The sequence below is a fragment of the Peromyscus eremicus genome, chromosome 19 (genome assembly GCF_949786415.1).
Source record: "Peromyscus eremicus chromosome 19, PerEre_H2_v1, whole genome shotgun sequence".
NCBI lineage: Eukaryota > Metazoa > Chordata > Mammalia > Rodentia > Cricetidae > Peromyscus > Peromyscus eremicus.
In genome coordinates this window covers 37,988,608-38,129,305 of record NC_081435.1, presented here as the reverse complement: position 1 = coordinate 38,129,305, position 140,698 = coordinate 37,988,608, and the positions used below count along the sequence as shown (strand labels likewise).

The following is a 140,698-nucleotide window of genomic DNA, read 5'->3' as shown; positions in this document are numbered from 1 at the left end:
TACTTCCTTCAGGGGGGCGAAGACCACCCTACTTTCAAGTCATCCAAGGCAGGCATCTCCTGAAATCAGCAGCTGGACACTGCATGTGCTCGGAGCTCCGCAGGACACCATCTTAACAAATATTGCACAACACCATAACTCACTCCTCTCCCATACTTCTCATTGGATGCTTTAAAGGGATTTATTATCCATGTGATTTAAGCATTTTAATTTTATTGTGAGCTTTGTTATTTTATGATCTCTAAGTTAGTGAATATTCAACTGCTGAAAAAGCAAATAGATTTATTGGTATGTTTTGCTTTTTTTTTTGTGTGTGTGTGTGGTGCCAATAATCAAATGTGGGGCCTTAAGCATGTTATATAAGTATTTCTACCATCAAATTATACCCCTTCCTAAATTTACTTTCATTATTATTGCAGTACTGGGGAATAAATTAAGTGCCTTCCACATGTAAGTTAAATTCTCTACTACTGATCTATATCCCTAGATCCAATCCAATGTTATTTTCATCAGACCTTCAATTTAGTATTTTCGTATAATTGATAAGTTAACTCATGTGTGTGTGTATAATCTCCCCCTGCCCCTTTATGTCGGGCATTGAACTCAGGCCTTGTGCATGTCAGGCAAGCACTTTCCTTTGAGCAATATTCTTGACCCTTGCAAATTAATTCTTCTAACATGCTACTATGGATTGAATTGTGTCCACCTAGAACATTCTAATATCTACTACCTGAATATGACTTTTATCTGGAAATAAGGCATTTTCAGATACTCAAGTTTGATGAGGCATTTTGTATTAGCCCTTACTCAATATGAGTATTTATTTATTTATTTTAGGTACATGAAATACATTTTTTAATTTTTGGTTGTGATCCTAGCCTTTAATGGCTGAGCCATCTCTCCAGCCCTGAAATACATTTTTAATAGTGCTTCCAACAAATACCAGGGATATGTGAACTATTGTTAACTTTCCCCTCTGTTTCCTCTTCCCCAGTCCAGATGTTTACAGTGATCATAAAGATGTTTGCAATAATCATGTGAGGGGGAATTTTTGATTATTAAAAACAATTTTAAAATTACAATACAATTTCATGATTTCCCCCTTCCTTTTCCTTCATTTAACCCCTCCCATATACTCCTTTGTCTATCAATTCATACATCTTTTTCTTTGTTATTATTGCTACACACACACACACACACACACACACACACACACACACACAACTACTTATTCAGGTCATTTAGTGTTACTTGTACATACATGATTTCAGGGCTGACCAATTGGTATTGGATAATTAATTAGGGCTGTCATCTCTAGGAATGACTATTTCTCCCACTCTCAGCCTTCCTGAGTTGCCTAGAGTTCTTTGTTTAGGGGCCCAGTGAGATTCTGAGAGGGGATATTTTGAAAACCCACCAACAATGAACAGAAAGTAAAATTCACTCCTTCTACTGTTGCTTCAAAATTGGAGCACTAGATTTTTTTTTTTTATTCCCTCTTCCACCCTACTCTTCTGATAAAGAACTACAGTGTCTCATCTGATGATCAGGAAGGATTTCACTATACCTCACATGCCTAACAGCTATGAAACAGAGGAATGGTGAATTTTATCTCATTTTAAAAAGATTATATTTGTGTGTGTGAGAGAGAGGGGGAGGGATGAGAGGGAGGAGACAGAGAGAGACATAGACACAGAGAGAGACAGAGAGACTCACAAATATATGCATAGTGTGTATGTGGAGGTCAGAGGACAGCTTGTGGAAGTTGCTTCTCTCCTACAGTGTGAGCCCTGGGATCCAATTGAGGGCATTGGATTCAGCAGCAGGCAACTTTACCTGCTAAGCCATCTTGCTGGCCCAAATGTTGGTTTTTTAAACAGTAAGAGGGGCAGGGGAGGCAGGACTCCTTCAGGGTTCTGCTAGCCTTAGAGAAACCATTTAGAATATAGATTCACACTGACACACACTATGTGTTCTGTTTTCTATATCTGGCCCTAGTCCTATATTTCTGTATTGGTAATGATCCCAACTTTGGCTCTCCCTACACAATCATTGATTTTGATGGGATCTCCCAACTCAAGATGAATTTGTTAAATTTGATAACAAGTATTCTTGCCAGTAATTAATCACATTTTCATCAAGATCATCAAGTAAACCATACTTTTCTACATAAGAATAATCACAACTGAAGCCATGTGTGGTCCATAAAACACCCTCCATGCTCATGGCCTCCATGTGTCTATTGCAGTTTCAGGCCAATTAACCATGGACACCAACTATGTCAACATGATGACCTCAATGTCTTCCTCTTCAGCCATCATTTCCTCATGGGTAGTGTGGAGGTCTACCCCAATCCTGACCACCTTGACCAGGAGGAGGTGTTGGTCTTTGATGTGGGCTCAGTCTCTGCTAGAGGGAAGCATGGGATGCCTACTTCAACCAGAAGGCCTCCTGTCAAAGACATCTCTTCCCCACATGGAAAACTCCATGGAACACCCATGACAGTCATCAAGCATCATTGCAAAAACCACGCCATTATAGTTTTATCCTAAAATCTGGGTTTACAGGGCTATGATTGCTTTCTGGAATGACTCAGTTAGAAGATAAGGATGATTATTGTACATTATCCAGCCCTATCAGATGTTCCCCTGATCCAAACAACTCTGTCAGTAGAATGTGGCCAGTATTCCCAGAAAAGCTGGATTGCCGTTTGAGTCTTCTCTTGAAATTCTTTGGTTGTTAGGTGCTTTGGCCCCAATAATTCCTCCTCTCAGGTTGAGCAAGTCACAGTTCCCAGTCAGAACCACTTTGTTTGCAGTGTTGCTGGTCTAGGTATTCCACAGCATCAGGTGAGAGCTGGCTGTTGCAATGGGTGATGGTGGCTTCAGTCCCTGTTCTAATCAGGATTTTCTTCAGTATCCACACTTATCCTTGATATGTACTTGAGGTCACTGATGTCTGGAATGGAAATGCTGACATTATAGTCCACATGGACAGCCCCCATAATTGTGACTCATTTCACAATCACTACCCCAGCACTGTTGTTCTGAGCTAGAACGTGTAACTCGAAGTTCTCACTGGTGTTCCTAGGTCATTTAAATGCATGGTCCTCTTCTAAACCTGTGATGCTTCACCGCAATCACCGTTGGTTTCACTGTTGGGGGAAGGTTTCCTGCACCTGCTCAGCTTCCACTTTCTTGTGTTAAATGGACTCAGCAGTTAGTTATTATACATTATTGCAGAAATACAGTACTCTCAGCGGACTCAAGAACTGACACCCTAGTATTTCAGTGACCATACAAGTGGCCACACATTTCTTCACTGCCTGCGGCAAGACCCAAGGTGGTGCAGATCTGTGCTTGTATTCATCCTCATTCTTGTGACATATCCCTAGAGAGTCGGTAGGAGGTTGTGTGTCATATGCATCCTGTAAGACCCATGGTGGTGCAGATCTGCCATCTTTTATCTGCATTATCTAGAAGAGGCCTCCATGAAAGCAAAGGTGGAGATGATGGGTGAAGCATAGTATTCTTTAAATTGAAAACATGGTTTACTGTTTTACTCTACACCTCTAAACAAGAAAACAGAACAACTTTTACCTTTAAAGAACTGAGTGAAAAGTAGGGAGATCATTATAAAACTTACACATCAAAATTGAGCAAAGGGCATCACTGGTGCCTTTTTAAAAAATAGCAAGCAGAGTAGTAGTATGAAATTATAGTACTTATAATTACCCACCTGCACCCCTCATCTCCATCATCTTGCTGGCCCCATATCCCCTAAGCCCTCAATAATCTCTCATTTTCAAATCACGTGTTCTCTTTCTCTTCCTGCTTCTCTCAAAGTTTTTCCCTGGCCCAGGTGGAGCCCTTTCTAATTTCCTGGGCTCTACCCAAACTCACTGTCCTAGATATGTGCACATAAAAAAATAGATGCAAAGATCCACAAAAGAGAGAGGACATGTGATGTTTGTCTGAGTCTGGCTTATTTCACTTAATATAGTATTTTCCAGTTCCATCAATTTTTCTGAAAATTGCCTAATTTCATTCTCTCTGCTAAATGTAATTTCATTGTGGATTTGTACATTTTCATTATCCATTCCCCTGTTGATGGGCATCTAGGCTGATTCCATTTCCTTTATATTGTGAACAGAGCCACAGTGAACATGGATGTGCAGGTATTTCTATAGTACAGTACAGAATCCTTTATTTTACCCAGGAGCGGTAGAGCTGGATCGTGTGGTAGTCCTATTTCACACTGATTTCCACAGTGGCTGCACCAACTTAGATTCTCAGCAACAGTGGATAAGGGTTTCTCTTTCCCCATACCCTCTCCAGTGTTGTTATATGTTTTCTCTTTTTTTTTAATTTATTTACTTTTATTTTATGCACATGGGTGTTTTGCCTGCAGGTAAGTCTGTGTGAGGGTGTCAGATCTTGGAGTTACAGACAGTTGTGAGCTGCCATGTGGATGCTGGGATTTGAACTTGGGTCCTTTGGGAAAGTAGTCCATGCCCTTGACTGCTAAGCCATCTTTCCAGCCCCTGTCATTTGTTCTCTTGATGATAGCTACTTTGGTAGGAGTAAAATAGGATATCATAGAATTGAATTTCCTGATTGCTAAGGATGTTAAACACTTAGAAATATCTATTGTTCACTTATAGTTTCCATTTTGCTGTGGGATAATGTCCTTGTACACTGATTTAATAAAACGCTGATTAGCCAGTAGCCAGGCAGCAAGTATAGGCTGGGCCAGCGAAAGAGAATGCTGGGAAGAGAAAGAGCAGTCAAGAGTTGCCAGCCACACACAGCGGAAGCAAGATGACAAGGCAGAACTGAGAAAAAGTACCAAGCTACATGGCTAAACATAGATAAGAATTATGGGTTAATTTAAGTGTAAAAGCTAGTCAGTAATAAGCCTGAGCTAATGGCCAAGCAGTTATAATTAATATAATCCTCTGTGTGTTTATTTGGGACCAAGCAGCTGTGGGACACAGGTGGGAGAGATTCACCCCAACTGCTGGCCTGCTGGGACACAGAAAAACTTCCTGCTACACCATTTGGAAACTCTACTCAGCCCTTAATCCATTTTTGATGGATTGTTTTCTTATAGTCTTTGGAGTTCTTTGAATATTCTGGCTATTAATCCTGTCAGATGTGAAACTGGCAAAGGTTTTCCTCCATTTGGTAGGCTGCCTTCTCACTTGGTTAAATTTTTTTCTCATAAGAAGTCTTTTAATTTCACAAAGTACCATTTTTGGGGTAATTACCTTATTTCCTGAATTACTGGAGTCCTCTATAGAAAACCCTTTCCTCTGCCTATATCTTGAGAGGTTTTTCTTACTTTTCCTTCAGCAGTTTCTCAGCTTCCAGTCTTAGATTATGGTTTTTGATCCACTTGGAGTTGACTTTCTTTCTTTCTTTTTTTTTTGAACATAAAAACAGGTTATAATTCAAAAGTCCACGGTTATTTAAAACTGGAAAATATTTTCTCTGTAGAAAATAGTAAAAATGATAACATTTCCCAATAAACCCTTTTAGGCCAAATAATAGCTGAATTATACATATAAATATTGATTTGACTCTGGGATACAGAAGATAGAGTTGACTTTCATGCAAGAGGTATGGATCTAATTTCACTCTTTTCCATGTGAACATTGTGTTTCTCCAGCACCATTTGTTAAAGAAGCTGTCTTTTCTACAGTGAACACACTTAGCATCTTAGTCAAAAATCGTGTGGTTGTAGCTGTATGGATTGATGACTAGGTTTTCATTTTATCCCATTGATCTACGTGTCTGTTTTTGGGCCAGTGTCAGGCTGTATTGATTTCTATGGCTCTATAATGAAGAAACTTGAAACCAGGTGCGCCCTTTATGTTATATATTATATAATGTTACACAATAGCTCTTTATACTTATCCTATACAACTGCAACTTCATGCTCTTTGACCCATCCATGGTAGTCTGAATGAAAATGTTCTCCATAGGCTCATAGGAGTGGCACTTTTTAAAAGGATAGGCCATGTGGCCTAGTTGGAGTAGGTGTGGCCTTGTTGGAAGAAGTGTGTTACTTGGGGGTGGGCTTTGATGTTTCAAATGTTCAAGGCAGGCCCAGTGTCTCTCTCTTTGCTGCCTGAAAATCCAGATGTAGAACTCTCGCCTCCTTCTCCAGCACCATGTCTGCCTGGATGCTCCCATGCTTCCCACCATGACGATAATGGACTAGACCTCTGAAGCTGTAAGCCAGTCCCAAGTAAATGTTTTCCTTTGTAAGAGCTGACATCTTCACAGCAATAGAAACCCTAACTACAACACCATCTCTTCCCTTTCCTCTGCACTATGTCCCTGGTAAACAACATTCATTTGTTGCTATGTATTTTAAGTTTTTTAGATCCTACATATAGGTGTGATTGTGTGTTTTTCTTTTTCTGTCTGGTTTATTTCACTTGGTGTAGTGTCCGCCTTGTTCATTCATGTGGTTACAAACAGCAGGACTTCTTTCTATTTTCAGGAGAATTATTTCTTCTTATTATTATTATGAATTATATATTTCATATTTTATACAGTTTATATCACTCTTTGTATTAGTTAAGAAAAGGATACTATACATATACTATACTGTTCTTTAGAACTGTATATCACAAAAAAAACCCAAAACCCTCAATCTTCCATTAAGTATATTCCCACTAGATAGAGCTGACGATTGGTGTGAATATTTCACTATATATAAATGTTTAAAAAACTACAAGTTCATTTGAATACTAATAATTCCAATCAAGTCAGGCGGTGTTGGTACATACCTTTAATCCCAGCACTAGGAAGGTAGAGGCAGGCAGATCTCTGAGTTTGAGGCCAGCCTAATCTACAAAGTGAGTTCCAAGACAGCCAGGAAAGTTCCAAGACACAGAGAAACCCTGTCTCAAAAACAAAACAAAACAAAACAAAACAAACAAAACAAAAGAACAACAGCAACAATAATAATAACAATAATAATAATTTCAATCAAAAGCAAAGGGTCTTGTTTTATCCTCCTTCATGACATATTTGTCTCTTCTCCCTCAAGGACATCTCTATCTCTGATGAGAATTATTTAGTAACAAATTCTAGTCACCTTCCAGAGTTATATAACAGGATGGAGTCTGAACCGCACATAACTTCTTAGAGCCTGTACTTTAGATACTTGTCACATGATACGTTTCTGGGGAAACCCAGGGTAAGTTACACGGCTACTCACCTCCCTACAGATCCCAATGCTGTAAATGCTCTTGGAACAGCCACTGATATGAAAGTGTCTGAGTTAGGGTTTCTATTGCTGCAACCAAACACCATGACCAAAAAGCAAGTTGGGGAAAAAAGGGTTTACTCATCTTACACTTCCATATTGCTATTCATATTGAAGGAAGTCAGGACAGGAACTCAAACCGGCAGCATCCTGTAGGAGCTGATGCAGAGGCCATGGAGGGGTGCTGCTTACTGGCTTGCTCTTCATGGCTTGCTCAGCCTGCTTTGTTATAGAACCCAGGACCGCCAGCCCAGGGATGGCACCACCCACAATGGACTGGGCCCTCCCCCATGGATCACTGACTGAAAAAATGCCTTACAGCTGGATCTGATGGAGGCATTTCCTCAACTGAGGCTCCTTCCTCTCTGATGACTCCAGTTTGTGTCAAGTTGACATGAAATCAGCCAGTACAGCAAGTTAAAAGCATAATGTTACAATAACAGAATCATAAGCTATATATGGAAAGTGAAACACGGTACATATTCAGAAAGAAAAATTTACTTCCTCATACTTCTATTTTAACAGTCAGTGTCTCTGTTCTTTTATAAAAATAGAGCTATATTATTGACAATAGTTTTATTTGTGAGTTAATTGTAGGTGTTCAGTTAAATGAAGAAAGAAAAAAAGGGAAGGAAGCAAGGAAGGGAGAAGGAAGGGAGTGAGGGAAAGACAACCGTATTTTCAGGGTGACTGCTTTGTCACTAAGTGGCTTTTATGAATCATGCACATTAGCAATGTGTCACTTGATCCACATCTTCCCCACAGGATCAAGTGTAGGAACAAATGAACATGAAACCTTGATTTTCTGACCTCAGGCAAACAGGAGGAATGGTTCTTTTCATTTAGCTACACAGGTTAAAAATAAAAATAAAGAATAGTAGTATTCTCAGATCGGTGAATTTAATATGAACTTAAAGTATAACCAAAACATCTCTTAGCAGTTTTAAAGACTGAGGGAAAATGTTAGTCTTTGTCCTAAACCTACTCTGAAAGGCAAATACAACAGTGGAAAAGTCTCTTTATTGGACATAAGAAGTCTTATAAAAACATGAACTACATTCAAGAGGCAGAGAGAGTGGGATCACTTGAGCCCATGAATTTGAGACGAGTGTGGACAACATAATGAGATCATCATTTCAACAAGACAAACTAAAACAAAAATAAATATGAATTATATTTCAAAAGTTAATTGGAAAGTTTAAAATGTATGGTGCAGTTATTCCCAAGGCATTAACAGTGTGCTTCTGACATACAACTTTATTTTACGAATAAAAACCTCATAAATTGTGAAAAGATGTAATTCTTAGAATGGAAATATTCTTTAATCTCTTGTATATGTCTATATAGAAATCTTCATAAAGTGCCCTTTGGGTGAAGAATAGCAAGCACTATTATTGTATAGAGTTGATTATGGAGTTGTTCTTTAATTCACACAATGAATTTAATCAAATACATTTGGGGTGGTTCCTTTGCTGGTCTCTGAGGTACTCTTCCCCCACCAGCTGGAGACATCCAGCCCCTACCTGTGTCTGGAGTGTTGTGTAAAGCTCCTGCACTTGGAAGAATTTTCCCTGTTGACTTCAGCGTTGGAACAGCTAAACTTCCAGATAAGTCACAGGAAACAACCCTGCCTCTCTGCTGGCATACGCTGCTTCACTCAAGGGCTAGCTCTCTAATTGCTACCTAGGTTGTTAGATTTAGTAAGACATGATTAAAGTTCAGGCTTTGCCACTTGCTTTAGTGAATGATTAAAGACAAGATGTTATTGACAGTGGATAGTTGCTGAGGGAGGGAGAATTATTCTTTATTGGTGATATGGCAACAGCTAGGATTCTCATGCTCTGGTGGATGGCCACACACCCATGCACATAAGGGCAGCATTAACTGAACTTAGTGGGTTATGTTAAAAAAATGCATAATGTTGGGAGGGACACATGATGGTGGTATATGGGAGGATTTGGATGGGGAAAGAGGGTGCATATGATCATATTTTATTGTGTTACAATAAAATTATATGAAATTCTCAGAATGAGGAAAACTAAAAAAGAAACAGTGAGTTAAAACAAAACAAACAAACAAACAAAAAACAAGCTACATTGTTCAATAAATGACCCTAGTTCTCTCTGGGTTCAGTGAACGAACTAAATGGGATCGGGAACTCTGTTTTCTCATCTGTGGAGGTCAGTCTCTGAAACAACTGCCATCACTAGGGCACCCATGGCTGCATTTCCTCCAGTGGGAAGGACTAAACCATAAACTAACTTCACACAGGCACCAACAATATGTGATTGGCATCGAACTCCAACCATTTACCCTTCCAGTTCAGATTCTGCTTCTGCTTCTTAAGTCCATCCTCACTTGATGTGAAGATCAGGGAGTGGAACCCACTTAAATCATAGCTGTGTGATCTGGTCGCACCCTCAGAGGACTTGAGCAGGATGGGGACTACAAATAGCCAGTGTTCACAAGTTATTTACACTGGGATATTAGACTATTGATATCTTAATTTTTAGTTGGAAATATAGTTGGGAACCAAAATACAGAACCTAGATTTTTTTGCCTAGTTAGATTTTAGTGTTCCTAATAGACCTTAATCTTATTCTTTGATGTTATGGACTTTAACAAGTCAAAAAGCACATCTAACTAAAATTGGTATTCTAATTTGGGAGGAGAACTATGGATTATTTTGGATTATATATACTAATAATCTTCTGTGTCATGTACTATATTGTCTTATGATATTTTTACTATGGCTAATTACATGTGTAGAAGAGTTTGGATCTTTTTAGTCATTAACCATTGGCCTGTTTTGTGTATTAGCTATTGGCCACTGTATGTGTTTTGAGAAGAGAATGATTTTTCAAAAGATAGGGATACACTTCAGTGGTATGGATCTTGCCTAGTATGCAAAGAACCTAGTTTGGTTCTTAGAGCCACATTGCAGAACACACACACACACACACACACACACACACACACACACACAATATATCAAGCATGAAACAATAAACATGCAATCTGGGTAGACATGGTAGCTGTAATTACATGGCTTAAGGAGTAAGAGAAGGAGCATTGCTTCAAAGCCAATCTGAACTACACAGTGTGTTTGAGGCTATACTGGTCTACATAGAGAGACTACATATTAAAACATCAAGAAAAAAAAACCTAAAAAGAAAAGTATTGGACTGATTTCAAAGGGTAAGTAACTTATCAGTTGAGACCAGACTTGCATACGTAAGACAGAATTAATGCTGTCTGTTGATCTATTGCTATATTTAAATCCAATTCTGGAACTTTCACCCAAAAGTTACTTAAGAACAAATACTTTTTAAGCTAAGGTATTTTAGACAAGTGGAGAAACATTTCAGCTTCCTATTTGCCGGCTGGCCTTTCCTTAAGTGGCATTCGTACCTCCTCTAAAATAAATAAAGCATCCAACATATGCCCATGGAATGACATTTTCAGTGAATGGGGGCTTTGTGCCTAATGAAAAATGCTAAGCTCCCCCATGTGTGACGGCCACAATGAGTGCACTCACACGTCCCAACACCTGACATTCTAATGTGCTTTGAATGCTTCGCTTTCCCTCACACTTCCTCTTTCTGTCATAGCCACATCTGCTTTTGCAATTTTGTGATTTTTAAACTTCCTCTGCAAAGGAGCTTTCAAAACATTTTTGTTGCCTGTACAGTATTACCATTATCTTTTTGGAAACTTGAAAACTATAGTAAAAGTGATAATAAATTGAATTATAAGCAATTGTGAGAGAATATTTTCCTTGTTACTTTTTGGAGACAGGGTCTCAAGTATCCCAGTCTGCCATTGAACTTTCTGTGTTGTGGAGGATAACTTTGAACTTTTGGTCCTACAGCATTCATGTCCCAAGCACTAGGAAGTATATAAGTACCACCAAACTCAGTTTATGTGGTATTGGGGTGTCTTGGTTATTATTATTGTTGGTCAAGTTATTTGGAATGAGGAAACCTCAATTTAGAAAATGCCTCCATCAGATTGTCTACAGGTCATTTTCTCTTTCTTTCTTTCTTTCTTTCTTTCTTTCTTTCTTTCTTTCTTTCTCTTTCTTTCCTTCCTTCCTTCCTTTCTTTCTTTCTTTCTTTCTCTTTTTAATTTTTTCAAGACAAGGTTTTTCTGTGTAGCTTTGGCTGTCCTTGAACTCACTCTGTAGACCAGGCTGGCCTTGAAATCACAGAGATCCACCTGCTTTTGCCTCCTGAGTGCTGAGATTAAAGACGTCAGCCACCACCACCCGGCTCTTTTTGTTGATTAATGGGTGATATAGTCAAGCCCAGCACACTGTAAGCAGTACTACTCCTGGGCAGGCGGTCCTGGGTTGTATCAGAAAGCAGGCTGAGCAAGCCAGGGGGAGCAAGGCAGTTAGCAGCACTCCAAGCAGCACTATGGTTCTGCTTCAGTTCTTGCCTCCAGCATCATGTTCCTGCCTTGGCTTCCCTAAATGATGGACTTGACTGGAGATCTGTAAGCCAAATAAACCCTTTCTTCCCCAAGTTGCTTTTGATCATGGTGTTTTTATCATAGTGATAGAAGCTAACTAGGTAGGACATGGGCTTTGTGCATGATTGGCAAGCATTTTACCAACTGAGCCATATCCCAGCCCCTCTTTCAGAGATTTTATACCAAGCATATTTTCTTTACGAATTTCAGTTCAAAGTATTTATGTAGTTACTACTAGAAGAAATAGTGGCCACAACATCTCTCGCTGAATCATCAGTGAATGTTTAATGGATTAGTGAAGAAATAGCAACTCAGGAAACAGTAATTCTAATCTTGGCTCCTTCTGACATAATTTGATGATGTCAAACCTTTCATTTTACTCCAAGATATTTTTATCTTAGACCTTACAAATATGGGAAAACTATTAATAAATGAGCCCTCCCCAGTGGTGGGGGGAAGAATGAAAGAGGCTTCGCAGCAGAGGAAGAAAAAAACAGGCCAGGAGATAGGCTTTCTAAGGACAGTCTTGTCGGTAAAGTAGCCATGTTAATTTAGGCAAGCAACTTTGTTTTGCAGAAACTGTCACTCCGCCTCCTCTGTCATACACAGATGAAGAAATGGCTCTTCTTTAGCTTGTAGGGCTGCAGGGAAGGACACAATGCAAAGGTGCTTGGAACGGACTTTATAAACCACAACGTGCCCTCTGGATGTGTTATAATTCCAGCAAGAACAGCAGGGCTCTGAGGCAGCACCATCTGCTGCAGCACGAAACGCACTGTGACGCTGTCCTGTGTCAGACTGCTCAAAAGCCGTGTGAGTGGCAAGGCGACATCGTGTTCAGCTTTGTGGGAATTTCTGGGCTAGCACTGTCATGAAATTCAAAGCATGTTTATTTGAGAAGTCGGATTCTATTTCCGTCAAACCACACGGACACGACTTCACCGGTTTGCATTTGTCTTGAGACATAATCAGACCTTTCCATTACTCACTTGTCCCTTGCTCCATTTACTATGGGGGCCCTTCCTCTTGAAAAGCATCTTTATAGAGGAACCAGAGGTCATGTCTGTGTTCCAGATTCCTTGGAACTCTGAAGTAAGGTCAAAGGGATCTGAGACTCTCTCAGGCGCTGTTCTACCTATCATCAGTGCTACCCAGAAAGCAGCAGTGACTCTGCTCCCCCTCCCCCACTCCTTCTGACACCATGCAAACACCAGGTACTTGGGGGAGGGGGGTATCGTTAAACTGTTTTTAGTCCTTTTTATTTTCCCACAGTTTCTCTCTCTCTCTCTCTCTCTCTCTCTCTCTCTCTCTCTCTCTCTCTCTCTCTCTCTTTCTCTCTCTCTCTCACACACACACACACACACACACATATGTTTGTATATATAGACACAGTGTATTGTGATTATATTCATCTCTATTACCCTGTTATCCCTGTTCCTTTCCCTCTGAACCCCCTCTTCTTCCCAATGAGCCCCTCAGTGGCTATACCACTAAAGAAAACTACAACTCCTTCTCCAGGACACCACTAACAGTCAATGGTTCCTCAGAAAGGCATGGGGTCTTGTATATACCTCCTATATCTGTGATAGACAGTTGAAAAGCCCAATTGTGTGCAGGTATCCATAGCTGGCATGTTCATGACTGCAGTGACTGGGTCATGTCTGGATAGCAGTGTTTCATAGCACTCCATGTTTTAAGCACTTTCCACCTCTCTTCTGTGATGCTCCCTAGGTGTATTAGTTTTCTGTGGCTGTGATAAACTACGCTGACCAGAAGCAGCTTATAGGAGAAAGAGTTTACTAGGACTTTCAGATCCAGTGGAAAAGGGGTCATCACGTCTGAAAGGCATGGCAGCAGGCAGGCAGGGGGGCTGGGGCAGCAAGCTGAGAACTCAGATCTTTGATGGAAAACACGAAACAGAGAAAACTAGAAATGCTTTGAGTCTTTAACCATTCAGAGCCCACCTCCCGTGACTACTCCCTCCAGCCAGGCCATGTAGGAGAAAATGCAGGCAGGACCTGGAGGCCAGCCGACCGGGCACACTGTGCTTCTCAATAAGAAGCCTGACTCACCATGCTCCTGAAGTCAGAACACTGAATTCTGAAGCAGCACTGAGTAGCCGGTAGCTGGCTTGCACTCTCCATGTCTCCTTTAACGTGCTTCTTTCACACAGAGACCCTGGTTGTACGAGCGCTCACTATCCAATCTGAGGTGATGTGCTAACCAATCACAGTCTATAGGCTTCCACTATACCAGTAGTCACTCGTGTTTAATAACGTGGATGATGTTCGCTGGAACCATCTCTGGAATGGTTTATCTCTGCTCTGCACCCTTTACTGACCCATGAGAATTGTGGTCTTGCAGGAATTGTGGTCACACAACACAGACACAAACACATACACACAGACACAGACACACACGCACACATATAAACACAAACTCACACGCACATATGCATACACACAGACACACAGACAGACACCTTCACATAGACAGAGAGACAGAGAGACAGACAGACACACAAACACACACACACATACACACACACACACACACACACACACACACACACACACACACACACATGATATGCCCAGGTAATGACAGGCCACACCTCCTACACCTCCCCCCAAGTATCACCAACCCGAGGGCATTTTCATTCAAACCACACTGACTCTTGGAGCGGTAGTGGCGACATAAATATCCTACTTAGGAGAACTTATATTTTTATTTTTAGATTTTGTTTTACTTTATGTATATGAGTTTTTTTCTTGCATATATGTCTGTGCACTGCACACAAATTTTTAAACAGTCTTATTAAATAAGAAACACAGAGCCAAATATAGGGGTGAAAGCCACAGAGATCAGAGAATAGTGATAGCCACCAGCTAACCTTACTCACCACACAGCCATAGCTTCCCAAGAGAGAACCAGCTTCTTCCTGTCTAACCTGTGCCTTTATCGCCTTGCTGTTCTGCCTTCTCATTGGCTCTTAGCCCAGCCACCTCACTTCCCCATCACTGCCTGTCTATACAGACCTCCAGGTCGCTATGGTTGGTACTGGGATTAAAGGCATGGGTCACCATGCTAGGCTGTGTCCTTGAACACACAGAGACTCTGCCTGCCACGTGATCACATAAAGGGTGTGTGCTACCACCGCCTGACTTCTGTTTATGGCTGGCTATGACCTCTGATCTCCAGGCAAACTTTATTGACATATAAATAAATATCACCACATTTCAGCACAAATAAAATATCACCACAGTGTACCACAGAGTTTAGAAGATGATGTCAGATTCCCTGGAACCAGAGTTAATGGTGGTTATATACCATTATAATGGTGCTAGGAATCAAACTCGAGTCTTCTGCAAGAAGGACAAGTGCTCTTAAGCATTGAGCTGTCTCTCCAAATCTGAACTCACATTTTTAAAAATCAAAAGTATGTTTAATAATATAAGCATCAATTTCAAACATGGCCTTTTTCTAATATTCCAGGCTTTTATTAAATTGATATTTTATTAGATATCAATGGGTTATTTAATATTTTCTCTAATTTTTTTTAAGACAGTTTCTCCATGTAGTTTTGGTGCCTGTCCTGGAACTCACTCTGTAGATCAGGTTGGTCTTGAACTCACAGAGATCCATCTGGCTCTGCCTCCTGAGTGCTAGGATTAAAGGCATGTACTACCGCAGCCTAGCATATTTTCTCTATTTTAAGATTTTCCCTCCCTTCTATATTTCTTCCTGTAGCCAGAAGTTTTCTTAGGTCCCTCCCTGGCCCCGAGGTCCCACAGTCATTTATAAAATAATCACTCAGAGGCTTAATATTATTTATAGCTGCTTGGCCATTAACTCAGGCTTATTACTGACTAACTCTTACACTTAAATTATTTCCTTTCTCTGTTTTTCCTTTCTTCTTTCAGAATCTTTCTATGAGCTGAAGTTGATTACTAGATCTTCTCTTCCTCAACTAATTATCATGTCTCTATATCAATAGAGGACACCATCACTCAGTTATTCCAAGAACAAAAAAAAGATTATTTTTCTTCTTTAGTCTGTATACTTAACCCTAAGTCCATCTTTTGACTTCACTTGTAAATCTCATCTTGAATCGGTGACCTTTTTTTTAAATGTCACTTTATCATATGTCACATTCTGACATCACTTTCTTTTATCCTTCCTTCCTTCCTTCCTTTTCTCCCTTCCTTCCACGCATGCATAGATATATAATCATACCCCACCCCACATGTTTAAAAAATCATTTAACAGTAAGTTGCAGATACAATGTTTTATTACTTCAGCATTTAGTCTCCAAATTCTCTAACAATCACAATTCCAAGAATAGGAACGTTAACACTGATGTAATAATATTACCTAATCTACAGACTTTATTCAGGTCTCATCAGTTTTCTCAATAAATGATGTTCACTTTTAATTCCCCCAAACTTAAAACAAAAATGTTAAGTACAATTGTCCCTCAGAGAGCACCACCACAAACTCACATTTATTTATTCATTTATTTATTTTTAATTTAATTTTTCTTTTATGGTAGCCCAGTTTGGCCTTGAACTTGTGGCACTTTCCTGCCTTTAGCAGGGATCTGGGAGCTATCTCTTTATTATTTACATGGTACCTTTGTGTAGATACAGGAAAAGAAGAGGGGACTTGGCTCCCACTGCCTGCTGTCAGACATTTCATTGGTAACCTCAAATGTCTAGACCTCAGTTTCCTTAGCTATTTGGCAGTAGACGATTATCTTAGAGATGCCCTGAGGTTTTAGTACTCCCTGAGGATAGTTTATAGTCTCATATTTAAGTCTCAGGCTCAATTACAGCACCGTTCTGTGGCTCCTTGCTAACCGTTGGGCTAACCATGGGAAGCATAGGATGATGATGGTTCTTGACCTAACAATGCTTCTTACTTTGGAGGAAGCATATGAGAAGAGTTGGGCTTCTCTCTACTCTAGGGTACAGATCCCAACCTCCTGGCTCCTCCCAGCCATGTACCAAGCTCTCTGCCCAGCCAGACACTGCACACTTTTTACCAGGGTTGAGCCCTGTAAATTCACCTGACCTTTCCTGAAATATGCCTTCCTTAACCCTGCAGGTGTAGCCTAAGGCCCACATCTAGCACCCCAGCCTAGCCTGGCCACCCCTGTTTTTGCAGGCTCAACCTTCATACTCCAGCCAGGATATGCCTTGTCTGCCCCTCTACAGGCCCCTCTTATACCATACTCAATTTCTCTGCCCAGCCAGATCCTGCACATCAGGTGAGCCTGACTCACCATCTCCTTCATTCATATCCCCTCACACCCAGCCCCACTGCTAACCTCCAGGATTGGACCAGGATATACATCTTTCACCTTAGCCCAGCCTCCTGTGACCATCTGATTTCATCCTATCTAAGCTATATCCAACCTTTAGGCCCAACTCAGCAAATACATCCTGTGTTCTTCCCCAACCTTCTCTGTCCATATCGACACAGAACTATTAGATGAATTGCTAAACGGTCTTATTAATAAAAAACCTGGAGCCAGATATTGGGGTGAAAACTGAGAGATCAGAGGAATAGGACAAGCCACAGCCAACATCACCCTGCAAACTCCTCAGCCTCCAGAGAGACCTATTTCCTGTATACCCATGCCTATATGCCTTTATTACCCGTCATGGAGATGCCTGCCCAGGCCACACAGGAGCTCTGTCTTAGGATGGTGAGCGCCCCCCAGGAATTACCCGTCTCTGAATACTCATTATCACATAGGCTCAATTGTGTGTGAGTTGCAGAGTTAACTGCTGCCAAAGATCTCAAAGTGGCACTGGGCTTGCAATCTGTGTGTTTGACACGGAAAAGACCAACAGAGGTCCTATCCCATCCATAGCCAGTGGGTTAAAGGCAACTGAGCCATTCCCTTCCTTAACGAGCCTTACTGCAAATTGGAGTCCTTGTAAGATGATATTGTGGGTTAACTTTTTATCCCGTTGCTTTGCTAAATGAGTTCATCAAATGTAGGAGCTCTCTGGTGGACTCTTCTAGGTAAAGAATCATATCATCTGAAAATCAAACAGGACTATTTTCCCCCTCCTTTTTTTTCTTCAGACAGTGTCTCACTATGGAACCCTGGATGATCTGGGACTCACTATACAGTTGAAATACAGTTGAGGATGACCTTGTAGATCTCTGAGATGCAGGGACTGCCCAAATGCTGTGATTGAAGGTATCAGTCACTATGTCCAGGTCCTTCCTTCCTTCCTTCCTCCCTTTCTCTCTCTCTCTCTCTCTCTCTCTCTCTCTCTCTCTCTCTCTCTCTCTCTTTTTCTTTCTTTCTTTCTTCCTTTGTATCCTCTTTATCTTTTTCTCGTCTCATTGTTTAAGGTGGGACTTCAAGGACTATACTGAACAGGAGTGGAGAGAATGGACAACCTCTTCTTGCTTCGAGGTTTAATGGAAATGCTTTGTGTTTTTCTCTACTTAGCAAGATGTTGGCTGTGGGCTTGTTGTATATTGCCTTTATTATGTTCAGATCACTCCCATGTATCCCTTGATTCTTTAGGACTTTTAACATGAAGGGACAATGGACTTTGTCAAAGACCTTTTCTGTATCTAATGAAATATTCATGCAGTTTCTGTTCTAAAATAGCCGTAAGATATGGAATTTCCCCTGTGCTCATAGGCCTAAACCAGGGCCAAATTTGGCCCCACTTGGAGTCTGCTGCTTCCTCTGAAGCTGCTGGGGGCTGTGGGGCTCTTCAAGCACCAGTAATTCTTACCCTGCTTCAGGACTGTCCATCATCTCCAGTTTCAGTCAAAAGCACTGGGAGACAGGAACTTCCCAAGAGTTTGCGGAACTAACTTGGAGTGAAATCCTGTCTCCATGCTGGGTCTGCAGCTTTTTTGAAGTTGCTGCAAGGATCGCTTGTGGGTTTTACATTCTTTATCATGTTTTAGTTCCATGTACTGCAATAAATCATCTGCCAGAGCCATCTATTCTGTTTGATTGATTGATCTTAATTATAATAGGGCCACGTTCATTCCTATCTAGGAAGAGATAAAATGCCCTCTGGAATTGTTCAACAGGTAGTATTATCTAGAAGGGATCTATGATTTTGAACTTTATCTAAGCCCTGATGTGGGGAGCCTGTCCCCCCATGGTACTCTTGAGCAGGGAGATTCGAAAAAAAAAATACATAGGTAGAATTATAGAGAGAGACAGTTAGAAATATAGGATAGCATTGGGAGTGCCTGGTCAAAACCCACCAGCCCCTTATGTCTCTACTAAAGGGCTTTTAAAGGAATGGCACAGAGTGGAGCAAAAGACCTCCCCCCATCCCAGCATAGCCAAGTGCAGACCATCCTAAACACCTGGCAAACATGCACATGGTCAAGCCATCCCCTAATGCAGTCCTGCTGTGTAAAGCAAGCTCAGATCTCACTAAGAAGCTTTTGTGGGCTCCCACACCCTGAATTTCTGGAAAAGAAACAAAATGAAATCCTCCATTATTCTGTGTTTTACAAAAGGCTTTCTGAAAAGAGGCATTCTTTCCCATATAATTTAGATAAGCCTCATGAAAGCATCTCTTGTTTCTTTATAAGGCCAGCACAATGCTCAAACCAGAGAATCCCTGATCTTCTTTTTCCCTTCCACTTGGTCAACACTATTGGTAAGGTTATTTTCTGTGTTTGTGTGTACTCACTGAGTCAAAGCATGTGCATCGCTTGTATGCAGGTTCCCACAGAAGCCAGAAGAGGGCATTAGATCTCCTGGAATGGGAGTTAAGGTAGAACCTGGCTCCTGAGCAGGAGGAGCAAGTGCTTTTAATTGAAAAGTCATACAATATTTTCTGGTCATGTTTTCCCTTCCTCCATCTCCTCCCAGGTCCACCCCACTTCCCCATCCACTCAGCTCCACATCTTCTCTTTCTTTTAGAAAACAAAGAGGCAAATAAAAAATGAACCCAAACAAACAAGAATAATAAATAAATAAGACAGGAGAAAAAGCACAACACACACACACACACACACACACACACACACACACACACCATAAAAACACAAAACCAGAAATCATAATACACAAGCAAAAGACCAATGAGATAGAAAAAAAGCCCGAACAAAGCGATATGAGACAAACAAAACAACAAACAAAAACATTACAGAGTTCGCTTTATGTTGGCCATCTACTACAGTCAGGCACGAGACCTGCCCTAAGGGTGGTTTATATAGCCAGTGAGAATTTCAGTGAGTTTATTTCAGAGAAGTAAACGATTTCTGTCTATTGGAGATAGCTTCTTAGACAGATCCTATCCACTTCCCCCTCTCAGCACTAGGACCCAAACTGGCTTGAACGTGCGCAAGTCTTGTGCATGTGGCCGCAGTCTCTGAGTTCCGATGTGTGTTAGGCCTGTTGTGTCTGGAAGAAGCTGTTTCTTTGGAGTCCTCCATCCCCTCTGGCTCTTACAATCTTTCTGCCTCCTTTGCACAGCTCCCTGTACCCTGAGGGGTGGGGTTTGGTGAAGACATCCAATTTAGGACTGAGTGTTCCAAAGTCTCTCACTCTCTGAACATTGTCGTGTTGTGGGCTCCTGTATTAGTCCCCGTCTGTATTAGTCCCCGTCTACTGCATGAGGAATTTCTCTGATGATGGTTGAGACGATCTGGGTGCAGGTCCAGTGTGGCCTGTGCTCTTGGCTAATGAGCCACTCTCTAAGCCCTCAACTACGTTTTTTTTTCCTTTGATGTCCTGAACTTTCATTTCCAGCATTTGTTTGTTCCTTGTCACCGACCTCTGTCTTGCTTGAATAACTGTTTCATAGTAATTCATCTGGCTATTTGTATTCTCTTTGAAGTTGCTGATCATTAAAATAATTCCTCAATTCTTGATCTGGCCTTTGATCTACTTTGATAGCTTTTGATCGGTTACAGGAAAGTTAAGAACTTTTGGAGGGGTCATGTTACTTCGTTATTTTTCATATTTCTTGTGTTTCCATGGTGATATTCACGGATTTATTGGATGTGATGGATCTCTCCCACTTGCCAGTTTATATAATATTTTGAAGTTTAGGAAATGTCTTAGTTCGGTTTCTATTACTGTGATAAAACACCCTTACCAAAAGCAGCTTGGGGAGGAGAGGGTTTATTTCATCATACTCTTCATTGAAGGAAGTCAGGGCAGGAACGAAAGCAGAGATCATGGACTCACATTGCTTACCTGGTTATTACCCCTGGCTTGCTCAGCTTCTTTTCTTATACATCCCAGGACCGACTCCCCAAGGATGGCACTACACACAGAGGGCTGGGTAGGCCCTCCCACATCAATCATCAATCATCAATCAAGAGAATGCTCTACAAACTTGCCTATAGGCCCACCTTACGGAGGCATTTTTTCAACTGAGGCTCCCTTTTCCCAAATGACACTAGGTTGTGTCATAAAAGTAGGCAACACAGTAGACATAGACTCTATATGCTGGCGAGAGCCGACCCACTTTCTTTCTAGAGTCAAGTAGTGATGAACAACTCGGTTTGAGGAGAATGATCTGGTAGGGAAAACTGGTGCTTTAGGGAAGAGGAGAATCATTTACCAGCTAGCTTCACTGAAGCTGGCTGCATACTGGGCTGCAGTTTTCCTACGCCCACTCAGCGGCGGCCCTTTGTCCCCTCCCTCTTTCACAGTACTGGACCATATTCTTCTTGCTCCTCATTGTGGATGCTCCTAGACCAGGAATTTCACAAGTTTTTGCTCTCAGAACCCCACAATGCTCTTAAAAACTTACTCAGAACCAAAAAGAACCTTTGCGTGGGGTGTTATCTACCAATATTTACGGTATCAGAAATTAAAATGGAAATTTCTTTTTTTCATTTTTTTTCAAGACAGGGTTTCTCTGTGTAGCCCTGGCTTTCCTGGAACTCACTCTGTAGACCAGGGTGGCCTCGAACTCACAGAGATCCGTCTGCCTCTGCCTCCAGAGTGCTGGAATTAAAGGCCTGCGCCACCACCACCTGGCAAGATGGAAATTTCTATACTCAATAATTTTTAGATAACAGTATGAAATCACATTATATGATAACAATATATTTTCAATGAAAAGTCTGTGAGAAGAGTTGTATTGATTTAATTTACATATCTCTGTAATGTCTTTTTGCATTCTGGTATCTATTTCCCCATTCAATCTTTTGTGCTATTTCCACTCATGTATGTATGTATGTATATATATATATATATATATATATATATATATATATATATAAACTTTATATATATATAAACAGTTTGTCATGAAACAGATATATTAAAGAAAAAGTATCTCTTTTTATAAGCCTTTTCAGATAATTATATTCCTCTTGGATCTTGTATCAAAATTTTAACATCATATCAGTGAACTTGCTCTATTAAGTTAAACTAGAACACACTACTCTTTCTGTGCTTTGAAAATGAGAAAAAGAAGCGATTTGGGTAATTGATTTCTACTGTGGTAAAATTTCGTACAATTGGAGAGTGGTGTTTCAAAACAAAAACAAAAAGCAACATAGAATCTAGGAATGGAGGCAAAAACTAGGACATCAGCCCCTGGGCAGCCTGGGCTACATTGTGTCTCAGAAAACAAGCAAGCAAGATAGCAAGGAAACCGACATTCATTCACTAGCCCCCAAGCAACAACTATTGCCTTCATAATCAGACATCCAAGACTAATAAACTTGGTTTTTTAAAAAAATGGAACAAAATCTCAGTTCTACTTTTCTGGTAAGAAAAGCCTGGCTACTTTAAGTAAATTCCAACAGTTCACAGCCTTCTGTGCTCACCTGGATCACATAAGGAGCAACAGATTCTGTTTAATCAGGTTAGGACTTAGGACATATACTGAATAACTAGGAATGCCTTGCAGAGGATCAGAATCACCCGAGACAGAGGCTGGTATGATGAAAACCTTGCAGGTTTGAAGCTGGGCAGTGCAAACATTCTGTAAATTTGTGCCCACCTTTCCAAAAATGCCGGATCAGCTCAGATCAATGGTTCTTACTTTGAGCTGGAGGGCAGAATTCCTGTGAGTGCTGATGTCTACAGGCTCTGGTTTCTTAGGTGACCCCAAGGGAAACTAGACTGGAAAAGTCCTGTGTTAGGCTGTATTTCATTTCCCACCATGGTCTCGGAACAGCTATTTGCAGTAACACAATCAACTTTTATTTCATGTAAACAGCTATTTACTTAACTATTAAGTTATTCACTCAGGGATATTTACTTTAAGATACAAAGACATGCTTCTGTTGTTATAAGGCTGATTAAACAATTAAACAAACAAAACAAAAACTCTTCAAGCAAATAAACACCCTCCCCCATAAATCCAAGCATGTAAGATACACAAAATCCTGCAGGCAAATGTTGAAAACCACATCTGTGAGTACAAGACAATAGATTTCCAAGTGAAGGCAAGACAGAATTTCAAGCAAGCTTTAAAGCAAAATCACACAGGCAGGAAACTGGAGCAGACCCACCAGCAAAATCAAGCAGAGAAGTGGAGCTTTCCGTGTAGAGCTTGTTTGGTGACCTTCCTCATCGCTGTGACAAAATAGCTAACAGAAGCGACCTAATGAAGAGTTTACTGTGGCTCAGAGTGTGAAGGTACAGCTCAGCATGGGGAAGACAGGGTGGCGACTGGACACATTTCGGACACAAGACATAGAGAGATGAATGGTTGTTCTCAGCTTGCTTTCTCCTTTTTCTTTCAGATCAGGATCAAGAAATGGTGTCATCCATATCTCAGGTAGGTGTTTCCACCTCAGTTAAGCCAATCTATAATATCGAGACACAGGTGCCCACACAGTTGTCTCCCAGGTGACTGATTTTAGATCTGTTGACAATATCTACCACAATAGTAGTATCAGAAACTTAGGGAAAAGAGAATCTTGATAGCAATAGTCTAACTCAGGAGGAAATGGACTATTAGATCTTGGTGACAAGTTGGGTAAAAGGCATGAAGCTGTGAAGGAAGGCCTAACTCTGAGAAAACAAGAATAATCACGGACTACAGGAAACAGCAGTGTCCAGGAACTTGGGGTTTAAGAAAGAGAGGACCATCTTTCTATCATTTCCAAGGTTACTTAAGAACAATTTGTCAACATAGTCATGACAGATGGACTTAAGGAAGTTGCATTAAATGTAAGCATCACTGTACTCATTACTAACTCACATAGAAAAAAATCAGAACTATTTCTTATGGAAAGAGCATCAGGGTCCCCAGGAATGTGGAGTCAACAGGAAAGGCATTAGGGTATCAGGAAGGAATAGACAGGAACTGTCTTCCTGGTATAATACTGGTACTGCTAAGAGGATTAATAAATCTAGTACCTTTATTCATGTTCCATGTTCTTCTCAAAATACTGTTTACATAGTTCTTGTGTACAGTGCTTATAAGCTATAGTAAAAGCATGATATCTTGACATTAGGTGACTATATTTCATTTCAAATTTTTTAAAAAAAATAATGATTTGTTTATTTTTCTTTTATGTGCATTGGTGTTTAGCCTGCATATAAGTCCATATGAAGGTGCTGGATCCCTGGAACTGGAGTTCCAGACAGTTGTGAGCTATCTTGTGGGTGCTTGAAATTGAACCTGGGTCATCTGGAAGAGCAGCCAGTGCTCTCAACCATGAGCCATCTCTTCAGCCCCTATATTTCACTTTTTACATGCAGGTTGTGTGACTATGAAACCACTAAATTTGGTGAGCATCTATAAAGTGAACAGAATTTTGGCTCCCATGGCATTTACCCTCAGTCATAATGTCTATGTGTATAACACTATATAGCTGAATGGAATCAAAGTTGCTAATTGACTTCAATACAGCCAAATTTTCCTGGGTTATCTGAGCGGAAGGAGAAGTGTCGAAGAAAGACCGAGGGTTGTTCAGAAAGGGAAGTTCCTGAAAAGGCAGGAAAAGTTAGAATGATGAGCAAGAATCAACCCACAATTATTGGCTTTGAAGATGGAGGAAGGGGAGCCAAAGCATATGAGTAACTTCTAGAAGCTGGGCACAGCTGATAACCCTGCAAGAAAATAACCACAAGGACCCGAATTCTACCAACAACCCACAGCAAGAAACACATTCTGTCATGGATCCTTCAAAGGAATGCAGCCTGACATGAAAGTCATGTCAAAGCTCTGACAGAGACGTTTAAGAGAATACACGTGTGTTTTATTAAACCACTACATTTGTGACAATATGTTGCAGTAGCAATGGAAAACAAAATGTCAAAAATGTCCCATCTTTCTTTTTGTTCCAATCAAAGCTTATCTACTGTTGGCAGTTCCTTCTCTTGGATCGGCAGGGTATCTAATTTTTGGCATTACTGAGGCCCATGCTTGACATGGTCCCTTCTTCCTCTCACATCAGTGGTATGATATTAAGGCTCCTTCAACAACCCCTATCAGAGAAACTCTGTAAGGGAAGAAATATAAAATTCTGGTTACCTGCATAAAGGAACACCTAACTGCATTATCCTCTTGCTAGTAAGTTGTTTCTCTTTAAAGGACATTTTACTCCCTGTCTTGGTTAATGTCCTATTGCTGTGAAGAGACTCCATGACTAAGACAACTCTTAAGGAGGAAAGCTTGCTTACAGTTTCAGAGGTTTAGTCCATTATCATCACGGCAGGAAGCATGGCTGGGCATCCACGGCACTGGAGCAGTAGCTGAGAGTGCTGATCTGATCCATGGGCCTCAGGAAGAGAGAGAACCGAGCCTGGCCTGGGCTTTCAAACCTCAAAGCCCACCTGCAGAGATACACTTCCTCCAGCAAGGCCACACCTACTCCAACAAGGCCATAAATCCTAATCCTTCTCAAATAGTGCCACTCTCTGATGACTAAGCATTCAAATATATGAGCCTCTGGGGTTATTATTCAAATGACCAGTTCCTTTCTTTCGGTCCTAGCCTTTTCCAGGCAGGTTACTGCTAGTCTTGTGTTACCTTTGTGTGCTCCAAGATGGTAACTGCACACATGGGTTTCCTCAGACTGCTCCAGGTCAGAGTTTGAAAACATGGACAGAAGGGTGTATATCCCACTTCCCTGAGGGCAACAGACACTTGTTTTTGATTCTGTCCTGTCCCTCCTCCCTTCCCCCCAAAGAAAGATTTGCTAATTAGTCTGTTTTGTCAGCCCCTGGGAGGTTTATGTATTTATTAACTGTTTTTCATTCTAGTCAACCTCTGGGAAAAATGGACTTGTGGAAATGTTTCTTTCAAAATAGAGATGAAGCAGGACTTGTTTGTGGCAATGGAAATAATCTACACAAGAAACATGGAAACCTGAATCGGACAGAGGTAGAGGAACAGATGAATGGCTGGATTCTGCATCCTTTGAAGGTCAGAGCCAGAGATCTGGTGTGGGTTTACTGAGAAAGCCAAGGGTTGTTAGCACTCATCTGTTCTCTCAGCAGATTTGACAGTGCAGAAAAATCTTACCCCACCAACTAGTGCTTTCCCTGTCTTGAAATGAAAGAGGAGGGCTGTCCTTTCATTTAAACATAGTCAACAGAGAATTGGATTTGGCCATTAAAAATAGCTCGTCCTCCAATCTATACCTGTAGCCAGGATTTCGTTATTTTCAGATTCATCCTCTTTTCTACAGTTTCTGGGTTTTATTCATTTCCCAATTTTTATACACATACGTGCCAGTTGGTTTCTTATCTTACAAATACAGTTCACCAAGTGGACTGTCCCACCCTTTCCCCTTCTTTTAAAGCTATCCCCAAATAAAAGAAGGATACTGTTTTCAGGGGGAAAAGAATTAAGAGTACTTTAAAATATAGCCCTGTATACCACTCCATTTTGTTTTTAGGTGATTGGAAATGGAAAATCGAATGCTAAAATAAATGATAAGAGCTGCAAAATTTATTTATTAGTTTTTACTGTTCCTGGTTATGTCCTGTCTATTTAGAGCATCAAGGCAGTTGTTATTGCAAAACAACTCGGAGGACTGATGAAAACCTAGTTTTTTTTGTTTAAATGTATATTGTCATAATTAACATTAGTAAGAATTAACAAATACAATCACTCATTCTCTGCAAGCAACGTTTCTACCTCCGTTTAGGGCTTTTAAAAGCAGAGCTGCCAGGCTTGTTTCTGCTAACTAGATGTTGTGAGAACTTCGTTAAGGTAGTGCCGTGTTTGTAGTGTCAACCACACAGTGTGTACCGTAGCCATTGTTTGGCCTGGGGAGTTAAACACATCACTTAAGAATCATTTGGCGTCGAATGTGAAATGGTATGCCCGACCGCCAGAAGAAACATTTAGGAAGAAGGTAAGGCACGAGATACAGGAGTTCACACTGTCCCTGGAGAAAGTCCTGGGACCAGTTTTCAGTGGTTGCAACCGCTCCTTTGCAGCTTTTAGCCATCAAGGGCGCGAGGTGCTGCAGGGCTGAGCGCGCACTCGTCCTAGAATCCGGCCCTGCTGCATAGAACCTCACGTTATCTTTTAGATACACAGAAATGCACGAGAAGATTCGGTGTCCGGGTGGCTTCTGGAGGTGACTCCTTTCCCCGTCCCAGGAAACCTATTCTTACCAGCCTAGCCACATAGCTCAAGCCTTCCTTCCTACTGATAGGTGAAGAACTCCCGCCCTGACCAATGGGCTCCTTTCATTCTGCAACGGGGCGGGACCTCACGTCGCCTCTGAGGCCCGCCCCTCACGTGACGTGCGTGCGTGCGTGCGTGGCGCAGACCGCTTTCTCCAGCGCGTGGCGCCCCCCGGCGGCGGCGCTCCCTCAACGCGACGGCCTGACTCTTGACATCCAACATGGAGCCGCAGGAGGAGGCGCCAACGCTCGGGGAGTCCGTGCCTCGGCCTCCTGGGGCCTCGGGGTCGCCGACGCCGGACGGGGAGGAGGAGCGGCCGGAGGGCAGCGCCCCGCTGGCGGCGGCTCCCGCGGAAGCCGAGGGGGACAGCGCGGGCGCCGACGGGCTGTGGGGGCTGCCGGTGGAGCACGCCGAGCGCAGGCCCGAGTGCAGCCGCTGCCGGTGAGCGCGGGGCCGGGGGCGGGGCTGGCGCCAGGGCGGCCCGGGAGCGGCGGCGCCCTCTGCCGGCCAGGCGGACTCGGACGTGCCTGCCGCAGCGCGAAGCCTTTCATCCAGGGCCGTGCTTATTTAACCTGACTTCCTGCAAGGCTTAGTGCTTTTTTTGTTGTTTTTGGTTTGTTTTTGTTTTTGTTTTTTCAGACACGGTTTCTCTGTGTAACATAGCCCCGGCTGTCCTGAATCTCGCTCTGTAGACCAGGCTGGCCTCGAACGCACAGAGATCCCGCCTGCCTCTGCCTCCCGAGTGCTGGGATTTAAGACGTGTGCCACCACTGCCTAGCTTTTTATTGTTTAGGGTAAAAATTTAGGTATTCTGCAAATTTAACTTTTTGTACACGTAAAAAGCATATTTCTAAGGAAAATCGTTAATTTGTTTTTTTTCTGTTTGCACAGAAAATGTGTTTATTCTTGAAAATGGTTTGTTCATGGTGAATGAGCAAAGCTGATTTGTAAATTGTTACGTAAGCTAATCATATGTTCAAAGTTGAGCAATAATACATGCCAAGAGGCATTTTCCCCCTTGATCTTAATTAAATCTTTAAAGAGTGACCAGTTAAAAATAAGACACACCGGGCGGTGGTGGCGCACGCCTTTAATCCCAGCACTCGGGAGGCAGAGCCAGGCGGATCTCTGTGAGTTCGAGGCCAGCCTTGGCTACCAAGTGAGTTCCAGGAAAGGCGCAAAGCTACACAGAGAAACCCTGTCTGGAAAAACCAAAAAAAAAAAAAAAAAAAAAAAAAAAGACACCTTAGAGCTAACTAAACGTTTGATTTACTTTCCCCTCCCAAATAAGAATTATAGTATTATACTCAGACATTTTCTTCAAATATCAAACCACATTAATTCCTTAAGTTAATTTGCCCCAAATTAATAATTTATAGTATTAGTATAAGTTAGTATACTATTAGTATAGTATTAGTGCCTATGGAATTAAAAACTATGCAATCAAGTAATATTCTAGTTTAAAATCTGGTATTATTTAAAAGGAGTTCTTAAATTACAAAGTAATTGAGAAAAAAGTGTGTATGCGTGTGTACATATGCACACCTGTCAGGTATGACTATGGCAGAGAGAGGACAGCAGCTTTGTTTCTCTCTTTCCATCTAAGTGTGTTCCTGGGATCAAACTCAGGTCTGTGGGCTTTTGCGGGAAGAGTGTTTAGCTGCTGACCGCTCACTGGCCCCAAATTTCTTTTTGTATATTTTTATTTAATGAGATAGCTTTGTGATTTTAATAGTGTTTTTCCTCTGTTTTAAACCCCTCCTCTCTCTCTGTATGTGTGTATGTGTGTGTGTGTGTGTGTGTGTGTGTGTATGTGTGTATGCATACACGTTTGTGGAGAATAGAGGAAAACCTTGATGTTGGTCCTCACTGTAGTTCTCTTTGAGGCAGGTCTCTTGCTTTGCTACTGCATATGCCAGGCTAAGGACTGTAAATGGATGTTTCCTGTCCTGACTGCCCGGTCCCAAATAACTACTCAGAGGCTTAATCTTACTTATAAATGCTCAGTCAATAGCTCAGGCTTGTTACGAACTGACTCTTACACTTGACCCATATTTCTGTCTATGCTTTGCCATGTGGCTCATGGTTTGTTACCTCATTTTTAAAATAATTTATTTATTTTTATTTTATGTACATTGGTGTTTTGCCTGCACGTACGTCTGTAGGAGGGTATTGGATTCCCTGGAACAGGAGCTACAGGCCGTGGTGAGCTGCCATGTGGGCGTTGGGAATTGAACCTGGGTCCTCTGGAAGAGCAGAAGTACTCTTAACCACTGAGCCATCTCTCCAGCTTTGTTACCTCATTTTTTATACGTCCTGCTTTTTTGGTGGCTGGCTGGTCGTCTCCTCTGACTCTGTTGCCCTTCTCCTTCCCATCATCCTTAGTTTGGTTACCCCGCCTATACTTCCTGACTGGTTACTGGCCAATCATTGTTTTATTAAACCTGTTCATGTGACAAATCTTTACAGTGTACAGAAGGATTATTCCACAGCAAGGGGCCCCTGAGCTGAGATTATAGTCTCAGCTACAGTGCTTGACTTTTTGTAGCTCGGGGGATTTGAACTCAGGTCTTCCTCCTGAGTGGCAAGTGCTTTACCCATTGACCCGTGTCTTCTGCCTCTGTGCTTTTGTTTTTTAGATACTGTCATTGTCAGATGCTTAGTGACAGGGATATCTGCTCTGGCTTTAATGTTTCTGTTGCTGCTGCACATAGTAACAAACTGCACAAATAAGTATATGGGCCCTTAGCTTTCTAGTACATGTGGCACATATTTGTAACAAGGTGTTTCTTTGCCGTTTCTAATGCATAGATTGTTTTCCATGCCTTTGGCTATGGCCATTTGTAATTATTTTTAGGTGAACCATTTTTACTTATTGTTTTTTCAGTTCTCTTGCCAAGTGCTGGGATGACAGTTGTGTCCTACCATGCCCATCTCGTTATTGTCCACGTTAAGGTTAAGCTCATATCTGCTGAATCCTTTTCCTTCCTGTGACCAGATTCTCGTTTCTCTTGGTGGCTCTTTCCTTTTCAGTTAGGAATGCAGATTAATAATACTTGGAAGTATTTCCTCTGCTGAGGGTTTTTTTCTTTTCTTTAATTTAAAAAAAAATTCTATTTGAAGCCTAATGAAAAGATGGAGAAAGAGAGGACATTGAAATTGAGTCAGTAGAAGTTTCAGGACCATTGAAGGAAAAAAATATATCAGTACAGCAATAAAGGATGGAAAAGGATTCTTCCTCTTGGAGTATACCAAGAGCGAGCCCAAATTTGAAATCTCCCCTCTCTCCTTGTGTCTTCCATCTGCCCTGTTTTTGATCCATTTGCCCATCTGTCTTCTGTCTGTTGTCTGTGTCTGAAGTCTGTCCCTAACAAAGAGCTTTGTTCAATATTTATTGAATAGCACAGAAAACATGGAATGGGAAAGAAATGAGGAATGCTTTTTTACAGAAAATTTTAGCAGAATTTTACAAGGAAGGGATTATTTTCCTGACCTCAAATGACCCAGAGTAATACTTAAAACCACTGAGAGATGCTATTAAACTATAGCTACATGTTGCTTCCATATGGTAGATATTTTAACCTATTGGCTGATTTCAATAAATGATTCCTTCTCCTCCCCCATCTCTGTCTGCCTCTGTCTCTGTCTCTGTCTCTGTCTCTGTCTCTCTCTCTCTCTCTCTCTCTCTCTCTCACACACACACACACACACACACACACACACACACAAGCAACTATTCTGAGTTTGAGGCATGAAAGAATTCATAGTTTAAGATTAAAGATCAGAGTTTAGCTTTTGTTGTGAAAACTGATTGCTTGTGAAGTCCAAGGCAGAGTTAGGTTCTAAGGGTTATATTGTTTGCTGAAAGGCAAGTTAAACAGAGTTAATATATAGTAGGGAAACAGATTAAGTATATAGTTTTAAATGGTCTCAGGGCATATTATTAACTTGGTTGCAAGGTCTGGCAAAATTTTAGTTCTGAAAGCGAGATATTTTCAGAAAAAGCTATTCCCACAAAAAAAATAAAAAGAATAGGTATGTAATAAGCCCACTGGCCTTGCAAAAAGGATTAGAAAAATCAGCTCAATAGAAATATTTCTGGTTGGTTTGTTTATATGGGTAAGTTTCTTGGCAGACTTACCTTAGTTTTTGAGTTGGGGTAACATATTTGAGAATATATTCATCATTTTAACTGTGTTATAAGTTTGCATCCTGTGGTGGTTTGAATGAGAATGGTCCCCATAGTCTCATATATTAATGTGTGGTTCCCAGTTGGTGGATGTTGTAGGAGGTGTATCATGGGGTGGGCTTTGAGGTTTCAAAAGCTCACACAGGCCCAGTCTCTTTCTTTCTCTGCCTGCTGCTTGTGGATTAGCTGTAAGCCCTCAGCCACTGCCCCATTGCTGTGCCTGCCTGCCCGCTGCCTTTCTCTGTTGTGTGATGGCCATGGACTTTAACCCTCAGGAACAGTAAGCACACCTCCAGTTGAATATTTTCTTTGTAAACTACCTTGTTCATGGTGTCTCTTCACAGCAACAGAACAGTAACTAAGACACATTTTGTGGCATTTAGATTTGTAGTGTTATAATAGTCATCAGAACCATATGAACCCAAAGCCTTTCATCATCTTAGTATAGATGCCGTGTCTCAGGTTTCTTTTTGCTGTAATGAAACTCCATGACCAAAAGCAGCTGGCAGGACAGAGCATGGGCTTATTTCAGCGTACACTTCCAGGTAATGTCTGTCACTGTGGTAAATTAGGGCAGGACTCAAGCAGGTCAGGAACTTGGAGGCAGTAGCTGATGCAGAGTCCATGGAGGAGTGCAGCTTACTGGCTTGCTCCTCACAGCTTGCTCAGTCTGCTTTCTTATACATCCCAGGGCCCACTCCCCAGCTGTAGCACCACATCAACCTTGAATCTAGAAAATTCCACATAGACTTGCCTACAGGCCAATCTAATGGAGGCATTTTCTTTTGTGTTTTTTTTCCAAGACTGAGTTTCTCTGTGTGTAGCCCTGATGTCCTGGAACTCACTCGGTAGACCAGGCTGGCCAATCACTCTATAGACCATGCTGGCCTTTAACTTACAGAGATCTGCTTGCCTCTGCCTCCTGAGTGCTGGGATTAAAGGTGTGGGTCACCATTACTGGCTTAATGGAGGCATTTTCTTTCTTTTCTTTTCTTTTTCTTTTTTTTTTTTTTTTTCCCTTTGGTTTTTTTGAGATAGGGTTTCTCTGTGTAGTTTTGGTGCCTGTCCTGAATCTCGCTCTGTAGAGCAGGCTGACCTCAAACTCACAGAGATCCGCCTGCCTCTGCCTCCTGAGTGCTGGGATTAAAGGTGTGCACCACTGCTGCCTGGCCAATGGAGGCATTTTCTAATGGAGGCTTTTTCCCAATTGAAATTCCTTTTCCCAAATGACCGAGGCTTGTGTCAAGTTAACAAAACACTAACCAGCATACTGTCTCTAGTAATTTTCTATTTACCCCTCTCAAGGACTCTAGTAATTTTACCTTTTTCTTTTTGACTCTGACAAAAAAACAAAAATTCGATATATATATATATTATATAATACCATATATATGGTATTATATAATGCTTTAATGCATGTAAACATTCTAAAATGTTTGAATCAGCATATTTCCACAAACACTTCTTTATGACTGAAACTTTTAAACTCCTTTCTTCTCGTATTTTGAAGTGCACAATACATTATCATTATTATCTTCTCTAGATTGTGATGGTTCTTAGGGCTTTCTTTGTTTTTCATGATTTTGATGCTTTTGAAGGACACTGGTCAGTTACTTTGTAGAATATTGTTTAATTTGGGTTTGGCTCATGCTTTCTCATGACTAGTATAAGGTTATACATTTTTCGAAAGGATAATAACTGCAGAACAGTGTGTCCTTGGCACACCACATTAGAATTTCATAATAGGGATGCTTATTTAAAAAGAACTGTGTGTGCAGGTGCAGGTACATGCTGAGTGTTAGTGGAGGTCAGAGGACTAGACAGTTGTCTTCTTCTACCTCATGGGTTCTGGGGACCAAACTCAGAGTAGCAGGCTTGGAGGAAAGTGCCTTTACCTGCTGAGCCATCTCACTGGCCCAAGGGTTACTTGAAAATAATTAAATGCATAGGGATGTTCTGCTTGACTGTATTTCTGAGCACCAATGTGACTGTCTGTGCCTGTCTGCCTGGTTCCTGAGGGGGCCAGAAGAGGGCATCAGGTGATATCTGGAACTGGAGTTACAGTTGTGAGCTGCCATGTGGGTGCTGGGAATTGAACCCAGGTCTTCTGGAAGAGCATCAGGTTCCCCTACCTGATGAGCCATCTTTCCAGCCCCATTGTTACCTTTATTTATAAATTTTAGTTTACATTTTTCACATTTAATTTATATGTATCTGTTAAAACACTGAAAAGATTATTAGAATTGATGATTTAACTTGAAAATTAAACTTATTCATAAAAATTTTTACTCTTTTGAAGTAGCAGCTTAAAATAACACTGTATAGTAAACAAAAATATTTTCTTTCTTCCTATTCCTATTTTAGCTATTTTTTTTTTCCTATTTTGAAAAATTTTAGTTACTTTTTAAAAAAATCCTTTAGGTCTAGCCAGGATCAGGGTCACCACCATTCCTGTCCCACCAGGTGTCTTCCTGGGCAGTACCACCCCAGGACCCTTCATCTACTGTGTGAACAGAGCCTCTGGAACCCTTCCCCAGGACTTGTCCCTGGCTTTCTCAGAGGGTGTTACTCTTTTCAGAAATGTCCACGTGTTGATTGGGCTCTTCTTCCTTCTCCTCGTCGGTCTGTCCTTTTCTGCTTCTTTTTTCCCCTTCAATCATGGATTTCCTTAACAGCAGTTCTCTTAGTGGAAACCTTTGTTAGGTCTTTTCTTGGGGCTTTTAAAGAAGTGTTTTTAGTTATTTTGCAACAGAATGACCAACACAGAAGTTGGTCTCAGCTCTTTGGCCACACAGTCTGGAATCCAGTAAGTAAGTATAAACTGAAGACTTGATACTTGGGTTTGAAATCAACAGGCATCAGATAGCAAAGTTGCCTCCCAGTGGGCCAGCAGTGGTGATAATTCCTGATTCTCTGTATGCTACTTTTTTTGTCACACTGATAGGGTAGCTGAGAAAACCAACTTAAGAGGGGGAGGCTGATTTGGTTTACTGTTTCAGAACTTTCATGGTCACTTTGTTCTTTTGCTTCTGGGCTTGTAAGTGGTGAGAGACATAACTTAATGGCTAAGAGGGCAAAGTGGTTCATGGTGGGTGGGAGGCAGAGAGAGAGGCCAAGAGAAATGGGCTGGAGACTAGAAAAGTCTTTCAGAGTCATTACCACTCCCCATCCCTGTAGCCGGAATTTCTCCAGTCCACTCGGCCCCGAGGTCCCGCAGCCATTTATAAAATAATCACTCAGAGGTTTATATCAATTACCAACTGTATGGCTTATGGCAGGCTTCTTGCTAACTAGGTCTTTCATCTTAAATTAACCCATTTCTATTTATATATTGTCACGTACGTGTTACTCCTTGGATGGCAGTTTGGTCCCTCCTCCCACTCTCCTTTCTTCTCTCACTATCTCTCTTGGATTTTTCCACCTGGCTCCATCCTGCCTTGCCATAGGTCAATGCAGCTTTATTTATCAACCAATCAGAGCAACACATATTCACAGCATACAGAAAGATATCCCACAGCACATTCCCCCAGCCTCCTTTGTCCATCTGGGCCACTCAGGATACAGTGATCTCTCTAAAGCCCATCAGCTGGCAACTAAACCTTTATACATTCACCCTCAAACCATAACACTTTTCTCCCTAGTGATTAGTACATGGGATATAAGTGACACTAGTTGAACATGATCATAATGGGACCCATCTTCTTTTTCGTCTTAGTTTTCACTTTTTATTTATTATACTTCTATTTTTGAGATAGACTTTCTCTGAGTAGCCCCAGATATCCTGAAGGCCTCTCTGTAGCCCAGGCTGGCCTCGAATTCATAGAGACCCATCTGCCTCTGCCTCCCAAGTGCTAAGATTAAAGGCGTACATCACCACTGCCATGCTGTGGGCCCATCTTCTAGTGCCTCTGTAGCCCTTGACAAATGTGACCTGTCCGAAACAGAGACTATTGGAATTTCTGTAAGGACAGTCAGTGGTCTGTTATAGTTATGAATGAATTCTGCATGATTCTCTTTGTTTCCATACTTAGTGTTTCTTAATTATGTCCCCCTCCCAATACAGAGGAGGTATATGCGTAATGGAAAAAGCTACACATTACTGGATCTTATAGTGGGACATATGGGAACACCTCATAATGTCTCATGACAGCCATTACCTACTCACATATGCCAAATGACTATCCACTGACTTAAAAACAATAACAAAAAGACATTATTTTATATGTATAGCTGTTTTGCCTGCATGTATATCTGTACATCATGTCTGTGCCTGGTGCCTTTGGAAGCCAGAAGGGTGCATCAGGCCCCCTGGAACTGGAGGATATACATTGTGAGCTTACTAGGTGAGATCTGGGAATTGAATCTAGTCCTTTGGAAGAACAACCAGTGCTCTTCAATATTGAGCCATTTGTCCAGCCCATCTTCTTGGCTTCCCTACCAAGTAGACTTTAAATCTAAAGCTTGAACCCAGGACCTAATGCATGCTAGGCAAGTACCTTCTACTTGCTACACCTACAGCTTTTTTCTTAAACTTGTAGCTTTTGTAAATTTGCCAGAGTGTTAAAGACACAGCCAAATCCTGCTGTATATCTAGGAATTTAGGTGGCATCATGGAATTTTGATACTCTTAAATTAGTTTTCTTGGCAGGAATCCTAGTGACTTCTTTAATCTCTGGTTGGCATCATTGTGAGTTTTGGCAGAGGAAATGCCAATCTGTGTATAAAGCACAATACAAGTGGAGGATGAAGTATTAGGAGACACCTGTCCCAGGAATCATGGCTTCCTGGGCTGCCATTGCAAACCACCACAACTTGGAAACTGAAAACAACAGAAATTTCTTCTCATATTTTGGGGGTCAAGAGTGGGAGCTTAAGTTGTCACTGGTGCTGGGTCTGTCTGAGATCTCGCCGGAAAGCTGCTTGCTGTTTTTGTCTTCTGGCTGTAGGCAGTTCTTAATGCTGTTAGATAGTGGCCCTCCCCTCTTTGAGCAGATCTGCCCTTTCCTTATGGCAGCCATTCTAAGCCATCCTAGACTGATCTCATCTAAGATTCGTAATTACATTTGCAAAGGTCTGATACTCAAATACCACCACATTCACAGCTATCAGGGGTTTAGGACTGTTACATGTCTTTTTAAGGGACATTGTTCAACCCACACAGTCTACTATTTATATCTCTCAGGATATTCTGGTAAGATTTTAAGAACATCAATATTTTTACCTTTTTTTAAGGGTAATATTTTGTCTTAGTTCAGATTTTTATTGCTGTGAAGAGACATCATGACCACGACAACTCACATAAAGAAAACATTTAATTGGGGTGGCTCACTTGCAGTTTCAGAGGTTCAGTCCATTATCATCATGACGGGGAGCATGGCAGCATGCAGGCAGATGTGGTGCTGGACCTGAGAGTGCTACATCTTGCAGGCAACAGGAAGTCGACTGATAGTCACACTGAGGGAAACATGAGTAAAAGAGGCCTCAAAGCCCACCCCTACAGTGACACACTTCCTCCAGCAAGGCCACACCTTCTAACAGTGCCACTCCCTTTGAGGGCCACCACATATTTATACTAAGCAACCATGAGAGATGAGATCTTTGTTCCAACAAAGAGGAGGTTTGTATACCATTTAAAATCAGTGATTCCGCAAGCTCTTTGTTTCTCCTCTGTAACACAACCCACTGATCACCCACTTTATTCTTGTAAGACTTAGGAAAAGGGGGGACTGCTGTGAGTATTTGGGATGCTCACAGCTCCACAAATAATAACACTTTGCCTCTAACTTAGAACCCTCACCTTTTCTGTTAGACTTATTGGCCTCCAATGGAGTAAAATACTCTCAAACTTGACCAGGAGGCTTTTGTGTTGTCAGGTTCTTAGGTGCTGTAATTCCTTGGGCAGAACATTCTTGGAATTTGGTCCAGAGCATGTGACTTAGACTGAGAAAGGACTTTACCCCTTGTCTAACTCAACTGTTACCATCGGAGGATCAAAAGGATAGCACCAAGCCCAGAGTAAAAGAGGGTGAGAATGGCAAGTTTGTCTTGAGGAACAGCTGCCCAGCTGGGGAATAAACAGAAGGCAGAGAAGGCCTCTGAGTAGTGGACCCAGTGCCACTTAGTGACTCAGGTTCCAAGAAGTGTAGCTTAGTCCATGTCTTAGAATCTAGGTAGATGTGAATCAGTAGTTTCTTCTCTTGAGAGTTCAACAGTCCACTTACTTCATCGCTCTAGCCTTCTGGAAAGCAGGGTTTATACTTAATCCAGCTTGTTCTTCAGTCATATCTCTAACACAGCTCAGATGTTGTGTTCTGCACATGTTTGTCATATGGCATCTTTCACTAAGCCAGACACTGGCAGAACGAAGATGAATGGAACTTGGCTGTTACCGTAGGAGCCTCCAGAGGAGAAGCACATAAGGCAGTGATTGTGTGCAGCACGAAGGATGAGATTGAGGAGCACAAAGCAGGCTGGAGGGACTTACTACCTCCAGCTTCACAAGAGCTGAGCTGCTTAAGCTACTCTTTGTTACCTGGTTTTTGCTCACTGACATTACTGTGGTGATTTTCACAGTTATGTACTAGTGGTTCCCAGCTTGCATTTCACTAGCAGTCCAACTCCCTTTTGTTCTTTTCCTGGAGATCTGGCCTTGTCTTTTAGGTAAAGGCAGGGGTTCAACCTCCTGAGTCTACTGCCCAAAGGCCTGCAGCTTAATGCGCTGCCTGCTGGTTTGTGTCTTTCTCCACCACTCCGTACATATCCCCACCTTGTTATCCAGAACTGTTCCTCCTAAACAGTTGTTTATGTTTGACTCTTTTCCTTTGTTCTGTTATTTTTTCCCTTTGAGAATCTCTTCCCTTCTCTCTACTATATGAAATCCTGCTCTATCTCAGGGTCCAACTTAATTGCGATGAAAGCTGTTTCTATCCTTTCTGTTTCTTTTCCAATTTGAACTAACTTGCCCCTCCCCCTCCCTCTGTATTCCTTCTTTCTTTGCATATATGTGAATAATGTGTGTGTGTGATATGTATATGTGTGTTCATGTCTGTGAGTGTGGGTCTGTATGAGCTACAGTGCATGTGTCAGAGGTCAGAGGACAACCTTGGGTGCGGGTCCTCACCTGCTGTTCTGAGACAGGAGCTCGTTTGCTGCTGTGTAGTCAAGGCTAGCTGACTGCACATTTCCAAGGATTCTCCTGTCTTTCCTCCCCTCTCCCCTTAGGAGCACTGGGATTATAGATGTGTGGTACTGTGCCAGGCTTTGTGTGGGTTCTGTGATTCCAAACTCAAGTCTTATTTTTTCATAGCAAGTGCTTCTACACACTGAGCCATCTCAGCCCTTGAATGGTTTCTGTAACTCCGGTTCTGGCTACTGTACTGTTTACTTCCTTCTATCTACTCTGATATCCAACCTCATATCCTCAGTTACTCTTGGCCATTTTATACCTGTTTTATGGATGCTTGGGCACCTTTTTCTTCTGGCTCTCTTGCAGTGTCTAGGGTTTATTTCCAGCTGTTTTGGTGCTAGTGGTATCCACGGTAGGACCTAAAACAGTTCACATAAAGTTGTACCTTAAAGCTTGATGAGCATTCGACCTATGGACTTCATACAGTGTACTGATTAAAGGCATCTGTTCTGGAGTGAGAGCTCTTGTGGCCCCTGCTGTATTCTTGAGGAAGTTATTAACCTGTGTGGGGCTCCAGTTTCTACCTGGAAACTCGGACAGTGACCCCACCTCCTCTGACAGGTAGAACATTTGCATTGCACCTCTAACATAAAGTGTGTGGCAGATGTTAAGTTCTCCTTGTACTGCCCCTTCCCTCTCTTCTTTTACTCCCTACCCCCTTCCCTTTTCCTTTGCGAAATATCTCTTATTATCATTGATAAATTAGTGCTTTTGCTGGTATCCAACCTCTTAATTGCCAGGGTATTCTCCCCCATCCCCACCCCCCAAAATCCAGAGGCTAAGGGACATTAAGAATTTGGGGTAATCTGCAGATCATCGTAGGTCAGTTACCCCTTCTCGGAGGCGCCACCCAGGGGCTCAGTGGGTCTTCATTAACGCAAATGTTGAGTTGGTCAAAACTACTTAAACAAACAAACAAACAAAAGCACTTTTGGGTGAGATGACTTCAAATCTGTGGGTTAATTATTACATTAAGTTCTCATGCAATAAACTAACACTAAACTAAGCCTTAAGATAGTCTCTTTATTTAAAAAAAATCAATTCCCTTTATATTTTTTTGAGGAAATAAAATTAGGAAAATAAAAAAACTTCATATTTAAAAATATAGGCCACTTTTAGAAAAGAGAAGATGAAAGAATAAACATAGAAAATGAAAATATTTTCTAGTAACACGATCCTCTCAATCTATGCTAGTCTTTGGAAAATAGCTTTTCTTTTAACCTTTGACTCCTTGCTGGTGAGGATGGATGTTTCTCCCTTTAATTAGCCCAAGGGAGGGAACCTGGGCTGCTGCTGTACGTGTACACAGAGGGAGGCTTGCTTTGTGTCATGTATGGGCTGGAGATGTGGCTCAGGGTCACCACTTTAGCATGCACACACAGAGCCTAGCTTTGATCCTCAGTACTAGAAGAAAATAAAGAACAGTTTTTTGGGGGGTGGGAGGAGGCATGTAGATTTAAAAAAAATTATTCCATCATTATTTATTCAGTATTTGATAAGTAAAGAACACTTGATGGCATATAAAGTGATTAAAATCTCTTCCTTTAGAAAATTAAATGTGGAAGAAAACATGTATAAGTAATATTAAAAATTATGGAAGTAGAGAAGAAGCATTTGTGGAGGGGACACTGATTAATTTGCTACTAGGACAGCTACTTGCCATCTTCTTTGCTTTTCCTGTCTTAGGCATCAAAACCCGGGTATTGTGGATGCTTACTAGGTGAAAGCTCTCTCTTACTCACATCCGTCCTCCAGACTGTTCCATCCCCACCTACTGTCCGTATATCATCTATCTATCTATTTCTCTTAAAAGAGCAGAAAGTAAAGCATAGCTAACTGACTAGAATAACTGATAATAAAGTTCTCAGCCCTTTTTTGGTTTCTTTTTTTGTCACTTTAGTGTGGTAGGGGCTCTGTATAGTCGTTGTGGTAGTTTGAATGAAAATGGCGCCCATTGGCTCATATGTTTAAATAACTGGTCCCCAATTGACTGAACAGTTTGGAAGGATTAGGAGGTGTGGCCTTGTTAGAGGAGCTGTATTACTGGGGGCAGACTCTACCATTCCCATTGTCTCTTTGCCTCATGGTTTCATTTCAACACGTGAGCTCTCAGCTACTGTTCCAGTGTCTGCCTGCTGCCGTGCTCCCTGCTATGAAGGTCATGGACTCTAAGCCTCTGTGACCACAAGCTCAAATGAAATGTTTTCTTCTATGACTTGGATCTGACAGTAAGAACAAACTGATCTCCAGGGCTCTAATGGAAGTTTCTTGGATCACATTCCATAGATGATTAAAAAATTAGTATGTATTTCTAATACATATAATTTATTTATATTATATACATTTTATTTACTAATACTACATGTGTCTCATAAACATACATAACATTGATATTTAAAAGGAAGAAATAATGAGTAAATAATCTGTTGAAAATATATTTCCCAGTAATGATAGTAAAATGTTATCATTTATCATTTTATAGTTAGGTGAGGCCTACTGTAACCAAGAGTAAGATGTGCATCCACAGTACATACACTTACTTACTTCTCTACTGCTGTAGGCATGCCTTCTAGGCAGGTGTTGGAAAATCTCAAGATACTTTACTCTCTTTGTGGAGTTTCTACCTGTCTTACAACAGTAATTTTTTTGTCTTAAAATATGTTTTTAATTGACAGAGTAATTTTACATCACCCCCCACCCCCTGTTTCCTCCCTCTAGCCCCTCTCAGGTACCTTCCCTCCAACCCTTCCCACTGCCCTCCCACTCCCAGGTTTGTAGCCTCTTTTCCTTTGATTATTATTGTTATGTGTGTATGTATGTATGTATGTATGTATGTATGTATGCATGCAAGTATATAAGTGCAACTTGATGAGTTCATTTTGTTGTTTGTGTGTATATGGTTTCAGAGCTGAACACTGCATTGGACAACCGATAAGGGGGCTCCTTCCTGGGAAAGGCTAATTCTCCTCCCAGAACTCATTGTCTGTGGTTCTTTGTCTATGGATGGGGCCCTATGAAAAATCCCCCCTTCCACATTAACGTGTCCATTGATGCAGCCATTGTTCCAGTCCTGTTTATGCAGCCATTTCTAGTAGAGGCTGCTTCACAGCTGACTTCTTGGTGTTCTGGCTCTTACAGTCCTCCTGCACATTCTTCTTCAATGTTTTCTAAGCCACGATATAGGAGCTATGATAGAGATGCATCTGTTGGGGCTGGGCTCCCATGATCTATTCTCTCCATGTTCTGTCCATTTCTGGCTTTCAGTAACGATTTCCATTTGGTGTAAAGAGAGTCTTCTGTGATGAGGAGTATGCACTGTGAGTATATCTGTGGCTATAAGAGTAAGATTTAGAATATAGTAAGGAATTATGCTTTTCTGGCAAATGGAGGTAGTAGATTCTTTTCTCATGTCCATGACCTCACTAGCCCCAGTACGCTGACTCGGTTTCCAGTACTAGGCTTGGTTTCTCCCCTGTAGAGTGGACCTTAAGTCTAATTAGACAGCTTACAATAGTAATTTGTCTCTTTTCTGTTTTTCCTCAACTCCTAAAGTCAGTTATAAAAGAATCCAGTAAGAAAAACAGCTGGGGGGGGGGAGTATAATAGAATGTTATAGTTACTTAAATATGAACTAGTCATACATGGAAGAGGTTACCTATCTATTGGGTGAAAATTTTAATATGTTAAACATTTATACAGGTGTATTCTTTTCTTTGGTCAAGCTGAGTATATAGTTTAAAAAGAATTCTAATAACTAGCATTCATCTTCCAGATCGTTCTAATTTCTTTAAAAGACAGCAAGAATAGTGGGGGGCTGGAGAGATGGCTCAGTGATTAATTGTGCATGTTGCTCTTCCAGGGGAACTGGATTTGGTTCCAGTACCCACAGTACCCACCACAGTGCTCACAACTGCCTATAACTCCAGTTCCAAGAGATCTGATGCCCTGTCTGGCCTCTTTGGCACCTGCATGCAGATCACATGCGGGTATGCAAGCATGTGCACACAGTGGATAAAGTGAATAAATCTAAAAAAAACAAAAACAAAAACAAAAACAAAAACAGCAGAGGGCACTGTGGGATTTAGTTTTCTAAAGCCTGTTTTAAAATGAGAACATTGTTGCCATTCTGGTGAGGACTCAGAAGCTTTCAGTCTGAAGTTTTGTGTGTGCTGTGTTATAGACTTCAGTTAATGTGGAGTTCTTAACTTTCTCCCACTTTGAGAGCATTAAAAAAACACTGTTGTGTTTTGGAAAATTAGAGTTAAACTATTTTTTTTTTTTTTTTGTGGTTTGATATATTGTATATCCTAATAAACTTACCTGGGGTCAGAAGACAGAACTGCCACTAAATAGACATAGAGGCCAGAAAATGGTGGCACACACACCTTTAATCCTATCACTCAGGAGGCAGCGATCCATTTGAATCTCTGTGAGTTCAAGGCCACACTGGAAACAGAACCAGGCATGGTGGCACATGCCTTTAATCCTAGAACTTGAGATCTCTTGTCTTGCTTGGCAAAGACACACACCTTTAATCCCAGGAAGTGATGACAGGAAGCAGAAAGGTATACAAAGCGTGAGGACCAGGAACTAGAGGCTTTTAAACTTTTAGGCTTTCAGCAGCAGTTGAGCTGAAATCCATTCTGGTGAGGACTCAGAAGCTTTCAGTCTGAAGTTTTGTGGAAACAGGATCCGATGAGGAGTTGTCGAGGTGAGGTTGGCTGTGACTTGTTCTGATCTTTCAGAATTCACCCCAATAGCTGGCACTATCTATAAGACCATTTAAGATTCATGTTATAGGTTTGCATTTGTGTTTCTTTAGTGAGTAAAAATCCTTCAAAATAGTAATGATTCTAACTGTATTCGTATATCTTTAAAGTTTACTTTTACTTATGAGAGATGATCTTGATTAAAATCAGTACTGTAATAGGAAAAAGCTTTCAGTGACTATTATACAAGGGACTTAATTAGGTTTTGAAAGATATTTTTGTAGGTCCTAGCATCTCAGATCTATGTCAAACATAACTGCATTAGCCCACAGGCTGTAGGAGTGTGTGTGCTTGGAGTGATGGGTTACCCTGCTGCTGCCTCACTCACTAAGGAAGTCTGACAGGTGGCCTACATAATCATTCTTACGTCTCTAGTGAGAAACAAAGAAAAAGCTTATTTCATTCAGTTCCCTTAGGGAAATTCCTTGTAGTTTCCATTCATATTTTAGGAACATAATTACAATTTATTGGGTTATATAGATTTTTAAAGAAGATAAAGCACAATGAATGGAAAAACAATAATGTGTTTACAATGCATTAGAAAAGTAGTGAATGGAAAAATTCAGCTCTTTGGTCATTCTGTTATAGTTAGTTAGATGTGTAGTGCATATTAAAATAAGAATTGATTGAATTTATTAATATATTTATGCGGCTGTGGATTTTTGTTTAATGTATTATCCATCCAAAATACAATATAAAATAACCTTCAGGTTTAAGTTTAGCTATATAGAGTTTTTATTCTTTCTTTTTCAAATATTTAGAGTGAAGATGATTACTCTTCACTTACTATTTTATTAAGAGATAGTTTTATGGCTGAACAATTAGTCATCATTACAGCATGTACAGCAGAGAGGAGAGTATTTAAGATAACAGACACAAATTCTCGTTATAAAGTAACTCACTAAAGCGAAAGGAGAAGATGTTGTAAAGAGCTGTAGATTGGGGCTGGAGAGAGGCTCAGTTATTGAAGTGCTGGTCATGCAAGCATGAGAACAGCACTAGAACCCGAGTTTGGTCTGCAGAGCCCCTGTGAAAAGCTGCTTGTAGCTTGGAGGGGTGGTGCACAGCTTTTATCCTAGCACTGTTTTTGCAGATGCAGGTGGATCTCTGTGAGCTGGAGGCCAGCTTGGTCTACACAGAGTTCTGGGATAGCTAGGACTGCATAGAGACACCCTGTGTCAAAAACAAAACCGCAACCAAACAAGCAAGCAAAACAAACAAACAAACAAACACCAAAGCTGGGTGTGTTGGCACATGCTACTTTCAAGCTCTGGGGAAATGGAGATAGGAGGACCCTGAGGCTTTCTGGCCAACCAACCTTTCTTGGCAAGGTCCAAGCTGATGGAGACCATGTCTCAAAAACCAGTGTGGATAACTCCTGAGGAATGATGCCTTAAGTTGTCAACTTGCCTCCATGTGCACATATGTACTCTTGCATGTGCACCTGCACACATACGTGCTCACACACACATTCATACAAAACAACTAAATAGTTAGAAATTGTAATCAGAATTAGGTTATTAGAGACTAAGGTTAAATACATAAGTAATGATGTTTTATGAGGTTATCAAAGCATGAGGCGAAGCAATTAATTTTAGCCTACATCATGCTTACAGTGTTTACTCAAAATACTTAGCTGTTTTCTTCAGTAACAGTTTTGCCTCTTACATCCTACCACTTATTAAGTTGGTCATAGACTGTTCAAATGGAGACCAGAGATACAAGGTTTCATTTATAAGAGAAATGTTTATGAGACACATGTAGTATTAGTAAATAAAATGTATATAATTATAAATAAATATATGTATTAGAAATACATACTAATTTTTTAATCATCTATGGAATGTGATCCAAGAAACTTCCATTAGAGCCCTGGAGATCAGTTTGTTCTTACTGTCAGATCCAAGTCATAGAAGAAAACATTTCATTTGAGCTTGTGGTCACAGAGGCTTAGAGTCCATGACCTTCATAGCAGGGAGCACGGCAGCAGGCAGACACTGGAACAGTAGCTGAGAGCTCACGTGTTGAAATGAAACCATGAGGCAAAGAGACAATGGGAATGGTAGAGTCTGCCCCCAGTAATACAGCTCCTCTAACAAGGCCACACCTCCTAATCCTTCCAAACTGTTCAGTCAATTGGGGACCAGTTATTTAAACATATGAGCCAATGGGCGCCATTTTCATTCAAACTACCACAACGACTATACAGAGCCCCTACCACACTGAAGTGACAAAAAAAGAAACCAGTCTAACATAGCAGTTGGGCTCAGGAACAAATTGACTTGCACACAGCACAGCTATAGATGACAACTTCATACCCACAGGAACTAATAGCTCATAACTAGCAAGTTTCTAGGCTCCATTTTAGGGAAGCGCAAAGTACAATGTCTTGATCAGGTCTTTAGAGTTTTCCAGGCAATATGCATTCTATCAGTTGTGGGTTGTTTTAATCATATGCAGGGTTGCCTAGTGATAGAGTTGTCAGGGCAACTGAACTGGTTGGCTAGGAAAGGTCATATTTTCATGAAGAGAAAATGGTTTCACTGGCTTGTTCGTTCACTGTTCTGTTGTTTGTTCTTTGGTAACTGCTTCTTTAAAAATTCAAAAGGCTTTGACAGTCAGATGCAGGGATGGATAAGTAGGCAGCATTTAGATAGGGATGAATTCAAGTCATTCAGTGGGAAAGAAAATCCTGCAGAGGTGCATACTTATAGGGAAATGCATCTGAGACTGTCCTCTGTTATCCATCCCCATCTGCAGCATCAGTATCACCCACCAACCACCAACTTGTCAGAAATACAAATTCACAGGGCTACTCTGTTAGAAGCTTGGTGAGGTGATGGTTAGGCTCAGCAATCTAGCTTAATGAGCCTCTTAGGTGATGGTGATACAAGCTAATATTTGTGACATCTCAAATACCAAATAGGAAGTAGAGAGCATACTCAAAGTCCACCCCAAATGACGTACTTCCTCTAAACAGCCGTCAGCTAGGGACCAAATATTCAGAAGTCCAAGACTTACTAGGGGGACATTTCATTCAAATCACCATATTTCACTTCCTGGTCCCCATAGTATTGTAGCAAAATGAAGAAAGAGTTGCAAACAAGGAGTGTTCTAGAGCATATATGTAGTTCTGGTTAGACACCATCTTTAAAGTAATGTACTAAGTAGTGTACGGATTGATGGCTTAAATTGACCAGGGATCTAACCAGTTCCAGAGAACTAATTTTATTAATAGACTTTTAGAGCATACTTGGTAAATGTTCTTAATGGTTCCTCATAGGAAGATAACTTGATTTTTGTACTTAGTTGTATTTAATATTCAGTTTTTCAAAGCTAAATTTTAAAAAGCCTACAATATATTGGTTCAACTTATTTTTTATAAAATTAGTCTCATGTAACATTTTCACTGAGTTCTTTGAGGGAGTTTTTATAAAGGGCGGTTTGAGTAAGTTGATTTCACAATGCCACTAAGGAAGTTTAGTGATGCCAAGGTTTTTAAAGATCTAAAAATGTCCATAAGAATTGAAATAAAACCTAATAATAAATGCTGCACAACACAGCTGATGAATGATAGTTATAAAAATGTAGTGTAATTGGTGATTCATCTACTAAGTATTTGAAATGAATATTCACTACTATGGCAGCACAGGGTGCTATAATATTAGGATTTTATCTATAAAATATTAAAGTTAATGTTTGTAAAACCATAACTGTTCTTTAGCCAAAACTTGTATATGTTTATTAAAAGTTTCCAAATTGAATTCTGCCTTACCTATTGGAATATGGTTAGGGTCTAACTTTAAATTGCCTGATGTTATGCTAGAGAAACAAATTTTTATTTTTTTCTTTGATCATCTTAATTTATATTTTTGATAAATTTCATGTGAAGAATTAGAATCTTAAGCTTTTTAGAATTTGAATGTTACCCTAGTTCTCCTTTTACAGAAAGAGTTCTTTCTTATAGCAGACCTTGATCTACATTTGTTGGTATGTTCAGATTCATTAATGCCTGTTTGCCCCTTCCTGTGCTTTACTCTAGCATGAAAGGATTTGTCACCCCGTAAATCTGTTTATAGTGATGACAGGACATTCAGCATGAGATAAGACAGTCATACCAGATCATCTCAAAGGGAGCTAGAAAGTGGGTGCATTGGTTTTTCCTTAAGTCTACTTAAGGTTCATTGAGGGAAAGAGGCCGGGATCATGTGTGTTTGTGTGTGTGTGTGTGTGTGTGTGTGTGTGTGTGTGTGTGTGTGTGTGTTTTAAGATTTATGTATTTTGCCAGGCTGTGGTGGCACACGCTTTTAATCATAGGACTCGGGTGGCAGAGGCAGGCGAATCGCTGTGAGTTAGAGTCCAGCCTGGTCTATAAAAATTAATTATAGGACAGCGAGAGCTGTTATACAGAGAAACCCTGTCTTGAAAAATAAAACAAAAACAAGAAAAACAAAACAGAACAAAACAAAAAACTAAAACAAACAAACAAACAAAAAGCAAAAAATTATGTATTTTATGTATTATGTTTTGCCTTCATGTATGTCTGTGTCCCACTTGCATGCCCGGAATAGGGCATCAGATCCCTTGGTACTCTAGTTATGGATGGTTGTGAGTTGCCATGTGGGTGCTGGGAATTGAACTTGATTCCTCTGCAAGAGCAACAAGTGCTCTTAATTGCTGAGCTAGTTCTTCAGCCCAAGATGGTGTATTTTTATCCCTGACCAGGTACCATCTAGACCAGAGCTTCTTAAACCCTTTCCCATTATTGGGGTTGGAGAGAGAGGTTGGTGGTTAAGAACACCTGCTATCTCTCCAGGTTTAGTTCCCAGGACCCACATGATAGATTGCAACCTTTGTAATTCTAGCTCCAGGGAATCCAATGGCCCCTTTCGATTTCCAGGGGCACCGCATGCATACACACAATGTACATACATACATATAGTCAGAAATACATAAAATAAAAATAAATCGTTAAAAACCCTCCCCTTGTTACTCCTCTTTTTTACTTAAAGAAAATTTTATGCACCTTGAACAAATAATATAACTATACAAATCAAACATTTACTGATAATATATCATCAAGAACTTTATTTTAAAACAATTCTTTGGAATATATCCGAAATTACTATTTCTTAAAATGAAAGCAAATTTATATACTAATGAGATAGAAGTGTTTGCTTTTACATAAAGAATTAAATCTTAGCTGAATATTTGATACTGTAGAACATGCAGCATTTTTAGTAATTTTCAGAGTGGATAAATATTTTTAATTTTATAATTATCATGTGAAATATGCATGAATAATACATAGTATAAAATGGCAAAAGTATGTTTTGAAATGGTTGGAAATTCTGTTCTAGTCTCCTGACAAAATTATTATATTTTTAAATTTGAGACAGGTTCTCTTGTGTCTCAGGCTAGTCTTAAACTTTAACTTTCTGTGTAGCTGAGGTTGACCTTGAACTCCTGATTTTCCTGTTTTCATTCTCCCAGTGCTAGAATTAAAGGCACGTGCCACCATGTTGCATGTTGAAATTCGTTTAGTGATCTTTATATAAGACACAAGCCAGCAGCTCAGACAGCACTTTTTACCAAAATCAAGTGTAGCTGAAGTTTTCTCTGGTCTTGTCCAGCCCCACAGACCCCACAGCTGCTTATGAAATAATTACTCAGTAGCTTATATTAATTAAAACTGCTTGGCCATTAGCTCAGGCTTACTACTCTCTAGCTCTTACACTTAAACTCAGCCCATTTCTGTTAATCTATATGTTGCCACGTGTTCCCTGGCAATACCTGTGTGCGGTTACATGCTGCTCCCCTCCTCCTGACTCAGCCTTCCACTTCCCAGAATTCTCCTTGTCTGTTTATCCCACCTATACCTCCTGCCTGGCTACTGGCCACTCAGCATTTTATTTATCAACCAATCAGAGCAACACATTCACAGCATACCGAAAATCCCACAGCAATCAAGCATTATAATACAATATTAATTTAATACTTTAAGTGCTGAGGGATGATGATAAAGTATTGTCTGTTTTCAGTAATTAAATCATTAGGTTTCTATAAAAACAACAAACTTCATATGTACAGTAAAAGCACTGCATTTCCTAACATATGGTAGTCTGAAATTGAGCCAGGATGTTTTAAAGAGCAAAGGTTTGTTGGTGTTGCATGGTTTAATGCATGTGCATGCAAAGTATGCATATTATATGTTCAGAACCAAGGCTGCAGGGAAAACACATGCAATGATATTCAAGCAGGTGCTGCCAGACACACCTCAGAGTTGTTACATGTTTGATTTTGTTGCTTTTTGGTCATCGTACCATCAGAACCCTTTGCTGTTGTCAGATTTTTTGTGACTCACTCATTGAGATACTTGACCTCACATTGGTTTGTGACCCGTAGCTTGAGAAGCTGGGATCTAGATAATGTCTTTAGCAGGAGTAGAAAGAGTTGGTTGCTATAATAGCTATTTCAACCCATTTGCCCACACTCTGTAGTTTAGCATAAGCATTTCTTCCCTTGTGTTACATTACATGAGTAGAGGTAAGATCTGACAGTGATCAGTCCTGTATGTGTACTGAGGGGTTTTCCCTTGTTTACTGCAGGGACACATGGCTGTGTCAGTATAGCCATAAACACGCCTCAAATGATTATTGGTTTTTGTATTTCTTCTTTGAAATTGTTTATTCACCTCATCTTGACCTTTTGCTTATTGGATGATTTGGTTTTCTATTTTTGCAGTTCTTTATAGATTGTAGATATTAATTCCCAGGCACATGTTTAGTTCTCGAAGATTTGTTCTGTAGTCTCAGTCTTTACTCTGCTCATCATTTCCTTTGCTGTTTGTTGAGAAGCTTTTTAATTTCATGTAATCCCAGTTGTCAGCTGTCAGCTCTTGGGTCCTTTCCTGTGCTATTTGAGTCCTTTTCAGAGGCCCTTACATATGCTTCTGTTTTCCTCTAGCACTTTCATTCTCAGGTTTAATGAGGGTCTTTGATGTGTTTTGAATTGTTTTGTATGGGAACAAAGAAACAGATTTGCTTTCATTCTTAAAATGTCAGTGTCCTGTTTTAGTAGCCCTATTTGTTGAAGAGTGCTGTCTTTTTTTCCAATGTATATTTCTGACTCCTTTGTCAAAGATTGGGTGGCTGTTGATATGTGAGTTTATTTATGGGTTCTGTATTCTGTTCTTTTGGTCAGTGTATTTGTTTTAAATGTGCCACGACAATGCTGATTGTGTTACTGTGCCTTTGTAATATAGTTGGAGATCCAGAATTGTGATATCTTTGATATTGCCTTTTCTGTTTAAGATTGCTGTGGTTGGGACTGGAGAGATGGTTCAGCAGTTAATAGCATTTGTTCTTTTTGTTTGTTTGTTTGTTTTTTGTTGTTGTTTTTGGTCTTTGTTTTTTCTTGCTGTCTTGAACTGCTCTGTAGACAAAACTGAGATCCACCCGCCTCTGCCTTCATAGTGCTGGGATTAAAGGTGTGCACCACTACCACCACCACCATCACCACCACCACCCAGCTAAGAGTAGCTGTTCTTGTGGAGGACCCAGGTTCAATTCCCAGAACCCACATGACCACTGAAAACTGTAACTCCAGTTCCAGAGGATCTAACACTCTTCTGGACTCTGCAGGCACCATGTGGGACACATACATACATTGCAAGCAAAACACTCATACACATTAAATGTGTAAATTTAAAAAACTGTTGTGGTTATTTGAGGTGTTCTGTGAATTTTAGGATTTTTTTTGTTCTAGTTCTGTGAAGAGTGAAATTATGACTCACAATGATTAGTATGTATATAATTACAATTGCTGTATCTTCTTTTTTTGTTTTTTCTTTGAGACAGGGTTTCTCTGTGTAGTTTTGGTGCCTGTCCTGGATCTCACTCTGTAGACCAGGCTGGCCTGGAACTCACAGAGATCCACCTGGCTCTGCCTCCCGAGTGCTGGGATTAAAGACGTGCGCTACCACTGCCCAGCTGCTGGATCTTCTTAATTAATTACTTCTTTTACTGATATGTGGTGGCCTAAACTCTACTGGCTAATTTTCGTTTGGGTTCTCTTTTACCAGATATCAGCCATGTTTTTGGTTTCTGTTCTTTGACACATTGTTTTTAATCTTTGCCTCTCGGTCTGTGGGTGTCTTTCCAGTGGGGTATGTGTTTTGGAGATGAGATGGTTAGATCTGGTTTTTATCCAGCCATCCAGTCCACATCTCTTTACCTGTGATTTGAACCCATTTACATGTAAGGTTGTTAGTGAGAGGTATTTATTTACTGAGTCCTGCCGTTTCTTGTCTCTGCTTGGCTGGGTTATTGTTTTTTATTTTCTCACCTGCTAAGATTAGCGGTTTCCTGGTTTATTGTTGTAGACAAGTTGTTTGCCTTCCTAGCTTTCCTTTGTTTATTTTTCCTCTCCTGAAATTTATTTCCTGTGCTTTTAGGATCTGAGACTGTATTTTTTGATGCCTCTGGGTCCATTTTTTTTTGTCATAACTTCTGTTCTTGATGTTAAATGAAAGAAGTATTGCACCATGAATGAAAGGCCCTAGTGACCCAGTAACTATTTTTCCATTAAAGACAACTAATATTTATTGAAATTCTTTAATATTAGCCAGTTTGTCCTGGAGTGGATTAAACCTGTGGCTTTGTAAGCGTTCAGCACTGAACCATAGTGTACTGCCAAGCCCAGAATTTCTGTGGATGGGGAAAATGTACTTAAATCTCTTTCATAATTTCCATGTCTAAAATGTCTCATTAGCTCCATTAATGGGTTTCATTTTGAAAGTATGTAGTTTTTCCAAACCTCTTTAGATATAAAAATGTTATGATGTTGATGTATTTGGATGTTGTTATATCACATTTTAAAAATTCATTGCTTCTTTTTTGCTTTTCTTACTCTTTAGCCGGCCCCAGAAAGTGTGCTTGTGTCCATATCTACCAGTGCACCCGCTCCAAATCTCCACCCATTTGTACATAATTCAGCATCCAGCAGAGGTGAGTTAATGTTTGTAAGTGATATGCCTTCAGGTGGAGTCGAGTGCAGCAGAGAAAACACCCATGTAAACATGCTCATTCCTCATAGCTGCATAGTGTTTCAGAAAAACCATTATTGATAAGTATTTACTTTTTAAGGAAGAAAGCGTTATCTATTAGATGATAGTGGAGAGTCACATGCTTGAGACAATGTTTCATACCATTCTATTGTAAGGTAGAGATTTAGAACTCCAGCAGATTTGTATGATGAAAAGATGCAATTCTGTGAATAAAGAGCTGAGAAAAATGACTGCTTTTAAAGCGCTGGTCATACTCTTGGCTTCCTGATAGCTTTTCTTGCTAGAGTATATACTGACTTTGGCATTTTACTTTTACAAGTTGGATATGCAAGTAAAATTTTCTTTCTGTTAGGTGGCTAGAACAAACACTTTTACTTGTACTGTGCCGTCTGTAAGACTTTTTAGCTAATGCTCTTCTATTCTGTTTAGGATTAGACATGTGCCAGTTTGTATGTGTGTCTGTGAGTTTTGATTTGTGATGAGGGGATGTAAGGAAACCATAGGATATTATAATTAGTTAATACAAAACTAGTCAGTGCACGATGTAAATGGAATCAATGGTAACCCAAGTGAGAAATCTTTGACCTCTTTTTAAAAACTTTGTATAGTCTATTCAAAGATACAACAAAGATGTAAAATAAATTAGTCCTTACTGTTTTCTGAATGATGAATACTATTTCTTTGCAAGTTGTTTGTTGACAGGTCTTTTTCCAGACTTGACAGCAGGCTCTTACAGTTCTGGCAATTTTGTCACTGGATTATTTTACTGCAGTTAAAATTGTAATACTGTACAACTTACATTTACAGAAAATAGTAGTGCTGTGGTCATAGAGAATTAAAACCTGAATTTTGGTGAATATAGTTTCCATGTTATAGTGCAGATATGGTACTTTTCCATTGTTATGTTGTTCTAGCGTATTAGACGGCCTTCAAAATGTAGTTTTAAAAATTGATTTGTGGTGATTTTTATATTGTGAAATCTGCAGTTTTTTTTTTAAAAAAAAAAAAAACCACAGTTAATCCTCAATTTAGATGACCAATTTAAAATTATATCCACTATGGATGTATTTTATGAATAGACAAGTACATCCAAATTGATTTTCCCTGTCAGTAAAGGAACTTTCTGGTCTTTACCTAGTTCACTAATACTAGGCTGCTTGTGTGTGTGTAACTTTAGCACGCTACTTTGCATAAATGGATTTGACAATTTCATGGTTCTCCCATAAAAATGAGGTTGAAAACTATTTGGATAGGTTCCAGGAGGGAGATGTGGAAAAAGAGATGTGGTAGAGAGGATTGCATGGAAGTGATGTGATGGACATTTCAAAGAGTAAGTTCATGAATGGAGACAGTTGTTTAAAAACAAGAAGTTATCTCAAAAATAAGAAAAAAAGAAGCTTTAAAGGGAAGAAGTGTTATACTAAATTGCATGGCCTTGTGAACAGTGTATATTTAGCCATACTGATATATACACTGTTTATTGGTTTTCTATAACCATTATCAGATATGAGAGTTAGCTGCAAGGTAAGAGTTCAGAATGTTAACTTGTTATGAGATGCTGTACTTGTAAAGTTAAGGATCAGGGTTCTAGAGCCAGGTTGTCCGAGTTTCAGATACTTACTGGCTATGTACAGTCTGTGACCCTGTGCAAGTAAATACGTCTCTCTGGGCTTCAGTCTCCTCATTGGTATTATTGACATAATAAAAGTTTCATTTCTTTACTGATTTGTTGTGAAAAATAAACGGGTATTTATATCATTATATCTATATGTCACACTTGGAATTGTCTATGTTACTGTTAGGTATGATGGTGATCATTTGTAGTTTGTAAGTAATATATAAAATTAAAAAATCAAAATTGTAACACACATTATAGGAAATATGGAAATAATTCTTAGAAAAGGCTAAGAGTTAAAGTGATTGCTTCTTGGAAGTGGTACTGGGGAGTATACCTGACAAAGTTATGGCATTTTAAATCTTGGTGACTATTTAATTTGACATATATAAATGTATTACTTAACAAAAGTTTGGAAAGCAGAGGTCTCCATAGTGATAAGGAGGGAGGAATACTGGAAACGCTAATCTATGAAACACTGGAAAATTTCCCTAGCCCCACCTAAGGCACAGTGGCTAACTGCTTGTTTCCATAGGACTAACAATAGAGCTGTGGTAACAAGAAAACTTGTTCTTAGCAGTGGAAGCTAGGATGCTGAAGAAATCCACGGATGGTGGTCAACTTTGTGCAGCCCACTTCCATGGGAGGGGAGAGTAAACTTTCTGGAGTGGGCAGTTCCACTGGCCATTAGAGTTGTGTAAGAAAGCTACTTCCATTTCTCTCGTTAGTTATTTGACAATCTGCAGGTAACAACACTGTGGAGACTTGTGTATTTTGGAGTAGAGTCTAGTATTTGTTTTGTTGTTTAAATTGTTCCACTTGGCCGTTAGTAAGTCTGTAAACTTGTGGCTCTGTCGTTTGGACTGCCTTTGTTTTCTTTTTGGTGCATGTTGCTGCTTGTTTGGTATTGAGATATAGGCTATCATCTGCAAGCTGATGTGTTCAAAATGTAATTACTTTGAAATAAAAAGCTTATCAGAATAAATTATTCAGTTTAACACAAATTTACGTGCATTTATAATTTATAATTCATTTAGTTTATTACTGATATTTATTAATTATACATAGCAGTAGATTTCATTGTGGGATTACATACATATGTATAAAGTATTTTCCCCCTATAATTTATAATTGTAACCATTAGCCTGTAAGTATATCTAAATAAGTTTAAAAAATATGCTTGTGTTATGCTTAATACTGATAAATTAGAAAACTGTTACTGCTTCTTAGAGTCTGGTCTTGAGTAAAAAATTTGTAAAATGTATACAGTTATAAAGCCAATGTTTCTCAGAGGGGTTTTTCTTTCTGGAGTGCTGATGCTGACACTCAGTTCCCTGTATCTGATGAGCGAGCATTTATCACTCAGTTCCCTGTATCTGATGAGCGAGCATTTATCACTCAGTTCCAGAACAGTTTTAAAAGTGTTCATCTGGGTAGTAACTCCCTGTTTTACTTTTTCGTTAAAGGAAAGCAAAGTGTTGCGCACAGTCCCTCTGCTAGCGGCATGCCTCCCCCCTGACAAGTGCACGGTAAAGATTGGCCGCCGCTTCAGTGAAGAGCGGTGAGTGAGCTGACCGACTGGCAGTTGGGAGTAGTTCTTTCCTGCATAGAGGTTTCTTTGGGAGGGTAAAAATGATGCCACTGGCCATTGGCTAGGAAAGCCTTGGCAGGAAATAATGAAGAGGAAAGTGGAAGAACTGTGGCTGAGGAGACAGCATGCCAGTCGCCAGAGTCAGAGGCTTCTGATTGACCTTTGAACTGGTGCTTCCATTTGATTAGACAGATTCGTTGAGAGGGCAGCTTTGCTTAGGCATTCACTAAGTGTAGTAAAACTTTTGTTTTCCCCATACCTAATAAAGATATCTTAAAAATTATTGTTTTAGAGATTTTGAACTTTCAACTGTTTGCCGGGACTCTGGTACATTAATATTATATCCAGGGGCTGAAGCTACTAATTTGGAAGAATTTATATTAGATTCTCCTGTCTATCCTTCCACAATCATCCTCATTGATGGTACATGGAGCCAGGCTAAGGACATTTTCTATAAGAATTCCTTGTTCCGACTTCCCAAACAGGTAAACTAATACTTTAACAAAGAATAACTACAATTGTATAATTACTTGCTATATACACATATATAGATATTTACCATATACTCTAGTAATATGAATTAAGTGGTATTTATGTGTATGTTGTAAGTACATATACTTACATTTGTATATAGAGCAAATTTCACGTGTCATCTCTTTTCATATGTATAAATGATTTTGTTAAGAAATGTTATATTTAAACACTTAGTTACTTATTAGTAATGACTAAACTTTTTGCAAGGCACTTTATTTATTAATATCATGGTTCATCCTTCATTTTTCATGTTAAAAGCTTTTTTTGACTGTGTGTGTGTGTGTGTGTGTGTGTGTGTGTATGTACATACAGCTTGTGGGTTCTGGGAATCGAACTCAGGTTGTCAGTCTTGGTGGGAAGTGCTGTTACCTTCTGAGCCATCTCCCTAGTTCTTCAGATTTGATATAATTTGTTGTAATCAAAGGTTTTGAAGTATTGAACCATGTTTGTGTTTTTTTGGTGAACTTTCCTGACTGTTCACGTTTTGTATTCATCTGGAACTTGGATTTTGTGTAATATATTGAACTGTAATACACATGGTTTCCATATTTTTTCCCTGGAAAGTTTGGGTACTAAAGTTATTCCGACTTCACAGGAATAACTGAAGAAATATTTCTCTGTGGCCTAAATTAGTTACCTATAGAATTAGATCCTCCATAAAAATTAGATGGAATGAATTGGTAAAGCCATCTGCTCTAGCCTGCTCTGGTCCCTTCAAACTCTTCTGTGGAGACTTCAGACTTTCTGTTTACATTTGGCCTTCCTTTCTCTATTTCTCTAGGGGATTCTCTCCTCCAAGTGAGTAGTATAAATTGTTAAACAGTTAACTGGTCCTGAATGTGTTCTTTCTTGTTTCTAATAATACTTACTCAGATCCACACACAGATACACACCTACATATACACACATACAGACATACACAGATGAAGGCATACTTTTTCTCTCAAGGTTTCTCTACTTTATGAGCTTTCAAAAGCTTTTATATTGTTTATAATTGCTGTTATATTTTGTTTTCACTTCAGTAATTTTATCTTGATCAATTTTTTAGTTGTATTTTTAATTGACATAATACTTGCACATGTTCATGGAGTACCTATGATTCTCTGGGGCATGTATACACTGGCTTAATGATGAAATTAGTGTCATTATCTCAGGTGCTCATTATCTCTTTGTACTGAGAACATTTCCTCAAGCTATTGTTTCTTCATGGTGAGAACATTCAGATTTGATTTCCAGCTATTGGAAGATTGGCTGTTGTTGACTGGAGCCACTGTGCTGTGTGACAAAGCCTGAGAACTCACTCCTTCCTTCTCACTCTTTATTCATTGGTCTCTTTCCTTTCCTTTCTTTGCTATCCCCTTCCAGTGTTTGCCCATTATTATTTTACCTCGAATTCTGTGATAAACTTTTTTAGGCTTCACAGGAATTAATCATATGGTATGACGCATGACTGGTGGTTTTACCCAGTATGGTGTTGTCAAGGTTCACCCATGTTCCCACAGATGACAGGGCTTCATTCTTCTTTGTGACTGACTCATATTTCACCATATATATATATACATACATACACACACACACACACACACACACACACACACATATATATATATATATATATGAAACTGTTTTCTTCCCTGTATAGTAGTCTTTGGAGAAATTTCTCTGTTGTGGCTTGGTTGCCACAAAGTCCATTAATTTGTGTGTATCTTGCTCAATTTTTAAAGCTAACATTATTGGCTATAGTGCTTTTGGTTCATAGTTATTTGCTTTCTGAGGTTGTAATATTTCACTCCATATTTTCTGGCTTTTTAGAGGTGCTGATATAAGGTCTAGTTGTTGTTCCTGCTGTTGTATGTGACTTGACAGTTTTTCTCATACTACTTTTTGCATTGTTTCTTTGTGTTTTTGACATCTTGACTATGATATATCATGAAAAGTTCTTTTCTGACCCTGTCTGTCTGTAGTTCTTCTGTGTTTTGATGTGTACTTTTTTCTCTCGCTTTGGGAATTTTTCTTTATAATTTCGTTATAACTTCTGCTTTATCTCTGTTCCTTCTTTTATCCCATGAATTCTTAGGTCTGGACTCTTGAATATATCCCAGACTTCTTAGAAATATTGGCTGTCTTAAGTAATTTTGCTCATGTATGTATGATGTGTATGGCTTCCAGTTGGAGGGAGTAGGGAGGTTGGGGATAGGCCGAGGTGGGTAGTTGTGCCACATTCTTTTTGTGGTGTTTTGCACCTAGGTGGAATGAATTTATGTTACATTTTTTAACTTCCTCTTCTTTCATCTCTCTTTGGTTGTTTTGTTTTCTGAAAGTCCTTCTAAAGGGTTATATTCACTTAGATTTTGTTTCCTGCTGCTATTTATGTGGAGTTGCAGTGGTTGCACTTTTTATTGGCAGACCTTGGTTTGTGTAGCTATAGGAGATCCTTTTACATTATACTTGCTGTATTCAGAGACATCAGCTTGGGGTACTAGTTAGAGAGGTGTGATTTGGTTTTTTTGTTTTTGTTTGTTTGTGTTTTTTTTTGGCTTTTTTCAAGACAGGGTTTCTCTGTGTAGCTTTGCGCCTTTTCCTGGAACTCACTTGGTAGCCCAGGCTGGCCTCGAACTCACAGAGATCCGCCTGGCTCTGCCTCCTGAGTGCTGGGATTAAAGGTGTGCGCCACTACCGCCCGGCCTGTTTTTTTTTTTTTTTTTAGAGCTGGATGTATTAGTATTTGGGTAGCAAAGTGCAGAATCAATGGGGAAAGGAAGAGAGGGCATCCAGTGTGTTTGAGAAGCTGTGTGTGGGTGAAGGTATGAGAGGCAGTAAGGGAGGACAATTACAGATGTGAAAAGATTTGGGGGGGTGTAGAAAAATGTAAATTGCTTGATTAAGGACAATTCTGGTGAGATAGAGATTAAAACTTGCTGTGTTAATAACTAACATACAAATTTACAATAATTACATAAAAAGTATCAACTGGAGAAATAAAACTACTAAAATGTTAGAGAAAAAGACAAAAGCAAAAACAAAGGTACAACCAACCAAAATCAAAAAAGACAAAGAAGCCGGGCGGTGGTGGCGGCGCACGCCTTTAATCCCTGCACTCGGAAGGCAGAGCCAGGTGGATCTCTATGAGTTTGAGACCAGCCTGGGCTACAGAGCGAGCTCCAGGACAGGCACCAAAACTACACAGAGAAACCCTGCCTTCAAAAACCAAAAACTAAAAAAAAAAACAAAAACAAAAACAAAAAACCAGACAAAGAATGAAAACATACAAATAAACCAGCCACTCAACTTGCTGACAAACCACAAAAGCAAACTGAAGAAGCAGCTAGGCATGGTGACATACATCTTTCATCCCAGCACTCAAGAGACAGAGTAGGTGAACCTCTGGCATTCAAGTCCATCCTCATCTACATAGCGAGTCCATGGCCAGCCAAGTGAGCCTTGTCCTGAAAAACCAAAACCAACTATGCTAGCTAGTTTTATGTCAACTCCACATAACCAGTAGTCATCTTGAGAGGATGGAACTTTGAGAAAATACCTCCAGACAATCAGGGTGTAAGCAGACAAACCTGTAGGACATTTTCTTAATTAGTGATTGATAGGGGGAAGGTCCAGTCTGTTGTGCGTCATGCCACTCTTGGGATGGTGGTCCTGGGTTCTATAAGAACGCAGGCTGATGACTTGAGCTTGTGGGAGCTAACAGACTCTGGAGGGACAGCTAGGGAGCCGGCATGGGACCGACCTAGGCCCTCTGCATGTGGGTGACAGTTATGTAGCTTGGTCTTTTATGGGGCTCCTAGCAGTGGCACCAGGACCTGTCCCTGGTCTTTGGAACCTATTTTATATAGTGGGATGCCTTGTTCAGTCTTGATATAGAGGGGAGGAGCTTGGTCCTGCCTCAACTTGATATGCCATGCTTTGTTGATTCCCAAGAGAGACCTTACCCCATTTGATGGAAAGGGAGGAGTGGATTGGGGGGGCAGGGAGGTAAAAGGGAAGTGGGGGGAGGGAATTGGAGGAAGAGGAGGGAGGAGAAACTATGGTTTGTAAATAAAATAAAGGGGAAAAAAAACAACAACCAGAAAGCCACGATGAACAAGCCGTAAGCAACACTGCTCCATGGCCTCTGCATCAGCTCCTGCCTCCAGATTTCTGTCCTGCTTGTCCTTACTTCTTTCAATGATGAACTGTGATGTGGAAATATAAACCAAGTAAGTCCCTTCCTTCCCAAGTTGCTTTTGGTTATGGTGTTTCATCACAGGGACAGTATACCCTAACTAGAATAGAAATTGGTACCGAGATAGTGGGTTGTTGCTGTGACAGACCTGGCCATGTTTTGGGAGGATTATGGACGGACTTTGGAACTTTGGGATAGAAGTCATTGAGTGTTGAGACACTGGGCTCTTCTGTTGGAGCTTGGAAGATTAAGAGGGCTGAGAGCAGTGCAGACAGTGGAGGCCTGGCTTCAGAAGTTTCAGAGCAAAGCAAAGACTGCCAGGGCATTTGTGTGAAGAATTTGTGGTGTTTGGTTAGTTGGAGCTGAAGAGTTGGCTGTGATTAACAAAATGGGGATTGCATTGAATCTGTAGATTGCTTGTGGTAGGATGGCCATTTTTAATATATTAATCCAGCTGATCCTTGAGTATGGCAGATCTTTCCATATTCTGATATCTTCAATTTCTTCAGTGTCTTAAAGTTTTTTTTTTTTTTATTATACAAGCCTTTATTTGCTTGGTTAGAGCTACACCAAGATATTTTATATTTTTAGAGGTTATTGTGAGAAGTGTTGTTTCACTGGTTTCTTTCTCAGTTATTGTGAGAAGTGTTGTTTCACTGGTTTCTTTCTCAGTCCGTTTGCCCTTTGTATGTAGGAGGGCAACTGATTTTTTTGAGTTAACTTTGTATCCATACTTTGCTGAAAGTGTTTATCAGCTGTAGGAGTCTCCCCATGGAATTTTTAGGGACACACACACACACACACACACACACACACACACACACACACAATCATATCATCTACAAATAAAGATACTTCGATCTTTTCTTTTTCAGTTTGTATCCCCTTGATCTCCTGTTGTCTTATTGCTCTATGACTTCAAGCACTAAAATGAATAGTTATGAAGAGAGTAGACAACCTTGTCTTGTTCCTGATATTAGTGGAATTGCTTTGAGTTTCTCTTCATTTAAGTTGGTGTTGGCTATTGGCTTGCTATAAACTGCCATTATTATGTGGAGGAATGTCTATTGTATCCATAATCTCTCCAGGACATTTATCATTAAGGGGGTGTTAAATTTTGTCAAAGGCTTTTTCTGCATCCAATGAGATGATCATGTGGTTTTTCTACCAGTTTGTTTATATAGTATATTATAGTTACTGATTTTTATGTACTGAATCATCCCTGCATCTCTGAGATGAAGCCTACTTGATTATGGTGGATAATCTTTTTGATATGTTCTTGGATTATTTGTGTTTTATTGAGAATCTTTGCATCTTTGTTCATATGGGAAAATGGTCTGTAATTCTCTTTCTTTGTTGAGTCTTCATGTGGTTTAGGTATCAGGGTACCTGTAGCCTCATTAAACAAATTTTCTTTCTGTTTCTGTTTTATGGAAAAATATGAGGAATATTGGCATTAACTCTTCATTGAAGGTCTGTCATAATTCTGTGCTAAAACCATCTGGACCTGGACTTTTTTTGGTTTTGGAGACTTAATTACTGCTTATATTTCAGTAGGGGCTATAGGTCTGTTTAATTACTTATCTGATCTTGATTTAGCTCTGGTAAATGGTATGTATCGAGAAAATTATCCATTTCTTTTAGAAAATTATCATTTTCTTTTAGATTTTCCAATTCAGTGGAGTATATAGGTTTTTAAAATATGTCCTTATGGTTCTCTGGATTTCCTTGGTATCTGTTGTTACGACTCCCTTTTCATCTCTAATTTTGTTAATTTGGACATTCTCACTCTGTCCTGTAGTTAATTTGAATAAGAGTTTGTCAATCTTATTGATTTTCTCAAAGAATCAACTCTTTGTTTCATTGATTCATTGTATTGTTTGTTTCTATTTTATTGATTTCAGCCCTGAGTTTGATTATTTCTTGCAACCTACTCCTTTTGAGTGTGATTTCTTCTTTTTGTTCTAGAGCTTTCAGGTGTGCTATTAAGTTACTAGTATGAGATTTCTCCAAATTTTTTTAGGTAGACACTTAGTGCTGTGAACTTACCTCTTAGAACTGCTTTCATTATGTCCCATTAGTTTGGGTATGTTGTGTATTTATTTCCATTAAATTCTAGAAAGTCTTTAATTTCTTTCTTAATTTATATCTTGGCTCATTTCTTTTTCCATTTAGTAGTGAGTTGTTCAGTTTCCATGAGTTTGCAAGCTTTCTGATGTTTCTGTTGCTGTTGTTATCCAGCTTTAATCCATGGTAGTCAAGTATCTGTTGAGACTTGTTTTGTGTCAGAGTATGTGGTCAATTTTGTAGAAAGTTCCATGAGGTGCAGAGTAGAAGGTATATTCTTTTGTGTTGGGTAAAACCTTCTGTAAATATGTTAGGTCCATTTGGTTTATAACATCTGTTAGCTCCAGTATTTCTCTGTTTAGTTTTTGGATGACCTGTGTCCATGGGTGAGAGTGGGGTACTGAAGTCTCCCACTATTAATGTGTAAGAGTCAATATGTGATTTAAGCTGTAGTAGTGTTTCTTTTATGAACTTGGGTTTACTTGTGTTTGGTGCATAGAAGTTAAGAACTGCAATGTCCTTTTGGTGGATTTTTCCTTTGATGAGTATGCAGTGTCCTTCCCTATCTTTTTGGATTAGTTTTGGTTTGAAATCTATTTTATCAGATTTTAAAATGGCTATACCAGCTTGCTTCTTATGTCAGTTTACTTGCAATATCTTTTTCCCCTGAGGTGATGTCTATTCTTGATGTTAAGGTATGTTTCTTGGATGCAGCAGAAGGATGGATCCTGTTTCATATCCATTCTGTTATTCTGCGTCTTTTTTGGGGGAATTGAGACCAGTGATATTGAGAGATATCAGTATCAATGGGCAGTGTTTGTTGATTCCTGTTATTTTGTTGTTTGCTCTCTATCTCTATCTCTGTCTCTGTCTCTTGTCTCTCTCTCTGTCTCTGTCTCTCTCTCTCTCTCTCTCTCTGTGTGTGTGTGTGTGTGTGTGTGTGTGTGTGTGTGTGTGTGTGTGTGTGATCTCCTTTAATTACTGGTCTGGGATTATTTCCTGTGTTCTCTTGGATGTGGTTATCATCTCTAGGTTAGAGTTTTCCTTCTCCTGCCTTCTAGGGGGCTGGGTTAGTAGATATTACTTTAATTTTTTTCATGGAATGTCTTATTTTCTCCGTGTGTTGTGATTGAAAGTTTTCAGGGTATAGTAGTCTGGGCTGGCATCTGTGGTCTCTTAGTGTATATAGAATATCTGTCCAGGACTTTCTGGCTTTTAGAGTCTCCATTGAAAAGTCAAATGTTATTCTAATAGGTCTGCCTTTATATGTTATGTAGTATTTTTCCTTACAGCTTTTAATATTCTTTTTTTGTTCTTTATGTTTAATGTTTTGATTACTATGTGCTGAGAGAACTTTGTTTTATGGTCCAGTCTATTTGGTGTTCTTGTACCTTAATAGGAATCTCCTCCTTCAGGTTGGGGAAAGTTGCTTCAATGATTTTGTTGAAAATATTTTCTGTGCTTTTTACCTGGGTTTCCTCTCCTTTCTCTATTCTTATTATTCTTGTATTTCGGTCTTTTCATAGTGTCCCGGATTTCCTGAATGTTTTTTGCCAGGGTTTTCTAGATTTAATATTATTTTGACCAAAGTATCCATTTCTTCTATTGAGTCTTTAATGCCTAAGACTCTCTTTTCCTTCTCTCATATTCTGTTGGTGAGGCTTCCCTCTGAGGTTCTGTTTGAGTTCCCAAATTTTTTATGTCCAGATTTCCTTCAGTTTGGATTTTATTGATCCTGTTTCCATTTTCAGGTCTTGAAGTGTTTTCCATTTCCTTCCACTATTTCTTTAAGTGATTTATTAATTTCCTCTTTATGGAGTACTACTATATTCATAGAGGCTGTTTTAAGGTGTTTTTCATATGCTTCAGCTGTGTTGCAATACTCAGGGCCTGCTGTGGTAGGATTGCTGGGCTCTAGTGGTGACATACTGTCCTGGCTGTTACTATAGTCACTTCTACATACTACCTTTTGATCATTTATATTATGAGTCTGAATGCTGTTTGAGGGTACTAATTACATGAATATTTACTAATATGGAGCTATGGCTGGATTCCTGGGAGGAACCTTCTTCAGTTACCCTATGACATCTTTTTATCACTTTTCTGGATTCTTTTTTTTTTTTTTTTCCCAGTACAAGGTTTCTTTGTGTAGCCTTGGCTGTCCTAGAACTAGCTCTGTACTGTAGATCAGGCTGGCCTCAAACTCATAAAGATCAGCCTGCCTTTATCTTCCAGAATGCTGGGATGCTACCACTGCCCAGCTTGAATTCTTTTTCTTTTTTTAATTTGTGTATTTACTTTTTTGTTTTTACATCCTGACTACAGTTCCCCTTCCTCCTCTCCTCCTATCCCCACCCCATTCACTCCTCTGTTTCTCTTCAGATAAGGGCAGGCCTCCCATGGATATCAACCAGCCATGGCATATCAGATTGTAGTGAGACTAGGCACCTCCTCTTCCATTAATGTTGGACGAGGCAACTGGGTAGGAGGAAAGGGTCCTAGAAGTAGGTAACAGAGTCAGAGACACCGGCTTGTATGATTTTGTCTTTTTTTACTTTTATTCATTCTTTGTGTATCCTGCTCCCACTCATCCCCCTTATCCTCTTTACCCTCCCTCTACCCTTACACCCTCCCCTCCTAAACAAAACCAAATTTAAAAGAAAAAAAAAAAACAAAAACCAAGTCAAACAAAGAAACAAAACAAACGAAAAAGAAGAATCTTATCATAGAACTGTAGTGTGGCCTGTTGAGACACACAGTTAACCCTTTAGTCCATTCATCTTTACTTGCAAGTGTTCATTGCTCTGGCTCGAGGCCTCTGGCTTCCTCGACACCCCTGATAATGGGCTCTCATTGGGGTTCCTCTTGGATAGCCTGTTGTCCTGTATCATGGAGACCCTGCTGTTTTGAATCTGTAGGTCTGTCCTTTTCATATGCTCCTACAGTTCATAGAGAGGTGCATGTTGGGGTGAGCTAACTCCTAGCCCTGGTTCTGGGCCTGGCTGGTAGCTGGGTTGGTCAGCTGGCTAGCTTTCCCTCATCATCACTATCTGGGTGAGCTCTCCAGCACTGCATCAGCAAGCTCACCCAGTGCAGCCTACAGCAAGGAGCTGGGCCAGTGCTCCTGTTCTCGAGCCCTCTCTCCTGATTGCTTTAGGGGGTATACGAAGAGGGTCGGAGTCAGCTCTCCTGCTTTCATACAGGACTGGCTCACCTGTGACCCTGACAACCGGGTCAGTTCTAGTGTGCTGCCCAGGCAGGAATCAGGACCTGATGTCCTGTGTGCTATAGTTGGTGTGAGGCAGGGCTGGTTCTCACTGTCTTGTGACCCCGAGGTCAGCTCTTTTTCCTGCCACAGGTAGCAAAAGGTAGAGGGAGGGAGGACATCTTTCTCTCACCCATGCCACCGCATGGCAGTTGAGGTGTAGGGGTGGAAGGGTTAGCCCTGTTGCTCTCACGCCTTCAGGGCTGGCTCACCTGCATTCCTGACCACAGGGTCAGCTCTAGTGTGCTGCCCAGATGGGACCCAGAGGATGCTTTCTTGTGTGCTGCAGCTGGTGAGGGTCGGGGCTAGCTCTCTCACCTGCCACAGGAGTTAATGGGTGAGGTGGGAGGACATCTTTCCTTCACCCATGCCACCACATGGGAGACGAGGGGATGGGGAGGGCCAGCTCTCCTGCTTTCATTCCCTCAGGGTCAGCTCACCTGCATCTCTAATCACAGGGTCAGCTCACCTGCATCTCCAACCACAGGGTCAGCTCACCTGCATCTCCAACCACAGGGTCAGCTCACCTGCATCTCCAACCACAGGGTCAGCTCACCTGCATCTCCAACCACAGGGTCAGTTCACCTGCATCTCCAACCACAGGGTCAGCTCACCTGCATCTCCAACCACAGGGTCAGCTCACCTGCATCTCCAACCACAGGGTCAGCTCACCTGCATCTCCAACCACAGGGTCAGCTCACCTGCATCTCCAACCACAGGGTCAGCTCACCTGCATCTCTAACCACAGGCCAGCTTGCCTGTTGTAATATCCAACGAGGGGTTAGGACCAGCCATTCCAAGGCCAGTGAAGGGTGAGGCTGGCTACTGAGCCCTTCACTGGCTACAGCATTGTTTCAATGATCCCTGTGCTAGCACAGGCCATGGACATCACCACAGACCCCCACTGCAGCAGGACCATGGACCCAGACATGACTCTCGGCAGCAGCATGGTCCCCAGGCATCAACGTGATCCCAGGTGGCTGGGCAGACCCTGGGTACTTGCAGAGCCCTTGGTGGCAACTGGAGTCATGGACACCACCCGAGACTCCAGCTTCCGCAGGGCTGCAGACCCAGACATGGCCCTAGGCAACAGCTTGTGCCTAGAGGTCTCCATGGTTCCAGGTGGTAGCACTAGCCACCCAGATCAGCATGGCCCAGGGTATGGCAGTCTTCAGACACTGACATGGTCTGAGGTGGCCGACCAGACCGTGGTCATCCACATGGCCCTCAGTGACAACAGGAGCCCTGGACATCAACTCAAATCCTGGCTGCTATAGGGCCACAGACCCAGACATGGCCCTCTGCAGCAGCCCTGGCCTGGATGACACCAAGGCCCCTGGTGACAGCACAGACCACTGAGATCAGGATGTCTCTGGTGGCAGCATGGCCCTTGGACACCTTCATGGCCATAGGTTGTGGCCCAGAACTTGGTCATCTATGTGGCCTTTGGTGGCAACATGAGCTATAGACATCAATACAAACCCTGGCTGTGGTAGGACCACGAACTTAGACATGGTCCTAGGCAGTAGCCTGGGCCTGGATGTCACCATGGTCCCAGGTAGCAGCACAGGCCATCCAGGCTGGCATGGCCCCCACAGCAGTATGGCCCTCGGACACCAACATGGCCTCAGATGGCAGCCTAGACCCCTGGCATCGGCATGGTCTTCGATCGTCTCAGGAGCCACAGACATCAACACAGACCCTGGATGTGGCAGGGCCATAGACCCAGACCTAGCCCTTAGCTGCGGCCCTAGTTTGGTCAATACCATGACTCCAGTTGACAACCTTGGCAACACAAATTGGCCTGGTACCAGCAGCTCAGCCCTCAGATGCCAACATGGTCATAGGTCGTGGCCCAGACCACTGACCTCCACATGGGCTCTGGTGGCAACATGGGCCAGGGACATCAACAGAGACCCCAACTGTGGCAGGACCATGGACCCAGAACTGGTCTTCAGTTGTCACCATGGCCCCATGTCACTGTTCAGGTGACCCATATTAGCAGCAGTGTGGCCCTTGGACACAACATGGCCCCAGGTGGTGGCCCAGACCACAGGCCCTGCACAGTCCTCAGTGACAACAGGAGTCACAGACATCAAGTCAGGCCCCCTCAGCTGCTCAAAGGCCCCAGATCAAGACCTTAGTCATAGCCCAGGTCCAGACATCTCCCTGGACTCAGGTAGCCTGCTGACCATTCATATCAGCCCATTCCTCACTACCCTCATGTCTCCAAATCTGCTTCTCTCCCCTATCCACAAACCATTCCACCTCTCCCTCTCTTCCACCTCTCCACCTTGTACTATGTCAAAACAATGGTGCCAAACCACTCAGTGGCAGGGCTCTTGGTGGGGGAGTCACAGGTGGTGCTTGGTTGTGTACTGCCCACCCCAGCTACAAGGGATGGTACAGAGCTGTTGCCTTTCCTCACTCCCATGCCCAGGTCTGGAAACCTCAGGCAGTACTTGGTACAATGGCTCCAAGTCTAGGGGGTTGGTGGGAGTATCTGTGTCCATCACAGATTCAGGCCTGGGTAGAGCTGGTGGCTCCTGGGTGATTGTGGCCACCACAGAAGCAGAAGTCTAGGGGTGGGCGGGGTGCCATCGTGTCCATCACTTGCATTTTTTATGTTTGTGTTTCATTGTATTTTTTTGTTGGTGTTGTTGGTAGAATACTAAATCCAAGAGAAGAGAAGCTGTAGTCTTCTTAAGTTGTCTTTAATAAATATTTTATTTGCATTAATGGGAATTGAGTCTAAGATCTTCCCCAGGCTAGGCAACTGCTGGATCACTGAGATATATTTTTAGCCCCTGTGGTAGTTTAAATGTAATTGATCCCCTTAACCTCATAGGCAATGGCATTATTGGGAAGTGTGGCTTTGTTGAAGTAGGTATGGCCTTGTTGGAGGAAATGTGTCATTGTGAAGGTGGGCGTTGAGGTCTTATGTGCTCAAGCTATGCCCAGTATTGCAGATCACTTCTGTTGCCTGCAGGATCAAGATGTAGCTCCTTCTCCGTTTTCATCTCCTTCTCCAGCACCATGTCTGCCTGCATGCCACCATGTCCCACCATGATGATAATGGACTAAACCTCTGAAAATGTAAGCCACCCAATTAAATGTTTTCTTTTATAGGAGTTGCCATGGTCATGGTGTCTCTTCACAGCAATTGAAACCCTAACTAAGACAGAAGTTGGTACCAGGGACTGGGGTATTGTTGTGATAGGCCTGACCATGTGTATGTTTGGAGGAATTTGGACTTTTATACTTGGGTTAGGAAAGCAGTAGAATGCTTTAAGCACTGCTTAATCGGCCATACTGGTAGGAGCATGAAAGACAATGGTGCTGGGAATGATTAGAACTGTAGGGGCCTGGTTCAAGAGGTTTCAGAGGAGAAGAATTTTAGTATGTTGCCTAGAAATCATTCTTATGATAGTTTGGTGAAGGAAGTGGCTGCCTTTTGCCCTTGTCTGAAGTCTGCCTGAGGCTAAAGTGAAGAATTTTGGATTAATTCTGTTGGCAGAGGAAATCTCAAAAGAGCCTAGTATAGACTCTGTTGTGTGGTTATTAGTGGTAACTCAAATGAAAAGGAGCAGCTGAGCACCATGAAGTAGAATGGAGGTAAGACCTGTGTTCAAGGAGATAAACAGATTAAGAAATGGAATAAAGGAAGTGGTGACCTCAGGGCAAGATTCCACCCAGCTAAGTTTCCAACTTGTAAAAAGGAATTGAAGAAAACTTAGAGCCAGGTGTGGTGGTGCATTCCTTTAATACCAGTACTTGGAAGGCAGAGGATGACAGATCTCTGAGTTTGAGGCCAGCCTGGTCTACAGAGCAAATTTATGGAAAGCCAAGCTTAGACAGCAAAGGAAACTATTGAAAATAGAAAGCTGGTGAATATGTAATTGAACAAGGGGGCCATGTTCCAGGCCCCCTTTGCCGCCCCCGCAAGCAGAAGAACTTGGCAGCTTTGGCTATGTGGTTTTGGCTTTAGAGTTAAAGATAGAAGAAGGGGTTATAGAATTTGCCTTTACACTAAGGAAAAGCTGCTAAGGTCTGGAGTGTCCGTGAATGGAGGTCTAGAGAGGCCATTGTGCAAAGCTGTGAAGTTGAAGCCTGGATTGCCTTGGAGACCCCAAGATAATGTAGATGACAGAGCCATGGGATACCCACTGAGGAAAGGTGCTCACGGGAAGTGGAACCAGCCCAAGAGAAAGAAGTATGTTGCAGTCAACAAATCTAAAAGGAGTTGGAGATCTGGAGAGTGTTTTGACATCAGACATGGAGATGCAGAATTTGGAGTTTGCTCAGATAATTTTGGGTCTTGCTTTGGTCCAGTATTTCCTCACTGTACTCCCTTCCCTACGTTTTGGAATGGTAATGTGCTATTATTTGTTGGAAGCATGTGATCTGGTTTTTTACTTTATTTTATAGGGGATTACAGTTAAGAGATTTCATGAATCTCAGAAGATACTTTGAACTTGGGCTTTGAAACATTTTTGAGACTGTAATAGACTATGCAAACTTTTGATGTTGGACTAAATGCATTTTGCATTATGCTATTGTTACAAGCTTATGGGGGTCAGTGAGTGGAATATGGTGGTTTGAAAGTAAATGGCCCCTAAAGGGAGTGATGTTGGGATAATAGAAGTTAGATCTGAGGACAGCCTAGTCAAGCATTAAACATAAAAGGCATAAAATACAGTTAATTTACTTCATTTATATTTATTTTTAATATATATTTGGCTTGTACCTTTTTAATGCTCTTTTGCTTTTTATCTTCTTACAAAATTTGAAAAATCTATATTAGCAGCCCAGTTGGCAGTTTATGTTGGTCATGTTATTTTGTTTTCATTAAATTTATAATCAAATTATTTTTATATTATGTGGCATTCTTTGAATAATTACAATTATATTTTATTTCATAATTGCATTTCTGCAGTCATTTAAATTATGCTTAATTTATTGTTCACTCTTGTGTTGCTTTTGTGTTTCTGTCACAAAACAACCTGACCTAAACAAGGGCGAAAGATTGATTCCAGGTCCTCAGTTGCTTGGAATCATTGCTTCATTACTGTGGGCCTGGTAGGCTGAGCATCATGATGGCGCAGGTGTGTGGGGAAGGCTGGCTATTAAGAAATTAATTGTGTAATATTTTATTAGTAGCATGAAAATAGCTTGTATCAAGGTTTACTAGGAGATTATAATTAAGAATTAATTTTCAAACATTAATTTTACTCTGAGGTTTTCTGTAGTGATGCATATTTTAAAAAGACTATGACTTACCACTTTTTAATTTGATGCTGGTTTCTGTGAATTGCTTTTAATTTTCTCACTTGAGTGTGAGAAATGCTGTTTTGTGCCACCCACATTGTTCTTCCATTGCCTGTGTTAGTGTTAGTTGTCCTCTGTGCCTGTTGCTGCCTGTGCAGAGAGCACCTGACACAGCAGGGTGGAGACTGCTCAGAAGCATGCACTGATGGACGCTTCCCTGAAGAGATGAGTGGTACACTGTGCTCTAATGCTAGTGCACACAGTGTGCTACCAGACATGTGCCAGTTTCCTCAGGGAATCTCAAATTTTGGTATGTGTGAAGTAGAGGTCAGAGAGAACAGCAAAATGGTGGAAAAGCAAGCAGGTTTTATTTGACGGTCATTGGGTTTGTGGTCTTTGAGCTAATACCAGCTGTTCAGATTAACTGGGAACTAGATGCCCTTGCTTGAGGCAGTTAACCAGTTGGAGGTGGATGAAGGAAGTAGTGGTTTTCCTGATAAACAGAAACCCATCTTTAGGCTTCTGTTTACTCAATAACAATCCTGTTTACCTGTTCAGAGATCTTTTATTGAGGACCCTGTGGTGGCCCACAGAGGCTATCTAGTGAGACCTTACTAAGGGTCAGAGAATCTGAGCTTTCTTTACCCAGCAGTGTTGCATAATGGAATGATTTGGCCATGGGCATGTTTACCAGGTGTTTGGAAGGGTCTACACTTGTCTGTATAGTGTGCTTTGATCTTGCAAGGGTCAAGTCTTTTGCCTCTCCTCTTGGCATATTATAAAAAAAAAGCCCTTTTGAATAAACCTCTGGGTGGCTGGGTATTGACCCAGAGCCCTCCCGAAGCTATCCTGTGTCTTTGTCTTTCTCCTCATGGTCTAGGTCTATCATCCTACCTAATATTTCCTTATTCTTCTCTCCTCCACCCAAGAACCCTTTGATAGATGGGAGCAGGTCAGAGCTGGACTCTGGCAGACTCCCACAGGACCCTGCCTTTTGGGGGCCCTATTTGGACCTAACAGTAATTCCTTTCATCTCTTCCCCAACTATCTTTTTCAAATTTTAAGGAACATCTTTCATTCTTTGAATGATTCTGTGTTCATGTTATTTGTATTTTTGGTTGTCTTATTAATATATAACATTATCTCTGGCTCTGGTGTTTCTAAGATAAGCGATACTCTGATTATAGAGTGTCTATTTTATTTTATTTTTTTAAATCTCAACCTTTTCAGGTTCATTTTTCATTTGGAAATAAAAATCTGGCCAGCATGTAGAATTAAGGGCTAACATGCACAATAACTTTTGTTTTCAAGAATAACTATGAAGGGAAGAGTTCTTTTTATAGAAAATATTACAGGTTCTTATGACTAAAAATGAGCTTTACTTAATATAGAAACATTTCCAACATGTGATGAGAAATATTTCTTGTTTACTCACTCATTTGTAGCTCCTGAGAATTCAGAGATTCTTCTTCCCTCTCAATAGCATGGAGAATCTTCAAGTCTTATACACATTCTAGGTATAATTTGATCTTTTCATGTATAAATTCATTCAGTGCCCCATGTGAGTGTTGGTTTGTTTATATTTAGTACTTGTGTCTGTATTTTAGTATTTATAATGAAATGACAACTTTATAGAGGTATTATTACATGTTAGAAAATAATTTTCATCAATTTATTTCATTCTTTAAATAAATTTTGAGGAGGTATAAATAAATACTACTAATTACTTCATGTCATTATAAATTGAAACTCTGGGTACTTAAGCTTGAGAAAGCAGAAACTGGAATGAGAAGAAAGGTCTTCTGACTTCAAATCTCTCTGCCGGTCTTAATCTTTCCGAGGTGTCTCTTTCGTTTTTAGGGACAGCTATGTGTCCATCTTTGTCCTGACATTAAATTTGTTTTGTTTCTTTTTCTCCTTCTTTACTTTGTCTTAGTTGAGGCAGCAGGATACTTGACTTGCATTGGGGTTTGGATGATCTTAGTTTTGTATTTGGAGACCTGGGTGAACCAGAACACGCATGGTTGAATCTGTGTTCCTTCATTTATAATACTGTCTCTGGGTGAATTAATTTTAGCCCTGAATTCTGAGTTCACAGTCTGCTTATGTCACTGGGACCTAGACTCTGCCTTAAGTCACTAGTGTCTTAGGTCACAGTACTCCACCCACTTATTCAAGAACTAGCACAGTGGACTGACTCCCTCTAACTCTTCTTACCTGTCCTCGTCACTAGCTAGAGTGATTTTTGGCTGACCACTCTTTAGGTGTCACTGAAGACCTTGGAATAAGAAGTTTAGGTCACCTGCTTTGGGTGCAACTGTACAATCATACTCATTCATTCTTCCCCCTTCCTTTCCACATTAGTGTGTATTTACATTGGGATTCTTAATGCTCTTTCATTTATGTATGCCACTTCATTATGATAATCTTAAACTATTAATTAGATACAGAATTGTTTGCACATAATGTTTTCATTCATTTTTTTGCACTATTCTTGTTTAAATGACACTGATAATTCAGAATCTCTTTAAAGCAATAAATTCTCAATCTTGCATTTGTAGGAGCAGCTAAGACCTGCCAGTCATTTCCAGATAGATGGCAAGTTAAGTGAGGGTATGCATATTATTATCCAGAGTTAGAACATAGATTGAAATAAAGAAAGAGGTGGTTGGAGATTTCTCTCAATGGTAAGCACTTGCCTAGCAAGCACAAGACCCTAGGAGGGAGGGAGGGAGGGAGGGAGGGAGGGAGGGAGGGAGGGAGAGAGAGAGAGAGAGAGAGAGAGAGAGAGAGAGAGAGAGAGAGAGAGAATGAATTTAAGATTGGGTTTTGAGAAACTGAAGTACTTAATGCAAGGGAGAGCATACACTGTAGAGGACACTGTGAATGTGTAGCCTGACGGATAGAAGGAAAACCAGGGGACTTGACAGCAGAGCAAATATATATATATATATATATATTTCGTTACAGTTGACTGCTGCTGTCAGATCAGTTAAAATGAGGACGAAGGTGTCGTCAGTTTTAATAACATGATAGTTGCTGCAGTGTTGTTTTAGTAAGAGCAGCTTTAATGGAGTACAGAGGTGGAGCCCACACAATCTGGCTGAAGAGGCAGGTGGACATGAGCTAACATAGAACACCGATGTGGACAGTTTGGAGAGGAAAGGGAGGAAGTAGAAGCTGGTAGAATTGTGAGACTGGGGGGAGGGTGTTCCTTATTTTCTCCAAATAGCAGAGGCTTAAGCTTGTTTTTAAGTCAGTATGAAGGATTTAGTTAAAAGAGATCAAGGTAAGGAAAGGAGTGTTTGATAGCATGGTAGTATGTTTCTCATAGAGTAGAAAGGATGAATGAGGGTGCTTTGTACATTTTCTTTTACAAGTGTTTTGGGTCACATGCTTCTATTTTTCTTGGGTAAGTAAATACCTAAAAGTGGACTTTGTTTCTTATTTAGCTTTTTTCTTGGTTTTAGTCATTCTAACTGCAATAGCTTGTCCCTCATTGTGGTTTGATTTGCATTTGTGCCCCCAATATGATCACAGAGGCCAACCATCCTTTTGTGTTTTTCTTCAAGTGTCTAGCCTTTCCTCCTTGGGGGAGAATTTTTATTATTGAGATGCAAGACTTTTAAATATATCTACAAAGCCCTTGTTAGATTTATGTATCACAAATACTTATTTCAATCTCAGCCTTGCTTTGCATTTATTAATATTGATTTTGAAGAACAAGTTTTTAATTTTAATGAAGGCCAGTTTGCCCCATTATTAAGGTTTATATTATGATAATGTATTTTTGTTAGCACTGAGCTAGATTGTTTTGTGTTCTTGTTTATATAAAATTTGTGGATAATATTTTGTGTGTGTGTGTGTGTGTGTGTGTGTGTGTGTGTGTGTACATGATGTGTCACTGTGTGTCTGTAGAAGTAAGAGGGCAACTTCTGGGAGTTGGTTTTTTCTCTTTACTGCATCCTGGGGTCCTGTGGATCAAACTCAGGTTATTAGGCTTCGCAGCAAGTGCCATTCACTACTTAGTAAGCCATATTATCAGTCTCATTTTGTTTATTTATTAAATATTAGTGCCTTGATCCCATGTATCTTGTGAATTGCAGTCATACCTGAAAGGGTCTAGTAATGTGAGATGACTTGGTATTTGGTTTTAATCAACTGTAACTTTTAGAGAGCCATATTATTTTCTGATGATACATAAACCTCTAGCTGTCTACATTTTTGGAGGAGTACATTATTCAGAAATGTTTTGCATATCCACAATGAAAGTAAGCTGTGCGCAGCAGTGTATGCACTGTAGACTTCCATGCAACAGCTGTCACAGTTGGCAGAGTCATCCTAGAGAAGTACTGTATTCAATTGGTCCAGTGGACACAATTAATTCAGAAAAAGGAGCTATTTGCATGACAGGCATGGTTGGCATAGTTAGGCAGCTGGTATGATTATGTACCTCAATTATGGGGCAAGGTGGATAAAATTGATTATGAAAAGATGAGGAGTGCATAGTATGAACAGATGGCTAAGAATACTTGACTTTCTAAGAATACCTTGCCATATTACTAGTAATTTTTTAAAGAATTGGAATTTTTTTTTGTATAGTTTGAGAAATACACTGAATAGAAATGGAAGAAATTTATACAAACTGATTAAGAAGAAAGATGACATTAAAATGTATTTCATTACTATTAGAATTTGCTAATGAATTTCATTGTTGGTTGGTTATAATAAACATGCAAGCAGCCTTTGCAATTCATAACTTTCATACTATTTACTGTAAAATACAACACTTTAAAACATTTTGCTTTTGTAGCCCATACATTTTTCTCTCTCTCAGAAAACACACACACACACACACACACACACACACACACACACACACTCATATATGCACATTCACAAATGCAGCCTGTATAAGCCACATTTCATGTACTTTTTACTGATTCTTAGCTACTTTTTAGTATGCTCTGAGGCTACTAAAGGTTCTTGCTAAGTATGTATGTCCCAAATCAACTTAAAAGCAGTTCTTGCTTTTCAGATTTATTGAACCAAAAGCAGATAGGTTATATTCTATAATTTATGGGAAGAATTAAAAATTTACCATTTTTTAAAGGTTTAGTCTGAATCTGTGAGATAAAATTAGACCATTTTATGTCTCATCAGTGTTGGAGCATCAGTTTTAAAGTGATCAATGTTTCTAGCCGAGATTGAAGGCAGGGAAGGAATGTTTATTCTTAAGTTCAGATTCAGATCCAAATGTATTTCAGAAGTTCTAAATGGTCAAGAATGAGTGTGTGTTAAGCTTTTGAGATGAATAGTTTGAGGACTGAAGGGGATATATTTAACTTTTCATTAGCACTATAGGGAAGTCATGGATCTTGGAGGAGAATCATCACCTTACTAAACCAACACAATCCCTACCAACATTCTAAATATTTATCCTGAAATTGACAGATGATTGTAGTTTTCACCCCTCATTAAGGAAACTTCTCTTTGCAGCAGATGGAGACCATTATATAAAGCCACAGCCCATTAAGATGCTGTTTTGGAGCCCGATCTCAACTGATATGTATGTAATATAACTCCTACACCTGAGATTCAGGGATCATTGCAGAAAGGGGAGTGGAAAGATAGTAGGAGGCAGCGGAATAGGAAAACAACATCAGTAGACATTCCGAAGTAGACTGGATGCGTGTGTGGGAGGCAGTATCATGAAGCCTCAAACCCACACAAAGAACTATAGGCAACTCAGGAATGCTGAGAGTAGGAGACTGGGAGAGAAAGTCTTCCCCAGGGAAGAGCACACCAATTGGTTATTCAATACCAAATGGTCAGCCCTGAAAACACACACACACACACACACACACACACACACACACACACACACACACATAACTTTATATGACATGAGCAGGTTGTATTTATATGTTTAGGAACACACACACACACCGTCACCACCACCACCACCCACAACAAAACAAATAGAGGCCATGAGTTTGAAAGAGAACAAGAAAGGTATAACACACATGGGAGGGTTTGGAGGGAGGAAAGGGAAGGGGGAAGTGATATATTATTATTTCAAGAAATAAAATTGTTAAATTTTCATTAGCAATGTAGTAGTCAGTTGTCACTGAACGACTTTTTCAAACCATATATATATATACCCAAGAAGAGGGCTACTCTGTAGTTATGAGATTAACAAGGGAAACAACACATTTTTGGAACCTAGCAATTAATAGGGGCATTTAAATTTTTTTTTTTCGAGACAGGGTTTCTTTGTGTAGCTTTGCACCTTTCCTGGAACTCACTCTGTAGCCCAGGCTGGCCTCAAACTCACAGAGATCAATTTTTTATTTTATTGTTTCTTTTTTTTTTTCCTTGACAGGATTTCTCTGTATGTCCTTGGCTATCCTGGAACTCACTCTGTAGATCAAGCTGGCCTTGAACTCAGAGATCTGCTTGCCTCTGCCTCCCAGGTGCCTCCCAGGTGCTAGATTAAAGGCGTGTGTAGCTAGAGTTTTCCTGCCTGGCCCACAGTCAGGACAAATCTGTCTCACCCCCCCAGTCCCACAGCCACTCAGACTCGACCAAGTAAACACAGAGACTTATATTGGTTACAAACTGTATGGCCGTGGCAGGCTTCTTGCTAACTGTTCTTACAGCTTAAATTAATCCATTTCTATAAATCTATACCTTGCCACATGGCTCGTGGCTTACCGGCATCTTCACATGCTGTTTGTCATGGTGGCGGCTGGCAGTGTCTCCCTCACCCAGCTTCCTGTTATCTCTATTCTCTCTGTTAGTCCCGCCTATACTTCCTGCCTGGCCACTGACCAATCAGTGATTTATTTATTGACCAATCAGCAACACATTTGACATACAGACCATCCCACAGCAGGCATGTGCCACCACTGTCCAGCAATGGGGACATTTTTATAAGTGAGCCTTGTAACCACTAGGGACATAGCACTGTTCAGTTTTTCTATAATGCATCTGCTAAAAACTGAGAATTAGGTATGCAAAAAATCTTTATCTTTGTTTTTTAGAAGAGTATATGCTTCTGCTTTGCCACCAGTATTTTCTGTGGTCTTTTTAAATTGTAGCTTGATTTATTTATTTATTTATTTATTTATTTATTTATTTATTTATTCAAGATAGGGTTTCTTTGTGTAGCTTTTGCAGCCTATCCTGGAACTCAATCTGTAGACCAGGCTGGCCTCAAACTCACAGAGATCCACCTGTCTCTGCCCCCTGAGTGCTGGGATTAAAGGTGTGCGCCACCACCATCTGGCTTGCAGTTTGATTTTAAAGGAAATTTGCTTAGTTACACCATTATCTATTTTGATAATCTTAGTTGGATAAAAGGGCTAGATTAAAAGTATATTTTTTAGTAAGTTTTGAATACTACTTTTGGATTTTGGATTTGAGGTGTGTTTAAGCTTGCAGATACTAGTTTAAATTGTTTTTCAGCCTAGAGAGCAGAAAACAAAATCAAGTAAACAATGATCCCTAATAATTTTTCAGTCATCTTAGGTATAAGTTGGTTAATAAAATACGTGTTTAAAAATACACTTAAGAGCCAGGCGGTGGTGGCGCACGCCTTTAATCCCAGCACTCGGGAGGCAGAGCCAGGCGGATCTCTGTGAGTTCAAGGCCAGCCTGGGCTACCAAGTGAGTTCCAGGAAAGGCGCAAAGCTACACAGGGAAACCCTGTCTCGAAAAACCAAAAAAAAATAAATAAATAAATAAATAAAAATGCACTTAAGACTTGATCTGTTTCCTACTTGTTAGAATTCTTCCTCAAGTAGCTGCTGTTATGTCCTTGTATCTTCTGATATTTCTAGATTTCCAGTTCCTCTTGGATTAGAGTCATATGTATTAGTACTAGTGAATACTTGATCGCTTGCTATTTTACATACATGTTTACATTCAACAGAACTCTAAGTTCTTTATAGTATACCCTTTTCCTGTGCTTTATGTTATTATATTACATAAGCAGTTGACCTGAACTTTTAGGTGGATTGTTCAGAAAACAAAATAAAAGTGCTTGTATTGGTAGAAAAGATTTAAATGTAGCGTTTAGTTCTTTAATAATATAAGAAATAGACTTTCTGAACAGAACATTGATGGCACAAACATTAAGAACAACAACTAATAAATGGGACATCATGAAACTGAGAAGCTTCTGTACAGCCAAGGACACCATTGACGATTCAGACAAAGCAGCAGGCTACATAATGGGAAAAGATTTTTACCAACTACACATCTAACAGAGGGCTAATACCCAAAATATATAAAAAACTCAAAAAACTGGACATCAAGAAAACAAACAACCCAATTAAAAAATGGGGTGCAGATCTAAACAGAGAATTCTCAAAAGACGAAACATAAATGGCTCTGAAACACTTAAAGAAGTGTTCAACATCCTTAGTCATTAGGGAAATGTAAATCAAAACTACTTTAACATTTTTGTCTTACACCCATCATAGTGGCCAAAAGTAGTAAAAAAGTGACAGCACATGCTGGTGAGAATGCAGAGTAAGGGGAACACTCATTCATTGCTGGTGGAAATACAAATGTGTACAGCCACTATGGTTGTCAGTGTGATGGTTCCTCAAGAAGATAGGAATTGATCTACCTCAAGATCTAGCTATACCACTTTTGAGCATACACCCAAAAGATATTCCTAACTTGCTCAGCCATATTCATTTATGTCCTATTCATAATAGTCAGAAATTGGAAACAGCCTAGATGTCCATCAGTGGATGAATGGGTAGAGAAAATGTATATTTACATAATGGAATATTATTCAGCTGTTAAAAAATAAAATCATGAAATTCATAGACAAATGGATGGTCTAGAAAAACTCACCCTGAGTGAGGTAACTCAGACTCAGAAACACAAATATGGTATGTATTCACTTATATGTGGGTGTTAGCTGTTAAGTCTTCAAAACACGTGCTATAATCCATAGAACCACAGAGGTTAGGTATAGAGTAAGGAACTAGTGGGGAGGGCTGGATCTCCCTACAAAGAGAAAGTAGAATACTTAGTTATGGGTAGATGTAGTGGGGGCCTGAAATCAGAAAATCAAACAGGAAGGCAGAGTTAAGAGGGGGGTGAAGGGGGGAATATAGGGAGGGACAGCTAAAACTAAGGGCCATCAGAGAGGTTGTATGAAAACCTAGTATAGTAGATGCTTCCTGAAATATATGCACGTATGAAGGTGATTTAATGAAATGGCTGAATAGCAGCGGAGATAGAGTGCAAACTAGACAGCTCTCATCACCAAACGAAGCTCCCAGTACCGGGAATGGGTTATATCTAATGGAGTTGTTGGCCAAAGGGACCCCAAACAACATAGGCTATTGCCAAGGCAATTGGTAGCTCTCCAAAAACTGATGATAGGGTCTTCCTATTGCTGAAGACAAAACTTACACAACTCATTGGACATGGAGAAGTCAAGTTGGTTCCTATCTAGAGCCTTCACACCTACAGAATAGTGTTCCTCGTACTGAGAGTTACTCTGCACACTACTAATGGAGAAAGGTAAACACCAACCTAGCTACAAAACCTGTCATCTACAAGAATGACCTGCCTGCAAGATACATTGTTACAATGATGACATAAAGCTTATGAACATAACCAGTATCTCATTGGATTTAAGGTCTACTCCATGAGATGGAACCCATCCCCAACAGTGCTTGGGGGCCAAGAACTTAAGACTGGATAGGTCAGGGACCTAAAGGAAAACCAAATACCACTGCCCTGCTAAAGGAATAGTGCAGTGAAATGACTCCTAATGACATTCTGCTATACTCATAGATCAGTGCCTTGTTCAGTCCTCACCAGAGAAGCTTCTTCCTGCAATAGATGGGAACAATTACAGAGGTCCAGAGACAGACAATGTGCAGAGAGTGAGACACCTTGGTATACTCAGTCTTAAACAGATGTCTTCATCAAATCTCTCCCCTCAAGGGCTCAGGGAACCCCATGAAAAAGGAGGAGGAAAGAATATAAGAGCCAGAGGGGATGACACCAAGGAAACGCCTAAATAGAACAGGACAGATGCATATATGAACTCACAGAGCAGGAGGGAGAGTACACAGGACGTGCAGGGGTCTGCATCAGATAGGGTTCCAGCACCAAGAGAAGCAGTCTTAAGCTCCTATCACTAACCCAGAAGCTATCTCAAAATGATGACCACTCACAAATGAATTAAACTTATTTTGAACATGTAAACATAGAACTTTTTTTTTTTTTTTTTTTTTTTTTTTGGTTTTTCGAGACAGGGTTTCTCTGTGTAGCTTTGCGCCTTTTCCTGGAACTCACTTGGTAGCCCAGGCTGGCCTCGAACTCACAGAGATCCGCCTGGCTCTGCCTCCCGAGTGCTGGGATTAAAGACGTGCGCCACCACCGCCCGGCAACATAGAACATTTACATGCAAGTTCACAATGCAGGAATCCCCCCCCCCCAAACTGAGAGGTTAAAACTTATATATGGAAGTCATCAAATATATTCTTCAGTTAATGTAAATGCTGAGACATCCTCTGAATCATATAAATGAAAAACTCAATCCCCTGCATTTTCTTATGATTTTCTAAATGATGCTATATAATTAAAAAGTATCGAGGAACAGAATTTTTCTCTGTTTAAATGCCTAAACAGATTCATATTTAACATATTTTCTCCACACTGAGTTTTGCTAGTATGAGATTTTAATTTAGTCAAAGAAGTAATATGTTTATTTTTATTTATTTTTTTACTGTTTTTCCAGTAATCCCCCCATACACACACACACACACACACACACACACACACACACACACACATGTTTAAATCTTTATTCTGCATATGGGAGAAAGCATGATATATTTGTTTTTCTAAGCCTTTTTTTTTTTGCTTAACATAATGATTTTCACTTGCATCTGTTTTTCCTGCAAATGTCATGATTCCATTTTTTTAGAGCTGCATAAAATTTCATTGTATATATGTACCACATTTTAAGTATACAGTAAGTCCTTTATTTTACATTGAAACTCTTATTTTTTCCTTTTATTGAAAATAGATTTTTTTCCTTACATCTACTCCTCTCATTTCCTCCCCATTTTCTTTACCATTCAGATCTTTCCCCTTTCTCTCCTATTAGAAACAAACAGGCTTCTAAGGGATAATAAAATATAATAAGATAAAACAAAAACAAGCACATTGAAATAGGACAAAACAAACAGAAGAAGAGCCCGAGAAAAGGCACAAGAAAACATATAGACACAGAGACCCACTCATTCACACACTCAAGAGTCCCATAAAAACACTTAAATGGAGGCCATAATATAGACAGAAGGGACCTCAAGGGTAAAAAGAGGGAAAAATATAAATAAAATAAAACAAAAAAAAATATTTAAAAAAAACAAAACAAAAAAATCCTGACACAATATTATGAGACAAGTAACTTCCAAAGATGCCCTAGAGTTCATTTTCTGTTGGCCATCTACTACTGGGCATGCAGCCTGCATTTAAGAGTAGTTTTTTTCCCCAGTGAGATTCCCTTGGAGAAAATTAAATTTTCATTTGCAAATAGTTATCACTTAGAGATAGCCTCTGGGTTATCATTGGGGGGTGCAGTATGTTTACTTCTTTCAGTCCTAGGACCTTAACGTGCAGACCCATGCAGGCCCTGTGCATGCTGCCTCAGTCTGTAATACAGTTCATATGTGCGTGGATCCTGTGATTTAGAGGGCTTTGTTTTCTTGGAGTCCTCCATCCCCTCTGGCTCTTATACTCTTTCTGCCTCCACTTCCGCAGGGTTCCCTGAGCTCTTAGGGGATAGATTCAATGCAGACATCTCGTTGAGGGCTGAGTGTTCCGAGGTCTCACTCTCTGTATACTGTCTGTCTGTGGGCCTCTATATTTGGATAATGGTGTTAGTTTTTTTGGGGGGAAGATAAAGGGAAGGCAATACTCAGGCTTGAGTTGAGGGCTTCCTGCATGCCCAGCAAGGGTCCTACCACTGAGCTGTATCCCCAGCCTCATGATAATTTTATTATTATTTAATTTAATTTTAGCTACTCATTGGGTCATTTGAGCGCTATACCAAGTGCCTGTTTGCTATCCTTATGTCTTCTTTTGTGAAGTGGGTCTTCACTCTTGTCCTCACTGGAGGGTGTTACTCGTGTCATTTGGGGTATAGAGAAATCTGAATGTATTCTGGGTATCTTTTCTTTGTCAGATATCTTTTGGTAGCTAGACTTTTGCTTCTGCTACCCAACAGTAACAACTAAAGGATATGTGCAAAGATATTGATATACTTAATATTTCTAAAGTTGCAATTTTAGGTGGAAGGTGAGTGGGATTTAAAATGTATGTTTCATAGTTTTAAATTTAAGATGAAAATTACATTTTATTACTTTGCTTTTGGTTTCAGGTGCAGTTAAAAACTAGCATTTGTAGTCAGTATGTAATTCGGATGCAACCCACTAGCAGGTGCCTTTCTACCCTAGAATGTGCTGCTGCTGCTCTTTCCATCTTGGAGAAAAATAACTATATACAAGAGGTATGTGGAAGTCATCGTTTCTTAAAAGTAGGGTTGGATGTTATTGAGAAAATTTAGACATGCATCACTTGTAAATTGTGTAAGTCACGTGACAAGTGGAGTATATCTGCAGTAGATATTTATGGACTTTCATAATCTTCTTCCTCTCTGTATTTTACTGTGTTGGTTTATCATTCCAGATTGCATTATTTAAATATTCCCACTAAGCTGTGCAAACAGCATTTTTAATTTGCTAAATTGCGTGTGAGTAGCACAGAGCTCAATAGAGTTTTTTGGCTCGATTTTTCCTTTAGTGTTCTCTACTTCTTTTTTAAGTAGTTTGTATTCTCTGGTGATCAGCTTTTTTCTTTTTAATTAAAAGAACATTCTCCAGCAACATTACTTGTTTGCATTGGTGCCTTTATTTGAGGAGATATGCTAACATTCTGTTTACTTTATTAAACTTGCTTAGAGTGTAAAATAGGTACTTATATGGATAGAAATGCCCACAGAATATGAAAAGGACTTAACCTACAATCAACATTATATTTAATTCTCATAAAATTTCTAGTGATTACGTATATAACTAACAATTATCAGCAGAGAATAACATTTCATTGAGCTTAGTAATATCTCAACTTTTGGGGACATGTTAGAAACTTCATATTTATAGCAAAAGAAAAGTATAGTAAAAATAATTTTAAGATGAGTTATGAAAAATAAGTGAACCATTACTTCTTCCTCAGAAAACAGTGTCAGAGGATGACAGTTAAAAAAATAGTTGGTAACTCCTCCCCCCACATGGCACCACACAGGCACTCCCACGCATGCCTACACATAGACGGCTCTCTCTCCTGCCTCATCTTCCTCTTATTGTACAGTATCAGTACTGTGATGAGACAGTACTTTAGCCAGGAAGGAAATTCCTGCAGTGATTAAAACCTAGCCAGAGTAACCGGAAGTTGTGAAGACGTTAATCATGAAGAAAACAAACAAACAAAAAATATCTCCAGAGTTTGCAGAAGAGTCAGAGTGCGGGGAGCCAGGATTGAGCGCTTTGCTCTTCCCAGGGCCCTGAGCTATGAGAGTGAGAGTTGGAGGCTTTTTTCTTTTCATGGAAATTGTGTTTCATGATGAGACTTCCTTTGGAAATGGACTGTTCCAGCTAAACAGTTCCACTCCCCATGTTGTCTTTGAAAAGAACACTTCCCAGCAATCCTGGTTCTGTGCCTTGAATGACCAGGGTGCCCTAGACAATTCTCTTCTTCCTCTACCCATCACTTTTTCCTATCTGTGTAACTTTATTTCCATCTGTTCACCACTTTTCCTTCTTGATGAAACCAGAAACATTCAAAGATGACATTGATTCCTACTAGATTATATGTGATGGTTAGTGATATGATATCTTAAAAATAAGAGGAATCTTTATCATGACCACACAAGACTTGAATAACTATGTCCTAAGTATAATATCTGAGAATAAGCAATCGCTAGAGTATAGAGTTGTGATGGGAGCCCACATGTCCTGAACTTTTGTTATTCCTTATGGATGGATCGAACATAAACTTTCATAGTAACAGTAAGGGTCTAGAACTCTTATTCTGCTTACTTCGGCCTTCAGGAATAATCAAATCACAGTGGCCAGTAGAGAAACAGTGTCTGACAATCATATCTGTGACTTCGGTGATTCTAATATGCTTCGTAGGAGCATGAACGGGAGACCCGTATAATGAAACATCTCATTACTTATTATAGAAAACAAATTTACTTCTAGTTAATAGTATAAGCTGTTTTATTGGAAGTGAACCCTAAGGCCAATCTGTTAAAAATTAGTTAAAAAAATTAAAAAGCACACTTTGTGGAGCACAGTTACTGTCTTCTGTGACAATGGGTATATTAGTTCGTCCTTGGGAGGAAAGCTATAGTGTATTTCTCCTAGAAAACCTTGAGATCTTGGAAAACAGTGAAATATTGTATGGCTTATAGACATCAGGCTCCTCAGAATAAACAAATTGAATGTAACATTGCTTTTCAGTCTTTTGGTTCGTCCCCATCCTGTATGCTGGAGCAACTTTGAAGCACAGGAAGTAGCAGGGTGTGAAAGGCTATGAGCGTATGGCTCCTGGAACAGAAGTACAGGCTTTGAAGTCAGTTTGAATCACAACTTCATCACTGTTGTCAGCTTGGCTTGCCAGGGGCAGTTGCATAATCTCTCTTTGTACTTGCTTTTCCTTTTAAACTTGTATAAAAAGTTACCTAGGGCCGGGCGGTGGTGGCGCACGCCTTTAATCCCAGCACTCGGGAGGCAGAGCCAGGCGGATCTCTGTGAGTTCGAGGCCAGCCTGGACTACCAAGTGAGTTCCAGGAAAGGCGCAAAGCTACACAGAGAAACCCTGTCTCGAAAAAAAAAAAAAAACCAAAAAAAAAAAAAAGAATTTAAAAGTTACCTAGGCTGGGGATGTAACTCAGTGAGAGAGGACTTGCCTAATGTGTTCAGTCTCTGTTGCCTTCCTATTGTAAAATGAAGTGAGGTGTATTAATTGTTGCCATTGTCAACACAAGCACCGTTGACTTTCTATGCCTCTCCAGTTTTGGTAGATCAATGAAAGTTGTAAACTACAGCTTGATGGATTTTACTAGTCTACTGCAGTATTTACCAGGGAGCCTTCACCTTCAGGTTTATTTTTGCTTCAAGGTCTTCCTTTATGTGGGAAGTTTTACCTTACAGAATTTCAAAGTGTAAAAAGCTTTTAGCTGCATGTAAATTTAAGAACTTTAGTTCTGTCCAGCAAGCTGTGACCACACACATGAAGACAAAAGGATCCACATAACACTCATTTTCCCCAAGTAAACACTTAGACACAAACTTGTTTTATAAATAGGATTTTCTTATGTACTCTGACTCAAATCTGATATTTTTCTTTATATTAGAAGCATTATCATTTATTGAACGTCAGGTAGTGGTTTCAACACTGTAATAGTTGGGGTCTAATATATCACCTCACTGTTTGTTATGATAATAACTTTTTAGGTAGACTTTATTTACTTACCGTGAAGCACATAGCTAATATATGATAGCATCATCAAGTAGGCTGCAGTAAATTAAAATGGCATAGAATGGCAATGCTTTAATGCCTCTCTGCATGCTGCTTGTTCAGTGGGAGTGCCAGGAGGGCTTCTAGAGGCTCATACGGTGCTTAGGGACCCAGGATTATGGAAAACTATCCAAAAATATTCCACTTTCATAAAGAAGAGGCAAGAAAAATGGTAAATTCTGCATTACTTATAATACTTCTACCCAAAGACAACACACAGTACTTGAGCTCCTCAGATTTCATTAACTAAGTCTACTTGATCTATGTTACTGTGATAAATTACTCTGACCAAAAGCAAGGAAGGAGTTTATTTTAACTTAAAGATTGCAGTCCATCACTAAGGGAAGTTGAGACAGAAATTCAAGTAGGAATTTGGAGCAGAAACCATGGAAGAATGCTTCTATGCTGGCTCTCACACAGGCTCAAGCTTAACGAGTTTTCTTATACATCTCAGTACCACCTGCCTAAAGAATGGTGTCACCTGCAGTGGGCTGGACCCTCTTCTATCAATTAACAATCAATATGGTCTACCACAGACCTACCATCAGGGTAATGTGATCTGGGGAATTCCCCAATTGATACTCCCTTCTCAGATGACTCTAGGCTGTGTCAAATTGACAATTAAAACTAAGTAGGACAGTGACGATGCCTAACTTCAAAAGGAATAAAAAATGTAAACTGATCATTTACCATGACAAAAGTTACTTTTTTATTAGTGACCACAACAGAGATTAAATGAGGATCTGGTTTAGATCTTTCTATTACTTAAGTAAATTTGATAGAACCTTATCTTTGGGATGTCAAAGTTGGAGGTGTTTGACCTTAATATTAGCATTATTCTATCTGTGAAAGTAAATGTCAGAACATGAAGAGACTTTTAAGTTGCTTCTATCTGTATATAGTCCTATCCGTGTTTCCTAGAGACCTATCGTGTTTTATCGTCCAATCTGTCCATTGAGTGGACTATTAAGTAAGATTAATACATTTTTCTAGTTCCTTTCCTGTCTTTCTTATTAAAAGAAACAATGAAAACATACGTGATGGGCTTTCTACAATAGTGAAAACATACCTAATGGACTTTCAACAATAATGTTGTATTGAGGTTTCCAAAATACTTGTCTATTTTTTCTTACTGGTCTATATCAATAACAGATTGTGTGTGACAGCATTTAAAAACAAAGGCAGTGGTTAAATCAATTTTTAAAAAAACTTCTGTAAGTACAACATGCAAAAGTGGGCAGTCCTGAGTTATAAATGCAGTTTGGAAAGGACATCAAGAACCCAGATTATGGTGCTGGAGAGATGGCTCAGCAGTTAAGAGCACTGGATATTCTGTTAGAAAACCCAGCTTTAATTCTCAGCACCCACATGACAGCTTATAACTGTCTGGACCATTAATCCCAGGAGATTTGATGACATCTTCTGGTGCACAGACATACATGTAGGCAAAACACCCATACACATAAACAAACACAAAAAGCCCACATTTTTTTTCTGTCAGTCCATTGTCCTCTGTGTTTGGCTTTAATTGTCACATTTATTGCCGACTGATCATGATAGTTGTCCCACTCTGATAATCATATTCTTGACAGGAAAGGGGGGGGGGAGCAAAAAAAAAAAAACCTATGCTACCTAAACCTGTTGGCTTTGAGTGCCTCTAAAAGCCTATTCCAAGTGACTTTTAGTTACCTGTCATTACTCATTAATTTATTAGTAGATAGGCACAGTGCTTTCATGAATACAACTTGGGTTCTATTAATAAGGATAAAAACAATGAGTAGGGAGAAGCAATTATCAGGGCCTGCCATAGTGTTTAATACTTCATTGTAAAGTAAAGCCCCTTTATATTTTTATATATAAAATATACCTTGTATTTTGTATATGTGGGGGAATAAATTTTCACACAGACCCTTTGTCAATTTTTTCCTGAGGCAGGGTTTCACTGTGTAGCGCTGGCTGTCCTGTCACTCACTCTGTAGACCAGGCTGGCTTTGAACTCAGACATCCTCCTCTTTCTGCCTCGCACGTGCTGGGATTAAAGGCGTGTGCCACCATTGCCTGGCTCAGTTTTTTCCTTTTTAAAAATTATTCTTTAATGGCCTTTTCAACCAAAACCTTTGCTATTCTTACATACAAAGAATCTGACCCAAAAATGTGTTTAAAATACTATTTAATTTTGTTTTAGCTTTTGAACTTGAATCACCTTACATACAGCATGTGTTCCAGTTGTGTGGCAGTCATCTCTATTAACTTACATGGAAAGCCAGTTAACACACTAGTGTTATTTGTTCAGCTCTGCAGAAATTTACTTTAGGCAGGGTATAAAATTACAGTATTTCAAGTGTGCCATGTGTGGCTCTGTTACCTCTGTGTCTTCCATGGACTGATGATGTGAGGAAGACTTTGTTGTCATCATGGAATTGTTTGTGTCAGTGATTGAAATTCAGCTAATGTGCTGTGCCTATCTATCTAAATGTTTCCTTTAATCAGCTTGTTAACTAATTAAATTATGACACATTTCATGCTATCTAAATAAATTAGTGTATAAAACTTAAGTCAGACTCTATTTCCTATATGGAAAATCAATATAAATCCTTGTATTAGAATCTGTGAATTTAGAAATAATTATGAAGTATAGAGTAGTGGTTACTTTTCACAGTCAAAAGCAATAATAAAAAAGAACACGTAATTGTCTGTATTTGAAAGAAAAATATAGATAGAATACAAGTTGCCACAAATACGTTTTTAGTATCTTTTTTTTCTTAACAGACTTTGCTTCGCCCTCTTCAAGCGTTATGTTCTTTCCAGCTTCAGCACGGTGCTCAGATTCGCCTCAGCAAGGAATATCTTCTGAAAAACGGATTATATCCCAAGCCAATGCCAAAGAACAAGCGCAAACTCAGGAAGATGGAGCTGTTGATGAACAGTGTTAAAATTTAGCCCAGTGTTCCCATGATGCTCCTTCACCTGTCTTTAGCTGACAAGACTTGGTAAACTTTCCCCCAGTTTAGGCTTGAGGGCTTTGACTCTGAAGAAGGAATGCTGACAGGTACTTGTGCGGAAAGAGTTGGTCTGCTAAACAGCATCATGCAGCACACTTACACCCACTCTGTGAAAAGCAGTCTTTTGTTTTGTTTTTTTGTTTTTTTGAGGCCAGGTTTCTCCGTGTAGTCTGTAGACCAGGCCAGCCTCAAACTCATAGATCCACCTTCCTCTGCCTCCTGAGTGCTGGGATCAAAGGTGTGCGCCACTACCATCCAGATACTGTATTTGTTTTTTAAATATGTGCTTCTAATACATTGTTTTAGATCTCTTCAAAATACAATTAGTTGTTGGTTTAGAGTAAAGAGTGTGTATAAAATGAAGACAGTTCAGCCTGGGAACAGTGTTGTTTCCATCAGCGTTTGTGGATACCTAGGTATGTAGAGATCAGTGGTGGCATATACCCTGCATTAGTTTCAGCCTTACTGTGAAATAAGTGGCAAAAGAGGGTTACTTGTTTTATTAACTAGTAGAAAGAAACAGGGAAACTTCACTGTTTAGGGTTGAACATGGACTCCGTGAATGTGATTTACACCCTGTAATTGTCTGGATTCCTGTAGAGTGCATTTAACTTTGAAATAGCCTACATTCTCTTTGGCATTTGCTTTGCCTCAGTTTTAGTTTTTCAGTATTCATTTAACAAGTTTACTCGTTGTGGTAAGAGGTTGTTGATGAAGTTTCTGTATGGAAATGGCTGAAGTAGAGTATAATGCAGTTATCATTTTGAAAACATACTTCTGTAAGTAGCTCTACTTAAAAAAAATTTTTAAGAGCAAAAGCTTTCAATATGAAAGATCAAATTTCTCACCCTATTAGGAGAATATTTGCTGAGATTTTGTATAGAATAAGAGAAATTTATATACTCTATATTTATATTCAATTTATAGTTAAGAAAACACTTTGGCAAGATCAGGGTGTTTCATTTTGACCTTTGTTCCTGATTACTACAGTTCCTTGAATCCAGTGTTAAATGGAAGGAAAAATCAAGCATGCAGTTTAGTGGTGATTTTGATAAATACCTGTGTGTGACACAAATATACACTGGTTTTTGATGTTTTTCATGCTCATTTGCTTATTATTGGCTCAGATTAGACACTCATTAATAGCTTGGCTGGTCCCAATTAGAATGCTAACAAATATATAGCAAGTTATATGAAAATATTTTAAAATATTAAAATCAGATTTGTGACTTCAATTGCTGACTTATATTTGCATTTAAAAATAAGTTGGCCTTTTATAACCTAAATGTCTAGTATCAATTATTTGTGTAATAATGAAAAAATAGTATAATGTATAATTGTTTCTTAAGGAATGAGTTAAAATCATCTTCCAGTAATTTTTATATTGGAATTAAATTTCACAAAGTTCTATTGATTGTTATGATTGTTCTTTAAGAAAAATCAAACAAATGATACCATTAATATTTCCAAACTTTAATTTGTGTTTACCATTTAAAATAACTTTTATGTTTTAAATATATTAACTACTTAAATGCTTAAAATTTATTACTTTGGCTGTGTGTGTGTGCGCGTGTGTACGCGTGTGCATGTGCGTGTATATGTGTGTGTGTGTGTGTGTGTGTGTGTGTGTGTGCATTTACTTAAAGAAGATGTATCCAGATAGAGGGAAGATGGCACATTTGAGACACTTGGCACATTTGCTACACCCGTGAATCGAAAACAGCATTGGATGCATGGCTCCAGAGACAGTGGCATGGGGAGTCAAGAGTGCAGCATTGGATGCATGGCTCCAGAGACAGTAGCATGGGGAGTCAGGAGTGCAGCATTGGATGCATGGCTCCAGAGACAGTGGCATGGGGAGTCAGGAGTGCAGCATTGGACAGAGATGACATACAGAAGTCTAGATTCGGAGAAGAAAACAGAGGCGTGCCTTTCTCAGCTCCACAGACACTTAAGTGGCATTTGTCAGAACTGTAGTTTAAGACGGGATCTCTGCAATGGGCAGTCTCCATCTGCACAGCAAGCAGACAGGGGAGAAGAACCCTCCATCCTTCTTAGTTTGTACTCTGGTGCTGTGGGGTCATCTTAGAAGTCTTATAGTCAAACTTTTTGACCAAGGGTAGAAGAAACCTCTGCATTCTTTTATCTTTAATCATCATCAAAGTCCTTCTGGCTGAGTGAGTGAACACTCTGAGAATCAGTGTAACCCCAGAAGCTGGCTGTAACTTGGACATTGATTCATGAACCATTAGTACGGTACCTTTTGCTGGCCATGTTTTGAGGAAAGTGTTAGGTGATTATATTAGGACAGGCAGCATGCCTTTGAGAAGAGGGAGATTGCCTGTGTGTGCATTTAGCTGGGAAGGAGGAAAACTGATGTGTCTAGGGCAGCTGTTTTCAACCTGTGGGAAGTGTTGAACCTCATTGGGAAGTGTTGAATGACCCTTTCACAGGGGCTGCCTAAGACCATCGGAAAATACAGATATTTACATCATGATTCATAACTGTAGCAAAATTACAATTATCAAGTAACAATGAAAATAACTTTATGGTTGGGGGTCAGCACAACATGAGGAACTGTATTAAAGGGTCACAGCATTAGGAAGGTTGAGGACCACTGGTCTAGGTATGCAGGATCTCTAATTTCCTGTTGTCACTGCAGGCAATACTCTTTCTAAATTCTTGATTTTTTTTTTATAAAATAATTTAAAATAAACTCAATGGGAACCCAGAGACAATTCATTAGGGTTAGAGAGAGAAAACAATAGAGCAGGTAAGCTGGAGATCTTGACAGCTGATGGATGAGGGAAATGGGAAGGGGAGAAAGATAGGAAGTTATATTTCTATACATTCACCAAGGTGAAGTCAGCTTTATCCAAGAAATGTAGGGATAATCCAACATAAATCAATAAGTATAATTCACTACATAAATACACACAATGACAGGAACCACACGATTATCTCATTACATGAATAAAAAGCCTTTTGACAAAATCCAAAAATCCCTTTGTGGTACATGTCTTGAAGAATCTAGGGATACAGGGGACATATCTCAACATAATAAAGGCTACCTATGGACAACAGAGGATAACAAGTCCAGTGCCAGGAATGGTTTACCACTTTTGGAGTTGTTGGCCAGGGAGGTCTCAGGAGACCTCCAGATATTATATGCTGTTGCCAGTGCTCTTGGTTACGCTCCAGAATTTGATGAGGAAACCCTATTGCTGAAGACACCACGCACTTGAATCATAGAAGATGGAGAAACCAAGCTGGCACTGACCTGGAAGCTCTGTCTCTACTGCCTAGCTTTCATAGTGCCAGAAGATGTATGCATACTACTGGAGGGGAAAAGTAATCATCAGTTTCATCCAGCTGTGAATGTGTGAGCTACAGTAACACTGGCCTGGCAAGATATGCCCACTGGTGTAATAGTGGCTTGAACATCAATGGAATAACTAACCACTTTCTGATTGGATTTAAACTCCATTCCACACAAGGAAATTCATAGCTGGCAACATTATTGAGGCCAAGAATCTTGGCTAGAAAAGCCTTTGGGGAGAACCTACTCCTATTACTATACTGAATATGCATAGCATTAAACTTACTCCTAAAGACTTATCATTATACCCATAGATTAGTGTAGCTCTTAAATGTTATCAGAAAAACTGCCTTTTCTAGAAGATCATGATTAACACAGAGGACCACAACTGGTCAAGGTGCAGAAAATATGAGATTGCAGAATGCTCACCCCTAAATGACACATCTGTCTCACATACCCTCCTTTCAAGGCTCAGGGTTCGTTGCAGAAGAGGGGGCAGAAAGATTGTAAGAGCCAGAGATGGTGGATGATAGTGTTTTCTAGATGTAACATGAACTTGCAGTGCTTATGAAAGTATGCTTGTGGAAGCTGAAGCCAGACCAAGTCCCAGCAGAGACGGGAGATGGGGATGAAGTCTTACTTCTAGCTGAAGGGCTCTTAGCAATTGGTAGCTTCTAGGAGATGGAAATTCAATTTTCTTTGTGTAGGTCCTTGCAGGTCAGCCACACTCCAGTGCATTCAAGAATATATGGGCCGCAGAAATTGGACTCAGTGGAATTTTTTTTAAATGACAGTGTTAAGTGAGTAATGAAGAGGGGTAGATCTTGGAGGAGTTGAGAGAGGGAGGTTAATTGCATAAAATTCTTAAAGAACTGATAAGACATGAGGAAAAGAGAATAGATGAGCATGATGCTATACACCTGTAATGCCAGCACTGGGGAGGGGAGGCCCAATCCTTGTGTCTTGCTGGCTAGCAGAACTGGTATGCTTTGGGTCCCGTGTGACTCTTTCTAAAAGAAAAAAAAAATAGATAAAACACAGAACATGATTGAGGAAAACACTCAGCATTGATTTCTGACCTTAACACATGCATTTGCACATTAACACCCCTCCCCACCAGATTACTCTTCTTTTAGGGTGATAGGGGCCTTGGGCATTAGAACATTCTACCTTTTCAGGCCAATCAAGGAAAATATATTTAACCTTAATATTATTTGGGTTAGTCTTGTAGATGGAAGAGGATTTCCATGTGTGACCTAGAATTCAGCATTCCACACTGTGCCCCTTCTTCCTCCGACTCACACATTCTTTTAATCCCTTATTTTGCGGTGTTCTCTAAGCCCTGGAGCAGCTGTTACAGATGTCCCATTTGCGGTTGAGCATTAAACCATCACTTATCAGCACTTTGACCAGTTAAGAGTCTCTGCAATCACTGTCACCTACCTGAAAAGGAAGCTCCTCTGACCAAGGTGACATCACCACTAGTCTGTGGGCATAGGAAGGTCACATGATGGTCACAGCATGTGCACTTAGGAAAACAGCAGCTATAGCTTCCTGCCAAGGGCCTGTGACCTCTCCAGCCACAGATGTTTGAGCAGTACCAGACAAGAATTCCCTTCTGTGGAGTAGGCCTCAATTCCAGTCAGCAGGTGCTTGGTTACTCCCAGAATAGATGTGTCACAGTTAGGACTCACCTTGTCTGGCCGCTCAGTATCATAGCACACAACACCTAAGACAGTGCTCCCTTGGCAGTCTGCCGAGCACCTTCTGGCACTATGAGGGTTGGCTGTCAGGAGGAAGCTTCCAACCTAGTTCCAACTTGATTTCTCTGAGTCATGCAGCCAGAGCATCCCGTAATTTAGGCAGTTGGGTCTTACCATCCAGTTCTGCTGGGTAACCAACAGCAGTAGCAATCATTGCATTGTTTGGGGGACCTTAGAGGCCTTGCTGACCAACAACTCAGGAAGGGAGCTCATGCCTGGCACTGGTATTTTTATTAATAACCTATGGCAGCTTTATCCTCTTCCATAAGGCACCTCTGTTTTTTGGTTGTTGTTGTTTTGGTTTAATTTTTAATTAGCTTTCCTATTATATGGTTTCCTTACAACTTTAAAAATAATATATCATTAGTTTTGGTTGATCTTAATCCATCCCTTTCTATCCTGTCATCCTTCTGCCCCAGTCTCCCTGCTTCAGTTTTTATTCTGTGTTTGAGTATCTAGTTTGTTTTTAAACTCTTACTATTAGTGCTGTCTGCATTTTTTCCCCCTCTAATTTGTAGTGGGGATTAAGATCCCAAGAGAAGGCTGCCCACTAAGAAAACACCTGTATAAAAGTATATATATTTATAAGTTAGAAACACAAGGAATACATGGCTTCTCCTAAAGTGTATAACTTTTAAATAGTCAGTCAAAAGGTAATGAAATTATTCAGCTGTCAGACAAAGAAACATTTTTAAAAATGAACATTGTCTAAATGAGGATTCTAATAAATGAAGAAAGGAAGTTAATGCAAGACATGGATGAGAAATCCAGCAGAGACACAGAAATTCTAAAATATAAATGTAAATAAATAAATCAATAAAAAGAGCAATGATAACCAAATAAAATTCTTAAAAATGAATTTCCCTACAAATCAACTAAAACTTTGTAGTTGGCAGAGGGCCGGCGAGATGGCTCAGCAGGTAAAGGCACTTGTCGCTTGAGTTCTATTCCTAGAACCTACATGTGGAGGGGATGACTGACTCCCACAAATTTTCCTCTGAACTCTACACCTATGCTCTGGCATGCATGTGTGTGCACACCTACCCCACCACATTCGCCCCAAAAAATGTAAAACAAAACAAAACAAAAAAAACAACCTGAAAATTTCCGTGGAAAATATTACCAATAGATTAGACCAAGTAAAGGATATTAAACACATTCATTTAGCAATAAAGAACAACAGCAAATAAAAACAGCAACCATGAATACAACACAAGAATTCCGGGACATGATTAAGACATGAAACCTAAGAATCGATGGGTAAATGAGAAGTTGAAATACAAACTGAAAGCATGGAAGACCTATTTTATGAAATTGTAGAAGAAATTTCCTCCTGTAGAAGAAAGATGTGGACAGTTAGATAGAGAAGGCATTTAGAACTGAAATAGAAATGACAAAAGAGGAACTCCAGGTCACAGAGTTAAAATGCTGTATTAGAAGGAGCCCTGCAAACTGCAAAAGGGAACTGCCAGTTTCCAGAGCCAAATTTGGCAGAGACCCCTCAGCAGAAACCCCCAAAGTAGGATACACCAGAAATGACATTTCAAGTCCTGAGAGTAAAGACCTACCAACCAAAATTGCCCAAATAATATCCAGCAAGGTTATCTTTTTAAATCAATGGAGAAATAAACACCTCCCCCAAAAAGCACATACTAAAGCAATTCATGAACACAGGTATTACAGAAAATACTGGAAAGAATCCTACATACAAAAGAGGAAGAAAGGGTAACAAGCATGGTGTCAAAAAAGAAATTTCATGAATAGTTGAGTGGATGAAATTTAGGAAAGAAATAAACACGTTCAACCCAGTAAACCAGGCAACTCCTAAAATGCTTAAGTGAGAAAGAAAAGAACACAGTATTTGAATTAAGCAAGGATTTACATGAGTCAGCTTATCTTTCTCAATAATGCTAGATGTAAATGATCTTAAAACTCCAACCCAAAGATGCAGATTGGATTATGAAAACAAGATCCAACTGGTGATTTTTAGGAAGGCAGAGGATAGGGGAAAGGAGAGGGATGGGGTAAGATCAACCAAAATGAATAATGTATTATTATTTTTTAAGTCATAAGAAAACCAGATAGTACATAATCTAAAAATGGAAACCTCACAGCGGAGAGGTGACTGTAGGTGACTGTAGGCCTGGGTATGCTCAGTTATACTCAGGTGATGTTGCCTCCCTGACACTAGGGGGCAGACTGCTGTTCTTTGTACCCTTTTACTACCCAAGTTGAATCTCCTGTAGTGTGAGCTCTTCACATGCCACTGTCCTGCCCTCCCTAACTCCATAACTGCCTCTTGCCCTCAAACTGTGACAACTGAATTCCAGGCTTCCTAGATTGTAATTATTACTTACCAATTGCCCCGAATACTTCAGTCTATAATAGGTTTCATCTCAAGATGCCAGCCAGTCATAGCCCTCAGCGATATGGAAAATAAAAAAATGAATTACCCCTTCACTGCTGTCCCACCACAGGGAAAGATTCACTCTCTTTCCTGAGACCCTCATCCCACTTGAATCATGGCTTGTGAGAACCATGGACTTAATCCATGTGCAGGATTTATGGTGCCTTCACCAGGATCACCAGGATTCCCTTTAGGAAGAGCTTTTTGCTTCCCCTCTCTGGACCCACATAGCTAGGTTGCTGGGTCCCCCTTTTATTTCTCTACATTTCTTAGCTATCCTCTTACCCACATAGTGATTTTTTTTGTTTGTTTTTGTTCTTTAAAATATTTTTATTAATTATTTGAGGATTTCATGCAATGTATTGTGATCATATTCACTCTTCTCACCTTAACTCTCTCAGACCTACTCACAGCTTCATGTCCTTTCTCTTTTAAAATACTTTAAAAATTTTTTTGAAATGAAAATACAACTACATTGTTTTACCCTTTACCTTTCCCTTCTCCAACCCCTCCTATATACCCCCACCTTGCTTTCTCTAACAATTAAAGAAGAAGAGGCCCTTTCATGATGTCCTTCCACTCTTTCTCCTTTGTAACAACCTTACCTCGCATCATCTCCATTCCCAGGCACTGAATCACATGGAGGAAGCCTCAAGTTCACCATCACCTTTCCCTGTAACTACATCAAAAATATAATAAAGATGAAATAGACATTTTCAGTGGAACAAATGAGAATTCATCCAGCAGATGTGTGTACAATTAGAAACTCCGACGGCGTGCTTTTGTCAATTTGACACAAACTAGAGTCATCTGGGTGGAGGGAACCTCCACTGAGGAACTGCCTCTATCATACTGGCCTGTGGGTATGTCTGTGGGGCATTTTCTTGATTAATGATCGATGTAGGAATGTTCAGCCCAGTTCAGACAATGCCACCATTGGGAAGATAGTCCTGCTTGGAGTGTTAAGGAAGCAGGCTGATCAAACCATGGAAAGCAAGCCAGTAAGCAGCATTCCTCTGTGGTCTGTATTGAAGTTTCAAATAAGTTCTTGCCTTGGCTTCCTGAAAGAGATCACTGCACACTCCTGGACCCCAGATTAGGCACAAACCACACCCAAACACCTGTTTTCACAGAGAGATCCTTTATTAATCCGGGAAGAAAAGTTAAAGTGGCTGCTTCCTGACTCAGGCAGAAAAACAGCAGCAAATGACCTTGCAGGTGTAATTTTTAAGAAGAGAAAAGAGAGGGCTATGTTAGGCTAGGATGCAGTGGTAAAGGAGATAGAGGATGAGGGAGAGGGGAGGGGGACAAGAAAAGGGAGCTGGGTTACTTTTCCCAGAGGACAAAGGACTGCCTCTGGATAGGGAGGATACAGATGTGGTCCATAGCCAAATGGTGGTTTATAAAGATAAAATAGGAAACCCCATGTTAGGATGAGATGTTTAATTTTAATTGGGTATGTTAATTAGGTGAGCCAAGGGGGCTTCTGATTGCTGAACTACAATATTTCAATAGCTGAACCTTGGTAGTCAGCCTCAGGAGGAGGAAGTGGCCAAATAAGAGAATAGACCTTGGTGGCTAGCTTTAGTAATGCATTCTGTTTTTAACCAGGCACAGGGAATGGGGGAGAAGGGCAAGGCCTACCCAGAGCCATGCTCACCACGCTCAAGCTGGCCTGAGTCCCTTTATTTCCTTTGATGATGGACTATAAGCAGAAATAAACTCTTTTCCAATTTGGTTTTGTTTAACATTTTATCATAGCAACAGAGAACAAAGTGGAACATGATTCTTAAGGAAAAAAATAAGAATAAAAAATAAAAAATATAAAAAAAATGAAAGGACACAGAAAATGAATCTACAACAGGAAACAACATTACACTTTCCTATAGCAAAGCACTTGAAATGCTGATATCAAAATATAACTACAGGTAATAGGGGGTATTTCAATGTAGTTAATATTAAAGCAAATGACTTCTTTTTTTTTTTAAGAAACACACATGCCATGGCCTACATGTCATGGCCATAGGATAATTTGCAGCAGTCAATTATCTGATTCCACAGTGTAGGAATCAGACTCAAGTCACCAGGCTTGGTGGCATGTACCTTACTCACTGGCATCTTGTGGAAGAGGGGAAACCAGATGGGTAAAGGACATCAGGAGATCATGGCCCACAGAATCAACTAAGCAGGGCTCATGGGGATCACAGAGACTGAGGCAACATCACCTGCAGGGGTCTGAGCTAGGCTCTCTATATAGGTCTTATGGTTGTATAGCTTGGTGTTCTTGTGGGACTCCTAACAGTGGAAGTGGGACTGTCTCTGACTCTTTTGCCTACTCTCCGGACCATTTTCCTCCTACTGGATTGCCTTGTCCAGGCTTGATATGAGGGGTTTGTGCCTAGTCTTATTGTAACTTGCTAGGCTGCATTTGGTTGATATTCCTGGGAGGCCTGTTCTCTTCTGAAAGGAAATGGAGGAGAAGTAGATCTGGGGGAGAGGGGAGGTGGTGGTGGAGACTAGGAGGATTGTAGGGAGGGGAAACTGTGATCAAGATGTGATGTTTCAGAGAAGCATTTATAAAAAGGGAGAAAATGGAAATGGTTTAAAGTGAAATAGTAAAAAAAAAACTTGGTATAGAAATAAACTACACAGCAAATAATAGCACAAACATTTCTAAAGCGTATAAATGAAGCTAGGCTTTGAAAATAGTGTGATATTAACTCACAGCAGACAATGTAATGTCAGGAAGTGTAATGCAATCCCTCTGGTTGCTGGACATAATGTGGTAGACATTAACCACACATGGCTATTCAACTAATTTAAAAGTCAGTTTAATAAATGAGTGTCCATGTGAAACTGGCCATAGTTCATCCATTCCACAGCCATATATGGCCACTGTTCTGAGAAACACATGTATATAGAGATTATTTCTGCAGCCAGAGGAACTTCCCTCAAACAGCCTCTAAAAGCCAATAATTCAAGGAGGTATAAAGTAAAAATCAGTGGAGGAAATAACAAAGCACTAAGACATTTAACCCTAGGGATTCAAGGAAGGGACAGGGGTGAATAATAGATAATAAAAAAGCAAACGAGTAGATTACAACAAAACACATCTTCTTGTCACCACAATCAAGTTCCTGAGAAGGCAACTTAAAGGAAGCAGAAAAGGTTCTGGCTCATGGTCTCAGAGGGTCGACTCTGTGGGTGCGTGGCCCTATACAATGAGGCACAGTATCATGGTAGCAGCAGACGCGTGCACTGTGTAAGTTCACATCTTGCCAGACAGAAGGACTACAGAGGAGGCCAAGACAAGATACATCTCCCAGGAGTATGCTCTGAGTGACATTCCCTCCACCTGGGCCCCACCTTGACTTTTACCACTTTCCAATAATGCTATAGTATTATGAACCTATTAAATGTTCCTGAGGAAATGTAAATAAACATCTGCTAGATAGGGAACCAATGACAGACCAAAGCATGAATTCTACTAAATTCCAGCTTGGTGAGCCAGTGGGTTTTATTGGGGCTACTTACAGGTATATGTGTATGTGACTACTAACAGGAATATTGATGAGGGATTACTTGCAGGAGCAGAAATGGCTAAAAACAGTTACATCACAAAAAACCCACCCAACACTGATGACGGCTCAGGAAAGCTGGAAACCTGGAGCACACTGCACAACCTGCAGGTAGCTCAACAGATTGGAGAATGTCCTTTCCAGGTAGCTCAGGTGGTCTGCGCCTCTCTTAGGTAGTTCAGCTTGTCGGAGAGAGTCTCTCAGGAATCCCTATTGCACTTACATTCTTGGAGGTGGAGGCGAGGGTGGGACTAGTGAATCTGGTCAGTTTCAGAGCCTTCCTAGAGCCTCTGAGTTGTTTACTTCTTGAGCTTCAAGAGCACCCCTGGAGGATGGGATGTTTCACCACCCAGTTAGAACATCCTGTTGTTTCACCTTTCTCCAAACATCTTGTGTCTTCACGAGATTCCCTCCAAGATGGAAGATATTAATCTTAGAGGAAACCATGAGGCTGGAGAGATAGTCCAGTGGTTAATAGCACTGGCTATTCTTCCAGAGGACCCAGATTCTGTTCCCACTATGCCTATAGTGACTCACTTTTAACCATTTTTAACTCCAGTCCCAGAGGATCTGATGCCCTCTCTCCAGCCCCTGTAGGCACTGCACATTGCCTGTGCCTGGTGCAGAGACATCAGCAGGCGAAACACACAAACACATGAAAAATAATGAAGGCTAATTCTGGAGAAAGTCACTACACTGCTTCAAGGAATAAACACCAGTGTGCATGGTGTAAGCCTGTCTGAAGATGCCCTCTTAATAACCCCAGTATTGTGGTTCACTGAACGCCTAAGTCAGAGTTTCTCAACCTGTGGGTTGTGACCCATTTGAGGTTGAACAACCCTTTTACAGGCACATTACGATTCATAACAGTAGTAAAATTACAGATACGTAGTAGCAACAAAAATAATTTTATGGTTGGGGGTCACCACTACGTGAGGAGCTGTATTAAAGAGTCACAGCATTAGGAGGGTTGAGAACCAGTGTCCTCAGTGATTGTTAATTCAGTCAATTTGACAATTGAGATTAGCCATCACACCCAGCTACTCTGTGAAATTATAAATGATCTAATCGAAGGACAGAATTTGTCAGGTGGGGTTAAAAAGTGAGTTTCAACTGTGTGCAGTTTAGAGCAGGTACCAGACATTTATACAGAAAAAGAACTTGTCAAAGATATCATATAAACCCAAAGAAAATTGATGTTCCTGTACTAATCTCACATAAAATAGACTTCAAACAAAGATATCAAGCCTAAGGAGAATCATTCAGTAAGATATGCTTCTTAACAAGTTATACAAAATTTGCTAGAAAAAAGGGGAAAATATAAAATTTTAATTTATTGGTGGAGTTTATTTCTACATGCCTCCTTTAGTACTTGGTAAAACCATTAGTAAGGCTGTAGTTGTTTTGAACACCACAGTTCACCACTTTGACATAATTAACTGTGGTGTATTACCCTCCAAAACTCATAACATGCAGGCCTTTAAACAGGAAGGTAGACTGTCTCTGAGTCTTAGAAGAATTCCTGATAAACAATAAAAAATTGAAAGCCTATGGACTATGTTCCTGCATATAATAGAATTTAATTAGAAATCATTATTCACAAGCAGCACACTTCAAACATATTCAGGGTCAATAAACTCACAAGGAAAATTAGTAAGTATTTTCAAATAAGCCATGATGAAAATTTATGAGATTTGGTTAAGGCAGGCCTTAAAGGAAGTTTGTGGCTTTAAATTTTCATCTTAGAAAAGTACAGAAGAAATGATACGGTTTGGTGTGGATGAACACTCCAGAACTTGTTAAAATTGAATGGTAATTGTAGTAATATTGGGGTGAGAACCTTCAACACATACTTAAGCATTGTAGCTCCATCCTTGTGGGTTGGATGGGTATCATTATAGAAGGGCCAGTTTGACTCCTTATGGCCTTACTCCTTCATCTTCAACTACAGGATGGAGGAAGAAGGCTCTTGCTCTATGCTACCCCGTTGTCATGAACTTTCTAGTTTTTATATATGTAAAGGAAGAAGTATGTGAGTTGTTTTTTTATTTCAATTTATTATTATTATTATTATTATTATTATTATTATTATTATTATTATCATTGAGACACAGTTTCTCTGTGTAGCTTTGGAGCTTGGAACTTACTCTGTAGCCCAGGCTGGCCTCAAACTCAGAGATCCCCCTGCCTCTGCCTCCTGAGTTCTGGGATTAAAGGTGTGTACCACCACTGCCCGTCGGGTGTTATTTTTTAAGTAAATTACTGTACCTATGGTATTCTGTTTTAGCGATATAAATATCGGGAGGGTATGATCTGCGGCTTGATCTTGTATTAGGCTTTAGTCACAGCACCAGGCCAGTACTGGTGTTATGGAAAAGGGATTAATTATAATAACTGGACACACAATTATGACTGGAACTGAAAACATGAAGGTTCAAAAGTAGAAGGAGAGGATCAGAAAGGGAGTTACCACCTAGTCTTCCTGAAGTACTGGCCAGCCAGGTAGGTAAGAAAAATCTTGAATATCTGAAAAGACAAGTTTATTTGGCCACATGTAAGACTGTGGTAGAAACCTCTAAGGCAGCATTGCCTCTGACTGGTACTGCGTGTGCGAGCTCTCAATCAGCCACCTGGAGTGGCCCGGAACAGCTGCTGATCAAGTAGGGTAGTATGCATGAAGAAGGGTGGCGAGTTAGAAACCAGAGGCTGCTCAGCTGCACTCCAGGCGCCGGGCGCATTATGTGATGATGGTCAAAGTGTGAGAGGCGCTGCTTTATTTCCACCTCTCAGCTCTCAAGTGCCTCCTTTAGGCGACCCCCAACATGGATCCTAGAGGAAACAGATTCCTGGGAAGTGTCTTCCAGTTTAATCAAGTAAACACTGTAGTAGCCGTGTATGCGTCCCCTCCTACTAGGCATTCTATACACATGTCTTTTAACCAAATATAATTTTCTGTTAAGGGTAAAATCATGCTTCTACTCACTGTAATATAGGTGTCTGTAAAACAACTGAAAATGTGCTAACTCCTCCTGACAGTAGTAGATACAACGTGCCATGTCAGTTTATCTGTCTTTGCATGATGTTTATTTCTTTCTCAGCCAGGTCTCTTGGTTAGCTTTAATCTTCTGTAACTTAAACACTGAAGTGTAAGAGTACGTAATAAATCACTGTGAGGGTAGCTTCCATTTGGTAAAAAAACTATACTTATATCAAACTAACATAATTACTATAGTTCTTTCTGTAACTATTATAGCACTCTTGTGTAACTGAGCATACTGCTTTATTTATATCCCCCTCCTAAACATTCAACATTTTATGTGCCTTCAGCAAGCACTCAGCTATTTATATTTTTTTCCCATGGTAAGATACTTTAATTCTTGAATTGGGTCACAGCTTGGGGAGGTGATATGAGAAGAGACTAAAATCCATAAATTGTGTCATCTCAGCTACTCAGTTACTGAGATCCCTCTGCATTCAAGTTGCTTTTGGTAATAATTCACAAACAGCTTCACTTTAGTTATGAACTGTTTCATAACAGAACACCTCAAACTTGATGCCCTAAAACAACCACCATTTACTTGGTCACTATTTTACTCTCTGACCCCAAGAGATTGACTTCTGTTGGGTTCTTTTTTTTTTTTTTTTTTTTTTGGTTTTTCGAGACAGGGTTTCTCTGTGTAGTTTTGGTGCCTGCCCTATAGACCAGGCTGGCCTCGAACTCACAGAGATTCACCTGGCTTGGCTTCCCAAGTGCTGGAATTAAAGGCATGCGCCACTGCCACCTGGCCATGTTGGGTTCTGGCAGTCTCCCATCATCTTTTTTCACAGGACCCATGAGAAATTAAGAAAAACACTGCAGGATGTCCTTCACGTTAGTCAGTCAGTCCTCACAGCCTCATTTTGTGCTTGGCAACCCACTTTCCTTGGTGAACAGGATTAGCCAATCACTACTATACCCTCCTCTCTGCCTGTTTTCCTGGCATGAGGAGCCAATAGAGCTAGGTGGAAGTCTCAGCTTCCAGCTGAATGAATCACTGTTGTGTTCCTTGTTGGATGCATCTCTGCTTTGGAAACAAACAAATCTCTGTACCCACTGTTTCTAGAACCACCGGGACGGGAAACAAGAATTGTGCTTGTTGATAAGACTTCAATGAGGAGTGAGTCCCATTTCTACTTTCTGGTCCCTGGAGCTGTGACGCCTAAGCACAGGAGGTGTGTCATCATGTATTAACTGCTCATTTGGAATGTGTACCACATCGTGCAGGATATTATCTCAGCCCTCTGGTTACCCAAAATGAGTTTTCAAATGGTCAGCATTTTATCAGACCAGCTGCTTCAGAGTGATGAAAAATGAAGAACCAGTGCATTAATTCCATGTCTACAAAAACCTGCTTCCAGGCTTTATTTGCTTAAAATTAGTTATTTGGTCCTTAACGACGACGATGTATGGATATGATGAGGATGAATTGCTGTGATATGATGGGAATTCTCCAAGTCCTTCAATTTTAGTGTTGACAGAAGCACTGTGGGCAGGACAGACAAGTCCACATCTGTAGGAAATGCTTATGCTATTGCATTTTCTATGATAGAAATGGTCCATTATAATCAATCTGGCACCACATATATGGCTGATTCAGCCAAGAAATGGTGCTGGACTCCCTTTGCTTCTGTAATTGGCTTTTAGGGCGGTCAGCAGTGACTGTGGTCAGCAAATGGAAATTCATGTTGATGAGCCCATGTATAACCTCATCCTGGTGTCTATTGTCAAATTTTGTTTGAGCCAGTTGGTCAAGTGTTAGCATAGTGATATGGGAAGAAGACTACTATCCACACATTGGGTCATCCTGTCTACTCAGTTATTAAGATCCTTCTCTGATGAAGTTGCTCTTGAAGTTCACATTTAGTTATGAACTGCTTCATAATAAATCATCTTGAAACTGATGCTCATTAATTCTGTTCTGGGCTCAGCTAGAATTATCTCAAGTAGACACTTTCTGTTAGTGTCCTGGTATTGTTCATGCAGCTCTAGTAATGTAGAGGCATGACTATTTCCAGATGATACAAGATGACTTTATTTGCATGTCTTTCACCTAAGCATGAATGGATAAAACATTCTGGGCCTCTTCCCATGTGGCTATTCAAATAGGATAGTTAGACAATTATTTGACATGATGCTTTAGGTTCCCCAAAGAGTGAAGGCAGAAGCTTATATCCCTCTTGTGGGTTAGGTCCTAGAACCCACACAATATAATTCCTACTATATAATATTCATGCACGTCATGAGGTCAGCTGAGTGTTCAAGTACAGAGATGAGTAGACTATCTTCATTAACTAATTAGCATTGTTAACAAAAGCTTGAAGCTGTGTCTTAAGAGATGGATTGACTATTTAGAATTTCAGTATTGTGGAGAGATTAGAATGTTATAGGTCCAGAGGCTAATTGACTTATCTTGGGCTAATTTTAGTTCCTAGAGCCATTCCTTGTCCAAATCTGTAGTGGAACTAACATCCTGTGACTAATAGATAAAAAACTTTCCAAATCTATTGACTTAGCAGACTAATGGTTTACACCAACCCAAAAGCTAAAAATGGCATCAGATGGCATTGTAGGCCTATAGAAGAGATTCTGCCATCTTCCTGTAGCTGCCTCTCTGATGTACCCACCAATGTATTTTAAACTTGCCTTGATTTATGACATTCCCTGTTCTGTAAAATTATAAAAACTTTATGAAACTGCTTCCATGTTGGAACATGGCATTTGGGGTAACCTAAATCTGTGTTCCGGGACCATGGTCACCAAAAATGGCTTGAGAATAAACAATTTCTTGTTGTCTTTAAGATGAGAGCTGTGTGGTTTTTTTGTGTTGAGAGCATACACATATATTTCTATGTATTCTTTTATGATTTTATATTCTAACATATAATTTTGAATGCGATAGTATGAAAATCACATTTTAATTTCTTGCTGCCTCCCTACCACCTTGTTCAAGAAGTTTTACTACAGTCATTCTTTGAACTTGTTGGTATTTTACTTTTTTGGTCGGGGGCCTACCACCTAGCTCCCAAATAAATTCACACATGGAGGCTTATTATTACTTATGAATGCTCAGCCTTAGCTTGGCTTAGTTTCTAGCCAGCCTTCTTTAACTTAAATTATCCCATTCTCTTACTTCTGTTAATCTTACTCTTTACTCCATGGCTTGCTGTGTAGCTGGGTGGCTGGCCCCTTGAGTCCTCCTCCTTTTTTGGCTACTTCTCTCTTTTTTTTCCTGATTTCTCCTTCTATTTATTCTCTGCCTGCCAGCCCTGCCTATCCTTTCTCCTGCCTCACTATTGGCCGTTCAGTTCTTTATTAGACCATCAGGTGTTTTACACAGGCACAGTAACACAGCTTCACAGAGTTAAACAAATGCAACGTAAACAAAAGTAACACACCTTAAAATAATATTCTGCTACATGAACTCCCAGGGCTTTGATTGATCACTGTGGTTGGTGACCCACTTTCCCTTGATGATCAGGAATTATTTATTTATTTATTTATTTATTTATTTATTTATTTATTTATTTATTTGTGTGTGAGCATGTGGTGTCTGTGGGCACATGCATGCCAAAGAGTGCACATGGAGGTCGAACGACACTTTTGTGGAGTTGGTTCTCTACTTCCACTTTTTACATGTGTGCTAGGGAAGGAACTGAAGTCATCAGGCTTACTATGCAGCAAGCAATGTCCCTCATGCACCATCTTGCCAGGCTAGTCTCTATACTTTCTTTTATTCCATCAGATCGTGGTTTCCTTAATTTTATAATTCATTCCATTATTCATTCAGCAAATATATGCCTAGCAATATCTGATGTCACACATTCTTTTAGGCACTGGGAATGCAGCCCTAAGCATGCAGAAAACTCACCAATATTCTGAAGTTGTTTGCCCCTTTGAGCCACACCATCAAGCAAAACTGTAACTCTAATGGAGACTCAGGATCACTGTTCTTTATATCTCTTCCAAAGACCCAAGTGTTCTGAAAAAGTTTTTAAAAGATGACACTGAAAAATTGAATCCATGATAATCATAAAAACGTAACTGATCACACTTTTCTGATCACTATTTACCATTTTTTATTTTCTGTTGCTTTTCCGAATGGTCCTTTCTACTTCTTCAATGACACACCTGTCATTAAAGTGCTTCTGTGGGGTTCATGTGTCTGCGTGTGCGTGTGCGTGTGCGTGTGCGTGTGCGTGCGCGTGCGCGTGCGTGTGCGTGTGCGTGTGTGTGTGTGTGTGTGTGTGTGTGTGTGTGTGTGACTGAGTGAATTTCCTCTTGCCTCAATTAGAAACAGCACTGTGAAAAAAGGGAATAGAGACAAGAGAACCAAAGTATTCCTACTACTGAGATTTAGAGTATATTTTACTTGAGACCTACACAGCACGTATAAAAAGGCAGACTTGCCTTCCCAGGCCTGGGCAGTTCTGGACAAGACAGCCTTCCTACATGAGAGATTTATACCCAAAGTAACTTATAACTGTCAAAGTCAGACAGCCAAAGTAATGTTAAATCATAACTTTTGAGGCAAGCTCATTCCCAAAAGGAAGAGTTCAGACCTGAATTATATATCATAGATATTGTCACCAAATTTAATGTTAGGAAAAAAACATTCCATTTCCTCAGAGATGGCATGAGAAAAAAAGAAATTATAGAGAGGCTACAGGAGTCTCAGGGAAGAGGAATAGAAGGTGGGATTATATCTAACATTTGAGATGGCTCTCAACAGTATAAGGATACTTGTTCTGAAAACCACACATTTTTTTTCTAAAAGAAGGAAAAAGTTCCTAGATGCTTGTTCAACCCAAACATCTAGTCAGTACTTTTTGTACATCTAAATATCAGAAAAATAAACAGCATTGCTCCTTTGCCAGTGATCTGTTGTTCCTCTCTTTCACTTATAGATCATGCTGTTGGATCACTACTCTCTAGAAAATCTTTAATACTGTTTGGGTCTTCATAGGGAAGGCTTCAATAACAGTAGCATTGTTAGGTTGAAATGCTCATCTCCATCCATGTGATTTAGTATTTGCTTCCTTAGCTTATTGCTTTAGAAACCTGGTCACATCTATACCCTTTTTGCACGGGAAATAGAATGTAATTTCTCTTTCTGAGCACAGGATACTGTTCTCCACACATGGGGAATCTCTGTCAGATGTGAAGCAAAGCTTCATTAGATATTTCTTATAAAGGAAATTAATTCTGTGTTCTGTGCCTGCTTCACCAAATAGCAACAGAATATAGTTTAGAAAGTGCTTTTATGTTGACAGGGTCTTACTGCAGAGAGGTGGTTCCAGTTCACTTGCTGATTTGTACAGGAATATCTCTTGCTTGGTGCATAATTCAGGTAAGATGGTGGCAAGGGATTGGACTGACCAGTGATTCCGGTGAGGAAATCATGTAGGAACTAAAATATTCTATGTAAAATGTATGATATTCTTAATGCTCCTATTTAATATTTAATAAGCCCAGTCCCAAGGGTTAGTCTTTGAAACACAAGTTCAGCTACCTGACTGGCATTTCTCTAAGCCGTAATTAGAGCTGTCGAAACTAGTTCTTTCAAAACAGAAGAGGAAGGAGCTCAAGCTCGTGTTGTCTGTAGCTGTGCCAGCATCATTGGATGTGGACACAAAGTTCCCCCAAAAGGCAAAGACAAACATGCTTTCTGGTAACAAGGGCACATACTTCCAGGAACACATACAAACCAAAGGAAGTGGGGTATTTCTCAAGGCTAATATTGAGATCTTTGCTCTTAATTACTTAGATATTTGTGAATTAGCATGATTTGCTACAAATATATGAAGAATCATATAGAAAAACCTTTCAAAATTATGTCAGAGGCTTCAAACTGTTGTAACATGGAAGAGAAAATTGTCTTATATATAATTCCACACAATTGTTGATTTTTGGTCATTGTATATCTAACAGATCTGATTTCGTTTTCTTTTAAATTTCAGAACTACCTGAATTGTGAAAGTGAGGTAAGGTACACAATGACTCATAAGTCATAGGGACATGAAGGTCGTTTGTTAGAGAGCAGCATGGGGTGGAGGCTGGAAAGATATCTCAGCAGTTGAAGGCACTGGATATTCTTCCAGAGGATCTGGGCTTGGTTCCCTGTTAGGCCCTGGCCTCCTCCAATGTTGAGTAAAGCCGTTGCCTGCTTGCCGACCTTGACCAGATGTCCTCCCTATGCTAATTCCCTGCCGGTATCCACCCTCCTGAATGCTTAAGGGAAGTTCCTTGTTTGTGTATCCTGCATATTGGGCGTTCATTAACAGCTTAGATGCAAGAATGTAGAACATTCAATAGCAAACTTCTGCCCTCCGGGGATCTTCCATTGTACTGTAAGCCTGTATTTAAGGTTTCCTCCCTCTTTCAATAAACGGCATTTGGCATTTGGCATTCAGCTGAGGCAAATGACCCGCTGTCTCTTGTCCCTTATTTTTTAATCCACAGCCCCTCGCTCGGACATGGTGAACGGGTGACAGTAACGCGGGCGTTACCGTTACAGTCGTTCAGACAGGGAAGACATCTAATGCTCTTGAGTGTTGCCTCTACAGCCAGTCTACAGAAAAGCTAGCCTCCTCCTGAGTCAGAGTCCTTCATGAATACACATGGCAGGGAATTTTAGTGAAATCATTAAAGTGTTTTTAGAAAGCACATTTGCCTCTCTACTCCCTGGGCAGCAAGGTCTCCCCCAGAGCAACGAGACTGAGAGGCTGTGGTACACCCTACAGTGCTTTGAGAATCCTTTTGGAATGTCACCCAGAAACAGGACTACAATTTCCCCATATTATAGGCAAGAAAGTGATCTAGAAAAAAATCATCCTGAGTGAGGTAACCCAGACTCAGAAAGACAAACATGGTATGTACTCACTCATAGGAGGATGCTAGATGTGGAACAAGGATGACTGGACTGCTACTCACATCACCAGGGAGGCTACCTGGAAAACAGGACCCCAAGAAAGACACGGGGATTGCCCAATGACGGAGAAATGGATGAGATCTACATGAACAGCCTGGACATGAGTGGGGTTAATAAAGGGCGAGGGTCTAGGGAAAGAGAGCTTGGGGGAGCGGGAGATCCCAGCTGGATCAACAACAGAGAGGGAGAACAAGGAATAGGAGATCATGGTAAATGAAGACCACATGAGAATAGGAAGAAGCAAAGTGCTAGAGAGGCCCACAGAAATCCACAAAGATACCCCCACAATAGACTGCTGGCAATGGTCGAGAGACAGTCAGAACTGACCTACTCTGGTGATAGGATGGCCAAACACCCTAATTGTTGTGCTAGAAAGCCCATCCAATGACTGAGGGAACTGGATGCAGAGATTTATGGCTAGATCCCGGGTGGAGCTCCAGGAGTCCAGTTAGCGAGAAAGAGGAGGGTTTATATGAGCGAGAATTGTTGAGACCAAGGTTGGATAAAGCACAGGGACAAATAGCCAAACGAATGGAAACACATGAACTATGAACCAATGGCTGAGGGGCCCCCAACTGGATCAGGCCCTCTGAATAGGTGAGACAGTTAATTGGCTTGATCTGTTTGGGAGGCATCCAGGCAGTGGGACCCGGTCCTGTGCTCATTGCATGAGTTGGCTGTTTGAAACCTGGGGCTTATGCAGGTACGTTTGGCTCAGCCTGGGAGGAGGGGACTGGACCTACCTGGACTGAGTCTTCCAGGTTAATCTCAATCCTTGGGGGAGGCTTTGCCCTGGAGGAGGTGGGAGTGGGGGGTGGGCTGGGGGGAAGGGGAGGAGGGCGGGAGGGGGGAGAACAAGGGAATCCATGGCTGATATGTAGAACTAAATTATATTGTAAAATAAAATAAAATTAAATTTAAAAAAACAAAAAAAAAAAACCCAACAACAACAAAAAAAGAAAGGGATCGCTTGATTGTTGATTTAGATTTATCCAAAATAGTAAAAAAAATAAATTGTACTGGTAAAGTGCGGGGAAGGAACTATAGCTTGTTTCTTCTGAGTTAAAGAGAAAACCCAGGTATGGGGCAAGTGATACTCTACTTGCTGTCCAGCCTGCCTGCCCTCCTCCTGTGCACTCAACAATTTTCACCCCAAATATAAACACTTGGCAATGTCTGTGTGCCAGACCTCATTCACAAAACATGAATTCTTCATGGAGGATTCTACTTATTTGAAAGAAAAAGTCACCATTTATATTATTTACAAGTCTAGCATTTGAACATTATATTTCAGAGTTTTGGAGTTTTTTTGTCCAATTGCTTTCTTTATTTTTAATGTTTTCTGCAACACAAAATTTCTATGGCCACAAAAAAATCTGTTTTTTTCTTTTATCCTGAAAGTCTATTTAAAAATAGCAAACTTTTTCCATGGTATTTAAAATATTTATTTATTTATTTATTTATTTATTTATTTATTTAGTGTGTGTGTGTGTGTGTGTGTGTGTGTGTGTGTGTGTGTGTGTGTTGGGGAGGAATTCAGATAGAATTGGTACCTGAGAAATTCAACTGCATAAACAGTTGAAATGCCAAGGGTGCCTCCTGCCAACATTTAGATACATGTACAACCTTGACTGACATTTGTAGTTTTGAATGTCTTTAAAGGAATTTTAATGTTAGGTAATTGATCTAATCAGTAAAGATCGCCCAAACAATTGGACACATCATTTTCATTGACCTTTTAAAGACTATCTGAATGTGAAGTGGTGCCCAGGAGACAAATGGGGCTGAGATTCTAATATATTGTAGGGAAGTGACTTTTAGTCTGTGTGGTTATTACAGCATCTGCTGAAGTGCCCAAACAGGCACAGAAGTACTGTTTGCTTCTAATTTCTAATTTCAAACAGACCATTAAATTGTGTTGCATTTTGGAATCACCAGTTGCCTTCTATGATGAAATTAATCTACTTTGAACTCATACAAGTTTTCCTTCTGAAATACTCTAAAATGATTAATTTCTATAAAGTATACCCTGTATAACTTGATGACACAAAAATATACTAGCTAGCTGTCTTAGTTAGGGTTTCTTTTCCTGTGATGAAACACCATGACCATAGCAACTCTTATGAAAGAAAACATTTAATTGAGGCTGGCTTACGGTTCGGAGATTTAGTCCATTATCTCATGGCAGGAAGCATGGTGTCATGCAGGTGGACATGGTACTGAAGAGGTAGTTGAGAGTTCTACATCTGAATTAGCAGGCAGCAGGAAGAGAGAGACCCACTGGGCCTGGCTTGGGCCCTTGAAACCTCAAAGACCACCCTCAGTGACAATTTCTCCAGCAAGGCCAAACCTACTCCAAAAAAGGCCACATGTCCTAATCCTTCCAAATAGTGCCACTTACCATGAACCTATGGAGGCCATTTTCATTCTGACCACCACCTTAGCTTACTTGGTTAATCACAGTACCAACCAATAAGACATTGGTAGCAAAGTGAAATAATATATTTAAAAATGAATATTATGGGGACAAAAACAAATCAAAATGTATTATTAGGAATGCTAGATGACAATCTTTAAAATTTTTAATCAAAATGTGGGTTCTTGAATAGAAGGTATGTTAGACACATAAACCTCACAGATGCTAGACTATGTTTATGGAGACTTAAAACCTAATATTTCTGGCTATTTTGAATACAGTAGCAATGAATATGATCAATTAAGTATCTATCTCTGTAGTAGGATGAAGCATCCTTTGGGTATGTGTCCAAGGGGTAGAACTGGATCTTGAGGTAGATAGATTCGATTCCCAGGTTCCTGAGGAATTACCACACTTATTTCCATGGTGGTTATACAAGTTCACACCCACACCAACAATGAGTAAATGTTCCCCTTTTCTCACATCCTAGCCAGCATGAACTGTTACTGGTCTACAGAGCAAGTTTTAGAACAGCCAAGCTTAAGCAGTGAAGGTCAAAAACAGAGAGTTAGGGAAGATGTAATTGAATGAGAGGGGCATATTCCAGCCCAAGTAAACAGCAGAATTTGGTAGCTTCAGCTACATGGTTCTGAAGTCACGGATAGAAGAAAGGGCCTGTGGAATTTACCTCCTAGACTAAGGAAAGCTACTGAGGCCAAGCATGTGTCAGGAGTGTCCCTGAATGGAGGCCTAGAGAGGCCATTGCATGAAGATGTGAAGTTGAAGCCTGGATTACCTTGGAGACCCCAAGATGCTGGAGATGCCAGGGCCATGGGATACCAGCTCAAGAGAAAGAAATGTGTTGCAGTCAACAAAGCTGGAAGGAGTTGGAGATCTGGGGAGCATTTTGACATCAGACATGGAGAAGCAGAGTTTGGAGTTTGTCCAGCTGGTTTTTGGTCCAGTACTTCTTTGCTATGCTCCCTTCCCTATGTTTTAGAATGATAATGTGTATCCTGTTCCATTATATGTTGGAATTATATATCTGCTTTCTTATTTTGATTTTATAGTGGATTACAGTGAAAAGATTTCATGAATCTCAGAATAGACTTTGAACTATAGACTTTTAAATAAGTCTGAGACTGTTATAAACTATGGGGACTTTTGAAGTAGACTGAATGCATTTTTGCATTATGATAAGACTACAAGCCCTTGGGGACCAGGGAGTGGAATGTGGTGGCTTGAAAGAAAATGGCCCCCAAAGGGAGTGGCACTAATGGGAGGTGTGGCCTTGTTGGAGTAGGTGTGGCCTTATTGAAGGAAGTGTGTCATTGTGTGGGTAGGCTTTGAGTTTTCAGATGCCCAAGCAAAGACCAGTAGCTTACTCTCTTTTCCTGCTGCTGGCAATACAGATATGGAACTCACAGCTACCTCTTCAGCCCCACATCTACCTACATGCCATCATGCTTTCCTCCATGATGACAATGGGTTAAACCTCTAAATTTCATTCGAGGTCTCCTATGCTCAAGCTACACCCAGTGAGGTAGACTGCTTCCTGTTGCCTGTGAGTCAAGATGTAAGGACTCTCAGCTACTTCTCCAGCACCATGTCTGCCTTTATATGTTGTACTATGATGATAATGGGCTAAACCTCTGAAAATGTCAGTCACCCCAATTAAATGTTTTTCTTTTATAAGAGTTGCCATGGTCATGATGTTTCATCCCAGCAATAGAAACCCTAACTAAGACACCTTCCCTCTTCACCAGGCTTATATGTCAAAGTCTTGTTCACCAGCTGTGCTGGTTCATTTTTGTCAATTTAACACACATCAGAGTCATTCTGGAAAGAGGGAACCTCAACCAAGGAATTGTCTGTACCAGATTGGCTTGTGGGCATATCTGTGGGGGCATTTTCTGGATTAATGAGTGATGTGGGACAGCCCACACTACTGTGGAGGGATGCTACCTTGGGGTAGGAGGTGCTGAATTGTATAAAAAAGCAAACTGTGCAAGCCACAAAGAGCAAGTGATTAAGTAACATTCTTCCAAAAAGCTTAATGAAATGTCTATGCATGTGCAGCCTTTCTGCCGGAGAGCTTTATTTTAAATTCGTGAACAGTTTAAGTGAGCAGTTTCTTCTCCCACTCCAGAAGAGCAAAACCATGTCACTTCTTATGAACAGCTCCATGTCCCCAGAGAGGATTTTCACCTCTCGTGCAGAGTGGAGTAAACGTGACAGATGTTATTGTATTGGCTGAATTGAGACTAGGGACTAATGGCTTTACCTTTCTGATTGTGGAATTCAATTTACTCTCTTTTTACCCCCTTGACTCACACAACCATGTAAGGCATACTAGAAAGTAAACTCCTGGTCTTCTGCCAGAGTAGTCATTAGGTTGTGGTGTGAGGGACATCTCTTAGCTGCATGCAATGAAGATGAAATTCCTCAGCTAATCTGCATATTTCCAGCTGACAAACTTGTACACAGTGTCTCTTGTTCTGAATTCTTTTTACAAATCTCAGTTGTAAATTGACATGATCCTTCTCTGACTGTTTCATTTTTCAATTATCTCATCCCCACAGCAGGCAAGATTTTCTACTTATTCTTGCATATAACTTGCAATATGAAAATATTTGTATGAATTTTTTCATTTCATAAATATATAAATGTTTATGTATTTCAAGGAATTCTTTTTTTTTTTTTTGGTGTCTTGAGACAGGGTTTCTCTGTATAGCTTTGGAGCCTGTCCTGGATCTTTCTCTGTAGCCCAGGTTGGCCTTAAACTCACAGAGATCCACCTGCCTCTGCCTCCTGAGTGCTAGGATTAAAGGCGTGTGCCACCAACACCTGGCTGGGAACTCTTTTTTTTTTTTTTTTTTTTTTTTTTGGTTTTTTGAGACAGGGTTTCTCTGTGTAGCTTTGGAGCCTGTCCTGGATCTTGCTTTGGAGACCAGGCTGGCCTCGAACTCAGAGATCCACCTGGCTCTGCCTCCCGAGTGCTGGGATTAAAGGTGTGTGCCACCACCGCCCGGCCGGGGAATTCTTAAAATATTGATTGAGACACTGGATCATGAGCAGGTAGGAAATATTCATTTCAGGAATATATAAAATTTTTGAAAAATTTTTCCATATGAAGACAGGAATTGGCATGATTCTTCCTTTAATAAGTAATATCAAAATTTTGCAGGAACAAAACACAATAAAACAAAAGCAAGCACACTAGATTAATCACATGAATTTCTGGAAATATGCCCCTGAATATATATTTTATCACTCATATTTAGCATCAATTTTGAGGAGAATTTTTTTATCATTAGAAATATTCCAAAATAAAAGGTACTGTTTTCAATTAAACCCTTAACAGTATTTTTACCCTCTTCCTTGTATTAAGTTTTAATATTTGATTTTGAGAAATTCTGGACATGAAGTTTCTCTTCATAGTGATATATTGGAGTAAATAGCTTGAGTCCCTTCTAAATCTAATATTCTAACATTTGAAGTAAAACTTGAAGGTATAAAGTACCATAGAAAAGTTATTTTGAATATGCAAGCTAGGATAGAACTTATGTGTGCAATGAATTGGTAGTGGTAGCTTCATCTTTACTGACTATAGCTAGATTTTTGTCTCACCAACACTACTATAGATGATTCCTCACAGGGACTTTACACATCCCCTTGAAACTTAAAAAATCAAGGGCCTGTGTTGCTGTCAAACTCAGCTCCTTAACTTTTGGTTGAACTTCATATGGGCTTATAATTGAATCTCAGGTCAAGAAATATTTTGCAATATTAAAGGTTTCTGAATGTGTAGTGACAAAAAACTCATCCAAAAGGAAGTGTGTAATGAATCTGAGGTGCTTCTGCTCGTGTGCCCTCGTGCTGCAGTATGTAACTACAGTGTAGCCTTTCATCTGAACACAGGATGCTCACTGTAGGTGTGTCGCCAGTATGAGACCTGCACAAGATCAAGCCAGCCAAATTCCCAGCATGAAAGGGGGAGGATTCCAGAGGCACTGCCTATAGCTGAGGAGTTGTTGGCAGTTTGTGGTTACTGAGTGAGGGATGTGGCTGATGATCCTGTGGTTGTCCTCACACCTGTGCCCACATGAACAGCATTGATTGGACTCAGGGGGTTATTAATAGCAATAAAAAAGGCATGAAGTTGGGAGATAGTTAGTGTGGAGGCAGTAGGAGGAGTTGAAGAGAGGTGTAGTAGTAGACAGATAAGATCAAAATACGTTATATAAAGTTTCCAAAGAATAAATAAAAACATACACATGCTGTTTTGGTTTAATAAAAATTTATTAAAATGAATGTTGGTTTGCAATTAGGAAAAATTTTCCATCAGGTTCTGAAATAATCCTCAGCATATTTCTGCCATTTTGTAGCAGATATTTATGTGAAGAAACATTCTCAGGATTGATGATTATAAAATATAAATACCAATCACAAATCTGTTGAAGATGCTGTACATCCCAGCCAAGACTTTATGTAAAAATAAAGAAGTACATTCATCTCATTAATATGCAAATTTTTATTAATATTTAATAGATGGTAAATTTATATGTATTCCAAAGAATTGTTTTAAAATTAACTTCTTTATGGTCTATCATCAATAAGTATTTGATTTGTATGTCTATTTTATATACTTATATACCTTTATAATCTTATATGCATAAAAATTTCTTGGGTAAAAGGGTCATGAGTAGTGAGAACAAAATCAATCCATTTCACAGGCTGTCTTTCAAGGGGAATGAAAGAACTTAGACATCTGGCTTTGGTAGATGTCAATAATAAAACTTATTGAGTTTACATAATACAGGGATTTGACTGTTGCTGGTAGCCATGTTACAGAAACAACAGGTGACAATTGAAGTTCTAGGTGTCAGCCTACCAGAAGAAAAACTCTTTGATGGGTATAACCTCATAAGCAAAGCCACGAGGCTGCAAACTCCAGAATGTCTTTTGCTTCTCTTATGCTTTTACATGTTGCTGCTGCAGTCTTTTCCTGGTATCTGGCATGGGTATATGGATGTGGAGAGTCCCCCACTGCCTTTATTGAAGTGTGTTTATCTCATGAAAACATCCTGATTTACTCTGCATTTATATCTGTGGATTGTCAGGAAGATGATTCATCCTTAAACTGTATTGTCTAATTGATACAGAGTTTTGATGGATAAAAATAAATACTAGAATATGTTTCATAGCTAAGGTCCATGAGTTCCATGAGGCCTATGAGTTCCACTTAGGAGCTGCTTTAGATCACAGCTCAGATTTATGATTTAGGAAAACATTTGAGTCTAGGAACCAGACTGGCTCAAATTCCTTTAATCTTAATGTTGAGAAAGGCAGTCACATGTTTCATGTGTACCATTAACTGATACAAAGCTTCAAACTAGCTATAGATTAGACCAGATACCTTGCTAATGGTTTTTAAGATAAACAATCCCAGAAAAGCAATCTATAGTTCACAAGGACATAGCTGAGCTATCTGGCTAGGTTGTAAATACAAAACAGATCAACTATTGCTAGCTGGCAAATGATTAATTCCTTGCACCCATTCCTGACCTCAATTTGTGAAAACAAATTCTAACTAGTCAGGGCTACAGAAAATAATTTGACTCTGTAGCCCCCCAAAAGTGCTACAGGTTTCTTTTGATAGTTAGGAATTGCACACAAAGCAGAAAGTACATTTTAAGATTTGGAGCATCATGGTGCCATGGTACATTGGAAAGTGCTGGCTGAGCTGATGCTGAAAGATTTACAGTAACTCTGGAATGTTGATCTGAGCCTAAGCTAGAGAATCTATGACATTCTGGGTGTCTCCATGTCTCAACACTTGAGCTAGCACTCTCCTGGACTCAGAGATGGGAGGGGCACCCGAATTTACAACTCCTGATTGTACGGTGATAGTTCAAAATGTTTACATAGTCATGAGTTAGTTTAAACTGCCTTTTCCCTGACTAGGAGATTGCAGGACATAAAGGTCAAAGTGTCTAATACACTAAGATATGTTGCAAATACACAATTTTCTTGTTTTCTTGAGCTCTCCAGAAGTTTAAGTTTGTGATTCCTTTAAAATTCCTTGTAAGATTACCTCTCAAAATAGATAATAAAGTAATTGATTCTTTATTTATAACTTCAATTTACAGACTGTCAGTTAAATGGTTGGCTGAGAAAATATGCTCCTTGCTTGCTCATGATAGGCTACTTAGATATATTGCATAGAGTTGTTGGGATGACTCTGTTTTTAATCATGTCTTTACTTATGGAATGTGACCTCTGTATTGCCTGAAAGATTTTGTAGGGGTATATAAGCAGTGAGGAAGAGAGAACAATGAAAGACTAAAGAAAGGAACCATCAAGAGAGTGTGTGAGTGTCTTCATTCCCTAACCCCTCAGATAGAAAAGTCTTAGCTTCGCTGATGCTGTAGATATCCCTTTGAGCCCTGTGTGCTGCCTTGGGGCTGGTTCCCATAGGCAGTGATAGACTGTCTTAAAAAACAAAAAAAGAGCTGGGCCTGTCTTCTCTTACTGATGCTTTCCTTCTGTACCTGATTAGATGCTGTCTCTTGTAATTGATTAGGTACTAACTGTTGTTCTGTTGATGCTCACTAATTCTTGAAGTGGTATGTCATTCTTTATCTGAAACAAGAGGGAGACAACTATGTAAATATTAACATCTGGTGATCTTGAATGGGTCTCAGTCTCTTCTGGGGTGAGTTCATAATGTGTCTCTGTATGCAGGGCCAGGCCTAAGGCTTGCTAGCTTGTATGTTTTTCAAGCCCAGACTGCAAGTTGTGCCTGTCCCTTTTGTACACAGCATAGATAGTTTTACATTTTACAGTCTGTACTAGCACAAATATCTACAAATAAAAAATTGATTTTGGTCTCCCCATGATTCTTTTACTTTTTTCATTATGTCCTTGCTAATGTAGAATTTTGCCACTAGGTGGAAATGGAGATTGATTAGATAGATTGATTAGATAGAGGTTGATGATACTGCTTTGGCTTACTCTTAGTATTTGAATATCTAGTGTTGTGGTTTGAATGAAAATGGCACTAATGGGAGTGGCGCTATTAGGAAGTGTGGCCTTATTGGAATAGGTGTGGCTTTGTTGGAGGAGCTGTGTCACTGGCTGTGGGCTTTGAGGGCTCAGATGTTCAATCCAGGTCCAGCGTCTCCTTCTCTTCTTGCTGCCTGCCAATCCAGATGTAGAACTCTCAGTTACCTCTCCAACACCGTGTCTGCCTGTGTGCCACCATGCTTCCCACCAAGATGACAATGGACCTCTGAACCTATAAGCAAGCACCGATTAAGTGCTTACCTTTACACGAGCCACTGTGGTCATGGTATCTCTTCACAGCAAGAGAAACCCTAACTAGGACAGAAGTTGGTACCAGGAGTGGGGTATTTCTGTGATAGGCCGGACCATGCTTTTGTTTGGAGAAATATGGAACAGTTTGGGACTTTGGACTAGAAAAGCAACTGGATACTTTAAATGGGGCTTAATTGGCCGTATTAGTAGGAGCATGGCCATACTAGTGGTACTGAGGGTGATTTGAACGGTGGGGGCCTGGCTCAAGAGGTTGCAGAGGAGAGGGATATTAGTATGTGTCCTAGAGACCATTCTTATGATATTTTGGCAAAGAATGTGGCTGCTTTCAGCCCTTGTCCAAAAAATCTGCCTGAGGCTAAATTGAAGAGTTATAGATCAACAGCTTTGACAGAGGACATCTCAAAACAGCCTAACATTGACTGTGTCATGTGGTTATTAGTGGCCAGTCTTATACAGATCTATAATGAAAAGGAGCAAGCTGAGCAAGGACAAATACAGAATGTACAGTTTGAGGAGAAAAAGGGCACCAGGAAGTTTAATAAAGCTACACAAATGTATTAGATATTCTAAGGAGGCAGAGTAGTTAGTGTGTGTAAGAGCACAACAGACTTCCTTCTGACTCTCCCATAAGACATCTCTAAAATGGGAAACTAATAACTTATTTCATCTTATCTAAGCCTAAGCAGCTTGATTCTTCCATTTATCCTCCATATCTACCTTCTCTTACTGAGTAACTCCTGCACAGGCTCCTCATCAGTCTATTTGACGTCCCAACCTCTAAGTTTTATTGTTCCCTCTACTTCCTAGATGCTCTCTTCTTAGTCTGTCAGATTATCTTTCAAGATAAAACTCATGTATTTCCTTTCCCATGTATTCTCTGAATAAACAAAGTAGGAAAGTCCTGGCTCTGACTCACTATTAGATATTATGTCATATCATATATCTTATCATACTATGCAGTTACTTTCACTAGCATGCAAGGCTTTTGCTCAGGATTTTAGACACTAAGCACCCAATAAATATTCAGTGAAAGCCTAGAATGTGTTTGTCTCAGTCAGTGTTCTGTAGCTGTGAAGAGACCATGACCCTGACAACTCTTATAAAAGAAAGTGTTTAACTGGGGTTACCTTACAGTTTTAGAGGTTTAGTCTATTATTCTCATAACAGGGACCATGACATGAGGTCCATGCAGGAAGATATGGTGCTAGATAAGTAGCTGTGAGTTCTATATCTGGATCCACAGACTACAGGAAGAGACTTTGGGATTGGCTTGGGCTTTTGAAACCCCAAAGCCCACCCCCAGTATCATACTTTCTACAACAAGTCTATACCTACTCCAGTAAGGCCATACCTCCTGTCCCTCTCAAGTAGTGCCACTCCCTGATGACCAAGCATTCAAATGGATGCGGCTATGGGGGGGCCATTCCTATTTAAATCTGTAGTTGGATGTTTCTCTCCCACTTGCCAGTTCACAAATAACCACTCAGAGGCTTAATATTACTTCTAAATGATTGACCAATAGCTCAGGCTTGTTATTAGCTAACTCCTACACTTAAATTAACCCATATTCCATAAGTATATTTTGCCACATGGTTCATGCCTTGTTACCTTATTTTCTATACACCCTGCTTCCTCGGCGGCTGGCTGGCATCTCCCTGTCTCTGCCCTCCTTCATCCCAGTATCCTGTTTCATTGTCCCTCCTAACTTTATCCTGCCTTGCTATAGGCCAATCGGCTTCTTTATTAATCAGAGTAATACATATTCAGAATTCTTTCACAGCGTAAACCACCATACTATTATACCAGTTATCGATTTTTGCATAACAAACCACCCAAATGTATGTGTGAAACAATTCTGATTCTGTCAGTCTCATTTGATCTTCAGGAGCTCATTTGGGGCTTGATCATCTGACAGGACCTTACTCATGTGTCTGATGTCCCAGTCCAATTAAACAGTTGGGATGATGGCACTTTTCTCTCCTTGTGCTCCCCCCCCCACTCCCGGTGTTCACACAGTGGTGGACACATCCCTGTGGAATGCTGTTCATAAAGTTTCTGCTATGTCAAGCTTGCTGATGTTTCCTTGGCTAAAGCTGGTCGTATTGGTCAGACTCAGATTCAATGTGGGCGTTGACTGTGTGAGAGTTCAGATGACAGCATTCATTTCAGGGCCACTGGTGTGGTTCATGAACTAGCTCATTCAGCTAATATACAACATCCCTTCAAAACATTTTGTTTTTTTTTTCTCCAGAAAGATTTCCATTTATTGCTATAGTTTTTAATTGCACATAGAGAAATCCATTGCCTCTGCTATACTCATCCAGAACTTGGACAGTATATTCATTTATACTCTATCTTGCTCCAAGACATTTTAAGACACAACTTGGAAATAGGGAGCACAGGGTCACCTTAGAACCTTTAACTGAACAACATACAGGATTTAATACATGTTGCTTCCTGGATCAGGTCTGTGCTTATTCATGGTACTAATATAAAATAAATATATTACTTTGCAAAATCCAGTTTGGAAAAGATAAAAACAAAAACCCCAGTGTTGTGTGTTGGGATGAGTTCAGGGCGGACATTCTTATAGGCAGGAGAAATGAGATGGTTGCCACTGTTCTGAAAAGTAATTTGGTGGTGTGTATTGAAATCTCAGAAAGTTCACATGGAGTCAAATCCAACAATTCCGGCTCTAGAAAATCATTTGAAAGGAATAATAAGAGAGCGTCATGTACAATGATGTTTACTGCAACAGTGTTTATACAGAGAAAAGCGAAAAAGTATACAGATAGGGATATGGAATAGTTCTATAATGGGCCGAAAGTCTAATTACTTGAAAATTGCTCATAATGTAAAATATAAGTGACTCAAATGTATAAAGAAGATTAATTCAATTCTATAAAACTTTTGGTATGGGCAGGTGTGTGTGTGTGTGTGTGTGTGTGTGTGTGTGTGTGTGTGTGTGTATTTTCAGTGATCAACAGTTCTGAAGGGCAAATTCTGTTTGATCTTGGGACTCAGTGGAAAGGAAGAAAGACTCAGTTGTTTCCCTTACTTTGCTGATAGATTGGTGAGGAAGAAGAGCCATGCTCATTGGTTCTGACTCCAACTGAGATGATGGGTAGATTTACCTTGGAATAAGACTAAGTATAAAATATTGTTACTTTGAATGGACGAGTGGGAGGAGGAGTGTTTTTACTGGGGGATAATTATAGGTATGAGCGTAGAAGGAATAAGTCAAATAAAGTTAAAGGGCTTTAAAATTTTCTGCTAAATACACTCACACATTATCTTTTTATTCTTGACAAAAGACTGTTAGAACTATGTAAGTTACTTACAATTATTTTAAATGTTGATCTGAAATATCTCTGAATCTGACATGGTGTTGACACAAAACATGGTTGTCAGAGTCATAAATCTACCTTTATGTGACTTTAGAGAAATTAAATTTAGCACAATGTGTTTGAGCAAAGAAAGACTTGTGAATCAGACAGCATTCAGGCCTGGAAGTTTCAGAGAGGTTGGTTCAGCAGCACGAGCCATGAGTTCAGGGAACAAAACAGCTAAATATTTGGCTTGGTAAGCTGGATGAGTTGATTGCCTTAAAATCACCTATTTCTTACAAAAAATATGTTCTTAAGCAAGGTTGTAGCTTGTTTTGTGGAAACTCAAAGTATGTAGACAGCCTTCTCCTTACTTATTTTAAACACACACACACACAACACACACACCCTTAGTTTTTTACAATTGTATTAAAGATTGAGGGAAATAAAATTAAAGTATTGATAATTGTAAATATTTTTATTTTGCTGTTAATTTGCTTACAGTTAGAAAAATACTTCCACATACAAAAAAAAAAAAGAGACATCTTAAAAACTTAGTACATCAATGGCAAAGTATTTTGTCAGCAAAGAAAGTGTTCTGCTTCTTGGCTAGGGTCAGGATAACTATAGTGCTAATTACACAAGTGTCCTCATTGGGTGTGTCCAGGACAGAAGTAATACCTTAGGCCAAACACATGTTGCATTTAAATGATTCTAGTTTTTATCCTATGCAGACACTTCTGAGTACATATGAGATTGAGAGCATAGGTAGCTAGATCTTCAGGATGAGTTGGCTGTGTCACCTCAACCCTCTGTCCATGATCTATAAGACAAGAACTAGTTCATTAGAATTCTTTGTCATGCATTAGTGTTGGTAAGCTAACCGAAGCAATGCCTCTGTTGTAGATTCATGCTGTGTGCTGACAAAATCCTGTTGCTGTTCTCCAGGGAGCATAGGCCATATATGTGGTTCGTGAAGGCTTGCCTGAGAAGCTTCCTGGCGGTTGGTTATATGACACATTTTGGTAGCACGCACACTTGAATGTATGGGCATGTTACATTTTCTTAAGAAAGCTATGATACTGACTTTATAGAATATTTTCCATTTTTCTCAGAAAAGGTTGAAACCTTTGAAGGCAGTTAGTTGTAACTTCACTTTTTCCCCATATTTAATACTTAGCTCAGTGTCAGCATAGAGTATGCACTTGGTATTTACTACAAACATATACCTTAATGTGACTATCAGCTACATTTAAACATGTAAACGAGGGCAAATATAGATAGGTTTTGGAACATCTACTCTTTAGAATTATTTATACTCTGTACATGTTATTCCAATAGTCAAATAACTACATTTATAAAGTTCAGTCCAGTCTTCTCATCCCTGTGAAGTTGTTTGTTGAGTAGTATTATGACATGACATGGCTTCATCTTGTTTAACAATTTATTAGGCTGGGGCTGGGGCTCAGTTTATAGAGTACTTGCTTGCCTAACATGCCTGAAGCTCTGGGTTCCATCACCAGAACCACATAAACTGGCCATGGTGGTGCACACTTGTAATCTTAGCACTTGGGAGGTAGAGGCAGGAGAATTAGAAGTTTAAGGTAATATTCAACTACATATGGAGTTCAAGGCCAGCCTAAGTTTCACACACACACAGACAGACAGACACACACACAGACACACACACACACACACACACAGACACACAGAGAGAAAGAGAGAGAGAGGTGTTAAGGCATCAATGCCTTGATGCCCTGTTCTGTCAAAGCATTACACATGAGACATGGCAGGATTGGGTGGGTATAACCCAGTGTTGTTGAGGGAAGGAATTGATCTGTCTATATAAATCTTATATCTATTTCCAGTGACATTTCCTACTGGGATAACGTTTACCCTACCATAAATTTTTTTTTTCTCAGAATGGATGCGTTGTGGGCTCAGAGGAGCACAAGTATTGGCATTTTCTCTCCTTCATAAAGCAGATTGAAACAGATGGGGAAGAAAGGTAAATACCTGTGACCTCCTTTAAACTGGCATCCATGAAGTCATTGGGAATGAAATGAGCCTTACAGCAGAGTCCTCTGGGAGCCCCTCAGGTTTTCCCTTCCCAGGACGGGATAGACCTGAGTTTCTTTCTCAGCATCTCTTCTGTGCCCTCAAGGGGAAAACAGCTAATCAGCTTAGATACAAAGGATGGTCTCCACATGAACTGTGCACATCTCTCAAGTGTTATTTTCTTACAACTGCTGAATGATATTTCCTCAGCTTCAGCTACTGGCCCTGCCTCTGGGGAATGGGGTCACTGGTGAGGTCAGCACTGAAACAAGGAGACATTCTTGGCTGTGGTAGGTACTTGATGCTCATTCAAAGGGAACACTGTGAAAGTTCTGTCCTTCTCAGGATGTGTGAGGAAGACTGTACAGAGAGAAGAAGCTGCCCTGGCTGGTCCAAGGGAAGTGAGGCTGACCTTGTAGATGACTTCAACTGCTTGTGTTAGCAGATGGCAACCTAAAACATGGCAGTTATCTTTCTCTTGCTTGAGTCCATCATCACATTAAAATTACATCTTTATATTTAACACAAGGCTTACTTAGTGTATTATATACCAATTATAATGCTACTCATCGCTTAGATTTATCCCTAAAAACCCCTAAAACTAATTTGTTAATTATCTATGATTTTAAACCTACCATTTTAATTCACTGTAGTTTTCAGGAACGTGTATGAAGATGCCCAAAGAGATTACAGGGGGCCATCAGATTTCCTGGCGCTGGAGTAAATGGTGGTTGTGAGCTGACCAATGTGGTTGTTAGGAATTGAACTCTGGTTTTCTGCAAGAGCAGCAAATGCTCTTTACCACTGCGCCATTGCTCACCACCACCACCACCCCACCCCAGGTAAAGATTTTATTCTAGAAGCAATATTACAAATGTAGTTAGTGGGTTTCATTAAAAACACATTAGGAAATTTTTAAGAAAAAAAATTAAGGAGAATTTTAGTGAGAAAAAAAGTAAGACAAATTCAGCGAGGGAAAAAAAAAATCCCTGTGTTGGGGTCAAAAGAGGACTCAAAACTGTCTGCTGTGCCTCAGGTTACAGCTGTAGAAGTCCTAGCTGCAGGAAGGTGCTGTGGATATTGCTCCGTATGCTGTGATTTTGTTGCTCTGATATGGTTGATAAATAAAACGCTGATTGGCCAGTAGCCAGGCAGGAAGTATAGTTTAAGTGGGATGAACAGAGAGGAGAATTCTGGGAACAGGAAGGCTGAGTCAGGAGTTGCCAGCAGACACAGAGGAAGCAAGATGTGAAGGCAGAACTGGGAAAAAGTACCAAGCCATGTGGCTAAACATAAATAAGAACCATGGGTTAATTTAAGTGTAAGAGCTAGTCAATAGTAAGCCTGAGTCAATGGCTGAGCAATTTTAATTAATATAAGCCTCTGTGTGTTTACTTGGGTCCAAGTGGCTGCAGGACTGATGGGTGAGAGAGATTTGTCCTGATCATGGGCCAGGTTGGACACAGGAAAACTTCAGCTACAGGAAGGACCTATGACTCCCGAGGTTTAGCAAAGAGAGACAGCGGATGTTGAGATACAAGTAGAAAGTATACCCAGTGAATAATTACATTAAGTGCTTATTGACAGGTCACATTTCACTTAGCTAAAATTGAGATTTTAGTGGTTATCAACAGAAAACCCACCCGAGTTTAGCTGAGCAGGAGGAAATGTAATGACAGTTGGAAGGAGAAGGTACTAGTAGGTTTGATTGACTCAGTGGTTCAGTGGAATCACCAGGCTCCTGGTCACTCCTACATCTTCTGGATTGACTTCCCTGTGGTCAGTAGTGCAGTTTCTGTCATATGGCCACACTATTCTCTGCCTCCTTTTCAGATTATCCATAACGTTTGTGGGGTTTCTCTCGAACTTATTGGAGCTATATTCACCTAGAACATTAACTGTGATGTAGAGAAATGCTAGGCATTGGCTGAATTACATCTAGGCCATTGACTATTCTAGGGCTTGTCTAAACCACCCATTGAGCTGAAAGGAAAGAGAAACATATCAAAAGAAAATCAAAGGAATAAGAAGTCATAGAGGCATTGGGCTTGGTGATATATGCGAATTCAAGGCTAGCCTGAGTAATCTTGTGAGACTCTGTCTCAAAGTAAAACGATAATGAAAGAAGAAGGTTAGGGTTGTATCTCAAATGGTTCAGCACTTGCTAAGCACATGTAAGGCTCTAGGCTCAATTTCTAGCCCTGGAAACAAGAAGTCATAATGGAAAGAGAAAAGGACTAACAATGGTATCACAGTCTACCATATATACTAAATGTTAGTTTACTTAAAAATGTGACTTTTTTTGTGATAGGGTCTTGCTATGGAGCCCATGGTATCTCAAACTCAAGACCTTCCTTTCTGAAGCTTTAGAGTGCTGAGAATAGAGGCATACTTAGATCCTCCGGCCTTGCTAATTACCCTGTCTTTTAAAACACATTATTAAAAAGGAATCAATATTTTATTATTGATTCAGTATAGAAGAATCAATAAAAGTTAGCATTCTTAATACTTACAGATTCTCAAATTTCGATGCTGACCTCTGTGAAGGTAATCATAGTTAATCTCCTCTGCATACAGCATTTTCTAAAAATGTATGTTAAGGTGGAGTATTACTTTCCATCCTGTCTCTTCCTCATCTCAGTCGTAGAAACTGCAGTGAACATCTCACAGGCAGTACTCAGTTTGGTGTGCCTTTGATGTGAGCACACTAGGTGCAGTGGAATGACCTTTTTATATCTGTGGCAGACCATACTATCTGAATCCTTCAAGGATGCTATGAAATATAATACTCCACAAACTGATATGGTTACAAACAACATACTTCTGTTATGGTTCTGGAAGCTGGGAAGCTCAAGATCAAGGCAAGGGTGATTTTGCTGTCTGGTGAGGGTACAATTCTTTGCTCATATGTGGCATCTTCTGGCTGTATCCTCACTGGTGGGAGAGATGAAGGAACCTACTGGAGCTTATTTTATAAGAATACTCGTCCCTGGTATGAATGCCCAGCCCTCATGATCTAATTGTCTTTGAGAAGAGCTATCTCTTTATTTCACTGCCTTGGATGTTAACATTCAATGTATAGATTTGGAGAATTAACAAGTATTCAGGCAATAACTTCTTTAGGAATAACTAAGTGAGGATCATGATTTCTCACCCTATCTCTTGGCTTTATATCTGAGGGGGACTATGACAGACAATTGTCAGGTGGGTGATTTTCTAATCCTTTGCTGCTGTTTTTGAACTACATTATTTATTATTTCATTCTCTCTCTCTCTCTCTCTCTCTCTCTCTCTCTCTCTCTCTCTCTTCTCTCTCTCTCTCTCTCTCTCTCTCTCTCTCTCTCTCTCTCTCTCTCTCTGTGCCTGCCCTTATACCATGGTGATCATTGTGTGAGATTCAGAGGTCAACTTGTGGGTCCTGGTTGAACTCAGGTTGTTAGACTTGGTGGTAAGCACCATTACCTGATAAACCATCTTCTCTAGGTCCTCTTGTTTTTTCTTTTTCTTTCTTCCTTCCTTTCTTTCTTTCTTTCTTTCTTTCTTTCTTTCTTTCTTTCTTTCTTTCTTTCTTTCTTTCTTTCTTTCTTTCTTTCTTTCTTTAAGACAGGGTCTCATGTAACTCACAGTAGTTCTGAATTTTCTATGTAACTGAGGATGACCATGAACACTGGGTTCTTCTGCCTCTACCTCTCAAGTGCTAGGATTAAGGGTCTTCGTCAACATACTGGCAATCCATGTTATTCCCACCCCAAATTCTTTTTTCTTATTTGATGTGAGGTACTTGTAGCCAATTCATGTATGAATTTTCCTGGCATGTTAAGTCTTTCTACTAGAAAAGCACAAGACACTTACCAGTGTGAAACTTGATTTCACTGTTTAACATTTAACAAGGGACATGCCCAGGTCTAGATGGAAACATTTAAATAAATTCAGCTGTTAGAAAAATGGCACCAGAGGATAACAAAGGTTGTGAGACAGAACTGGATGCAAGTTTGCCTAAATCATTCATTCATTTTCATTCCTTTCCTAGCAACTGAGCCTTAATCGTGAGCTTTTCACTTTAATCTGAATTCCTGAAGACTTTGAAGCACTCAGCCATTTAAAGGAAGCAATGTTGTTTCTGATCTCATGGCATGGACCACAGCTAGGTGCCACAACTGGAAATAAATATTGTTTCTGGAGTTTGGGCCTTATCAATGAATCAATATGCTTTAATAGTCCACTATATTAGTTTTCCCCAAGGATGTAAGCAGTTTGAAAAGAAACATGTAAGGACCCTGTATATTTAAGGTAAAGAAGTGGCATCCTCAGGTGAAGTTTCAGGCAAGTCTGTTGTGTGGTAGGGTTAGTAGTGAGGCAGCATGCTTCTCCTCCAAGAAGACCTAATTTTTTTTCCTGTTTTTCTTTACATTTTGTCTTACTCTTTCAGTAGTGTGTGGGAAACCCTCCTTATAGCCAAGATAGCTGGATGTTTCTTTTGAGCTCTCTCTGTTCAGGGCTTGGCTAATTCACAGCTGCCACACCAGTTCCTGGAGTGATTTCTTTGGAACACAGACCTGCTTCAGATTTGGTTCTCTTATTGTCCCTATCTTCTTGACCACCCTAAAGCTACATTTTCTCTGCTTTGGGACAAAACCTTTGGCATTCCATTTGGACTTGCATCAGAGATGCCATGTCTGGATTATGGACTAACATGAGTATTGACTCCTTCCAGGGTCACTGATTCTTCTCCCAGGATTCCTAGTTTCGATACTCCCTTTACTCTGGTCCCAGCTTTCCACTTCCCAGTGGAAACCCGTTAGTGGCTGCACTGATCTGTAGATGCTGTGGGTAGTGGAATTGGGACATAGAGTAGAGCAAGTGAATAGACCACAAAAGGCATGTTTTTCAAAAAAGGAAGATTCATGGTTTGAACCTTGGTTACCTGAAGACATACTTGTCCTACTTCATTATAGATGTATCCCTTCCCCACCACCACTTGCTGTCTTCATTTTTCTTAGATGAAAATCCATCCCTCCTAGGATAGGATTCCAGGTTCTTTATCATCCTGGGTAATTCTCTTATACTGAAGTCCATTTTATTAATGTCTCCCTGAAAATCTGGTTTCCAAAGAAAAAAAACAAAGGCAACCCAAGAGTTCCCACAAGCATCTGATCATCTGTGCTGCTTTTCTTCATCTTGTCAACAAAGATATCTTGTGAGACATTCTAAAAATGCCGTACTGAAGTCTGAAGGAAAGAAAGCTATTTGATGTAAAATAAGCAATGAGTACTCTCTTGGTCAGGGTTTCTATTGCTGTGATGAAACACCATAACCAAAGCGACTCGGGGAGGAAAGGGTTTGTTTGGGTTTGTTTGACTTACTCTACCACAAAGGAAGTCAGGACAGGAACTCAAGCACGGCAGAAACCTGGAGGCAGGAGCTGATGCAGAGGCCCTGGAGGAATGATGCTACTGGCTTGCTCCTCATGGCTTGATCAGCCCGCACTCTTATAGAACCCAGGACCACCAGCCCAGAGGTGGCCCCACCCCCAGTGGGCTGGGCACTCCCCCACTGATCACTATTAAGAAAACGCCCTACAGGCTTTCCTTCAGCCTGATCTGGAGACATTTTCTCAACTGATGTTCCCTCCTCTCATTACTCACTATAGCTTGTGTCAAGGTTACATAAATCTAGACAGCACAAGTACATCCGGGGCTGCGTTTCTATGTCACAACTTAAATGTGAATAGAATTACTTATTTTCTTTCTTTTATATTTCTTCCTTTCATTTTCTATTTCTCCCTCCCTCCCTCCCTCCCTCCCTCCCTCCCTCCCTCCCTCCCTCCCTTCCTTCCTTCCTTCCTTCCTTCCTTCCTTCCTTTTCTTTTGGAGACAAGTAGTCCAGATTGGTTTAGAACTCACTTAGTAGTTGCTGCTGGCCTCAAACTCATGGCAATCCTCCTGCTTCAGCCTCCTTAATCCTAGTCCTTTGCAGGTATGTGTTACCATGTCTGGCCAAGTATTTTTTAGTCTCCTAAGTGGTACCATATTGTCTCAATACCACATTCTGTCTGGAAATAGGAAAATAAAATCTAAAACATGCCAGGCAGGCCTTGGCATTTTAGGACTGAGGACTCATCTGTTTTGAAATGACCTATGTTGGGTTAACTGAATATTTTGAATGGACATTCATTCAGATTCAAGATGCACACTTTTTACTTGGAAAGAACAATTCTTTCCTTGAAAAGATTTGCTTGTCAACATTCTGCTCTCTGAGGCGTCATGTGGGCACCATAAAGAGCATCTTCTAAGAGACCAGTTCAAGGGGCTAAACCTTGCTGAGGTCCCTGCGTTGTTTGGGGGTCTTTGGTGGTGATTTCTTCCTTCTCTGTGTCAGTCTTTGAGTAGTTGGTATCTGCTGCAGGAGGTCTGTGGCTGATAAATTGTGTCATGGATCACGGTTGAAAAACATCTACTTGCAATAAATCATGCCTCTTTCACTCACTGTTGTGGGAATCCTTTCCGTTCAACCAATGACCTTCAGGCTATCTGGCCCAATGGGTGTGGCTCTTTCTGGGTACAAGACTGTTAAAACTGAGGATGGGGTGTGCTTACTCTCTCTTGGGTGATTGGAGAGACCAGACAGTGAGTTCCAGGACAGCCAGGGCTACACAGGAGACCCTGTATCAAAAAAAAAAAAAATGTAGACAATGGAAACATCTGATCATTGTGTGAGAATGAATGAATGCATGCATGAATGAATGACACATTTTAGTGTGTAGACAGTGCAGCAGGTTCATAGGCTGGAGTTCTAACTCTGAATGCATGACAAGGTGGGCATTTGGGGATGTAATTAGGTCATGAGAGGAAAGCCCTTGTGAGTCGGATTGGCATTCTTAGGAAAGGAGTTTAGGAAACCCTGATGCCCCTTTTCTCTCTTCCTGCCATGTAAGAATATAAGGACTCAGCAGCCTCACCTGAGGGAAGCCCCGTGTCAGAATGTGACCGTGATGGCACTTGATCTCAAATTTCCAGCCCTCCTGAAATAAATGCCTATAAACTATCCATTTTGTTACTTTATTGTAACAGCCAGAACAAAGTCACCCAGAAGAGCTGGAATAGCTACTGGGACTACCACTCAGAAAATAGCTGTTGCTAGAGCAGCTCCCAAGCCCCTGGCCTGTTACAGCCAGGAGGTATGAGGGCTTTGTCCGTGGAAGCACAGCTACCTTGTAGTTATACTGTAACTGCCACCCAAATTGTGTTTTTGCATCTTGGTTTATAAAATGCAGATGTCTCAATGCAAGTGTTAAGTTTGCAGTCTGCTGTGTCTGAGAAAATCAATGGCTGTGGGGAGTGAGAGCAGTGTGGGGCTGAGTGGACAGCCCCTGCTCTGGGGACACAACTGAGTTCACTTCTGCTTGCTTCCATTACATCTTGCCAAAGTCACTAAACTACTCAGAGCTTCAATTTCATCCTCAAGAAAACAGGGGTAAAAATGTCTATATGACTCAAGAAAACAATGTCCATTAAGTCCTGTTATAATAATAAACAATAGCATCTTCTAAGCAAAAATACTTGCCTAATATTCCAAACAGAAAGCAATTTGCTCGCTGCGCCATGGACTGTCTTCATAAAATATGCATTTTCCTACAATATGGTTATTTTTCTTTGAGACACATCTCTTTTGTCCTTGGAGGGGTGAGTTTCTCATTCTTCCGAAAGACCCTGGAGGATCTCCTGAACATACTTCTGTTCCTTCCCTCAGGGATCCTAGGCCATCCTGGTCCCTGTTTCACTGCCAGGATGACTGGGTCCAGGGAGGACCAGCAGAGACTCCCTCTGTGCTTTGCCGATGTCAACTCTGAGGATGTACTTTCTAGGAAGCCAAATGTTTTTCAAATCAGAAGCAGAAGGATTTAGTACGGGGAGTTGGGACCCACATTTCTGTCAAGGGAGAGACAGTAACCTGACCCTTTCTCCACAGGCCTTCATAGGTGTCCTGAAGGACTTCACCTCCATATCAGGCTTGAAGCCTTCCTGCCCTGGTCCTCCTCTTCAGGTCCTCTCAGCCATGCCTCAGGTGGCTCTTTATCCTTTGTGTGACTGGATTGCAGGCAGCGTGCTCCTGTTCTGGGAAGGGTTCTGTTCTGTATGGAAGGCTTTTGTTAGTACATTGCAAGTGCTCTTGCTGCATTGACTTACAATGTAATTTCTATAGCAAATGGGACAAAACATTACAGCAACTTGCTTTGCTACCAGGTTTGGGCTACGCAGAGTATCCCAAGAGGAACATAGTAGACTGGCTAAGGAAACCTGGACTCAAACTCAAGTTGAGTGGGCGTGGTTTCCTCTTTGTCTTGGGACAAAGCAGCTCCAATTTGTGACTTAACCCTGGTTTTTATGAACTGCCCTCTGCCTAACGTCTCTGGAGCTTGCATAGGTTGAAACGGAAGGAAGCAAAGGTTAGCTGTCTAGTGTTTCTCCAGTAGAATTTAGGGTCTTGTGTATGCCACATAAGTACTCACCACTGGGTCAGATCCCTAGCCCTACAATCTTTCATTCTCAGAATTCTCAAGCTTTTGGTATCAAGAAGTATTCTTCGTTTTTTCTGATATGGAGAGGCAGTTATCTCAAAGAATTATGGGTGTTTTAAAAGTGAGTTCAAAAGCCACTTTATCTGGGCTCTCTATAGTGTGTAGCGATATCTAGATAACCCACCACTTCTCTTTCTCTAAGTGGCCCTGATTCTTTTTCAGAGAAAAATAAGGTCTGGATGGCAAGGGGCATGCAATACATGCAGTGACCAGAAGGTGGCACTAGTAGTATTTCTAAGGTGCTGTAGAAGTTTAGGTACAGGATGCTGCACTTGCTCTCTTCCAACTGTCTCAGAGTGAAACAACTGTTTTGCTAACACCATGTTACAAAGAGGTGTGTGTGTGTGTGTGTGTGTGTGTGTGTGTGTGTGTGTGTGCGCGTGTGCGCGTGCGCGTGCGCTCACCGGCAGCTCTTACCCCCCAACCACTGGAGGCTCTTTGCCTTCTGTTGTTGCTTACAGTGCAGTCAAAGGCAGGAAGGTTTTGTTTTTTGAGGCTTGCTTCGTGCACTTACGGTGCTTGCTGGTCTTTGAAGCTGCAACACAAACAGCCCCCCGTTCTCTGGGAGATGAGCCCTTGTTTGTTTAGCAGCTGCTCCCCCCCCCCCCCCCTCGCTTCCTTCACCAGTTTGGGATTCTTCAAAAGGTGAGGAGCGTGGATGGGATATTCCTCTAGCAAACCTCTTGCTTCTTAAGACTTGTAATAGTCTCTGTATAGATTTACTCTAGAAAGTGCCAAAAAGTCACCGCTGCCTTTGCATAACAAATGGCCTGCTTCACGAATAAGTAACCCTGTCCATAGTTTTAATAGTAACAGGGCTTACTTAAAAAGATCTTGAAAGCCACACGTAGAAACTCCAGACGAACTAAACAAGCCTGTCAGTACCATCATCTTCAGCAGAGGACAGTTTTTTCCAGAGGAAGTGGTTGGAAGAAACCTTACTCAAAGTAGGAGAAACCCACCATCATAAGCACTTGCTTACAGCTTCCTGAGGCAATTTACCTATAAGGACCTAAGCAGCAAGTACCTTAGGCTCCGTGGGGCAGAGGCCTCAGCTGCTGCTCCTAAACTCTGCTATTTGAGCTTGAAGGCAGCCACAGGTACCACACACATGAATGGACACCGTTTTGCTCTAACGTCCTCTCTTTACAGAAATAGACCACAGGCTGGATTGAGGTCATGGCCTAGCGTTCACAGATCCCGGAAGTAGAGGAAGTGAAATTTCCTCTTCCTGCTCTGAGCCATCAAGTTTTTGATTCTCTTGGTTTCTAGGCTGTCACCGAGGCTTGTCCAGATCGATGGTTTTTGCCTTACTGGGTTCCCCACTCTACCAGGAGCATACGGTACCTTGCGGTGTCTCTGTCTGTTGAGGCAGCGGGACTAGTGGCTAATAGCAGACTATATGATCCACCCTACTCTCTGGTCCTTCACAGGAAGGGTGTGCTGAGCCCCGCCTTAAAGTCACACTGTCCATACACTGTGATGAAACCTCTCCTTCTCCTTCTTTTCTTTAAAATCTACCACAGTGAAACTTGGTTCTGCTGCCCACATCCGGCAGCAGCTTCTGCTGTGTCCAGCCTACCACAGAAGGCCTAAAATCCCCGCTAGTCCATTCCTATTGAAAGCAAGTCTAATGCTCAGAGGTGACCTCAGGTCAAATGACTGTTCACATTTTAAATGCTTTACCCAAACTCTGTGTGTCCAATAATGGGTGTGTATAGACAGGTGCAGGTCAGCAGTGAGCTTCTGGTCATTGCTGTCAGGCTTCAGTCCTTCTACCATTCACATTGCTTGCATACTTTCTTAAAAAGCAAACTCCAATTCATTCAGTCAAACTAGAGTGTGACTCATCATCGATAATTTTTAATACTTTTGTAGATAGTGTTGATGCTGCTTGCCTATGGACTGTGCTTTTTAGTGACCTCTTAGGAGATATTTCTAAAGGGCTTACATTAGATATCAAGCCTCTTTTTTTTTTTCCCAGAGTGGCATTGGCTGCATTATTCCTGTTTTACAGAAGAGAACTATGTTTAAAGAGAAATGAAACAATATGCAGTGGGCTTTAAGAATGAACTGTGTGCCATGAACCAAAGGCATACTTGAGGCTTGTAGACCACTTTTCATGCTTCATAGATAGTAGTTTAACCTCAAAGTCAGCTTTCCTAAGGAGGCCACCAGCCTCACTCTCAACTGAGCTACAACCAGTGAGTAGTGACCTTGATTACAGCCTATTACATAAATGGGGGACATGAAGAAGCCTGTGAGCTTTTAAAGCCCCCGCCTCTTCCCCTCGCTCCTATTTTCTTCCTTTCCTTCCTTTTCTTGTTATTCTGTGCCGCTTTCCACATCATCATATGTATGTGCAAACCATCGAGAATGAATATATCCAGTAGGAATGGAATTTCAGAAAAATGTTCTTGTGGCACTAACTTATGGGGAATGTACTTAAAGAAACCAACCAAATGCCTTTCTGCATCATTTTTTGGGGGTCCCATTTTTGTCAAATGCCAGGCTTCATGTATACACCACAGAGATTTCTGTTACTGGGTCTGAACTCTAAATTGCACGCGCTCGCGTGCGCGCGCCGCGCGCGCACGCGCACACACACACACACACACACACACACACACACACACCTTCTCCCAGTTGCTGTTTTTCAGGAGCCATTGTGCTGTTCAGCTCTGCTTATCATTTTTAATTATCTGGACTACAGCAAAGAACAGAAAAAGAGATGAGCTAATCACAGGGGCTTAGCTTCCTGGGTTACTTACCATGAAAAGTTTTAGAAGACAAATCTGTTAAAAGGTTTACCCGCTGAGTACGTTAAACACCCTGATGCTATTTGCTCATCAGGTCTCGGGACAACTCGCCTCGCTTTTGTGTCTATGCCATTGTTCATAGTTTTCCTTCGGACAAATCAGTTTCCACTGGAATTAATTTGTAATTTATGAGAGCAGGTCTGCAGCCATGCTCCCTCCCTTCATTTTTCAAGTAATATTTTTATCACTTGAAAATTTCATGTATGTATACATAATTTTTTTTTAATTTTTTTTTTTTTTGGTTTTTCGAGACAGGGTTTCTCTGTGTAGCTTTGCGCCTTTCCTGGAACTCACTTGGTAGCTCAGGCTGGCCTCGAACTCACAGAGATCCGCCTGGCTCTGCCTCCCAAGTGCTGGGATTAAAGGCGTGCGCCACCACCACCCCGCCAGAATGTTTTGATATTATCCATACCCCAGTACCTTCCTCCAACTTCCCCCAGACATACCATTTATCTCCCTCTTGACTTCATGTCCTCTTTAAAAAAAAAAATTATAGTTGGTAGTCCCTGAGTCCAGTTAGATTTTTTTTTTTTTTTTTTTTTTTTAGTTTTAGGTTGAGACAAGGTTGTCTTTGTACTCAAACTTTCTGCTTCTGCCTTCCCAATACTAGGACTATGGGTAGACACTACCACAGCAGGCACTATCATTTTCATATTATTTCTAGAAATAAAATTAAGAATAAAAAGGATATTTTAGGAAGAAAAGGAAAAGGATATGGGAACTTCTTACAAAGTTTTTATTTTTTATTTTTTAAGATTTATTTATCTATTATGTATAGTGTTCTGTCTGCCTGTTTGCCTGCAGGCCAGAAGGAGGCACCAGATCTCACTACAGATGGTTGTGAGCCACCATGTGGTTGCTGGGAATTGAACTCAGGACATTGGAAAGAACAGCCAGTGCTCTTAACCACTGAGTCATCTCTCCAGCCTACAAAAAATTTTTGATAGAAATGATTTTATCTTAGGGTGGTCCTTTTTCTTGGATGACAGCATGACTGATCTGTGTATTACATTGAATGAGATCATCCAGGATCAGAACAACAAACAACAGTTGTTCTTTCTCATGTAGAGATTGTTACTGTTTTTTTCATATTTAACTTGAAGTACATGTAGAAGTCGAGTATTTAGAAGTGGGTCTTTGTGATGCAACCATTACGGAAGGGGAAATAGAAAATTTAGGTAAAATGAAAGTAGAAATGGGAAAACGGGCCAGAAAGGCTCAAACATGGAGGGTGGGGGAAGATGGGGAAATGACTATGCAGGGCAAGGCTAACCAAAATTACGGTGGATAAAAAAGCTATATGGAAACCTGAGACCTTGCAACCCAATTTCAAACATATAATTAGAGGAGATAGTAGAACACAGATGATATGAAGGAATAGGGGGGATACTTCAAGTTAGAGGTTTAGGTAGGGATGGGAGGAAGGGGGGATATGGCATGTCAGGGATGGGAAGTATGTTAATTAAAAAGGAGGTATGAATAAGCTGTGTGGAAATCCACTCATTTTAAAGCTAACTTAAAAAGAGTTTAAAGCTAAAAGGGGATTTTGTTGCTTGATCAGAGGTATCTTGCATGAGTAGACAGTGGTGGTCTAGAAGACATGGTCCATAATAATGGCTAATTCTACCTTTTATGTTCTAAGCAAAACCAACAAGGTGTTCATATAGGTCCCCTTGGGCTTAAGCTGAACACAGAACCACTTCTACTAACCACAAAGTCAACCCAAGAGGAAGGGAGGCAATATTTCCAAAGACATTTCTCTGGAGATTTTCTTTTCCTAAGACCAAGTCTAGGTCCCTAAAGAGTTCCTGTGGATAAAAAGAAGAGGACCTCTTCAATAAACTCACCGTCATTTCTCTCCTTTGGGGAGGGGGCTCCTGCTTTTCCAAGGAGTTGAGCGTGTGATGTTGGAGCAATTATCCATTCTTGCTCAACACCCTGAAAGCATACACCATGAGTGAAAGAACAGTTAACGCCAGACTCAGACTTCAATCTGACCTGGTCAGAAGGGTGGTTTTGTACTTTTTCTGCTCACCTAATTTCCCTCTAACAGGAAGCAGTTCTGGGTGAAACAAGATGAGGAGAGATGTATGAGTTGGAGCATGTTCCCATCTCACCATTTCAATCAGGTCTAAGCTTTCGCCTCATTTGAGGGTAAGGTAGAGACAAACTAAATATTGGTTGATGTTTCCTTCTTTCTTTTTAAGTAAATAGAACTGAGTCTTAGAAATGCAAAGAGCAGCCGGGCGGTGGTGGCGCACGCCTTCAACCCCAGCACTCAGGAGGCAGAGGCAGGTGGATCTCTATGAATTCGAGGCTAGCCTGGTCTACATAATGAGTTCCAGGACAGCCTGGGCTATGTAGAGAGACCCAACCTCCCCACTCACCCCTCCCCCCCAAAAAAGAAGAAAAACAAAATGAAAAATAAATGCAAAGAGTACTCAAAATGTCTGAACCTTTAGTAATAGGGCCAAGACGACATTAAGGAAAGTATTACTTAGACAACTTAGCTAGGAATAGCTACTAACAACCCCCGAGTCAGATTCAGCTACCAATGAGTTGACTGGCTTCAATCAGCCTGAATTATGTATAGCTCTGATAGAGATTCTATGCAGAGATAATAATTATATAATAAGGGCATAGTCTGTTTGTCAACCTAACGAGGGGAGGGGGGAGACCTTGAGACCTTCCTTCTCCAAATGGGGCCATCTTTACATGGCCCTCCTTTACCGTCTCCATTACTGCAGAAGGCCTCCTGAAGGTTGAGGGTGACAGAGAAACTGGCCTGAGTGCCTTCAAAAGCCAGAGCTCAGAAGGAAAGGGACAATGCTGACTTTCCCATGCTGGTCCTTGTCCCCTTAGCCTCCAGATGGCACCCACGGCTCACTGTAATGTCAATCCGTAATCACATATAAAGGATTGAGTGTTCCAAGAGAAGTCTGATAGAAGTCACAGTTCTGATGGATGCAAATTGCCTTGTACCCCAAGGAAAGACATGTCAAGCTTACAGGCTACATCTGTAGTGTGAACTCCCAACAAAGCCTCAGGCAACCCTCCTCCTTCTCAGGAAGTTTTCTCCTTTGATTTATTCTGTCTTCTTTTATTGGGAGCCAGGAGGGGGAGGTCACTATGTAGATCAGGCTGGCCTTGAACTCAGAGAGATCTGCCTGCATCTGCCTCCTGAGTGCTGGGACTGAAGGTGTCTGCTACTGCACCTATGAGAAGTGCTCCTTGTATCTTCCTGAACGTCCCCATTTTCTGCCTTCCACAAAGGCTCTGGAACAAAACTGCCTGCCTCCTCTTACCTCTGGAGGACTGCCTGGCTATCTTTCCAAGTTTCTGGGCCTGGTGTAAAATAAAATGTGGACTCCTCTATTAAAAATATATTTATGACAGGGGCTGGAGAGATTGCTGAGTGGTAAAGAGTGCGTACTGCTTTTGCAGAGGAC

General features: G+C 40.4%; 1 protein-coding gene across 1 annotated transcript; it reads left to right on the top strand.

Moving 5' to 3' along the window:
• Window positions 1-27,498: 27,498 nt before the first annotated feature.
• On the top strand, window positions 27,499-90,964 carry Dtwd2 (DTW domain containing 2). Its single transcript, XM_059246229.1, has 6 exons — window positions 27,499-27,761; window positions 52,382-52,472; window positions 55,613-55,707; window positions 56,030-56,222; window positions 83,473-83,601; window positions 89,445-90,964. Exons 1-6 carry the CDS (start codon window positions 27,541-27,543, stop codon window positions 89,613-89,615), a joined length of 900 nt encoding a protein of 299 aa, XP_059102212.1. The 5' UTR covers window positions 27,499-27,540; the 3' UTR covers window positions 89,616-90,964.
• Window positions 90,965-140,698: the final 49,734 nt, after the last annotated feature.

Coding starts and splice junctions, on each gene's coding strand:
- Dtwd2 (XM_059246229.1), top strand. CDS start 27,541: ATGGAGCCGCAGGAGGAGGCGCCAACGCTCGGGGAGTCCGTGCCTCGG. Junction 52,473..55,612: donor TAATTCAGCATCCAGCAGAG/GTGAGTTAATGT, acceptor TTTTCGTTAAAG/GAAAGCAAAGTGTTGCGCAC. Junction 55,708..56,029: donor CGCCGCTTCAGTGAAGAGCG/GTGAGTGAGCTG, acceptor TTATTGTTTTAG/AGATTTTGAACTTTCAACTG.